Here is a 144179-nt window from a genome sequence, read left to right on the forward strand (position 1 = left end):
GCCAGGAATAATTCCTGAATACAGAGCCAGGAGCAACCCCTGAACATCGCCTGGTGTGGCCCCAAAACAAACAAATAAGACATAACAAAATAACCCAAGAGTTCTGACACTTCTATTGAAAGTCATCAAAGGCTAAGAAAATTTTGAAAACTTTAAAATGTGAATCTGAAAAAACTTCAAACCGTTCCCAATTTTGCCACTTTGCGATTATATCAAAAAACATTTAAGATTACAATGATGTTAAATAAACAGTCTGGAGGTCTACCTGGAGTCTCCAAGTGAAATGACTGGTGGATGATTTCAAATACTGTTTGTTTACCCATAGCCACAAATGATCTTAATCAAAGCAAAACGATTTTTTTAATGTTGATTTTTAAAACAGAAGTGTACACAAGTCTGTGATTTATGAATCTGCTAATGCTCCTTTTTTACTCTAGACATCAGAGAGATGCAGTCTTTGGCTGCCATAAATATAACAAGTGTGCAGACTTGTTAAAAAAAAAGTTATAGGAGCTGTTATTAAAGCTCCACTTCCATTAAGAGTTACAAATGTCTTCCTTCCTTCCTTCCTTCCTTCCAGATCTTAAAGAATGCGTTCTAGAAGCAGTGTCAGGGAGAAGAGCTCGGCTCACGAGGCATTTCCCAGACGAATTAAAGAGCACAGTTCCCAAAGATGTGAAGACAGAAAGCAGACACAGCCCAACAAAGACCCCCAGCGGGAGCCAGACGCAATCCTTCCTAGTCCCAAGCCACACGGTGGTAACGGTCACCAACAAGAAGATCTTTCAAGAGACGACTTATTGTTTCTTCTCAGCATTCTGGAAGGAGAACTGCAGGTTGGCTGAGTTGGAATTCTCTCCTGCAGACTTCAAGGGAAAGGCTGCTCGTGAATGTGGTGTGTGTGTGTGTGTGTGTGTGTGTGTGTGTGTGTGTGTGTGTAGGGGGGCCAGAGAAATGGACACCTGTGGTTCATACTTGTCTGTACATGAAAACAAAGTATAAGTACACATATAAAGAATTCTCGTCTGCCAACTCAAAGAGCAATTAATCACAACTAAGAAGGCTGTCATTATGACATGAGACTGGCATGCACATTGTGAAAGGTCACACCCTCTACCCTTACTGTTCATGAGCTTCAGTGCATAGCATGTATGGCTCACAATAGTACCAGATGATTTCTGGGTTGGCTTAAATAGTACGGGGGCTTTTGCACGCATCATGCCAATGAGTTTTTAGACTTGTCCTGGCACCAATAACTGTTAAAAAATCAAAAGCCATTGCTACCTATATGGGAGAACTGTATTTCTTACTCCTGAAAATGCAAATGTCAGTCCATTGAGAGGTACATATTATCTACATGTCAAACACAATGAAAAATACAGTTATCCAAGTTGTATAGTGAATGCTTTTTTTAGATTTTATTGTGTAATTAAAGTGTAAAAAGGAGGAATAATGATTTTGTCACATTTATGAAAATTGTTATAATCAGATATTATTTGTTTATATTTGAAAGGGAAGGGGAAAAAACAGTTAAATATCACTAAAAGGCACTTTAAGGGCTGGAGCGATAGCACAGCGGGTAGGGTGCACGTGGCCAACCTGGGGATCGATTCCCAGAGAGATTAAAATGGAGATTAAAATGGCTAATCCCATATGGTCCCCTGAGAACCGCCAGGAGTAATTCCTGAATGCAGAGCCATGACAGCCCCTGTATATCGCCGGGTATGACCCAAATAGAAAAAAAGAAAAAAAAAAGATGTACTTGCAAGATTGTTGGTAGATAGTCACCTTTCTGAAATGATTTTCATTCTTCCAGGCTCGAGATGAAATCATAACCATTCTAAAGGCTGAAAAAGTGGACTTGGCTTCCTTGGAAGCTCAATATGGGTTTGTCACTCCAAAGAAGGTGCTGGAGGCTCTCCAGAGAGATGCTATTCAAGCAAAATCTGCCCAATGGAAAGAGGACGTCTATGAAAAACCAATGAATGAGGTATGTATCCCATCAATGCATGCACGTGGGAGGAGAAAGGGAATGACTCCTTCGTAGTCAAGGAATCGTTCGGGATGGGAGATGTGTGCTGAAAGTAGATAATGGACCAAACATGATAAGCTCACAGTATCTGCGCTATCTCAAGGCGATTCAATAAAATTAAAAAAAAAAAAAAGAAAGGAAGAAAAAAACTACTTAATCAGGCAAGCTCTGGACCTGGTAGATGAGCACAGCATATACAGATTTTCTTTATTCTTCACAGTTTTACGCTTGAAGTCATTTAATATTTACTGAAAGCAGAAAAATATTACACATCCTCTGAAAAAGAAAAGAAGGCCAATCAAATCATGAACAGGATGTTCCTTACTAGTTTACCTTTTTTTCCAGTAGGCTTAACCAGTGCTCAGGGGTTATTCCAGGCTCTGTGCTCAGGGGTCACTGCTGATGGTGCCTGGGGGACTGTTTGTGATGCTGGAGATTAAAATGGCTACATGTAAGGCCTTAACCAGTGTACTATCTCTCTGCTTCTTGGTTTATATCTTGACTTTAGACCAAGACCTACCGAATGCATGATAAACCCTTCTCCTCCTCCTCCCCTTAACCACAAACCTGCACTACTTTGGGGGGACTTGAAGATTATTCAGACTATTCAGGCTATAATAAAAAACAGATAAAGTTCAACCACAGAGGTTAATTTCTTTGAAAACACTAAAGTATTATGTCATAGAAATTTTGAGCATGAATGGAAATGATCTGAAGCACTATCCAAGAGTTTTACAAAGCATATATTTTAGATGAGTACATACCCTCTTTTTCCTTCCAAATTTTAATGACAGCAAAGACCTTTCCCCACCAAATGCCAAAGAATGAATATGGCAAAGATGAGCAGTCCAACATGGACACCACTATCCCGAGATGTGGCACAGATTGCTTCTTTATTTGCAGACTTTTTCTGAAACTTTTTGGCATCCCTATTTTATTCTTCTATTTTCCTTTGAGGCCTCAATGGAAAATTTCATAATTTTTCATTTTTATTAAAAGGAAACAACTCGGAGCCTGAGTTAAGGCTGGAGAGAATGAAAGCAAATTTTGGACAAATCTCCCCCACATAAGTTCTGGCAACCTACCTCAGAATCGACCTCTATTATCCTTACTATTCTCATCTTGGGTGTCTCATGAGGAGACTACTGTCTTGCCAAACTGTGACAGAGTTTGGTTATATGGATCTGTTTCTCAGAGGGGTGAGGATGAGACCACCCAAAGTCTGTTGACTTGTGTTTTAATCCAAATTTTAAACAAGAGAAACTGAAGCTGCACTCAAGTCAATAGTGTTAAAACCATATCCTGGCTCCCCTCACGGTGACTGAAAAAGCACTCACTAGACACAACTTCCCAGCCCACATAGGCACAAAAGCAAATTAATAATCACTGCGACTATACTAACAAAATGCCATAAATGGTACAACTGCTTGGCACATTAGTATGAAACGGAACAGAGTGATCCCAGACTTATGCTGAAATCAGTCGGAACAAGTTTTAGTTACAAAATAGTTCTATGACACTTGTTAAAAATTGGAAATACTCCGACTCTCTGCCAAAGCTGGCAATCCAAACTCTGCAAAATGCACCCTGAAAGTACTCAAAATAGGGGTGCTCCTTTACAAATCCATCCTTCTTTGGTGGCTCTTCTCAATTTTCTCAGCTATATGATTTGTCCACTTTCTTTCAACTTTTATTCCCCCCTTATAGATTTTACTTTTCACGGCACGATTCTGTCCAATTCTGTGAGTGCCATTAACTCTATCTATCTAATGAACCAGTGACCTACACTCTTCTGGCCAGGAAGGAACATGTGAAAGGAGAATAAAGAGTGCAGGAGAAATTTGATTAAGATTCCCTAGATAAGGCTGGAGAAAAGAGAGGACAATATTCCCATGAAGAACATTTGTGGCAGCAACAGAGATCAGAATAAAGATCTGAAGACTAAAAGTTTATTTTTCTTCTGTTTTGTTCTATTCTTCCTCCTTTTATTTAGCTCATAATGTTCTTTTTGAAAAATGTAAAACATTCCCACAATGTCTCGGACAAACTAGAGTGAATTTATCTACTTTAAGGAGAACAACTTAGAAAAGCAAACTCTTCTGACTTACATCAGATAGTAGAAAAACTGACTTCAGATAAAAATAAAACTGGTGGAGGCCTGTGAGCTAGAACAAAGGATGGGGCTGGGGTTGGGGACTGGTATAGTGGGTTTGTTGAGAGGAAAGCTGAGTCTACTACAGCTTCAATCACCTATTCCTGACTAACCCAGTTCATCTTAGTAAAGAGGTAGTCTTAATTCTCATATATTTCTAATATAGTTTTATTATTCAAAATAGGATATCAAGGAAAATAGAATACCTTGGACCTTGAATTTATAAAGGTACTATAAAAAACAAGGAAGTTTTCTCTTGATGTTGATGATGATGATGATGATGATGATATATGTGTGTGTGTGTGTGTGTGTGTGTGTGTGTGTGTGTGTGTGTGTGTATAAACACCTCCCAAGCAATCCTCAGAGTGATCCAGGGTCACTGCTGCTGATACTCAAACAAAAGGGTCAGAGAGTTCAATGCTGTGGTCTGCGATGCAACAGTGCTGTGGGTCACAAGGGCCACATTCAAAGGTGTTTGGTGGGTCAGATGGTGCCAGGGATAGAACTCTGGGTCTTGTGCATGCAAGTCATGTACCCCTGAACCTCAAGCTATTTCTCTGGTCCAGTGTTATTCTTCAAGTTCATAATTTCTGCAACTGTATACTTTAAGTTTTAAACATTATTTGGTAATTTCTACTGTATAAAAATCTTATGGTTCCTGTCTTCAGAGCACCCAATGTCTGAATGAAGGATAAAATATGATCACAGGAGCATACAATTACTCTTCTTTTCACTTCCATGATTAAAAATCACAAAGCCCCAGGCGTCTTATGGTGAAGTATCAGGAAAGTCAGATCCACAGGATGAGCAGGATTAGTCAGGTAGAACATCACCATTCCAGTTCCAGCAACATGGTGGGCTGCATGTCATGAAATCACATCACTAAAAGTACTTGAAACATTAGAGAAAATAGTGAGCACACTCTTAAGTGCACAGGCAGATGGAACTCTTAACTGCATGGAGAAATGGAAGCAATTCACATGGAGAAATCCTGAAGCCAGAAACTTAAAGGGAAAGTTCCAGAGCTTTTGGCTGCATATGTTTTAAAACTTTTCTGCTATCCACAAGTGTCCAGTATTGGGAATGAGAAGACATATTCATTTTGCAATAAAATCTCTGGTCTGCCACCTTTGACAAAATGGTACAGCAGTCAGTAAAACATTTCTGGACTCATTTCCTATACCAAGATGGCTAGCAATAACTTAACTATGGAAATAAGTGTGGAACCACATAAACTTCCCTCTACTGGAAAGGTTCACAGGCTCTCCAAAACTACCTAGCAAGGAAAGTAGGATGAGGTTGTTGGTTTTTTTTTTTTTTAAGGCAGTCTTGTGAGATTACAAGTGAAAAATGCATTACTAATACAAATTTTACAAAATACTATGTACTGGGAATCCTGAATGGAGTTTCAGGACACTAAAGGCTTCAGGAAAAAGTTTTATGAAGTACAGGCACAGGCTCAGCAGGATTCACATCCAAAGTATTGAGCACCAAATGAGGGCTCATTTCTCTTTTTATACCCTAAGCAAACATGCGGAGGTGAGAACAAAGTTAACGGTACTCTAGTACTTCACAGGTAGAAAGACACCTGCTCCTACGGGTGGCCATGATCTCTTTGGGGATCGTGATCTCTTCACTCACTCCTGGGCTCAGCTGAGGTTTCTCACCCAGGGTGGCAAGCTTAGCATTTCTTAGAGACAACAGGAAATGGAGGAAACTGTCTCTAGATGTGGCTAGGTCGACATGAGTCTCTGCAGTTCAGCCAATGTCCCTGCAGCTTCCTGCCACAATCAGACAAAGCTAACACACTGCTGGGGCTGAGGTATGGCCTAGGAAGATACTGTGAGATGAAGAACCCTAAAAATTAAGCCATATGGAAAACACTCCTCCTCCTGTTTTGCATATGTTGCATGCATGTGCTTTTTTCAAATGCAGGATTGACCATGTCTTTGATGAGAGAGGGGGCTTCAAATATTAAGAGAGAGAGAGAGGACCATAATGGGCTAAAGTCTGGAAGAAGACAAAAAGGGCTGGAGGGGCTGGAGGCTGGCTGACCCAAGTTCAATCCCCAGTACCACATTACTTGAGCCCTCCAAGAGTGATCCCCAAGCAAAGAGGCAGGAGTAAGTCCCGAAGATTGCTGGGTACGGGTCTAAAAAGGGATGGGGGAAAAACTGTGTGTGTGTGTGTGTGTGTGTGTGTGTGTGTGTGTGTGTGTAGAGGGGGTTAAGAATGCAGAAGAAGGGCTGGAGCGATAGTACAGCAGGTAGGGCATTTGCCTTGTACGCAGTGACCCGGGTTCAATCCCTAGCATCCCATATGGTTCCCCTAAGCACCAGCAGGAGTAATTACTGAGTGAAAAGCCAGGAGTAACCCCTGAGCATTGCTGGGTGTGACCCAAAAAGGAAAAAAAATGCAGAAGAAACATGAGAACTGGCCATACCATTATGGTCCAACTGCCAGGTGTGATCTTGGAGTGCAGAGCCAGAGTAGGCTCTGAGTACTACCAGATATTGCACCTCCTGCCCCCACCCCCAACCTCCAAAACACCACTGGGATGGGACCAAAGAGACAGTACAGTAGGTAAGGCATTTGCCTTGCATACAGTGAAACTGGGATTGATCCCTGGCAGGATGTCAGGAGTGATCCCTGAATGCAGAGCCAGTTGTCATCCCTGATCAGTGCCAGATATGGTCTCAAATGCAAACAAACAAACAAACAAACAAAAAAGCATGAGCTTCAAACATGTGCCTTGAGGGCAGAGGGAAGATGCTGCTGAAGCATAAGAGCCCTATGAGAGATCAGCTAAACCGGCAAATCACCCAGTATGTTACCCTGTCTAGGGGTGGAAAGATAGACTGGAAGCCAGTGACTTGTGGCTTAGTAGATGACCAAAAGGAGAGAAGACTATCACTGTTCAGAGTGACAATGAAGACACACAAGAACTTTCAGAGGGTCTACAACTGCTCTACAGTGTAAAGAAATCATGCCTCTTCCCCCTCCGACTCCCCCCTCCTCAACATCCGCCCTGAATCTAAGATACCAAAGCAATGAGATGATGGAAGTCTATTTTAGGACTCCAGTATTATAATCAAACATACACAGGGTTCAGAAAAGTGAAGGAAGAACAGGCATTTTGTGAATATCGTTTCTATTATTTGGGTCCGCTAAAATGGATAATTTCTCTGTCTTCTGTATTAGTTTAATCTCTATCCATATATTCATGGTAATACAAAAAACAAAAACAAAAAAGAGGTCAATCTTCTAAGAGCCGATGGTAAAGAAGAAAGAGAAAGAAAATAACAGTGCAAAGATTCAACTCAAAAAATGAGGGTGGTTTGTGATTCAGAAGGTAATAAAACAAAGGTAATTATTTTTTTTTTCTAAACACACGTTAAGTAACTGAAAGCAAAAAAATGGAAAGAGCCTTGATTCTTTATGCACTTGGATCAGAGAAGAACCTCCAGGGATCTAACCTAAGGAACACATTGTGCTTTGTCCTGGGTACGGATTTCAGTTGTGTCTGGAAATAGGGTCAGGACACAGGACATTAAGGACTGGATTAATGAGCAGAAGTGATTGCACAGCTAACATGAAAAAGACATCTTTCAAAATTTTTCTGTCCTTAACACCCTCTGAAACACTCAAGAAATTTCATCTTTTCTAGCTTGATCCATTTTGCAAGTAAAATAGATTAAAAAAAAAAAGAAAAGAGTGGTTCATATAGTCCCTAAACACTACATGATACCCTCCCCCTACTCCCCCTAAACTGTCCCTAATGGTGTCATGTGCAGGTATATTATCTTCCTGGTCAGGGTGGAGGCATCAAAACTTCAAATTATCTCGTATTCCTCAAGGAACCCATCACAGTGCTAAGTATATGCAGCACAGCAGTTAACCCATAGCTGTAGCCTTGAAAGAACTGTGGTATTAGAACTGATTGTAGAAATCAAATCCAAGCACTTAATTTATGAAGGAAATGCCTGAAGGATAAAATACTGAAGTGGCTGACCAAGCTCAGGCACATAGGGAGTGGAAAATACAGCTAGTTCCGGAAGCACCAGGGCCCTCGTTTGGTTGATCAGAAATGAGAAGACAGTGAATTGAGAATGACTTGCATATTTTCCAGAAGGCATTCTTTATGATTATAGAGAAATAAAAGTGCTCCAAAATTTCAATTATCTGCTGAAATAACTACAATTAGTGACTCTTTGGGAACTTTCCCTTTGCAAGGTAACAACTAAACTTTTCCCATCACTGTTCAAGTTTTAGAATCATTGCTGCTGAGTTGGGGAGATAGAGCACAGGCCTGGAAAGAGACAGGGCCCAAGTTCAATTCCTGGTAACACAGGCTGCCCCGCCTTCTCCTGCCACCTCTCCATCATCCGGGTGGCCTTGGACCCCTGACAGTCACTGAAGACGCTCTCCCTACACCAAAAAATTGTTTTAAATTAAATTTTACTGCTGCTGACAAGCATGAGTTTCTCTGTGGTTGCACCAAAAAGCGAACAGTAAATTCAAGATATTTTTCAAGGGTATTGGAATATGATAAACGGAAAGCTTAGGAAATTAGGCATGCTACTGATAAAACAAAACAAGAACGATCAGAAAAAGCTACAAAGAACAGGGTAAGTTTGGTGTAGAAAAGGAGAAAGATTTCTAGTTCTCAGAACTGAGTGAAGCACCGTAGAATGTTTGACAGACTTCCCGAGTCCATTATGGCTGCAAGTTTGGTGAGAAAGAAGGGCAGTTCTGGGGGCTGGAGGGTTAGTATAGTAGAAAGACCATTTGCAGGTTCAATCCCACTAACCCAAAAGGTCCCCCAAGCCCGAACAGGAATGATCCCTGAGCACAGAGTCAGAGCCAGCAGGAAACCTGAGCACTGCCAAACATGCCCTCCGCCCCCCCCCCCCCCCACACACACACACACAACAAAGCAAAACAAAACAAAAAAGACAGGAAGGTCTCAATAGGAATAGGGCTGAATGTCAAAAGGTTAGAGGGTGAAAGACAATTTTAGCTCTGAAGAGGAAAGTAGCATAAACCTACAAATGGAAGACCAGGTTGTCACTGCAGAGAGTAGGATGGAAGAGATGAGGCTGAAGTAGCAGAGACCATTAGTCACAGAACTAATAAAGGGAAAGGAGCTTTTCCAACTTCCTGACCCAGAGACCCATCAAGCAAACAACTAAGGGTGAAAAAGAACAATGAAAATCAATAGTGGATTAAATAAGATTTGAGTTTTCTCTCTCTGGGCCCATGCCCATATAGTTACAAAAAGTGATCAAGTATAAAAATCTTTTTTTTTTTTCATTCAAGCCTCCTTTAGTTTTTCATTTCTAATTCGTTACATATCTGTAATGATTACTGTAATCCTGTAATGATTACTAAACTGTAATAATTACTAACCTATTAATTTGGACAGAATGTGTGAAAAATTAAATGTCTTTCTAAGTCAACTGCCAATTTATTTATTTAAATATTTGGTTTGGGGCCACACCCAGTAGTGCTCAAGGACTCTTAGCTCTACACTGAAAGATCACCACTTGGCAGAGTTCAGGAGCTGCTATGGGGTGCTAGGAATTGAAACGGTGAAATAAAGCAAAGGACCTACCACTGTACTATCTCTCTGGTCCCAATTAGCAATTTTTAAAATTAATATTTATTCTGCCACTACGTCATTCTCAAATTCAAAAAGTGGCTGATTTGAATTTCTCTGACTATTTTGGAGGACTTGAAATCCAGGAAATTAACTTACAATTTCCCCCTCAGAAAATGATCATGAGTTAACAGCTACTACCAACAAGCAATGCAAAAGCACAGGGGCTGTTCAACTGTGTTGCTTTGTTGAAGCACTCTTCATTTCCACCAAAGCACTGACTGCATTTATTGAAACAGGCAATATTATAAAGTGATATTATAAAGTTTTTTTCAAAAGCGTGTTAAATCACTTTTACAAACCACACTAGAAAACTCGACAATCAGCCTAAATATTTAGAGAAGTGAGAATTAGTTGGGTTTCAGATGTGGGGCTATCTTTGTTATGCTCATTTTATGAAATGGCTTGGCCATTTTATGCCTTAGATTCTTTGTCAAGTAAATCTTATTAGAAGCGCGCCATTTATATATATATATATATATATATGTATACATATATACACATATATACATACATATATATATACACACACTGTTATTTTATAACAGAAACATAAAAAGGAAATGGAAATCAGGAAGGATTGACACTTATATTTGGTCACAGTCACACTACATACCCAATCAGAATTGATTATTGATTAAACACACACACACACACACACACACACACACACACATACACACACACACACCTTGATGCATAATATAGCGAAACAGACCGCAGATGCGAGTCAAGAGGCACATACAGGTGAGTAATATATGGAGGGTTGGGAAGGAGAAATATCTAAGATAGCTCAACTCAGGCAGAATCAAACATTTATACAGGGATTCCCTCCCTTACCATCATTCCTATTTTATGGTTTTATGGTTTCTGTGGAGAGAAACTGTCAGCAAAGAGGTATGTGGAAATTGTTTTGATACCTCCACAAGCACCAATTATTCACTCTAGGAAAATTGTAAGGATAGTTAAATATATTACATTAAAAATATTACATTGGTGTTGAAATGCATCAAAAGGTTTTCAATTAGGAAAATAAGTAATAGAGGCTAAATAAGGTCTAAAACCCACTGCTGACTTAGTAAAAAGAAAGAAAGAAAAAACCTACACATGTTTAGCTGAGTAAAAGGTGGCAGCACTATGAGTAATTTTTATTGTGTGAATTTTTACTTAACATAACATAACCACATGTTCTTTTGTAGTTGGACAAAGTCATGGGAAGATATAAGGAATCATACAGACGAATCCTGGACCAGCTTTTAATGGCAGAAAATTCTCACAGACAAACCATACTGGAGTTGGAGGAAGAAAGGAGAAAACACAAAGAATACATGGAGAAGAATGATGCGTTCATAAGTTTACTAGAACAGGAATATGAAAGGTAAGACTGCCTTAGACAATACATTACTTATTCTGCATACTCTTATTAACTCCTCATTATGGAATACAGTGACACAAGGACAAATATAACACAGTCTCTGTTCACCAAAATCTTATAGTGAGGAAAATGAGACTTTTAAGACTATTAGCACAATGCAAAAATAACAAAGTGTGATAGGACCATGGGAATAATCTAGCTGGGTACCCAACTCTTCATGGGAAAGCCTTGTGAAAGGCAACAAACGAGGAAATAAATGGAGATCCAGTCCCTATGCACAAAGGCAAGGAAATTATAGCTAGTGCAGGGACAGAAATAAGCCTTATAGGATGGAGGTAAGAAAGCAGTAGGTACACTAAAGGAACCCAAGCTTTTCCGGTGGTTGCAACACTAGGTGTGAATGAAGAATGAGAAAAGCAAAGACTAGCTACAAGTAGTTGGACTTTATATTGTTGACAAGAAGGAACAAGTGACAAATGGAAAGAAGCAAGAAGGGGAATCTCTCTGTTTCTGTGTCTCTGTCTCTGTCTGTCTGTCTGTCTGTCTGTCTGTCTCTCTCTCTCTCTCTCTCTCAATTTTTTGGCAACAACTAGCAGTGCTCAGGACTTACTGACTCTGTCTGCACTTACTGATCACTCCTGTCAGGGATCTCAGACTACAGAGGATGCTGGGAATTGAACCCATGTGCGCCACTGAAACACCCGATATCCTCTAATATCACCCCAGTTCCCAAGTATGCTTTATTGAAGAATCATGATGCAGGCCAGAGAGATAGTACAGGGGTGAGGGTGCATGTCTTGCATGCAGACAATGCCAGTTTGATCCCCAGCACCACGGGGTCTTCCAAGCGTTGCTGTCACAGCTCTGGAAGATGCGAGCAGCCCTACAACCTTTTGGTCCATCACAATGAACCACAAAGAGTCGCTGGGGAGTGCCTTCTAGAGCCCTTGAGACTGCCTCTAGATTACCACCTCGAGTGGTGTCTAGACACCCTCAATCCACCAAAAAAAAATCAGTAAGACAACAAAGAAGACATCAGATGCTTTAAATTCAATGATTTCAATGTCTGTAGGATGAGAAAGCTTGGAATGGAAATAAGAAAAAAAATATTGTTGTATGGTCAATATTATCCAGTTGAGATGGTATAGCTGAACTGCTTATAAAGTGAGTGAGGAAAACAAGAATCTTTTATTATGCCCTTCTGATTACTTGCCAAGGAACAAAATAATAAGAATGGGGACAGCATTTTGTTGTAGCAGGATTTGGGTATGAAAGAATGATTTAAAAGGAGGCGATTCTGTTTCAGACATATTGATATAAGATATTTCCTTGTATTTTCCAAGATCCAGTGGAAAGAAAGCTATATCTGAAGACAATACCTAGTTGGAAAAATAGGTCTGTAAAACAGTAGGCAGGGAATATGAGTTGCAGTTAGTATAAACTGAAGCTATAGGTGTTGGTATGGTGATGAGAGAGAAGTTTGAGATAAAATTTAAAAAAAATTAATGTGTGGCAGTTTTTTAGAGTTAAAGGCAGAATGGTAGAGAGCTGAAAGAAACAGAAGAGAAAGGAAAAAAAGAAACCAAACAAGAAGAGAACTTCAGGCAATATAGAGCAGTCAAGTAGCACCAAATAATTCAGAAAAGGACGAGAAAATGTCCCAGTATTTGGCAACCAAAAAGACAGTGGGGAATGTCCTTTCAAAAAAAAAAAACAGTGTTGGGAAAAGCCAAATCATAGCACTTTAAAGATTAAATAAGAAATGAGAACACAGAAGCTCAAAATGTAAACTTACAATATGAGAAATTTGGCTGAAGAAAAGGAAAGATCAATTAGTAAATATTTTATAACTATATGCATAGTAGCTTATTTGTTTCTACTTTAATCATCCTCTGTTATAAACAAAAATATGCATATCCATATTAATGAAAGAACAATTAGCTTTCTATATCAATACTGCAAAAAATAGAAAATAACCAATTATGGCAATGTTCAAGAATACTGAATCTTCATACCAATTCTGTTATTCCATTCCTACTCTTTTCACAGAATTAATGATGCTATATTCCAACAAATTCCAAAAAATTTATTTGTGATTTTCCTTTTTCTAAAATACTAGTAGTTTCAACTGCTTTATGTAATTGCTTACAATTTGCATCTTATCTAGATCACCAACAGGGCATTTCTTTTCAGTGCACCTCATGCTATACTCTGGGCCAGGAGGCCAAAAAATCCATGTTCCTCACATCCAGTTTTTTTACTCTACACTCATAATGATGTTTTCTACTCACTACAGAGATGAGGATTTAGTTACTCTGCCCCTCATGGACTTGAAAATATCTTCCAAGGCAAATTAAAGGGACACAAGAAGTCTGGCACCCAAGGAAAGTTTGACTCAGCTATTGCAGTATAAGATTTGTTATTCAATGAGTCAATGTTATATAAAATACTATTTTGAAAACCAATGGTTTGGCACCCATAGCCACAGTTTGGCCTTCATACTTTCTTGGCACTCCTTTGTGGAACAGACACTTCCTATCATCTCTCATTACTGAACCATGGTGAGTGCTCCATACCACAGAACAGAGGAGTGGACTATCCCTGATCAAGAAATGTACCACATAAACAATGATGCAAGATGACACAGATTTAAGGTGATAATATATCGGTCTGATGGTGGCACAGTTTAATAGTCACTGCTATACTCCTGCTTCTTCTGAAGGAAGTCTGAGAATTATCCACAAGTAACAATGCAATGTCAAGAGGCAAAAGAGAGTTAAGTACAATGAAATGTACATTGAGAACAAGAGATCAACTGGGATAAGGGCATAGATTTGAGGAAAAGAAAAACAGTGTAATGAATGCAAATTATAAACCATGGAATCGCTACATTAAGAACGGTATTTCTGCATATATCCAAGAGGGTTAAGAGAAAGAACTTGAATAAAAGTATTTTTCAATTATTAAGGACAGAAAACATTTTTATCCTGCAGAATAATGAAAGAGAACAACCCTTACCAAAAAATAGGGAAAAGTGATGAATACTCCCATTCCCTATTCAATAATTCTAGGGATCCGAGAATAGTCACCCTTTTCTCTTTGCCAAAGAACAGCTTCCAGATGGAGCACTTTGAGTATGAGAATGTTAATCCTATTTATTCTCAACATGGTACAGATCATTCTTCTGCTCTGTCTGTACAACATCATGATTCCCTTATCTTGGCATTATTGGGACATGGGTCCTCCTGAGTCCTCTCCCTTAGGTAAAAGATTTGCAGGCATCATAAGGCATAGCTGACTTTGGGCATCAAAGGAATTAATAAACACCATTAATCTAAGTAGGAAGTGGAGGAAACAAATAACTTTAGGGCAATATACACAGAAGAGGTGCTTACACAGGATGGAAATACTATTCATGTCATTCTCAGACAACACACACACCATTTATTGAGTCCTTCCAACTTTATTGAATACTTCTTCTCAAGCACAAAACTACTCCCCCCTCATAAAACCAAAGCTAGTTTGTAATAAGGAATTTACTTCCTTCATCATAGTTCTGTAAACCACCCTCCAATCAGTGATTCCAAAAGTACAAAGAAAGAAAATATTACAAGCTCCATAAAAGGAGTTTGGGTAAGGATAACTTTGAAGTATTATCTTACTGAAACTTTAAAAGTCACTGCACATTTAGCACTGCACTTACAAATGTTAGATAATATTTACTTAACAAAAAATTAACAAAAATTTTTATTTTATGTGAGTGAGGTAATTAATGGCCTCTTAGAGGGTATAATAATGGATTTCTAATTAAGGCTCAATTTCCATGTTTTCTTCAGAGAATTCATTTTTCATGTGGAAAAACCTAAAGGCGAGTGATGTCACAGACTGAATGTACGCCAAAACGTTTGCCAAGTGATGTCGCTGTCAAAATCAGTAAACAACTGGCTTTCCCATCTATGGGAGTAGGGATTAGGAGCCCCTACTCCAAAGCATGTCAATTCAAGGCTTACCTCACTGTAATCTGTGTGGTTTGGTCTATCTATAATGTAATATTATATCTAGTGTTCATGACAGATTTCTGTTCACTGACCAAGTCCAATGCATGGATATGTGTGTCACTGATGACCTGAGTTACGTACTTGGCAAAACTACAAATGCAATCCATGTGAAGTTTTTATACAAAAGCACTGCCAGTAATTTTTGGCGTTTCTCAACAACTTCACAGAAAAGCCAAAGCAAAAATCACTTTTCGTCAGTGTGATTCTGCAAAACTTTCCCATAAATGAAACGTGAATTTTGTCTTTACTGAAAAAAAAAAGGCTTATATCATAGCTGTTCTTTCTTTTTCTATTTCAATATGGAAAAGGGCTATGAAAAAAAAAACCTTTTCCCTAAGCTATAATTTCCTTTTTTAGAAAACAATCAATACCAAACATACATAGTACTACATTTTTGGCCTTGAAGTAACCTCTAAAGTGAAAAACAAAAAATGTTATGTCAACTGTGCAAAAATATAGCTAAGCCCTGGGATTCTAGAAAACATTAAATACCTTTTCATAGTATCTTGGCCAGTATATTAGCACTGATATTTCCATTTTATAAAGAAAAAGGTTAAATGGTAATTTCTCAAAAGCCACACTTTGAGAAGGAAGCCCCAGGAAAAATTAATTTCTTTTATTTTCTGACAAGTAAGACTAAATTGATTGCTTTCTCAGAAGAGGAATCTTTGAGTGAAGGTACTAGGACACTCTAAGAATTATTGCCATGGCATACTTTGTGCTAAGTCCTTTGCTGTTCAGGTTGTTTGTAAACAATAAGATACATCCACCTTGGCTTTTTGGATAAAGCACCATTATGAAGAAAGATTTCCATGATCAACTTTTCTGCTGTGATAGGCCAAATTATTCAAATTGATATCAAAGTGACTAAAAGTCACCATTTTTTACCCTCCTTGCAAATATTTAGAGTACTTACTTCCAAAGGATTTTTTGAAACATGGTAAGTCTTTCTGGAGGCTGTGAATACTCTCTTAAAAAACAAACAAACAAACAACAATAACAAATATATATATATATATATATATACATATATATCGTAGCACTGTCCTTCTGTTGTTCATTGATTTGCTTGAGCGGGCACCAGTAACTTTTCCACTGTGAGATTTGTTGTTACTGTTTTTGGCATATTGAATATCTCACAGGGAGCTTGCCAGGCTTTGCCGTGCAGGCGGGATACTCTTGGTAGCTTGCTGGGCTCTCCGAGAGAGGCGTTGGAATCGAACCCAGGGTCGGCCTCGTGCAAGGCAAATGCTCTACCCGCTGTGCTATCGCTCCAGCCCATATATATATAGTGGGTAGGTTGCAAGTAAAGATACACTAATTTATATGTATGTATACATATGTATGTATACATCACTGTCATTGTCACTGTCACTGTCCTCCCATTGTTCATCGATTTGCTCGAGCAGGACCAGTAACATCACCATTGTGACACTTGTTACTGTGTTTGGCATATCGAATACGTCACGGGTAGCTTGCCAGGCTTTGCCGTGTGGGCAAGATACTCTTGGTACCTTGCCGGGCTGGAGCGATAGCACAGCGGGTAGGCGTTTGCCAACCCAGCTGACCCAGGTTCGATTCCACCACCCCTCTCGGAGAGCCCGGCAAGCTACCGAGAGTATGTATACATATGTATACTAATTTATATATATGCATACATATATATATACACACACACATATATATATACATATATATAAATTAGTGTGTCTTGCAGCCTATCCACTATACTAAGTTGCTCTGGACTCTTAGATGCTTCTTTATGTTCCTTAAGCATTTTGAGATAATGATGGGTAAGAGAGAAGGTAGGATGTTATGGTTATGAATAGTATAATAATATAAAATGCTCATGAAAATAGACCACTCTGGAGAAATCAATAAACATATTAAACTAGAGTACTTTACTACAGAATTCAATACCTTGTGACTATTACCATTAGGATTTTTAGTTTCTTTGGTCTTAATCTCAGCTTTTAAGCATATCCCATAAAGCAAAACATAATGGGTATAATGCCATAAAATAAACTGAATCTACTTTCTGAAAACCATATTTGGAAAGCCAGGAGTTTTAAATTTCATGCACACTAAACGATTGTTGAATACATTGTACTCAAATGCAATCATTTCCTTTCAGTTTTCTGGCAAGGAGTTAAATGTATTACACATTCGAGAGACTATGTCTTGTGAGTAGGGAAATGGATTGTGGGTCCATTTGACCTTTGTCATGGGTATTCAGTTTTATTTTCTCAGAACAAAATGAAGACCTCCATCTAAAACATGTTTAGTGTCATCATTTTACACAGGGTAACAAGGTGATCAGTTCAATGGTCATACATGCCAGACGTAACACAGAATCTGGGCAAGGATGCAGAGACACTAACTCACAAGCAGACCCCAAACCACTCAAGACTATACACTATCACTTCACTTTCAGCAGACATCACTAAATCATTCTCCTACATCATGATTCAGACACAGTGCTGGCACTACTTGATTACTTCTTCCTAGAAAGCTAGACTTTTACAAATAATTGTGGGCATTTAATATATAATCAGGTAATTTGTTACTCACGAGATAATAATACAAATATTTTAAAGTAGCCTAGACTTGTCCCTCAAGCCTGTATTCCCCCTGAACACATACTTGGCTTGATCGTCTCTGTGTCGCTTTGCCTCTGGGGAAGCCCATGTTTTCACTTAAACACCTATTTCCTCTCTTCTCTCCCTTTATATCTAAGTAAATTTTACTCAATAAAAACTATTCAGTTTCACTAAAAATAAACAAATAAATAAATGTAATCTATAAGAAAACTTAACAATCCAGGGACTTGGAAATGGGAAACATTAATGTGAAAATCTTATCTGCAGTGAGTACACCATTATGGACAAATTTCATTTCTCCGATCTTACATATAAAACAAATGGGATATATGACTTATCTCTTACAGATATAAAAATAATGAATATGTGATGCATGATCATAACCCAAACTATTGAAACAGGTCAGTTAGAATGATAGTACCACTTCAAATCTGAGTTTCTATTTTCATTCTTAACACATCTAGCATGGGTGAGGTCCTGAGTTCAAACCCAAGCAAACAATGTTTCACTCTGCCAAATTACCTCTGAGTGTGGCCCTGATGTCCTTTAAGTACCACTAAGACCTGAGCATGTAAGCTGTGAGGCTCACACTACAGAAAAGATAATGCAGTAACAGTGGTCTCCAGGGACCCTAAGCACAATTAATATCAGCCCCTAAAAATCAAGACGTTAGCTTCTTGATATCATGGTTGATATTATTCTTCCTTATAATTACTACTAGGTTCTCAAGCTTTTTTTTCTTGGCAAAATTGAAGGTCCACAAAAAAAAAAAATTAAGGCACATGGAGTCAGAGCAATAGTACAGTGGGTAGGGCATTGCCTTGCACAAGGCCAACCTGGGTTGGGTACTTGGAACCCCATATGGTCCACTGAGCACCACCAGGAGTAATCCCTGCAGGAGTAAGTCCTGAGCACTGATGTCAGGCATGGCCAGAGAGAGAGAAAGAGAGAGACAGAGAGAGAGACAGAGACAGAGACAGAGACGCAGAGAGAGACAGAGACAGAGAGATTTAAGACACAAATAGAGTATAGTTGAAAAGACAAGTACTCACAAAATAACTTGCAGATGATTCAGACAGGAATTCGCTATTTATTCTGTGATACTGACACCATTATTACATCACCATGGAAGGTCAGGCAAAAGGGGTATTATAGACTGTAACTATTCAGCGTCCCAGCATAGTCCTAGAAGAATGCGAGACATACAGTGAACACTTGATTAATCCATCTACTAACTGGTGCTAAGCTACTACTTAACAACCCTATTAAATGGGAAGCCAAAGAGAGAATGTGCAAAGGCAATCTCAAGTTTCACTTCCCTCTGGACTATAAAATAAAAAGAGGAAGAAGAGAACCTCAAGGAGAACTTGTTTGCCATACGAATGGAAATCAAGATGAATATGAGAATTAAACTATATCCTGAAATTACAACTTACAGATAAACTTTGCTGGCAAACGTACTCTTCCCTTAGTTGAGAAAGAAGATAAAGCTAGACAGCATTGGCCAGCTATGATGACACATAAGACACACAGAAATAATAAGCAAATAACAAGAAAATGACTGCAGGGAAAGGCCTTTTGTAGATTCAAGTTAATACACAGACTTGAGTTAGAACACGAGTATGAACCACTGTCTTCTCATATGGTCACACTAGCTATCTGACTTCATCTCTGGAAGTCTCAGTTTCACCATCTGCTTTAAAAAAGCAACACAGATCTCAGGTAGGCAGGTAGGATGTGGGTCAGTTGTAGAGTGCATGTCATGCATGTGTGCGGTTCTGGTACCATCTGCACTCAAAATATATACATATACATCACTGCAATCATAAAGTCAGACATGGCAAAGAAAGTGCTCACATGTGCCTTGGCTCACAGGAAACACTCAGAAAGCATTTGCCTCTTTCTTAAAATTTGCCATTATTCCCCCCAAAGCAGTTTATTTAAATACTTTGTGTCCCATCAGTGGACATCTTGATGGCCAGAATTAGATTCTTTGTTAGGTGCTAAAATGTGCTGATACAGAAGGGCTTTCAACAGGCAAAACATTCAGTATGGCAGTAACAGATATAAACAGGTTAAATGTTGCAGGTGCTATGACAACAGAGAATACAGAGTAACAAATGAAGGATCACCACTAGGACTGGTTTTATCTTGTTTTCTTCAGAAGAAGGATTTTATTCACTGTTCTAATGATCTAACACACTAAAACTAAGCCTGGCACCAAAGTGATCAACAAACATGTTTTTAAACCATGGAAACCAATGTCCCCCTTTTAGAAACCATCATACTTAGAAATGCAAAAATGTTAAGTGATAGTTTTATTAGGAACACAGCTCACCACACATACAAAGTTAACATCTCCCACCCCCTGTGATGGTTTTGAACTGCACTAAGTGTCCACTGCTCCTGTGGCCTTCCCAATGACCCACACACTGGCCCCCACATTTATCTTCTGGCCTACATTGACTGTGAAAAAATCAAATATTCTTACATAAGAAAGATTACTTCTGATCTGTTTTTATAGTTCTTACCATAGGGCCAAGGTCACGAAGAAGTTCAATAAATATTTGTTGATTGAGCGACTAAAATGTAGGAAAAATTGCTATATTCGAATCTCTTATTTTCCATTCATGTTTAATAACAAATTAATTTCTGGAATAGTTTTCGCCACTTAGCTCATTTTGGGAGAATGGGATATTACAGGCCAATTTTGTTCGAGTTAGCCAAATAACCTTGAGAGCTTTGGGGCTGTCCTCAGGGAGAGCAGATATTAATACAGGTTGGGTTCTTTTCAAGGCACAGGAGTAAAGAATGACTCCAAAAGAAGATTCTAAAGCTTAAAAAATAAGAAACATTACTACCCTCGCCCCCCTCCCAAAAAAAGATAGAAAACAAAGCAAAACAAAAATCCTCTCTCATTCATACTTTGAAAAGATTTCTTCATGACCAAAACATTATGAACATGCTCCTAAATCATCAACTACTTTCGACACCATAATTTTAAAACACACAAAGACTATTGTGTCAAACTAAATTTGTAATTTAGTTACAAATTTCCTCCTATGGGCATTTAGATTCCTCCCACTTTTTCATCTTTTACAAAGACTGTTATGATGAATAGCCTCCTACTTCAATAAATTTTTTATGCCTTCATGATTGTTCTTTTTAAATTCTTAGACATGGAACTGCTTAGTCAAAACTAATGAACCCTGGGTGCGGGAAGTAGTTAAACTAGAGACTATATACAATATATGTATAACCTTATTTGATGACTGGCAGCTCCCTGCCCTCCCACCCAAATCTTACGAACCTTAAGATTTTAAAGCCTCTAGCTAAATTTTGTTTTATACACACATATAACACTGGGCTGGAGCGATAGCACAGCAGTAGGGTGTTTGCCTTGCACACAGCCAGCCTGGTCGAGCCGGGTTCGATTCTTCTGCCCCTCTCCGAGAGCCTGGCAAGCTACCGAAAGTATCTTGCCCACACCGCAAAACCTGGCAAGCTACCGTGACGTATTCAATATGCCAAACACAGTAACAAGAAGTCTCAAAAAAAATGGAGACGTTACTGGGCCCACTTGAGCAAATAACACTGGGAACAATGAAGGAAGGTTCCCAACTCTTTCTTCATAGCTTTGCTTGGGATTAATTTTGCATTCAAACATGACAAATTAACATGATGTTTTGGAAAATGTGTAAACTGAGTGGTGGTAATGTGAATTAGATTTTCCCTGCTAATTTAAATTTAAATTTTAGACATGTATTATTTTTCAAGGGCTGGAACAATAGCACAGTGGGTAGGGTGTTTGCCTTACACACAGCCGACCTGGCCGACCTGGGTTCGATTCCTCCGCCCCTCTTGGAGAGCCCGGCAAGCTACCAAGATTATCTCACCCGCATTGCAAAGCCTGGCAAGCTACCTGTGATGCATTTGATATGCCAAGCACAGTAACAACAAGTCTCACATTGGAGACGTTACTGGGCCTGCTCGGGCAAATCGATGAACAATGGGAGGACCAAGCTAATTGTAATAATTGCAATTATTTTCAAAGAAATTCTTTAAAAGCATATTGTCAAAATCATATTTAAATGTAACAGTTCTTGAAAAGAATATTTTATTCTCATCAGTATAAATTTAGTCTAGTTTCCTTTCCAGTAATTCAAGTTCTTACGACCTAAATCACTGGTTTTTCTAAAACACTGCTTTTGTTGCTCTTTTTCTGAAGGCCTAAAATTGCCTTCCCCCCTCTAGACAATTTATCAAGTCTTAGCATCCAAATCCAAGACTCTAGCTCTTCCATCCTGCTGCATGAAAAATCTGTCAATAGCTCCCATGTTCCTAACACTGGCCTTATATGGTCCCAACCAGTTTGATTTGTTTAACTCTGGGGAATCCAAGGTCCGTTCTGTCAAATTCCTCCATTAAGAATTCAGCTGATGCCCAGCAAAAAGGCAATTTAGATCTTGCAATGTTTCAGAGAAACACACTAGCCACATTTATAAGACTGAGTGTGTATTTTCACTTCTTAAAAATGTTAATTCATAGTCATCATTTTATATTATGCATCTTCATTCTAGTTAAATGATACTTGCTAATCCCTATACTACCCTATCACTTTTTTTATGCTTTAAGAATAAAAATTTCTAAAAGATATGAATTCAAACAAATGTTCGTTAGTAACATATGCTGGGGTATACACAGGAGAAAAACACAGAATCACACATGGCTGACAGAACATTTAATGTTTAGTGAACATTTTCTTTAAAGTATCAGAGGAATTTCAAAAACTGAACAGTTACTAGTAGTACCAAGAGTGAGGAACAAGTATATGAGCCAATGAAAAAGAAAAAAACTTTGCTCTCTAGGGCACAGCAATCATGGGCTTTATTTCATATAACCTTATATTAAAAAGACTTGTTCACCATTTATACCTCTGCTAATAATCTACTCAAGAACACCCAGGTTGTTCTCTAACCATCCTTTCAAACATGATAGCAATCAACCACAATCTAGTACCCAGATCAAATGAAGGTTTGCTTATTTGTGGAGACACACAGAAATCCCAATGCTTCTCTAAGCAGAGGAATTCAGTGGCATATTCTCAGCCGTACTTTGAGAGCTAAGATTTTAATTAACCGAGAAGAACAAAGTAACAAAAATATTATAAGTGGAAAAAGTAGTCCATTTTAATCTACGTTGAATTGTAGGTGAGGCATACCTTAGTTATAACTAAGCAGAGGAAATGAGATCCAGTTTCACCCTCAAAAGTCTCTAAATGTCAAGAATTAAATTCTCTCCTAGACTGGAAGAGTTAATTTCTAAATGTTGTCTCCCTGACTCCTTCAAAACGGAGTGTATTTCTATCAGACTGATTTATTTTGTTAGGGAAACTCATTCCCACTTTCAGTTCCAGAAAGGCATCTCTGAAATCCTAAGAGATTTGTGGTTTCATAATGAACTTTTCTTGCCCCATGGCTGGGCCACAACAACTCACCAAACCAACCAAAAGGATTCAAAGAACAATGGTGAGTCTCTTTCGATTTCAGATATTCCTATATATAGCACACAAGGATGGGAGCAGGGAGGATTAAATAACATACAGAAAGATACAGGCACAGATAATGTAGATAAGCTCCCATTCAAACACACTTCAGAAACAATACTCATATCCTGCTTTCATTAAACCATAGCCTATTCAAAATATCTCTAAAATGCACTATAGCCATCATTTTCTTTTAAAACATATTCAGAACCTAAAAGGCTATAGGGAGGGATTATCAGCCTCAAGTGCCCTCAAGGATCATGTGGGTAAGGTAAATGACAGGACCAGGCTGATAGGAGTGCAGGAACACGGAGAAGAAAGAGTGAAGAGTCCAATGACCTGCAAAGTTAATGTTCAGCCATTAAGTTTTCTGAATAATTCCAAGTTGCCCATGAATCAGACATCGTTTCAAACGATCCAAAATTGATCCAAAACAGTTGATCCAAAAATGAAGAAGCCAGACTGAGAATGGCTCTGAAGAACAGCACGTGAATTGGTGAAAACAGGACATCTGGTCCTCAGAAACTTATAATAGAAGATATGTACAGAGTCAGAAGGATAAACACGGGCACCAAGCCGAAGAAGTGATAGTAAGATGGGCAAACCTTTTGTGTCTTCCCTACTTGCTCTAGAGACTCTTCAAGGGCAGTGGCATGTTGTTTTTACCTCTGTGATCCCCTGGCTTAGTGCAGAGTTGCCAACATACATTTGTAGAAAAAAAAAAAGATTAATGTATAAATCTCTCCAAGGTTATAATTGGGCATTATAATTGGTAATTGCAGTAGCCCTTTTCTGGATTTAGTGGAAAGGTCTCTCCCCAAAAGACTCCTGCTCTTGATGAAAAGTATAAAAACACGCGGGGCTGGAGCAATAGCATAGCGGGACGGGCATCTGCCTTGCACCCGGCTGACCGAGGTTCTATTCCCAGCATCCCATGTGGCCCCCCCCGAGCACCACCAGGAGTGATTCCTGAGTGCAAAGCCAGGAATAACCCCTTAGCATCACTGGGTGTTACCCAAAAAGAAAAAAAAATTTAAAAAAAGAATAAAAACATGCTATATTTTATTTGCACTTCTAAATATTTTTTACACAGACCTATAGATGTGAACATCTCTTTTCTAACACTTTAGTGAAGAAATAGTAAATTTCTTCAAATTTGAATATATATAATAAACTAAAGATTTAAATGCTGATATATGATTACAACCAGAGAAATGAACTTTGCAAGAACTCTCTATGACAAATAAGCTGGCTTCATTAATAACAGATGGGGAAAAAACAGAAAAGAGAAATTTAAAAGTTAAAAATTATAAATGTCAACACTTTATAACATAAGCATCTATAAGTCAAAAATCTAGAGAGTCCTAGAAAGTAAAATGCATGATCATATTTCAATCTTTCTATGGGGAGAGATGGAGATCCTAGTCTGCAATGTTCAGGGTTTACTACTGGCTCTGTGCTCAGGGATCACTTCTGCTATGCCAGGGGCAAGGCAAACAGTTCAAACCTTGTACAATCTCTCTGGCCCTGAATCTTGACTTGGGAGATTACCGGAGAACTCTGAACACTGTCTGAAATATTTCAGCTATTATCCCTACTGATTAAGTGTGTTAAAGGGCTGGAGCGATAGCACAGCGGTAGGGCGTTTGCCTTGCATGCAGCCAACATGGCCGACCCGAGTTCGATTCCTCCGCCCCTCTCGGAGAGCCCGGCAAGCTACCGAGAGTATCTCGCCGGCACGGCAGAGCCTGGCAAGCTACCCATGATGTATTCGATATGCCAAACACAGTAACAACAAAGTCTCCAATGGAGACTTACTGGACCCGCTCGAGCAAATCGATGAACAACAGGAGGATAGTGATATACAGTGTTATAATGGTATTGAGATATATATATATATATTTAAAAATCTTTATTTTCAGAAATACATTCTGAAATGGGCTAAAGCGATAGCACAGCAGGTAGGGCGTTTGCCTTGCACGTGGGCAACCCGGGTTCAATTCTTCTGTCCCTCTTGGAGAGCCCAGCAAGCTACCGAGAGAATCCCGCCAGCACAGCAGAGCCTGTCAAGCTCCCCGTGGCATATTTGATATGCCAAAAACAGTAACAAGTCTCACAATGGAGACGTTACTAGTGCCCGCTCGAGCAAATCTATGAGCAATGGGAGGACAGTGCTACATTATGAAATATGTTTCAATGAAGGATATTTAGGATTTGCAAATACAAATAAATAGTCAGGATTTACAAATACAATGATTATAAAACCAACTGTATTTTTATATGTCAGCAGTGATCTCAAGAAGTACAGGATAAGCAAAGAAAAATAATTTTCCCTCTACCCTCTGAGATTTGGGCTGAGACTTGTAGCCTGTAATAAAAGACAGGCTGACATGAAACATTAGCAAGTATGCCTCAAGGAACACATGGGAACCACCCAGCAAAAATGAAAAAGGAGCAATTCTTCTGAGAAAACCTCAGCTACTATCTCAAATAACATCTCCGGCTAATGCCAAAGAAGGGAGATTGAAGGGGCGCAATTATGAGACATTATCAAAAAAAAAGAGCAAGGGTAAGGCTTGTTACGTCGATTTAAGACAGCACTTTCTGCACTAAGACAATTCTCTCTGGTTCACTCATCCTTCCTTCCTGCTATTAAAACCATTGCTGAAAGATGAACAATGTCAGAACATTTTTATTTTCTAAGTTAAACAAATAGAATGATAATAATAGTGACTATAATTAGACCCTAAGAAATCCATTAGAACTAATAAATGAGCTCAGTAAGATTACATTAGAAGTAATAAATGAACTCAGTAAGATTACAGGATACAAGATAATCTTAGAAAAATCAATTGTATTTCTATACGGTATATTTCTATACAGCAGCAATGAACAACCAATTCGAAATTAAGAGCATTCAACTTATAATACCATGAAACAGGAATAAAATAGTTGGAAATAAGATAAAACAAATGATGTATATGGACGGGCCAGAGTGACAGCACAGTGGGTAGGGCGTTTGCCTTGCACGCAGCCAACCTGAGTTTGATCCCTGGCATCCCATATGGTCCACTTGTGCACTATCAGGAGTGATTCCTGAGTGCAGAGCCGGGAGTAATTCCTGAGCACTGCCAGATGTGACCAAAAATATATATTCACTCACACACACACACACACACACACACACACAAAGATGTATATGGAGGCCTCGGATGTGGCCCTGTGTTCCATTCACACGACATAATGTTTTGATAATTGCTAGGTATAGCATACGTGGGACATCAGAACTTCTGGCTGTGGCCCCATAATACTCAACATGGCTGGGAATGCTTGTCCCTCTACTCCATCCCTCCCGCCCGAGTTTAAGATTTACTCTCTGAAAATATCAAAATAGTGTTAAGAGAAAATCTGACGATAAAACTAGGTTAATATAATTTCTCCCTAAATGATCTTGAGATTTAACATAATCCTTATCAACATCCCAGGTGAGTTCTTTACAGAAATTGATATTTGGATCCTAATTCATAAGAAATGTGAGGGATACAGGATAGTCAAAACAGTTTACACAAAAAGGCCCAATAAGATTTAATATTAATCTTGAGCAATTTCAAAATTTACTACAGTGCTACAGAAATCATGACCAATTGATACTGGCCTAAGGATATACAAAAAGATCAATGAATAAATTAAAAGCTCAAAAACACCTATCATGCAGAAGGTTAACTGATTTTCAATAAGTGTGCCAAGAAAATTTAGCAGAGAGAAAAAATGTCTTCAACAAATGGAGTCTGGGACAACAGAATACTTGACAATAGTAAAATTGGACCCTTATAGTTCACACCTCATATAAAAAAATTAGCTCAAAATGGGGTAAAGATCTAAATATAAAGTCTAACATTACAAATTTCTGTGAGGAAACAGACACAAATCTCTACAATCCTACTTAGGTAAGCTTCTTTATACACATGGTCCCTTAGGTATGGCACTAAAATGACAGAAAACCAAAAAAAAAAAACTGTATGGGCTTCATAAAAATTAAGAATCAAGGTTAATCAACGAACAAAACTAGGAAAGGGAAAATTCAGCACACAGAATGGGAGGACTATTTTCAAATTAAATATTTGGTAATGGCCTTGTATCTAGAATGAAGACCTCCAACAACTCAACAATTAAAAAAATAAAAACAATCCAATTTAAAATTTGTCCAGAAAGGGACATGGAGATAGTTCAAAGGGTTGGAGGACATGTCATGTGCCTGAGATTTCTGACATCGCATGGCCCAGGACTTCTAGATGTGGCCTGGTGGACTCCAACACTTCTGGTCTGAGCAGTACCACTTCCCTGGCCCAAAACACCATTAATGATAATGGATATTTCTCATCAAATATGGTGAGCTATTTTAAAACTTTATAAGGAAAGCTTTTCCTAATGCTAGATCATACTCAGACACATACAAAAAGGTAGCTAGAAATTGGCTAATAATTTCTATGACTATTTGCTGAGAACAAAAGGGAGAAAGATTGTTGTTGTTGTATATCAAAAGCAAGGATATGGGGACATCTGTCATCCATCCATTCATTCTGTTGATATTCATTTAACCTAACACTGAATGCAACAAGGGAAAACATTAAAAATAAGTTATGGATCCTGTCTTTGGACACTACCTGTGTCTCTAGTGAAAAATACAGGTAGTAAAAATTGCACCTACAGCAGAAAGAAATGAAAGGGAGGAGTGTGTGGAATTATTTGCTGATGTTTCCATCTGCAAAGTGGAAAGATACTTTTGCGATCTATTTTTTTTGCATAAGAGCTACCTGAGAAAATATCGATAGCTATTTGGGCAACCAATTTGAGCTGCGTGAGAAAAGTGTGAATTATAAATAATGTAAAGTACTCGTAAGAATAATGCTTCGAACCTCAGAGCATTACTTCAACCCAAGGGTTAATGACTAAGATTTCCAAGACTACCTTCAAAAATTATTTTCTTTAAGAGAAGCAAGTGGGTACTTCGAACTGGAGTCTGCCTTGGCCACCTCATCCAGCACCTAACAACTGTGAAGACAGGTGTTTGTTTATTTTGAAAACTCATAGTGATAGGAAGATTTATTAAAGAAATAAAACACTTCGGCTTTCAAAGCTGACAGTACTCTGTTTTTGTTACATTACTCTCACCAAGAGAATTCTGAAGGTGTTTGCATTCTATCAGGGCCCAGTGTGAGTCAGGCTGCTCCAAACCGGTTTTCTAACCAGAAAATTGAGAAGTTTGATGACACATATAGGTAAACATGCTCACTGGCTGAAGTTATTTAAAATTTTATAGCCTTTTAATCCTTTTTAAGCCTCTGAAATCCATACGGGTTTTTAGACAAGATTTAGGTTCATATGAGTCACAGAGTTGAAATGATATATAAACCAACTCTATTACAAATTCCTGGGTTCTTGATAACTAAGGATATTGAACACTTGAAAGAGCAACAAGAGTAATCTGAACCCCATATGAAGCCCATAATTGTTAACTAATCAAACTTATTTTTAATTAAATTTCAGCCCTTAGTACACTTCTTGCCTCAAGAACTGTCATTTCTCATCTCTTCTGGTTAGATGGAGACAGCCCTTTGTTACTGATGATAAATGAAGTCTGACTATAAAAGGTTCACTAACGTGAAAGTGTCTGTAGATAAGAAATTTCACCTGCTTTCTAGGCAATTTGAGAATTCAATGGGCAGTTGAAAGTAACCTGAATCAAAATATGGCAAAATACAAATGAAAATTATCAAATGAATTGGAACTGATATCACTATTAGTGATAACTATTAGTTATCACTATTAGTTAACTATTAGATAACTATTAGATATCACTATTAGTTATCACTTAATTATCACATAAGTGATACTGTAAAAAAAGTATTACTGAACATTAAGTAAGCATTTATCATTTGCATGTGTTTTTTTATAATATTATTTGGATACCTATGAATAGAGTTAATGAATTAGGTGATAAGTCTATTTTTAGCATCTTGAGAAATTTCCATATTTGCAAAAGAGCTGGACCAGTTTGCATCCCCACAAAGTTTTGAGTGTTCTTTATTTTTCACAATCATGTCAATATTTCTTGCTTCTGGCACACAATATAGGCTTTTTCCTATTGACGGAGACAGCAGTGTCAAGCCTCAAGGTATTTTGGAAGCAGTATCACCAAACCCAAGTTCAGGGTACCTCTGCTTAATTCTCTCTTTGATTAAGAAAGTAAATTCGGGGCTGGAGCAATAGCACAGCGGGTAGGGCGTTTGCCTTGCACGCGGCCAACCCGAGTTCAATTTCCAGCATCCCATATGGTCCCCTGAGCACCGCCAGGGGTAATTCCTGAGCGCAGAGTAACCCCTGTGTATCGCCGGGTATGACCCAAAAAAGAAAAAGAAAAAAAAAAAAGAAAGTAGATTAAAAATTTTATAGAGATAAGATTTTTTAAATTTTCCAAAAGACAAGATTTTAGGTTACCAGAAATAGGTGACTGGCTGCAATTCTCTTTCTTTGGAGTTTGGGAGGCCAAACGTGGCAGTATTCAGGGGCCATATGGAGGGCAAGGGATCGAACAAGGGCTGTCTACAGGCAATGCAAGTACCTTAACCCTGTACTCTTTCCAGACTTCTCTAATTCTCTTCCTTTCCCTTTCCCCCATCTCCTTCCCTCCCCTCCCACCTCTTCCTCTTCCCTCCTCTCCACTTTCCTCTCCTCCTAGGGTCACTACTAGCCAGTTAGGGATCAAAACCAGGGTCGTGCTCATGTTCTATAATTGACCCACACCCCTGGTCCTTCAGTATCTTCTTTAACTCATGGCTTCAGCTTCTAGACTTTAGATGGCACATTTGGGGCTGGAGCAATAGCACAGTGGGTAGGGCATTTGCCTTGCATGCAGCCAATCCAGGTTCGATTCCCAGCATCCCATATGGTCCCTTGAGCACCGCCAGGAGTGATTCCTGAGTGCAGAGCCAGGAGTCAGCCCTGAGCATCGCCGGATGTGACCCAAAAAGCAAATAATAATAATAATAATAATAATATAAATAAATGATGGCACATTAATATTAAATTTTTAAGAGATACTGCAATACAACATTCAATTCTTTTTTGTTGTTGTTGTTTTCTCATATTTTTCCCTTTTATTGAATCGCCATGAGATACAGAGTTACAAAGCTGTTCATGTGTGGGTTTCAGTCAGACAGTGTTCCAACATCCATGCCCCAATTCTTAAAATTTCTAGGTATTTCTCTGCCATACTACTTTACATATACAGATAAACACAGAAAGAGAATATATTCACTGGCAAATAATTCATGAAGAAGGAATGGACTGTTAGAATAATCCCACATACAGTTTGCATTAAACCCTTGAAATTAAATAAGAATGACAGTAAGGAAAAGATGAGCTCCTTATACGACACAGCCGATTTTCATTGACACAGGAGATTTTATTTTGCCTTCTATACGAAAACCAATACCAACAAAGATCCCATAAAATAACTTACTAATTAGTAATAATAACAATAGTTCATTTTACTAGTGTTTATTGTTACACACTGTTTAGTATGAGATGGATTATCACATTTAATCCTCATAATAATCTTTAAAGTGGATATTGTGACTTTCCACTTAATACTCAATAATCAGACTAAAATATAAAGACACCAAAATTAGAATGCTAATAATTACAGAGAGGTGTTAGGACTCAGGTCTATCTGACTCATGAATAAAAGCTCTTAACCCTTCTCCGCCAGCATTTCCAAACCTAAGTAAGTGCCTACAACAGTGCCAGGGGAGGGAACTATTAAAAGATTTCTGAGCCCAACTTCAAATACACTGAATCAGAATCGTCAAGTGTGGCATTTGGAGGTAGGAACACAATGGCATCTCAAATATGGTTCGAATGTTCTTTTGAGATGCCAAAGAACCTGAGGGAAGCCAGTTGTCACATAGTTGTCCAAGCCAAGTCATCTGCCTTGAATAGAAAATAGCTTCTCCTTTTCCACGTGAACCTCTTCTCACTCTATAGCAGGCAGAAAGTCTTGTTGCTCAATGGTCAAATGAGGTCATGATCTCACTTTGTCAGCAATTAGTACAAGGTACCTTCCTTGGGCTGTACTGTGGAAGACCAAAGTGTTACACCACAGCAAATCTGCTGATTCATAACTGCTGAGTTTGAACCTCACAATGGAAAAGCTTCAGTTCCTAGCTAGGCTATAGTTATAGCATGACCAAATCGACATCAATATTTCTTAATATTAGACTTACAGTCTTAGCTCCTGAGAAACACACTGCCTAGATTATTTATTCATTACTTCAAAATACTCCCTGAGTGCCTACCAGGTGCTAGGTGACAAAGCCAGCACAGGATCTCAGGAGCTGAAACCTACTTTTCAGGTGGTAGAAATAGGGTTAAGTACTAAATAGGGAGTCAGGAACAAGTTCAAGGTCAGGGGAGAATTTGAGCTACCTTTATTATTTAAGGTATCAAAAAATATTTTGAAATATTTTAAAAATAAACTCAAATAAGTTCTGTTCCATGAGATCATGCATAAATTGGATGAAAGGTCAAGTTACATATTGGGAAAAGACATCTGCCATATATACAACCAACAAAAACCAGTATCAAGTATATATATATATGTATATATATAATATACACATATATATGTTTTATGACACATAAAAGTCAATTAAATAAAGAAAACTAACCAATTTTAAAAGGCAGAGACTGGGTCTGAAAGATAATACAGGGGTCAGGTGTTTCCCTTACCCATGGCTGACCCAGTTCTATCCATGGGACATGGTTCTCTGAGCACTGCCAGAAGTGATTCCAGAGCAAATGGTGGGAAGTAAACTCTGAGTACAGCCAGTGTGCCCCCCGCACTCAAAAGGCAAAGACTTATTAGATGTTCCATGAAAGAGGATCTAAAGCACCTATTTTTTATTTTAATGAATCATCATGAGATACAGTTACAGTCTAAAAATTTTTGTGATTAAGTTTCAATTATATATAAATACTTTATTTTTATATTTTAATGTAATTCAAATATAATTTGAATATATTTAAATAGGGCTGGAGCAACAGCACATTGTGTACGGCGTGTGCTTTTCACGGGGCCAACCCAGGTTCGATTCTCCATTCCTCTCAGAGAGCCCCGCAAGCTACCAAGAGTATCCCGTCCACACAGCAGAGCCTGGAAAGCTCCCCGTGGTATATTCGATATTCCAAAAACAGTAACAAATCTCACAATGGAGACATTACTGGTGCCCGCTCAAGCAAACTGATGAACAATGGGAAGACAGTGCTACAGTGCAAGGTTCAATCAAACAATGTTTGAGTACCCATCCCTCCACCAGTGTCCATTTTCCACGACCAATGTTCCCAGTGTCCCTCCCACCACCCCGACCCTTACCCATCCCCTGCCTCTGTGGCAGACACATTCCCTCTTACTCTCTTTTTCCTTTTGGGTATTATGGTTTGTAACACAGGCACCAAGCAGTCATCATATCTGGTCCAAAGCCTACTTTCAGCACGCATCGACCATCCTGAGTGAGCCCTCCAATCATCGTTTGCTTAATGGTCTCTTCTCCATCTCACTCACCTTTTCCCCCAGCACATGAGATTGGCTTCCAAGCCGTGGGCCACCCTCCTGGCCTTTATCTCAAAGGAATTTAACATTATTGATAATAGGGAAACATAAATTAAAACTATAATAAGATAACACTGAAATTCTGCTTGAAAAGCAAAATTAAAAAGAGGACATCAAGGCCGGAGAGCTAGAACAGTGGGCAGGGGACTTACTGGATACTGGGTAGGGACTTCGGGAATTCCTAGGACTACATACGGTTCTCAAGCCTGCTTAGAGTGATCCCTGAGCACAGAGTCAGGTGTGAGCCCTGAGCATAGCTGAGTGTGGTCCAACCATCCCCCAAATAAATAAAAAGACAAAATCAAGGGGCTGGAGCAATAGCACAGCAGATAGCACGCGGCCAACCCAGGTTCGATTCCCAGCATCCCATATGGTCCCCTGAGCACCACCAGGGGTAATTCCTGAGTGCAGAGCCAGGAGTAACCCCCGTGCATCACCAGATGTGATCCAAAAAAAGTAAAAGTAAATAAATAAATAAATAAAATGATTCATGGTAATACATAAAATTAATGATAATGATATAGTGATAAAGAAATGGCGGCTATCTCCATTTTCTTCTCTCTGCAAAGAAAGTGGGTATCAACTGAAGGTGGCACACACCCACATACACCAAAAAACCCTGCTACAAAGTTGGAAATGTTCTGTATTTTCATCTGTTAAAGACATATGTTAAAATGCACTAACTTGTATGTTGGATATTTGTGTACATAACACTGCACTGTCCTCCTGTTGTTCATTGATTTACTTGAGCGGGCCCAGTAACGTCTCAATTGTGAGACTTTATTGTTATTGTGTTTGGCATATGGAATACGTCCCGGGTAGCTTTCCAGGCTTTGCTGTGCGGGTGAGATACTCTCGGTAGCTTGTCGGGCTCTCTGAGAGGGGTGGAGGAATCGAACCCGGGTTGGCCTGGTCAGCTGGGTCGGCAGGGTCGGTCGCGTGCAAGGCAAATGCCCTACCTGCTGTGCCATCGCTCCAGCTCATTTGTGTACATAATCAAAGATTAATTTGTATTTCAATAAGACAGCAAAAAGGAACAAAAATACTTGGAAGTTGTGAAATGAAGCATACTCTGCATTCTGAAGATGTGAGAGGTAGAAATGATTAAACTCAGCTACTCTACGGAGTCTCAGTGATAAGAGACAGCACTTACGTGACAGCATAATGACAGCAATTGGCATTGGAAGACAAGTTTGGCTTTGGAATATTACACTTGAGAAATGGGTCAATATCTAGTTGGAAATGTACTTGTGGAATACATAGAACTCAGGTAAGAAATGACTAAAGATAAAGATGAGTATTAAAGGAGGAGGGAAAGATTGAAACAAGAGTAGAGGGAGTAGTAAAATGCAAAACCAAGGGAGTAGTAATATGCAAAATAAAGGGCTGGATTATGCAGGGAGGGAAAATGAGAACACAGGTGGTAAGAAATGCCCGCTAGTGAAGGGACAGGTGTTGAAACATTGTATGTTTAAAAAAAATTAAAAAAAAAACTTTGCAATTGTGTGTGTCATAGTGATCCAATTAAAAAATAAATAAAACACAGAAAGTAAGAGGGAGTCAGAATGATAGCAGAGCATGTAGAGTACTTGCCTTGATCACTGGGTTTAATTCCCAGCATACCAAACGGTCCCCTAAACACTGGCAGGAGTATCCTAAGTGGAGAGCCAGGAGTATCCTGAGCATAGAACCAGGAGTAATTCCTGGGCCTTGCCAGGTGTGGAGGGGAGGAGAGGGAACTTATCAAGAAAGGTAGTCTATAATACACAAGGAGAATTTCGAAAGCCCAGACTCTTGGATGCAAAAAGAAGAATTTCAAGGCACTGGCGGAGATTTATTTATTTATTTATTTATTTATTTATTTATTTTTGGGTCACAACTGGTGATGCACTGGGGTTACTCCTGGCTGTATACTCAGGAATTATCCTGACGGTGCTCAGGGAACCATGAGATGCTGGGAATGGAACCCGGGTCAGCCACGTGCGAGACAAACACCCTACCTGCTGTGCTATCACTCCAGCCCCCATAGGTAGGTATTTAACTTGGTTAACTTGTGTAGAAAAGCAGAGGAGGAAGCCTTTTTGTATCTAATAATGCAAACACCAATGCTGCTGGGAAGAATAATTTCAATAGACCAGCAAGTGGGAAACCAGACTTCAAGGATCCAAAGAGAGTGGGAAGGATGTGAAGACACCGAGTTTAATAATATCCTCTTGGTAAGTTCGTCAGAGACTAGAAGGGAACAGAGTGGATGGTCACTTGTAGAAACAGTGAAATTGAGGGGAAAGAGCCAACTGATGCTCAGGAAAATGGACAGAAGTGTGAGGACGGAGTGTGCAAATCCCAAGAAGCAAGAAGGCACGGGGAGGGCTGGAGCGATAGCACAGTGGGTAGGGCATTTGCCCGAGCACCGCCAGGAGTGATTCCTGAGTGCATGAGCCAGGAGTAACCCCTGTGCATGGCCGGGTGTGACCGAGAAAGGAAAAACAAAAAAGGCACAGGAAGACAAGGCTTAGGGAGTCAATACAGGTAGTGAGTGAAATAAGAGGAAGTGGCAGGTTGCCTGGAAAGCAAGGAGCAGCCATAAAGAAAAGGGGAAAAATGTAATAGGAAGATGTCAGACTAATAAAAGGTACTGTTTGGAAGACTCTTTGACCTCCTTTAATTGGAATATCCTATTTTAAAGGACCACACGAAATTTTAAAAGGTTCTATTTTAATTTAGTCATTGAAAATACCAATGCCAAAAAATCTGCTCTGACAGAAAATGAATGGATTTCCACCAAATTCCAAGGCAATGATTTTTCTGTCCCCACTAAAGAGCTATTACAAGACTAGGGACAGAACCACTAACAAACGATGTAAATAACAAAATATTACTATATGGGCCAAACAATCTGACCTATGGTTCTTACAGACCTTTGTTTATAGTGAAAAGAAAAACCACACACTTACCATTAAGAGCAACAATAACAAAAACATTCATCATACTCACCGCTGCCAGAAATGCAAAGTGCTTGTCTGAAAATTGGGCAGCTCAAATCAGGTAAGCGGATTAAGGCCCACTCAGATTCTGAGGCAGAAGCATTTGCTTGGAAAAAACAAGATGCATATCTCAATAGTTAAGTTTTCCTGGCCAAAGATCTTCTTTAACTCAATTAGCTGGGGCTTGTTTCTATTACTTAGAGTCATACTTTTCTATTACGAATGAAGAGTTTTTCATTAAACACAAATTGGTACAAGTAGATTTAACTTGTACTACGAGGGGACAAAAGCTTCATCTTTATTTCAGTCTGGAGAACAAAAAAAAAGGGCCTCGAATAGGTTTAGAGGTGAAGTATCTTAGTGAAAACAGAAACAAAGACTTTGGGGAGGTCAGGTCACGGATCTCACCAATCAGGGTCTCTACTTCTGATGCTAGGTGCCAGAAAGCTGTGCAGAGGCCTGTGGGTTTGCAAACTTAGATGATAAATTACACTTAATAGTCAAATTTGAATTACTATTTACCAGTCACTATTCTAAGTCCTTTTAACCCTTAATCCTCATAACAACCCTCTGAGATCGGTACTATTATTAGCAGCATATTTTACAGATGAAGTAACTAAGGCCTAAGAAGATAAATAAGGTACCTAAGGATACAGAGCTAAAAGCAGTGAGGCCAACAGAATCTAGCAGTGTGACCTTTTGTCTATATTCCTAAGTATGAGGCAATATCACCTCAGTGAACTGGTCTTGGGTAAAGGTTCTTTGTTCGAGACCACTCCTTTTAACAGCTCTAGGTTGAGTTGAGTGAGAGTGTGCTTTGACACATGACTTACCATTCAGCTGGTAACAATACACTTTTCTTTGCAGTTTGAAAATCTAAATTTTAGATTATCTTCATATAGAACTTCCCTCATCATTATGTTTGTATTAGCATGAAACGTAATACAGGTTAATTTTTTTTAAACAAGTAACTAAAATGTCAGTAAACCTAACATGTGGATATGCTAAGTTTCTCATCAACAAGTGTGCCGTTGATCAAGTGTGAACCCCTTTTTGCCAAAGACTCCTCTGTTGATCTGTTAATCCTTCTGTCTGTCTGGTGCCTAGTAGAAATCATTGATTATAATCCAAAGATTTTTACACTGGATCAAAACTGCATCATCCAGGTGGTTTGCATTACCACTCTTGACACTGTGAAGAGTTTTTTCTGTCTTACAATGGACTGACTGCTGATGTCCTCATTCGTGAGAGTAACTTCTTCAAGAATAATGGTTGATTGAGTATGGCATTCACTCATGGAGATTATGGTGGTCTTCTACTAGATTAAGGTTGGCTTATTCTTACCTTACTAAGGGATTTTATTCACTTTCAATAATGACTTAGTGTTTAATATATATGGAATGTTCTATGTCAATTCATATGACTACTAAATCTATAGATTTAGTAGTCATATGAATTATTTATGCAAATACTTAAGCATTATCTTATAATACTTTCTTAACATAAAGCGAGTATTCCCATGTTTAGGATAAAACACATTTCTGTATTTTGTAGGTCTATTAAATTTTCTCTTAAATTTTTCTTAATTTTCCTCTCCTCATGCTTACTAAACTGTATGTTTTATAGAATTTATCTATTTCATAGTAAAGTAAGTAAGTAAAGGCCCTCCCATTGTTCATCGATTTGCTCGAGCGGGCCCAGTAACATCTCCATTGGAGACTTTGTTGTTACTGTGTCTGGCATATCAAATACGTCACGGGGAGCTTGCCAGGCTCTGCCGTGCGGGTGAGATACTCTCGGTAGCTTGCCGGGCTCTCCAAGAGGGGCGAAGGAATCGAACTCGGGTTGGCCATGTTGGCTGCGTGCAAGGCAAACGCCCTACCGCTGTGCTATCGCTATTTCATGTTAACTATTAAATTATCATAGAATTGTTCATACTGTTAGTTTTTAAATGTATATCCTATAAAAAGAGGAAGATTAAAAAATTTGTTCTACCGCCATATTGGAGAATCAACCTGAGGTGTTCAGTTTTCACTATCAGTTCTTCTCACGGAACTGCTTTCAAAACCAAACAAAACTCATTCCATACTGCATAAGAAATGAGAATGAGCAGACAGTTCAAGTCCATCAAATACTAAGAACTAATTGAGTACTCAGAAGCTATTATAAGTATGGGATATTTTTGTTTGTCAGAACATGACCCCAAAGGTCCACTCAAAAAGATGCCACATGATATTGAAAATGTATTGGCTATTAATATTAAGAGTCAATTATACTGATAAAAAAGTGTGCCTGAAAAATGTTGAATTTAACATGGTAAATTTTCTTATTAGGTAAGTTGGTAAATGTAAGCCAATAATGAAGATATTTGCTCCTAAAAAATAAAACATAGTGTAACAATGACTCAAAAGATCTTATCTAAAAGAAATTACAAAAAAAGAAAGAAAAAAAAAGATCTCATCTAGAGTTGGCAGAAAACCCTCAGGAAATAAATCAAAACACATTCTTCATACTTTTGTTTTGTTTATTGTTATCATTCTTATCAGCAACACATACTTTGTGTATCCCTACTATACTGCACAATATGCTCTACAGGGGACAAGATACATGATACTACTTATACAGAAATCTTTATAAAATTTTCTACCTATCTGTCATCTCTTTACCTACCTATGTACTATGTAACCAATCTTAAACTTTTAAGCTTGTTGGAATCTGTGCTATTTATCAAGGAGATAATACAGCGGAAAATACCTTATCCATTAGGTACATCCTGTCTAGAGTTTAACAAAGAAAACCCATTTGGCTGAGAGTGGAGTTACACAAATTGTTTATGCAAAGAAGCTCGGCTTTGGCTATTGAGCTTTAGAATACGCACCACTATAATTTAAGCTCAGTAAACTGTGTAGGATCATTGTGAATACAAGTCACAGGTCTCGATGTGCAGTCAGTTTTCCCAATGAACATCTGGCTAATAGCCAAGCAAAATTACATAATTTAAAACACTCAATCAGTTTCATTCTGAGGCACTTTGTTTGGTGTTTAATAGCTTCTCCAGGGACAGGAAAATTACAAAAGCACATTGTTTTGACATGAGCTAAAATGAGTCATTGCTCATCACTACATTTTTGAGGATTTGGCATTAATCTTGAGATGATAAACCATAAACATTTGAAATATATATATATAAATTTTGCTAAACTGTTGAATAAAGCCAGGTTACTCTTTTCCTTAGAGCAGTAAGCTGGCCACTCTAAAGGAAGGTATTATCCTATTGTCACTTGCAGCCATTGATCCAAACAAGTTTCTTGAATAGTTTAAATGGTCACGGGCATGGAAGGCCACCATGACTATGGTATTGTTAATGTTTGCTTGATTTTTTTTCAAAACAACTTTAAAGAATAGTATTACAATTAAATTCCAATGCTACTGTCACCCAGCAGTGCTAATATGCCGCCATAATTCTCAATCAGAAGCAATGCCAACTTGTTTGATCAACTCCTGGAATCATCAGGCATGTTCTAGAACCTGCATCAGTTTCATTTCCCTCTTATCAGTGGTTCTAAAACTTTCATATCTAATTTTTGAAAGCTAGAGAGTAGATTATCAGAAAACCTTGAAAAAGCCTAATGTCTAAGGTGTCCCAATTACAGCAGGATCTCTAAACACTAAGCATCAATAGGCTAAACTTTTTTTGGTTAATTCCAAAGCAAAAAAAAAAAAAAAAAAAAAAAAAAAAAAAGCCCAGTTTAAGTGTGGGAGAAGAAAAAAGGCAGGGCTAGGAAATAACTAACACAAATGGTACTTTATGGTGATGGGGATAAACATCACTGTCACTGTCACTGTCCTCCCGTTGTTCATCAATTTGCTCGAGCGGGCCCAGTAACGTCTCCATTATGACAATTGTTACTGTATTTGGCATATCAAATACATCACAGGTAGCTTGCCAGGCTTTGCTGTGCGGGCAAGATAACATCAGAAGAATAAAATAAAGATCAAACTAAATAACAAGAATTCTAGAATATTTATAACAGAGTAAAAATCACAAACCCTAGAGTAAAACTTCCTGAGTTTGAATCCTGACTTCTTTAAAATAACTTCCAAAATTCAGTTTCTTCATTTATTCTTATTCTTCTGCTTAGCAGGATATTATTTACCCATTGCTGCTGAAAAGGTTAAATGAATCGATCAATATTTTAATAAGTGTTTAAGACAGTATCTTGTCGCTTGGGGTTTTGTGTGTGTGTGCTTGTTTGTTTTGTTTCTGTTTTTTTTTTTGTGGTGTTTTGGTTTTTGGGCCACACCTGGAAATGATCTGGGGGCCATCTGGGATACCATGGCTGGAACCCAAGTCACTGTCACTGACACTATCACTGTCCTCCCATTGGTCATCAATTTGCTTGAGAGGGCCCAGTAACATTGTGAGACTTGTCGTTACTGTGTTTGGCATATTGAATACGTCACGGGTAGCTTGCCAGGCTTTGCCGTGCGGGTCAGATACTTTCAGTAGCTTGCTGGGCTCTCCAAGAGGGTAAGACAAATCGAACTCGGGTCGACCATGTCTGCTGCGTGCAAGGCAAATGCCTTACCCACTGTGCTATGTTATCAATATCCTGCAAATGAAACAAGCTCCCTTAAGTCTAAGAAAGTTGAACGGCTTTGGTGACCAGAATTCAATCACTATGAATCTTAAGAATGGTACCACCATGTTTCTATGGCATTTGATTTTTTAATTCATGCTACATTTACCAAGCACCTGCTCTATACTAAACACTGTTCTACATGCATGCTACATCCTAACTTCACAAAAAACTTTTACACACTGGTGTTCATTTCGTCCTAAAATACCATCCACACTGATTCTGAACAACACTGGATTTCAAAGATCTAATATAATGAGAACAGCACAGTTAAGAGTTAGGAATATGTAAGATGAATTAGTTGAATACTTATTGCGTGAGGGTGCTACTTTAAGCAATTAAAGGCTGTAACTCATTTAATACAGTGCTATAAGGAAGATACTCTATATCCACTTTGTACATCAGGAAACAGACATAGAGAGGTGAAGGACTAGCGGAAAGGTCAAGATCAAAAACATAGTTTGGGGGCTGGAGTGACAGTACAGCGGGTAGGGCGTTTGCCTTGCACATGGCTGACCTGGGTTCGATTCCCAGCATCCCATATGGTCCCCTGAGCACTGCCAGGAGTAATTCCTGAGCGCAGAGCCAGGAGTAACCCCTGTGCATCGCTGGGTGTGACCCGAAAAGCCAAAAAGGGCAAAAGGAAAAAAAGGAAAAGAAAAAAAGCGTACTCTGGCTCCAGGACCTTTCTCCTCCTCACTGGATGCTAATGGGTATGCAGCAAAGATGTCGTAAAGTGATCACAATGGATTCATAATCAAAATGTGGTGAAAGTCTCAACTTCATTATAGCAGTTTCATGAACATATACATTATTCCTCTTACTTTAGCTCAGTGTCTTTTGTTGAAGAAGGCCAAAAGGGTTAGGAAAAACTTCTAGGAAAAACAAACAATATAATCACAATTACTACCAAACAGATTTCACACACAAAAACAACTGAATAAAACCTTTATACACAGTGACTTTGATCATCTTAATATCTTAATTAATAAAACTGATTAAAAAAACTTTAGAGAAAGAATCTGAAATATTTTCCCACATGATCCTAAAATATGTCACTTCCATTTGCAAATCTAATACACTAGTAATGTTCAAGTCTAAAAGAATATGTATCATGGCAAAGAAATAATCAAAGCATCTGCGAAGTATACTAAATTGGTAACAGAAAATATAATCTGCCTTTGAAAAACTTCTTTTCAGGAACCTAAAAAGGATATTGTTGGGGCTGGAGCGATAGCACAGCGGGTAGGGCATTTGCCTTGCACGCAGCCAACATGGCAAACACAGGTTCAATTCCCAGCGTCCCATATGGCTCCCCGAGCACCACCAGGAGCAATTCCTGAGCGCATGAGCCAGGAGTGACCCCTGAGCATCGCCAGGTGTGACCCAAAAAAAGCAAAATAAATAAATAAATAAAATAAAAAGGATATTGTTTATTGAGGGCAAGAGGGGATAAATAATGTAAAAATCAAAAGCTTTCATTGACTTTTCTTTTTCTGAGGGTGCCAAACTATTCATGGGCTCTTTACTCAGGAAGAAGTTATGGGATGAATTTCCAAAGAACCCCAGGAAGAATGCCTGACTAAGCAAGACTCATTTCACTGCTCAATGCTCCTTACTCCTTCCCCTCTGCTGACTATCATGCGTACCACAAAATAGTCACTGTACGTGAGGGCGAGTACAGTAACAAGTGAAAAGAAACTCTGAAAACCGATGTTACCATCCTGACATTCACTGGTTCAGGTCATTTGTTATTTTGCCCCTTGCCCGAAAGTCTTTTCCATCTCCAAAAATCTCACAGAACTCCTTTGCATCAGTATTTCACAACTTTTACCACTGGTTAAGTAGGCTGTGAAATGTGAATGCTATGGTTTTAATAACACATTCAATTTGCAATGGCATTTTGGTCTGTAGAAACCTAAGGATTCAAGGATATATAGATGCAGGATTTAAGTCTATTATTTTGCATGTGGCCAACTTAAGTTCAATCCCCAGAATCACATGGCCCCAGATACAGCCCTGGAGGCCACTGAGTGCCATTGGGAGTAGTCCAGGAAGTCCCTCAAGAACTGCCCGGTGGCCCTGTGATACCCAACACCACAGAAACTGAGGAGCACTGATTCCTCCCACCCTTACATTGCACCGTTGGCCCAGTTGACGGAGAGTCACAGCAATGGCCCCTGGCTCCTGAGCACTGTGTGGGGCAGTGGCCCAACCCCACCAAAAAAAGAGAGTTAAAAAAAGTCAGAATACTAAGTTTAATGTTACCATGAGGAATGTAAACTGAACATAGGCTATCTGTTCTGACTAGTCCTCAGTAATTAAAGACAAGCAAGACTTTATTTGGTCATAAATGAACTGAATACTTCCATTGCTCTTTCCCCGTCCCCCACAACCATAAATGCTCTTTAGCAGAAAGCTACGAGATACTATACAGGGTTCCCTTCCTAAGTCCCCCCTATAATTCTAAGTGGTCAGATATAAAAACCACAAATAGGTCAGATCTCATGCAATCCCATTTGTCTCAGGAACGAAACAGTGTTTTTCTATTTTAACCATTCTAGATTCTCCTCGTGGAAGCTACATCACTTCAGTACTCAATCAAAAGTCACCCAACTGTTTTCTACTCAATGACCAGCATCTGTTCAAAAAGGAACTAGAGAAAAAATGTATTGTAGCACTGTCCTCCCGTTGTTCATCAATTTGCTCAAGCGGGCACCAGTAACGTCTCTATTGTGAGACTTGTTGTTACTGTTTTTGGCATACTGGATATGCCATGGTAGCTTGCCAGACTCTGCCGTGCAGGAGGGATACTCTTGGTAGCTTTCCGGGCTCCCTGAGAGGGACGAAGGAATTGAACCTGGGTTGGCCTGGGTGCAAGGAAAACACCCTACCCACTGTGCTACCACTCCAACCCATAAAAAAAAAAAGGAATAGAGAAAATTCAACATTTCAAAATTGTGTTTTAGCCAAATGAGCACAAATGAATTGAGATATTTAAGAGTGGCATTCTAGTTGTCTCTCCTTCACCTCTTTTTTCTGGAAGGAGGGACTTGAGTTTGAGCTCTATCTACTGGCAAAGAGAGTAGTCAGTAAACCTTAACTATTAAGAACTAAATAGTAGATTTGCTAGAGCTTGGGGACCAGGACAGTCTGTCCTGTTTCCATTACACATCTCCGCTGTTGTGGCGAAGAGCAGCCTCCGGTGATGTGTAGAAAAACGGCTGTGCTGTATACCCCGCCCCCCAAAAAAAACCTTCTGGATGCTAACATTTAAATTTTGCATAATGTTTGTATATCACAGAATATTCTTTAAATGGTCTTCTTTTGTAAAAAAATGTAAAAACCATTCTTAACGGTGGAACAGACAAAAGTTCATAGTTGGAAGATTATAAAATTCATGTCTTCTCTCCACCCTGTCCCGCTTTATTACTTTATTACAGCCAAGTAAAAGTATAAAACTAAGAACTTCGTTTAGGTTATCATTATTTATTTGTGTTCTGGAGTCACATCCAGAAGTTCTCAAGGTCTATTCCTGACACTGTGCTCTGTGTTCCCTGGTAAATGTTTGGGGACCCATATGTAATGCCAGAAATCTGAACCAGGGTTAGTACTACATTCTAGCTGCCAGATGATCAAAATATTTCTCCCCCCACTTTTTTTTTTTTTGGTGGGGGAGGAGGGCACATTTGGTGATGCTCAGAGTTTACTACTGCTCTGTGCTTAGAGATCACTCCTGGTAGTCTCCAGAGACCATTTGGGGTGCCAGGGATTGACTCTGACTGACTCTGCAAAGAAAGTGCCCTACCTGCTACACCACTGCTCTGGTTCCAGATTGTCACTGTCACTGTCTTCCCGTTGTTCATCGATTTGCTTGAGCGGGCCCAGTAACATCTCCATCGTGAGACTTGTTGTTACTGTGTTTGGCATATTAAATACATGACGGGTAGCTTGCCAGGCTTTGCCGTGCGGGCGAGGTACTCTCGGTAGCTTGTCGGGCTCTCCGAGAGGGGCGGAGGAAGGTTCCAGATTACCAATTTTAAAGCATGAGACCAGATATTTGAACAATCATACCATATGACAATCACAATAGAACAGGTTATTGGCAGGGAAGGTAGATAGGCTTAAAGCACTTATGTGTCTAAATTATGTCTACAGATATATTCATATGAATCAATTCTGCATTTAGTCTAGTTTTATACATTATCGTGGTCCAAACTGTATGAACACCAACTGATTTTTACCCCTCGTGACCTGAACAACTAAAGTTAATTCCTATATAAGCAGTTCATTATATCTTAGAACCACAAAGGCTGATCATCTTCTTTACACATAAAGCAAACGAAGTAAAATGCTGATTAAAATGCCGATCATGGGGTTGCAGTGATAATACAGTTGGTAGGGCTTTTGCTGTGAATGTGGCCAAAGTGGGTTCTATCTCTGGCACCCCTTATGGTTCCCAGGCCCTAACAGGAGTGATCTTTGAGCACAGAGTCAAGAGTCAGCTCTGAGCACTGTCAGGTGTGATCCATACTCTCCACCAAAAATACACCACCAATAATAAAAATTTAAAAAGCAAGTCATGTTTCTTTCCTCTACTACTCTTCTCTAATACAGGTTATAACTCAGTCTACAAGGCCTAAAAATGATTGTCTAGAGGCTAAGGATGGGGCTTAAATACAAGGATCTAGTCCCACCCAATGTCCTCAGCACCATGTGATTCAGTGTTCCCCCTCCCCAGGCACCCACTACAGGGCCACGCACTGTCCACACAGGGAATGGACCCACAGAAATAATTAAAAAAAAAAAACTCATAAAGGGAGGGTTAAAAGGAAGGTCCTCCAGACACTGGGGAAGGGAAATTGGTACTACGATTGGTGGGTGCAGTAAAGAAACATGGGATCCCCTAAAATATTAACTTTTATACTCCTTAAGGCCAATGATATATCAATAAGAAGTAATGAGTAGGGGCTGGAGTGATAGCACAGCAGGTAGGGCGTTTGCCTTGCACACGGCTGACCTGTGTTCGATTCCCAGCATCCCATAGGATCCTCCAGCACTGCCAGGAGTAATTCCTGAATGCAAAGCCAGGAGTAACCCTTGTGTATTGCCGGGTATGACCCAGAAAGCAAAAAAAAAAAAAAAAGTAATGAGTAATTAAAAGTAAAATATAACTAAGACACATTTTTTTGAAAATAAAATGGAGATTTTTAATTTGTAAGAAGACAAGCATTAGCCCATAGTTTGGGGGGTAAGGGGAAACACCAAAGCCCCACCCTTTAAGATTAAATGTAGGATTTCCAACTGCCTAAGCAAAGGTCTAGTTGCCATGACAATCACAAACACTGTCACTGCAGTATTGTCATTTTAAGACACACCCCTGAAGGGTGTGAGAGCTATTACTGTTTTAACCCTTCAAAATACCTGTTCTTTAGTGCTTCCCTGCTTTTTGTTTTTACAACTTTACTAGGGGACTTTCTTTCCAGATAAGGGTCTATTTTTCCCTTTGGAGGACATGTCTCAAAAACACCTCTGCAGCTCTGCAGGGTGACAATGGCTGAAGGTGCCATTCAAAAGAAAACAAAACAAAAAAAAAAACACCCTCAAGGAAATATACAAATTCCATTCACAGACACCATCCTGAAGGGGCACACAGACATTTAAAAGCAAAACAGCCCCTCTATTGAGAAACATAACAATTATGTGGCTAACATTAGGGCAACAAATTTTCCCCTGCTTTGCTCTTGCCATATGCCAGTCATTTTCTCCCTATAGTTTCCATTTACTGTTTCAAACATATGTTGCCACTTATTGGCCAGGAAAGAAACCTCTGAACTACCCCCTTTATGTATGATGAAATGGCAGACGGAATGGAGCCGGAGAGAGAACCATTAGCAGTTATTCACACTTCTGTTTTCTCTTAACTTCCTTTTCTCTAAAGTTTATTCCTCATATGCTAGGAGGGATGTGTAATCATAAAGACATCCGTGACTCATGCTTTAGAATATGGAACCACAGAAGTTCCCTGTAGAAGCAAACAGCTCCCTTTTCCAGAGCGACCCACATGCCTCCTCTACACCAAGATTATCTGGGTAGATCCAGGCAAGATCAAACATAGGTGAGGGGCTCCTTTGTAAAACCCTCACCAAATATCAACATTCTTTTCCTGTCTAGCTATCGCTGCAAAAGTTTACCCAGCATTTAGTCACAGCCTTCTAATAAGGCACCTGTTCCATGGGATCAGGTTGCTAGGGGATTGATTGCCCAGGTAAAGAGGGGAAAACATGATAGAGATTAGTTAATATGAAGGGGTTTTCCACCGAAGATGAAGGGGATTTATGGGATAAACATTGAAGTCTGGTGTTAAGGTGCAGTAGCAAGAAATGAAGGCTCCTATTGGTTTGCATTATTATTCTCTTTTAGCTGAAACCAACCTCAACGTCAAAAGGCATTGGCATCAAATCCAGTTAGGTCAACGCTGAACTGAGTTCCTTGAACTATATCTGGCAAACATTACCAGGAACTTAGTTCTGGAAAAGATGGGCAACATTAATTAGTTAATGAATTCAATGCAAAGTTCTGGCCCATGCACACAGCAAGACAGTACAAAAGTTCAGAGAACCCGCCTCTATTACCCACCATATATTATAGAAGTGGCAAAAATAACAGTCCTACGGAGCAACAGCCCATCAAAATGCAAGGAGTCAAGTGCAAAGGCAATTTAATTATGATTCATCCCTTCAAGAGGGATGTTTTCAACTTTTCCAGTCATATGTACGGGTGACTGAAGTTGCCTAAAAGAGCATGCTGTCATGCTTGAACCTAGGAGGGCTAGGGATGAAATAGATTAAGTTTAACTGTCATGGACACATAAAATATATGCTGGCATTCTTTGGGTAATGAACACCTGACTTGTAAATGCTCCTTCTGCATAAAAACCAGCCCACATTCTGCTCAAAAGGATGACACCTGGAGGGCAAAAGTATTTCCAGAGTACTGAATTTTCTTTTTCTTTCCTTTAAAAATGAAAAAAAATTGTTTTTTATTGAATCACTGTAAGATAGACCCTTACAAAGCTGTTCATGATTAGATTTCAGTCACACAGTGTTCTAACACCCATTCCTCCACCAGTGTACATTTCCAGAACCAGTGTCCTCAGTTTCCCTCCATCACCCCCCAAACCTGAATCAACCTCTCTCTCTCTCTCTCTCTCTCTCTCTCTCTCTCTCTCTCTCTCTCTCTCCATTTGGGCATTGTGGCCATACAGATTCTGAAAGGTTATTTTGTGTATCCTTTTACCTACTTTTAACACTCAGTTCTTGTCCATCGTGATCATTTCCAACTATTGTCATACTGCTCCTTTCTCTATCTTATCTACCTCTGCCCTACACATACTTGTGGTAGATTCCAATCTTTGACCAGTCCTCCTGGCTTCTGTTTTCCCTGGCCTTGGATATTAGTCTTCTTATATACATATATATGTATATATATGTATATGTACATATATAATTGTGGTATATAAAATAAATATGCACCACAAATGAATGCATTGATTCTTTATCTGTCCCTCTCCTTCCGACTTAATTGACTCAGCATGATACTCTCCATATCCATCCATTTATAGGCAAATTTCATGACTTCCTTTTTCCTAACAGCTGCATAGTATTACACTGTATAGATATGCCATAGTTTCTTTATCTAGTCATCTGTTCTTGGGCATTCAGGTTATTTCCAGATTCTGGCTTTTATGAATAGTACTACAATGAACAATGGAGTGAAGATGGTATTTCTGCTGTATGTTTTTAGGGCAAGTTGACCAGGACTGTCATGGATATGGCAGGGAGGCACTCACCTGGAATCCATATGGGAAACATGGAACTCTAAACATACATACCATGTGTTGTGTAAAACACAGGTTTCCAGCCAGCTCATAGAGAGCTGATCTGAGACTGAGTTTAAATTCTATCCATTGGTGCCAGAATGATAGTACAGCAAAGTGCAGTCACAATCAGTTCATAAAGAGCTGATCCAAGATGGAGTTTAAACTCTGTACATTTGGGCCAGAGTAGTATTTCAGCTAGTAGGCATTGGCCTTGCATGAAGCCAATCCCCAAAACCCCATGTGGTCCCCAAACCCCACCAGGAGTGATCCTTAAAAGCAAAGTCAGGAGTAAGCCCTAGGCACTGCCAAGTGTGGTCCCAAGAAACCAAACAAACAAAACCACTAAATGTTTGCATTTATAAACTGTACTATACTATACTATTTTGTTGTTCTATACTACTTAATGCTGTAATAATTAGTTTATGTATAAATCTTGAGCTAAATATTGTGCTTTAGTATATCACTATACTAATGTATTTACCTAATTAGAGCTAGGTTTGATTGCTCATTTAAACCTCCTTATGCTAGTTTGAGAATATGCTTGGTATATAATAACAACATTTTAACGGGAAATTAACTTTTAAATGAAATGCTGAAACAGACTTCGCGAGATGGGAAACTTCTACATGTGAAAGGTTATTCACTTCCTCTTGCTGTAAGAATATAAAAATAGCCTATGAGTTACATAAATTCTGCATCATCTCCTGTTTATCCTAGAGCAAAAGAAACCATAATCAAAGTCTATACATATCAGATATGAAATACAAGAAAACACATACAAACAATAGTTATTAGAGAAAAGTTTACAAGACTGATATGACCAGTGACTACACCCTGAGCGGATACAGCATCAGACAAGCTCATCAGTTGCTAAATATCTTACATATTCACAATCACTTGATCACTTGACATCCCATTACTCATCAGTTTGCTCACATGGGCGCCAGTAACATCTCCATTCATCTTTGTCACATGCTAGTGTAGCCCAATGGCGTCTGCTCGCTCCAGGAACACAAAGAGCCTCAAACCGTTCATTCAGGGTCTTTTTATCTTTTTGGGTCATACCCGGCGATGCACAGGGGTCATTCCTGGCTCTGCACTCAGGAATTATCCCTGGCGGTGATCAGGGGACCATATGGGATGCTGGGAATCGAACCTGGGTCAGCCGCATGCAAGGCAAACACTCTACCCGCTGTGCTATCACTCCAGGGTTCAGGGTCTTGACGAAGAAGTCTGACCATCAAGTAGTGGGAGATTTGGAATATCGAATACCCGGGTCGGCTGCATGCATGGCAAACGCTCTACGTGCTATGCTATCATTTAAATAATATATTTAATTATTTACATATTTACAATAGAGGTGCAAATGGGACAGAATTTTATTTGAACTCCTAAGTTCCATCTTCTTTCACACCTTTCCAGATGACAAACTTTTTCCTCTGTATGAAAAGGGAACTTTATGTGCCTTGTGTAGTTTTTTAACCAGCTTTCTTTTCTTTTTTTTCTTATGCGTTATACCCAGCAGTGCTCAGGGCTTACTCAGGAATCACTCCTGGTGGAGCGATAGCACAGCGGTAGGGTGTTTGCCTTACAAGCGGCCAACATGGCCGAGGCGGGTTCAATTCCTCCGCCCCTCTCGGAGAGCCCAGCAAGCTACCGAGAGTATCTCGCCTGCACGGCAGAGCCTGGCAAGCTACCCGTGAGGTATTCGATATGCCACACATAGTAACAACAAGTCTCATGATGGAGACGTTACTGGGCCCGCTCGAGCAAATCGATGAACAACGGGAGGACCGTGATTATGCCAGGGATCAAACCCGGGTTAGCCCCATGCAAGGCAAGCACCCTACCCACTGTACTATCGCTCTGCCCCAGCTTTTTTTTTTTCATTTAATATCTGTACAACAAATTCCTAGCTATAAATTTTTTGAAGCAGAGGATTTTCCTTATTTCCTACCTTATCCTGGGAAATTTTGAGAGTATGAGTAAAGAGGAACTAATTTTACTGAAGCCTATTATATGCTAACCTTATGTTGCTCTGCTGTTGTTTTTACATTTTTGTTCCCTTGTTCTGGGGATTTGAGATCACACTCAGAAAAGTTTACTCCTGGTTGTGCTCAAGAGACTCAATGCAATGTTGGAAACCAAACCAGGATCAGGTCAGTCACATTCAAGTCAAACGTCGAACTTCTATACTATCTCTCGGGTCCTTAATGTTTTTATTTGGAGGCCACATCCAGTGGTACTGGGGCGCTACTGCTGGCTCTGTGCTCAAGGGTTACTCCTAGCATTGTTCAGGGGACCATGTAGTAATGGGGATCAAACCCAGGCTTCCCACATGCAAAGCATGACCTCAGTCAATTGAGTTAACTCTCTTCCTTGCTGGTTCTATGTTAAATGAAACTTTTTCTCCCTCAAATTTAATGAATGCTTACTGTCCGGTTAGGCAAGCTTTAGTAAGAAAAAAACTGCAAACCACTGTTGATTTAATAAAGAGTATCAGATTTTTTTTTAACCTTAAAAATGCCTTTTATGCTAGCAGTGACATCTATGTTTAATAGTATCTGTGTAGTCTATAAAGGAAATGTGGTAAATAATAAACTCTGTCCTAAAGAGACATAGAAATTATAGAGCATAGAGGACTGTAGAGATCCAATAAGTTGGAGGATATTTTGTGAAGACGTAAACAAGCTGCTAAATTACACTAAAAGAATTAACAACATGCTTTCCAGTACTGCTCAAGTTTCACGAATGCATCATTCTCATACCACACCCATTAGAGTTCTTGCTTCCCTCCACCAATGTCCCAAGGACCTCTCCCACCCACCCTGCCCCAGGGAACTGTCGAACTATCTACACCATTCTTAGATGTCTACCGTGATTAAAAAAAAATTCATAAAACGATTTTGTTTTTATTGAATCACCGTGAGATACAGTTACAAAGCATTCATGTTTGAATTTCAGTCATACAATGATCGAACATCCATCCCTCCACCAGTGTACATTTTCCACCACCAATATCTCCAGTATCCTTCCCCCTCATCCCACCCCCTACCCCACCCCCACCTCTATGGCAGACAATTTCCCTCTTACTTTCTCTCTACTTTTGGGCATTATGGTTTGCAATACAGATACTGAGAGACCATCATTTTCATAAAATTCTGTACTTTAAAAGGCTATGATATTGGGTTGGAGAGATAGCAGGGTATTCACTCTGCCATCCCTGGGACCACAGATGGCCCCTCAAACCCTGCCGGAAGTGATCTCTGAGCACAGAGCCAAGAGTAAGCCTGGGTATGGACCCAAAGCAAAACAAAACAAAAAAACTATGGTGTTAATTTTAGACTGAAAAGACCTAAATTCTACAAAACAGACAAGTTTTAAGCTTACCATTCAAAAGACCATGACTTGGGCCAGGGAGACAGCTCAGCTTGTAGAGCACACACATACACACCTGTCATATGTGAATTTGACCCCTGACACAACAGACCCTAAGCCCCACGGCGCCCTCCCCCCACCTGCATACCATATTCTCCATCTTTCAGCAGCACAGGCTGTATGCCCTCTTTAAAAACAATAATAATGAAAGTGAGTGGCTGGAGAGAAAGTACAGTGGGTAAAACACTTTCCCTGCACACGGCCAACCTAAGTTCAACTCCTGGTACCACCAAATAGTCTCCTGGGTACCACAGGGATTGTGCCATGAGCATCACTAGGTGTGGCTCAAAAATCACAGAGAGAGAGAGATAGGGAGAGATAGAGAGATAGGGAGAAAGATAGAGAGAGAGGGAGAGGGAGATGAAGACAGAGAGGGAGAAGGAGAGATGAAAAGAGAGAAAGGAGGGGGCAGGAGAGAGAGAGAGAAGTAACACCAGAACACAATAGGCTATGTCCTGACTCCCCTCAGATTTCCTCATGGGAACCCTTTAAGAAAATAAACTCACAGACACTCCTGTGGCCCACTAAGGTCTCTATTTCATAGCCACTAAGAGACAAAGGACAGGCGGAATCCACAAACTTACTAGGAATCTAAAAAATGATGTACAACATATTTTGGGGAACAAAACAGTTTTATATGTGATAATTTCCTAACTTCCTGTTTTGGCCTTAAACTTCGCTTCCAGAACAAAAGGTCACCTACTCTAGCAATTTAAAGTGCAATCCCGAGGCCCAGACTAGCTGCATGAGATTCTTCATACAATCACAGTCTGTAGGCATTGTTGAAATGTGCTGAGCACAGACTTCTGCAGTTACGTTTGTGGAGGCCAACACCAAATGGGGTCTCTATACAAAAATTTTTTTATTGAAGCAGCATGAAATATACAGTTATAAAGTTGTTCATGATTGAGTTTCAGTCGTACAGTGCTCCGACACCCATTGCTTCAGCAGTGCACATTTACCACCACCAATATCCCCAGTTCTCTCCCTCCCTTTCCCTCCTTCCCTTCCTCCCTCTCTCTCTCTCTCTCTCTCTCTCTCTCTCTCTCTCTCTCTCTCTCTCTCTCTCTTTCTCATTTTCCTTTTAGGTACTGTGGTTTGCAATACTGTTACTGAAAGGATATCATGTGAACCACTTTATCTCCTCTCAGCACTGTTTTTGTCCCAAGTAATCATTTCCAACTATCATTGTCATAATCTTCTCTGTATCGTTCCAATTTTAGTATATGTGCTGCCGAAGCGAGCACGATAGCACAGCGGTAGGGCGTTTGCCTTGCACGCAGCCAACATGGCCAACCGGAGTTCGATTCCTCCGCCCCTCTTGGAGAGCCTGGCAAGCTACCGAGAGTATCTCGCCCGCATGGCAGAGCACCCCGTGTCCCCGTGACGTATTTAATATGCCAGACACAGTAACAACAAAGTCTCCAATGGAGACGTTACTGGGCCCGCTCGAGCAAATCGACGAACAACGGGAGGGCCTTTACCTTTACCTTATTGTCATAATGGTCTCTTCTCTGTCCTAACTGCACCCCCCCCAGGGGTCTCCATAATCTTTATTCAGAAAATTACTTGTAACTTACACACAAGAACTTAGTAATAACCCAGTAAGCCCAGAAGGCTCACATGAGCATGAGTCTATCTATGGCCAGGTCAGTGATAGAATCTGACTGGTTCGTAAGATAAGTCATGTTAGCTTCCTTACTCTGATAGTTCCCATCATAAGATAGAAAGGCAAAACACTCTCTCGTTCTCTATTTCTGTTTTCTGTGGTGAGGGCAGTGAGGAGGATCTCCCAGCTCCTTAGTGATATCACAAAGGCTGCTCCATTTACTGTCTGGGTATGATCCCTGGAACTGATGAAACCTTATTACTACTGGGTGGTGATGAGGCCTGTCAGGTGAAGACACCAGCGCCTCAGGATCTCAGGAAAGCAAGTGAAGCAACAAGTCATGTATGAATGCACACCTTCATATATCATTGTTGTTGTGAGATGATATTACTGTATGTGAACCGAAAGAGCCCCAGCAGCCGAAGACTTCCAGAACCAGCCACAACCAGGCTGAGACCACTCTCCACATGCATGAAGGTACCGGCAGAGGAACAAAGGCAAGCGGTTCCCGGGGCTGAGATCCCCAAGCCTGTTCAAATTGGGCCTGAGCATCCTCCACCCAGATCCTCCATCTTCCAGTAGGCAGGGGTCACACCCACCAACTGCCGCCCCCTCCCCGTCCCCCCGCCAAGTAATCCCATCAACGACCGAGACCCAGAGACTATAAAACCCAGCTCCCAGAAGACATCTTATTATCTCATTCTTGCTTTGGACACCATGGCAGGCTACCGAATGTAACCTGCCCACACAGCAGAGTCTGGCAAACTCCCCATGGCATACCCAATATGCCAAAACCAGTAACAATGATGGGTCTCATTCTCCTAACCCTGAAAGAGCCTTGAATATGGCACTTTTTAAAATCTCAGGACTAGGACCAAGGAGACGTTACTGGGGCCTGCTTGAGGCAATCGACGAACAACAGGACGATCGTGACCATCGAACCGAAAGAAGCCTGATTTTTCAACAACTGCAACCTAGAAGCATCCTAGCTAACATGTCGTTCCTTGCTGGTCACCATTTGCCCTGAACATCCTCCATAATCAGCTTGAATTTCCTAAAAGCAACTTCATCGGTCTGCAGATCAGCAAGACTCACTTCAAATACACAACGCTTGAGGCCATCGGATGCAATTTTGGTCCCCTGGGTCCTGGTGACAAGCATTTTCCCAATATTTCTTATATTAAACATTGCGGGCGTTTTCATGGCATACCAGTCTTTCTTAGAAAACGGATCAACCACTTTCTTCTTGGCTCCCTTTTTGCCGCCTTTGGTAAGGTGCTTGTTTTTGCTGACCGCCATGGTACTGCACGGAGAGCCAAAAGGCAAGACTAAATTTTTTTTTGCTTTTTGGGGTCACACCCAGCGATTCACAGGGGTTATTCCTGGCTCTGCACTCAGGGGACCATATGGGATGCTGGGAATCGAACCCGGGTCGTCCGCATGCAAAGCAAACGCCCTACCTGCTGAGCTATCACTCCAGCTCCAAGACTAAAATTTTTATAAAGTTAAGTTTTGCTTATCTTTAACCAGATATTTGAGACAAATGTTTCCTTTTTGGCAGCTGAAAAATCACTGGTTGTCAGTTAGGAGGCTAAGTGGAAATGCTTAAGGATTTAAGCTGTAACTCTATTTCTTAATTTGAAGAACCAAACAAGGAGTTGGAGTGATAGTACAGCGGGTAGGGCATTTGCCTTGCATGCAGCCGACCCGGGTTCAATTCTTGGCATCCCATATGGAAGTGAAAATCTAGCTGGTATGGTAAAAATAGTTTGTACTCCATGAACTCAACATTAAGCTCAGGGTCATCGCTACATAAAGCTGACTACCAAACTATCTGAAGAAAAGTGATTTGAAAACAAAACCAACCTCTAGGTTTGCAAGGAAAACTACTCTTCTTGAACACCAAGGGTTAAGGATAAGTAAACTCCACTAATAATTCATAGTCACAAGTTGGCCCACATGAGAATTTGTAGCCCAAACTTACGTGTACTAATTGGGTAGTCCAAAAATAGATATCCTGGGCTTAAAGATTCTGAAAATATTTTCAGGTTCTGGTTAAAAAAAAAAAACAAATCCTCTTTAGAGAAAGCCACCTTCAATATCATTTCAAAGAATTTAATATCTGAAAATTCCAACATGTTATGAGTTCATGTTAAAAGCACATTAGAAGATAGTGCGTAATGAATGGAAACCAAAGAAATGATGTTTTTACAAAAAGTTTTGCTTGACCAAACATCACCTCAATTTAATATAAAAGAGAGGAAAAATGGTTCTTATTTATTTGTCTGTTCTACCCATCCAGGATCATAGTATCTGGGCAGGGATTTGCTTTATATAATCTCAACCCCTCAACCATGAACTCAGTCTAAAGAACACACAGAGGTGCTCAAGTAGCAGTTTTACAGAGAGTCTCTGAAGAAATGGAACCTAGTAGATGCAGACTACGCTTAACTCTTGTATTTCTAGAAACACACACACACACACACACACACACACACACACACACACACACACACACACCCCGCATTCTCTTTGAACATTCTACCTCCTTCGATATAAAAGGAAAAACTCACTACCTTTCTTTTTCACCCATTCCCACGCATGAACAAGTAAGAATAATGGTGGCTTTTTTTTCCTGTGAGAAATTTTAAAAGTATTTTCTCATTGCACTACCTAATTGGGGAATCTGAGTCTTTTTATCTTTAGACATTTAAAAACTGTTCATATGAAAATCAGCTAACAATTACTCTTCCACTTACCCTGCTACCAACAGGCTAAGAATAAATGATAATGTTCATGCATAAAAACTGCTATTATATATTGGAGGTCACCATGATGATATAAAAAGCTATCACACTCAGCCTTTAGATTCCTGATTGAAAATGTGAATTCTAGTTTTCTCCATATCTATTTGTAATTTTTGGTGAGTGCATGTTAAAACTTGCATATGTTCATGTGTTACAAGTATGTGTAACAAGTATGTGGAGAGGGAGAGAGTGACATAGCACTTCCAAGAGGTTTGAATAAATGATAGCCATAAGATAGACGATGGATGCATGCATGCCTGCGTACATGCATGAATGTATGCATATAGATTTTTAACCAAAAGACTCTTTTAGGAGGGAAATCAAGGTAAGTCACTTGAACATTTTGAGTCTACTGAAAATTTTCAAAGAAAAAGAAATACCAATGTAAGCCTTTTTAACTCATGCTCAACCTTTACTTTTTATATTTAATAAGTCTTAATATTTAAAAAATATTAATGAAATGATTGGACTATTTATGCTACAGCATTTATCTAAAAATTAATTTTTAGTGCACTCTAAGTGGTAAAGACAGAAATGAAGCAAATGAACAATTCCTCGATTGAATAGTTGCCTCCGTTTTATAACAGCACACCAAAATTGGTGATAAAGTTGGGAGTGCAAATTGAGGTCACTGAATTGATACCAGTGTTTCTTCAGCTTATCCTAAGAGAGCTGGGACATGGACATTCAAGCGTCACTAGGGCCATATTCTCTCATGATAACTTAAAAAAATGATCCTACATGTTTCAAAGCTCAGCGGAAAGAGTTTTTGTTACAATTGATTATGTCTGAAAAGAGACCAATGCTATTTTAAGTTATCCTTTGCCAACAAACCACTATTAGGTCATAGTTGACTGCTCAGAGAAAACTCTGCCTCTGCAGTTGATATTCTTGAAGTACTCAGTTGTCAGAGCATCATCAGGACAGAACTGTCCTCGCTGGCAAGGTAAACATTCCCCCAGAGGAAATTTCCTTAGCAAATACGATTTGTGGCCAAGGAAATTAAAGAAACTTGATTAAATGGAGGAATCACTTCGAATCATGACCTACCGCATTTTGTTGATTTAAAGGCAAAGAACAAATTTTATCACTGGAAATAGCATATTATAGCGTCCTGCACATGACTGCCTCAATGGCAGTGAAATAAATGGCACATAAAAAGAACCGAAAGCCAACAGTCAATGAACGGGAGCAGTTTGTACATGTCATCTCTTCCTTCTGCAGGATTCAAAGCACTTCTTTCATTTCCTCATTTATCAAGTGTGGAACAAGGTGATGTGTTCTTACTGACATCGAATTCTATGTAGAGGGAAAGAGTTTGGATGTCAGAGGCAGAGGGCTGGGAAGAGTGATCGACGCAGACAGCAGGATCTCATAAATGAGAGCAATTCTGTCCCTCCTTTCTGATTGTGGCCCATGGATCTTCTTTATAAAAGCAAAATATTTTAATGGTGACATTTAAATCAGTGCAACTTTAAGACATATCTGATGAGATTCTTGAATCTATGTCATAACCTAAAATGACAGAGAACTCACAGATTCAGAATTTGGCAACAAGGGAAAGTAATTTAAAACATATGGTAGGATTTTAAGCAATTCTTTTGATGTATGTTTTATTATTGTTATTGCTGTTTTAATGCTTATAGGACCATAGGTGAAGGAGAGAAGACAGGAAAGGAAGGGAGGAAGGAAGGGGAAAGGGTAAGAAGGGAGAAGAGAAAGGAAATTGTACAAAGTAGCATTTTGGAATTCAATAGAAAGCCACCACGTTCTGGCCTGAGCTCGGCCCCATCTTTCTATGTCTCAGACACGACAAGTTTTTGCACAGCCTGGATCTCACTTCTATGTGCTAGAAGATAGGGATACTGACCAGATATCTCTGAAATCCATTCTTACACTAGCACCCCATAATGCAAGTCCAATGAATTATGTGGCAGATAAGAAAGATAAAAATTCTACACTACCATACTACTGCTGCTTATTCTCAATTCAAATTCTATTATGAGATGCTGAATATGATTTCTGTCAGAGGTTGCTGAAACTAGTCTGCGTTCAAACCCTGGTGCCATCATTTACTGACTTTGTGATCTGTAAAAATTACCTCTCTGTTTTCCAGTTATCTATCTATCTATCTATCTATCTATCTATCTATCTATCTTCATGTGGCTCATATGACATATAGCATCCACTGAAAACTAACCATGTCATTCACTGCTGTAATTCTAATAAAGGTTCAATCCAAACAAAATCAGTACAGAATAAAAGTGATTAATCTAAAAAAAAGAAGCAGTCCATGAAGAAAATATTTAGGCTGGGGTTCTTACTAGAATGTTGCTGAATAGCAAGATCCACTGACACAGTGGCCTGGTGTGTTTGCCTAAAATACTAAGAAAATCTAAGTTTATGCATACACATAGCTTCTGAAAGAGTAATTTAATACACATAAATTAATTTATTTATTATGAGCACCAGATTTCTAGACACAGGAGATGAGAGAACTAAAAATTATCATCAGAAAGGAACAGTGGAAGATTGAGGACAAACTGTCTTCAAATATTTCAAAATATTTCAAATATTTCAAAAGATGTCTTCTCAATGGCTATTTGTTCAATAAGGCTCTACAGAAAGATTCGGAACAACTGGTGGAAGTTAGAAGAAGTCAGTTTTCAGCTCAAATTAACTGTAATGGAATCATTGAGGAAGTTAAGAATCTCTAAAAGTGTTCTGAAGTATTTACTAACAATTAGATTATGAGATGCATGAAACAATTCCTACCCCCAAAACTGAAATTCTCACCTGAGAAATAACTCAACTAGTAAAATATAAGAATTTTGACATCCCTCCCAAACCTGTGTTTTATGGTGTGAATCAGATATCTATTATTTATAATAATGATTTATCATGTACAGAATGGGGAGGCGGGGATCCTGCAAGCAGAAAGTGGCATTAAATAATAAACTGTCATTTATTATCAGAATTGTTAAGTTGACTCCCTGATTAAATATTTTACTAGTGCTATTAATGCTAGTCTTACTGACATGTAATTGGTAGTCAATTACCAAGGTTCAGACTTTCAACTTAGAAGAAGCAGAGCAAGATTGCATTTTAATTTTTATTATTTTATTTTATTTTTTTTTAATGGTGGTGGTGTTCAAGGTTTACTCCTGGCTCTACACTCAGGGATCACTCCTGGTAGTGCCTGAGGGACCATATGAGGTGCCGGAGATCAAACTCAAGTTGGCCATGTGCAAGGCAAACGCGCTACCTGCTACACTTGCTCTCACTCCAAGAAGATTGCATTTTAAATCCATACTACATAGGCTCCAAATCAATTCTGTAGTTAGTATAAAACTAAGTAACTCATAGTAATGTGGATTATAATTTCAGATACATTCTTTCTGACAATAAAAGCTCAAACACAAAATTCAATTCATTTAAAAAACGTTCATATATACGAACTGACACACACACACACACACACACAAATACACACACACAAACAAACATACACTTTGATCTTGCAAAATCAACTAATCACAAAATGATGTAGGCAACAGCACCAGCTTGGTGGGGGTGACAACTCTCTGGTTTGGCGGCTGACAGTCTATGGGGCCCAGAGAGAGCATGGAATTGTGGTTGCTATCTCTGACCGAACTCCCACTTCCAGAGGTTCTGGCAGGGTCGAGAGTGAGCTGGGGGTCGGGGTGGGGGAACAGGGAGCAGTATCACATGGGCTTTGAACAATGAGACTCTGACCTGGCTACATTCCTTTTGCTTCCACCACCACCACCAGCCTCTCTGGAGTCTTGGAGTGGGGGGGGCATCTCTGAATCATGGCCAATGTCCTGGGTTTGAGTGTGGGGAGTGGGAGCAGCCTCAGCAGATGGGGCACCTGTGCCCTGGAGGCGCTGACAAGATCCACCGTCTGCAACATCCTTGGCACAATAAAATCAAACATCAATTTAAAAAAAAGTGCATGAGTGCGTGCGTGCATGTATGCATGCATGCATGCGTGTGTGTTAGAGAGAGAGAGAGAGAGAGAGAGAGAGAGAGAGAGAGAGAGAGAGAGAGATAAAGTAGCTGGAGGCAGGAGACATAGAAGAGGTTAAGGAGCTTTTTTTTTTGCCATTGTACAGTCCCCCACACACCACCCAGGGTCACTTCCTGAGCAAAGAGCCAGGGCTAGTCTCTCAGCACTGCAGAGTGTGGGACAAATCCTCCCTCCTAATGCAGCCCCTCAAGAAAGAAAAAAACAAAACAATAAATTAGATCACCAGTGTATTACTGACTTGGAGGGTAAGTCCTTGAACCTCTCTGAGATTCAATTTTCACATCTGTTTAAAAGGTAGTACCAAAGGGTGGCAGTAAGTGGAACAGATGTTTTCTAATACCATTTATACTCCAAAATATAACTCAATAAGACAATCAACCTACATTCTAAAAAAATGTTTTTAAAAAAAATCAAACCACGCTTTTTATTGCTTTATTTCATTATTTTCCTTACAGAAAATGTCTTTAACCATATGTAGGAAATTGAAAAATTTATTTAGTAAGATCACTATGGACTGCTCTATGAAACAGCTTGATCCTGTCCTGGGGTTTGAAAGAACCCAACTGAAAAAAGGATTTTACAGTTAGAAGCCTTTTTCTTCTCAAGCAATAATAATTGTAAATAATGGATAGTGGAGCTGAATTAGGGACAGGAGGGGAGATGTAAAACATCTTTCTAAAAGCAAACTTAAAATGAACCATTTTCCTCTTTTCTCTACTACCTACATGCTTTGCTTCCTCAGGTCTTCTTTATCCATTTCAAGATTATATGACTACAAGTCACTCTTATACACTGCTACAATTGAGTTTTCTAATTATAAAAGAAAAATGCTTGAATCCAACTTACCTGTATATTTTGCTCTTAATGTGCCATTATTTCATTGGCATCCTACAATGTCCCTATGACTACCATATAATAAAACCTGATTGACAGCACTTTAACCCACATGTGTAGCTCCACAAATATTTACTCTGAAATCATGTTCCACAGCTGTACAAAAACCTGTCAGAACAGTTTCTTTCAAAGTACATTACTCAGCCTGGTGAGATAGTGCATGGGTTAAGGCATCTGTCTTGCACACAGTGACCCTGGGTTGATCCCTGGCATCACATATACCCCTAAGCCCAACTAAGAATGACCCCTTAAGTACAGAGCTAAAAGCAAGTCTTGAGCACCACTAGGTACAGTCCAAAACCCTCTCCTCAAAAAAAAAAAAATATGTATATATACATATTTATATTTTCTTCTTTTTGGGTCACACCTGGCAATGCATAGAAGTTACTCCTGGCTCATGAACTCAGGAATTACTCCTGGTGTCCTCAGAGGACCATGTGGGATGCTGGGAATCAAACCCGGGTCAGCCGCGTGCAAAGCATATGCCCTACCTGCTGTGTTATCTCCAACCCCCCCAAAATAAAAATATTTTAATTTTATTTATTTATTTTTGGCATATCGAATACGCCATTGGGAGCTTGCTAGGCTCTGCCGTGCGGGCGGGATACTCTCGGTGGCCTGCCGGGCTCTTCAAAAGGGACGGAGGAATTGAACCCGGGTTGGTCACGTGCAAGGCAAACGTCCTACCTGCTGTGCTATTGCTCCAGCCGAAAAAATAAAAATATTTTTAAAAGAGTGCATTTCTTATAAAAGATAAGAGTTACAAATTATTTGACAAGGCCCCTTTAAAAAATGGTCTGGATAAAGCATTGAGAACAATCTGTACTGGCAAGGAACAAAAAACATGACCTAATAGGTCTTTTCCGTCTCTAATTTCTGTGATTCGAGGATTTTTTTACTCCTGCAGTAATACTTGAGAGTTTAACAATTTCTCAAAACTATTATTAGTTACCAAGGAAACACAAAATGTTTGCAGGAATAAATAAGCAAATGCAGTGGACCTAAATGTAGGCTTTTACTGCTTACCATTTAATAATCTTATGGTGGTGTCATATTATCAGTTCTTCAAGCTCTCCAAGTCATTCTGCTCACCTACTGGCACACTTACTAGAATCCAATGGCCAACTCACAGCATCCCACGTCAACCAAAACAGGAGGCTTCTCCTCAACAGGAATCCCTATAAAATGTAGGCTTTGCTGCTTCACTGGGTCAAGTACAAAAATCATGGCAACACCAGGGTGCTAGTGGGCAGTGAATGCATTTTTTACTACCATCTTAAGGAGACACAGGTAAATACTTTAAAATGATTCAGCATCTACAGAAAAGTCATAAACATAATTAAAACATACAAGGTGAAAGTGAAGAAAAATAAGACACAAAATATGTACATGCAACTGCATGAAACAATTACATCTCACATGTACATAGAGAAAGACTAAAAGGAAATACTGCACAATAAATTATGACTTGTTGGCAGTGTTCATGTCATAAGACTAGATAAAAATGTTTACTTAATACCTTATTGGCATTTCCAAAATACTTTAAAATTAACTTTACAGTCATAAAATACCATTTTAATTTTTAGGGGGGGGGGCTTCAATTCTCTAGTGTCACCACTAATAGTGCTGCTGTAATAGCTTTCAAGATTAATATTAGCCCCTATTCTAAAAGTTTGGTTCTCTGTTCTAAAGTGAAAATCAGACTAAGTATGCATACAAGGAACAGAAGAACTTCTGGAAACTCAAAGGTCTTTAGAAACCTACAACAGAGGATTTGGATGGCAGCAAGAGGGTATCTATATACACCTAAGCTCACTGTGCATTTTTAACTACATTTAGGGAAAACATAGTGCAAAGTCTTAAACACTGAGCTGTCCCAGGTTGTGATATCATTTGTGTGGGTGCTGGCACAGGGCTAGGCAGATGCCACTTGGGAAACACACAAAAGAGAGAAAGGAAGAATCTGGCATTTTGACTCAGCGGTAGAATTGAAGAGACGTTGAAGACACCAGCTGTGCGCACCATCCCAGGCGCCATCCTACCAATTGAATGTGACCAGTCAGCATTGGACTGCTCTCTGGTACCACAATGAGTGTGCAATCTCTGGTGAACCTTGAGGGTCAAGGACCCTCCAAGACAGGCACCGATAGTGGCACCAACAACCACAAAAGAAAGGGAAAGGGAGAAAATTAGGAAAGAAACTGAAGATCCCCAGCAGGGAAGAAAGGTACTTTCATCCTCAGATTTCCCTACTGTAGCCCCAACTGTGGTGTGCAGACCCTTCAGCCTTCCTTTTAAGTTGTGGAACAGTAGAGGGTGAGAGACGTAATTGCAGGCCGGTGCACGGCAGGCTTGCAAGAAGGCTGTCCATGACAATGTTCTATGAACTGGCAAACCTTCTCACAGGAAGGGTCAGGCTCTGGTAAATGCAACTGCAGCCTGATATCATGCAGGACCACAAAACTCTGCCTTTTCCTGTGCTGTCCTGGATTAAGCCCCCGCTCGGCTCAGCTTCTCCAACAGGATCATGCCTGTCAGATGAATCTGTTTTTCTTTGTGCCTTCGAGTGTTTCACATATACCACTGCATAGTGGCAAAGAAGCAAACATTCCAAGTTCGCTACCATCCCATAACTTGCAGCTGCCACCGAATAGTACAAACATCTCCCTTTAACAGATGAAAAGAAATCATAGTGAAAATTGTGGACAGTTGCAAGAAAGACTCCATTAATTATGACTACTGCCTCTCTGACACTTATTTGTAAGATAAAGACTTCACTGCTCACAGAAGAAACAAAGGCAGGGAGCTAGAACTTGAAAGAAAGAACAAGTCACCTCACAAGAGGAAATGGCCTTAACATGCTTAACAATATGTTAATGACATTTTAAAACAGTTAAATAACAACAACACCACACCATGGAAATTACTAATAAATAACACAAGTTGCTGTGGTCACTGTAATAACCTTCTGGCGTTAGCTTGAAAGATGGTAATTACCCATCTCCAAACATTTCAGACTATCTAACAAATGTGATTTCATACAATTCAAATGAATCTTCAGTATTTCCAGGTTTTCCACCATGTTGCCTACAAACCCTTCTCCTACAAGGAAAAGCAACTTAGTTATTACCAAAAAAAAAAAAAAAAGAAAAGAAAAAGAAATCCCTCTATGCTGTATCCAAATAACAACTTAAAGCTATTGATGATTTAGACAGTAAGTTCAGACAATAAATTGTCAGAGAACTTTAATTTGTGAGTGCACTCATTTATAATTAGGTCAGAAAATTCTTGATTATAAAATGAGAAAAGTCACTGAATAGGACTAAGCTAGGAAGTAAAAGTAGTAAATATGCCAAAACCCAAGGAAACAACAATCAAAAAAAAAAATCTCAAACAGAAATTTGGTAGGAAGAGGGAAGAAAATGAAAGCCACATCAACTAGCTTGACCAGTGAAAACAGTATCAATGGCTGTCTGAAATTTGTGATGGAAAAGGCTCACGACATTCTTGTCTCAAAGATATTTCCTTCCTCAAGACCCTTGACTTTCATCTCGAGGAAAATTGTCACGACACTCTAATTTCACTAGAACAGGACACACTGCCAACTTCCTAAGGAAAAACTGTCATAGTAGACACACAAGTCCATGATGCCTCCAATTGGCAACTCTTAGGGGTTATTCACCTCTGGGAAATTCTGGGTAAACCATTTAGAATTCTTTTGCCCAGACAAAGTTCATTGGGGAAAGGGGCTTCTGGAAGGGCAGAGGAGGAGATTAGAGCACCAGCGACGGTGCAGGGAGCAGCATCACAGTTTTCACAAGGGCGCACACTCAGGATGTTAAGCATCTGTCCAATGTGGCAGATGCACAGGTGCTGAACTCCCTTGTCGGTTGCCAGGAAATGTGCTCAGCTCTGAGCAGTGCACACACAGGGTCTGCTAGTCTGCGCATGCCTGATTGGGGTCTGCCGCGGCAAAGGGCACATGCCTTGCCAAGATCAAAGGCGCACAACCTAAGAGACTGCAGTTGCTCATTACCAGCACTTCAGGAAGGTCTTAGCAAAAAAGGGTTTGTTATACAAACACCTGGGCTAGGAATTCTCCCCTGCCTGGCTGGGATAGAAAATCCTCACTCTGTCTCATAAACACTGCTACAAATTCCCTTCATTTGTGACTTGACTAGTGCGGAGACCTTGGTCAAATACTTCACACTTGCAAATGTGTTTCTTGAACTTAACAGTGTGGATAATGCCACCTCAAGCTCAGTGGTGTGGATTGAATAATGGAGAGTGTGCAGAGCGCTCAGTGGAGACTGGCACAAATGGGAAGCTCAACAAATGAGATTTAGACTGAATACTGAACAGAGTGGTCACATACTGTGACCTCAGGTACACTGCCAAATCAGAGCTGCGTCAGAAACCACAGCTCCGCAATAGTAAAGGTCCAGGCAAGGCTCAGAAGAAGTCTTAAACATCAAGGACTTTTTTTCAAGTTTCAACAACCTTAGACAGGACCATCGTCAGTTCTCTATTCTGTATCTATCACAGCTGAAGAAAAAGGGGGATATAATAGTAAACTATTTTATCAGGAAAGTGGAAAGTCACGAGAACGAAAATAAACGCAAAGTGTGAGTATAAAAATGTGAGGAAGAAATAAAAGGCAGACTTAAATGTTAGGAAACTTCTCTACCCACCAGAAGGAAATAGGGACAAAACGAATGATAAAATCATTAGCCTTGGGGTCAAGGTTATTTACCGGTTTGAAATTTGGGTTCCAAAGGTATTAATGTGTCTTCCAACCTTCATAATTCATTTTGGTTTGATTACTAATAAATCAAATAGAACACCACAGTCTCCAAAACGATGTTGGCTAAGTACAAACGTCAAGAGATGAGCAGAGAGACCGTTATACACAACCAGTCTGGGTTCAATCCCCCGCACCCCATATGATCCCCTGAGCCCACCAGGAGCGATACCTGAGTGCAGAACGAGGAGTAAGCCCTGAGCACACACCAAGTGTGCCCCCCAAAAGAAAGAAAAAAAATCAAGAGTATATAGTAATAAAATTAACAAGCCAGTATCTTAAATGTTAATACAAAACTGACAATACTACACTCTAAGTGTAGCTGAAAGATATAAGCACTTCTCTTAAAACATTAAATATGAAAATCAAAGGCTAGGTTAAAAATTCTCAAAGACAGTAGGATCTAGATACACGGTTATAAGCGACCCCACTGTTAGCAGAGATGACACAGCGTTATTTTTGTGCTCCTGCATCCTTGTTCCCCATTCTTTGCAGCCAGTCTTTCCCACTATGGAAAAGAAACAAGCACACTATTTCCATTATTCCTGTTAGAAAAAAAAACATATGGAAACAATAATTCTATAGACATATGTACATTCTAATAGGAAGAAATACTATTTTAATGTGATTTTTAAAGAGTTAGACTGGAGTTAAACTACTCAATGTGCTTGAAGTTTGCAAATAAGACAACCATGTCCCTAATTTATTTAGCAGATTCATAGAGTGGCTAGGACTATTTTGGATTACGTCTCTTATTGGTGCACAAAGTAATTAAGAGTTTAATTCCCATTAATAAGGAAAAGAACTTAAGTAAATCTGTCCCTTCCTAGAAATCAAAAAACGAGCTTAATTCAGTCATTTAAGGGTCAGTTCCTTTTTTACTTCTCATGCCTTATGTTTTATTTTGTTGCATTTTATTTGCTGGTAGACTACACCAAGTGGAATCAAATTAGTTCTAAAGTTCTATTTTTATACTGTGTCTTCAGAGCACAACACAAAACATTTCATTTCTTTAATAGCTTGCTGCCAAATAAAGTGATTAGATTTAACTACGTTCCTTAAAACGCAGACATGCAGAAATGAGGAAAGAGGCGGTTCTTTCAGGGAAAAACACTGAAAAAAAAAAGACTTCATCTGGCCTTCCCATCATCACTTGAAGAATTGTTTGGTAGTTACATCATCAGGAAATAAAAAAAAAAAAAGAAAAAGAAAAAACTATCCTCTGAGGACCCCTACTCTTCACTAAAAGGAAAGAGAAAGTTTCCCCCCGCCCCCCAAGAGGGGCGAGAGATGGGTTGGGAGTGGGATGGAAGACTACTACTGGCTTCTCTCTGCCACCCCGCATCCCACCCCAGGTACCAAAATGAAAAAAAAAAAAAGTGCGTTTGCAAAAAGTTGAAATGAGAATAACAGGCTGTGAGTTAAAGAATCCCACGTAGTAGCAGAAGCTTTGGGGCCCCGGAGGGAGAACAGGGGGTTCGACTCTGGACCCCCGAGGGCGTCCGCGGCCCCAGCCCGCCTCCCTCCTCCTCCAACTCACCCCCCCCCCCCACTCCGCCCCATCCCCCGCCCGGGTCCGTCGGTTCACACGGTGGCCGCCGAGCCGCGGGTCTGGCTGTCAGCGGCGCCCCCGCCGCCGGCGCCGCACACGCGGGGCGCCTTATAAGGCAGCCGGGTGACGTCAGGGCCCAGGCCGGCCGCGCCGAGCGCCCCGCTCGCATTGTTCGGGCGGCTCCCCGAGCGCGCAGCAGCCGCCTCGCCGCGCGGCCCGCCGCCGCCCCGCGCCCGGCCCGTGCTCCCGACCCCGCGCCCGCGCCCGCAGCCCCAGGTAAGCGCGCGCCCCGCCGCCCCGCTCCGGGGCCGTCCGACGGAGCGGACCGCCCCGAGGTGCCGCAGCATCCCCCGACGGGGCAGACGGGGCTCGAGAGGCGCGTCCCCAGGAGCACCCGACTCTGGGCGGCCACGCACTGGCCGTCCCGCGCCGAACTGGCCAAGTCCAGAGTTTTGCTCCGATGGGGAAAACAGAGGAGAGAGTTGAGCGTGAAAGCTGGAGGGTGGGGGTGACTGTTCGGCGGTGCGACGGAGCGCCACACCGACTCCTGCCTGCACGGAGAACTGGAGGGGGGTGAGACTGGACGGGTAGTGCAACTCTTTTTTTTTTTTCTTGATCTTATCTGTCCCCTAACTTAAACTTCCTTATGTCTTACAAGGGCAGACACGCCACCTGGTCGGGGACGCGTGGGTGTCCTTTCTCACACTCCCCTCCAGAAGCATGGTTGCGAATCTTGTATTTAGGATGATTCTCATTTAAATAGTAAAACACTTTAGCCTTCAAAAGAAAAAAAGAAAAGAAAAGAAAAAGAAAAACATTGTCCCCCCCCCCCCAAAGTTGCTCAGTCTTAAAAGTTTAGCAGTCTGTACTAGGAAGTAACCATCATTTCGAATTCAACTTTTAAATTCTAATCAGTGGGTAAATGATCTGATTCGCTCCTTCAAGACTGGTTAGTTTCTCTAGAGCAGTATTTTTGGTCGGAGTTTATTATGTCGAAATACCAATTAAAAGTTCAAGTTTATAGAAAATGTTGGGGCCCGATGGCATTTTGAACCGTGTGTGTTACATCTAAACCCTGAACAGGCTGTTATTATAAATAAAGTATGATAATCAAAACACTTGGCAATGCTGAAAATGTATGCAATATTTCACTTTTCGGGGCAAAATTCCCCAGAGGAATCAAAAATAAAAAATATGCAATGTCAAATTTAAAACGCTGAAGAATGTAAAATGATTTATCGCTCAAACTTTACTGAAAACCTAAATGTATGACAGGGTCATTTCCTTTTTAAACAGGTTTTACATTTTATATATATTTAAATATTTTTATATGCTCAGAATTTGGGATAGATTTATTTCCAGCAATTCCTGTACTTGAGTTTTTAAAGTATATCACATCAGTGCCTACCACTTTTGCTTTATTAGGGGCATTGTTTTGTGTAGTTTTATTTTTGCAAATTTTGTTTGTGGTAATGTAAGGCTCGATTTTAGTTTTCTGAAAGAAAAACTATGTTATTTGGCTTGAAAATAGGCTATATATAAACTGCATGTTAGTACTGAGAAGTGGGATTTCCTCAAAACTATTATTTCGAACCTAGGGAGGCCTACCATAATAAGAAGGGAGAAGGCCAACACCCAGGTTATTGTGGAAAGTACAGAATATGCAACAGAAAAGTTGTTTATTTGATATAGGCTGTAATTGGAAACTGAAAGAATCCTGCCTTGGGAAAAAGGTATTTCCACTCTTTTGAATCTAATAGAGGGGGAGGGAAACCATCAATTATTGTTTTAGCTAGACCCAAAGTACCATCTGTACCATAAACTAGAGCTCAACTGTTGAAAATCATAACCTCTATCAAAGCTCCAACAGCTGTGTCCTAGAGTCTGTACATATTTTTTCAAACAAGCATCAATTTAAGCTTTTTAAATGACACACTTCAATATTCACCCCTTTTTTCTATTAGCTACATAAAGCATGCTTCAAAGAACACTCATTTAAGATTCTTTTTAAAATTTAAAGTTAAATATAACTTACCGTCAATCCATTATCTCACAATGGGTCTTTGGGCATTTCATGGTCATTGGGACAATCTCTCTGATGAAAATGATGTTTTAGACTTGAATGTGATTTTTTACATTTTCAAATGAAGCACATACTAGTTTTATGCTTAATTAAATTCATTTGTTCTTTTATGGAAATTAATCTCAACTGTTAATTACTATCTTGTTTCTTTGTTGCTTTTTTGGATGATATTTTCCTAATGCTGGAATGGGATCTGTAAGTAGCAGCCACTATGAAATCAAACTTTGAGCTGCTAAATTTTCAAGTCCACTTGCAATTCCTCTGAAATTACTTTTTCTTTAAAAGGCTAAGGATTTTTTTTTTCTCCTTTAGGCTTCTCTACTGCTCCTTTCCCTTTGCAAAACAAAGTTCTTTTGGTAATGAATAGATTTTGAGGTTGGAAAATAAATAAAACTGGGGGAGAAAGAACAAAATGCCATTAATTCTTTTTAGCTTATATTCTGTATAAAGCCTATGCTTCGGGGCAGACAAGTGTTTTACAAGGTGAACAGAGGTGGGAAAAACACAGCCTCCTCTTTAAAGGAGAAAAGGATGGGGCCAGGAAGGAAAGTGTTTATGGAAGGCTGGATATTGCAGAGTGACAATCAGAGGATGTGAAGCAAATTAAAAAAAAAAAAAAAGTCTCAACCTGCCTTAGGAAGTGAAATCTGCTGCACTACTAATCATTAGCTTTTAAAAATTCAGCACCTCTTACCTATCCTCTTGAGCATATCATCATTTTTAAGTGATCTTTCATTTAATTTGTACTGTGAACTTACTTTAATTTCAATTGTTTGGTTGCTGTAAACAATCTTTAAAAAAAAAAAGTTCTGAAGAGGAAGAGATATATATGGGGCCAGCATCACTGCCTTTCAAAGATATATTTCTATGGCTGCTTCTGCCAGTTGTACTGGAGCGATAGCACGGCAGCTAGGGCGTTTGCCTTGCAGGCGGCCAACCTGGGTTCGAATCCTCCATCCCTCTGGGAGAGCCAGGCAAGCTATTGTGTAAGTGTCCTGCCCACACGGCAGAGTCTGGCAAGCTCCCCCTGGCGTATTCGATATGCCAAACACAGTAAAAAGTCTCACAATGGAGACGTTACTGGTGCCCGCTCGAGCAAATTGATGAACAAAGGGAGGACAGTGCTACAGTGCTTCCGCCAGTTACCATAGTAGTCTGGACTATTACGGACCCCATCACTTAGGTTTATTGTACACTGCCAATTCTTTTAGAGCTTCTGGTGATCGGTTTCCACGTCAAATATTAGATGAACTAATCCCTAGCAAATTGTCACCAATACTGTCATCAGCTTTCCTATGTCCCTCTTAAAAACATAGTTGAAATTCTCCTTGACCTCATCTGTTCTAACATTGCCTCTGACTGGAAAAGCTCGACGAACAAAAGTGGGAAGGCCCGCCAAGGAAAGTCCCTAGGTTTTTGGTTTGTTTTCTTTTTTTTTTTTTTCAGCTAGGAGAGAAGCACTCCCGCTTCCCTCTTCATGTTTATTCTCATCAATGCTTTAGTGAACTAAGATAGGGCAATAGAAGTTTTTTAATTCTAAACCTACGAAGAGAGAATGACACCTTATTTTTCCTTGATCAGACTTGCTGCACAGTCTTATGCTCTCTTGGTTCCAAAGTACTGACTCTTAGATATTAAAAATTATTGGGCCGAGGAGATAGCCCAAATGGTTCAGCATATGGCTCATATGTCTGAGGCCCAGCACTGCATGGCCCCGTGAGCATTAACACATGCAGTCTTGATGGCTCCTAAGAACCACCCTTGTGGGCCCAACACCGGAAGAGGGCTCTACGGAATAAAAAGTTACAATTATTTCTTTTTTATGACAAGCTTGTGGAATTATGTCCCTGTGGAAGGGAAGGAGGTATGCCGAAGGGGAGTTAACTGTATCATTGGGACAGGGAGGGAGGCAGACAGTTATGCAGCTAACGCCTTGTTTCTGGTTTAGAACAGCTACTGATTCGGACCTAAAGGACAGTTATTATCATTAAAAGAGAGCATATATTACATGAGAATAGAAAACACTCAACTCTGCAGTTGTGCATCTGAGAGTTCTGTATGGACACTGGGATGTCCCCAAATCCAAAGAGTGTGTACGTGTACACACACACACAAGCACACAAGCACCAGAGTAACCCAAATGTCTCGGAAACACAGACCTACTCGTAGGCAGGGCCAGTAGCTCCTGCAATCCTGGGGACTGGATTTGAATTGCCAGGAGGGGAGAGAGAGAGAGGAGTGAGAGAGAGAGAGAGAGGAGAAAGAGGAAGAGGAGAGAGAAAGAGGAAGAGAGAAGAGAGAAAGAGGAAGAGAGGAGAGGAGAGAAACCCCAGTTCCCTGATCTGTAGGTGTTCATTTCAGAATCCAATCCCTTAAGAACTCATGTTAGTAAGTATGGGCGGTAAGAAGGCAAAGGGAAACGGGGAAGTTAAAATCAATACAGTTCAGCCAGGCTACAACAATGCAAGGAAGAAACAAATAATAAATGTTCTTATAGATCCTCTGGGGTGCGGGAGATGGAGTCTGCTTTGCATATGGGAACCCCTGGTTCAATCTCCAGAATCACGTGGTTCTCTGAGGACCACCAAGAGCTACCTACCCTAAATCACTGAGCCTGGAGTAGCCCCGGAGCAACATTTATGTGACCCAACAGCAAAGGTCTTCTGGGTGGTACAGCTCACTTGTGCCATACAGCTCAGAAGCGCCCTGGAAAGGATTATGAGCTGAAGGGTCCAAGACATTTTGGTCTGAACCACCAATCCGACTTCTATCGAAGCATTTTATACTCAGACCTCCCAGCTTGTAGGTTCCTTTCCAAAGCTCAAAGTAACTCAATACCTGTAAAACAGCCTCCACAGAAACAGCAGAGGAAGTCACCACTGAAGGTTATAAGCTTCTGGTGACTTTTCTTCACATCACACCCTGCTATAGGACGTGAAATTACACATTAATGCTTAATTAGTTTACTGTCTGTGACCTAAACTATAAACTCCTTCGGGGTCAATGTTGCAATCAACCTGATCCCTGGTACAGGAGAAAGTATTTGGCTATAGAGAGCTGATATGCCACTGGGACAAGGGTGGCAGATAAATGTACAATAAAGATAATCTGAAAGCTTTTTACATGGCAAGAAAAAAATATTTCTGGTATCAGTAGTGGGCTATGAATGGTTCCGTCTAGGTTTGTTCAAAAATCCCCAAACCAAACTCTCTGCCAGTATCTGAAGTCACCCCACAGAACTGATTCCCAAAACACAAAAGCCAGAAAACAAATGAGCAAAGTGAGCCCCAGTAGTGAAGTGTGCTCTGTACTGTACGCTATCTGTAGGCCAAGTCAGATGTTTCTCTACTCTGCCCACCTCCACCTACCTCAATCTAACTTCCTCTTCCAAATAACAAGAGTAAAGGTGGTGAAAGAGTACCAGGTGAATTGCCCTGGGGCATGGAATAGACTTGAAGCAAAATACAAAACAGTTGAGTGCAGCAGTTTTGCTTTTAATGACGGGTAGATTCCTTAAGTTTTCCCTTAATCTCTCCACCGCAATCAAAGGACTGGAAAATACAGTTACTATGTTCAAATAGTGTATCCATATAGTAACTAGAAACCAGAAGATTCTAATCATACACTTTGATTCCAAACTTTCTATAGGTAGGCCAAGGCATCTTCTAGGTATTACATACCAAAAAAAAGCGGGGGGGGGGGGATTTTACTTTCTTCTTTATTTGGGGGAGAGTGGTGGGCTGGTTGGTGCACACGAAGCATTGCTCAGGGCTGACTCCTGGTTCTGTACTCAGGGATCACACATGGCGGTGTTCAGAACCATACAGGGTGCCTGGGATTGAACCTGGATCAACCCTGTGCAAGGCAAGTGCCCTGCCTACCATACTACCTCTTGAGCCCTGAGCAGTAATTTTCTAGAGCTTTAGAGTAAGTGAAATGAGTATCAATCTGTGAAGCCAGCAGCATGCATTTGCTTAGTGAGTAGCAGAGACTGTTCCAAGTCTGAGATAGCCTCAAACTAACTTCTGTCCACAAAACCATGCCAGCAGCCTTGTCTTGACAACTGCTGGCTATACCAAGAGGCGCCTGGTTAGGACAAGGTCTAAGATCACCAGCAACTCTGTACAGTGGCTTTCAATCATGGTCCCATCACTGCTTCGTTTTAGTGGGCTAATAAATCAAGGCAGATGAGAGGTCAGCTCTACATAGAAAAGTAAAGAGCATGAGACTGGGGAGATAGCACACAGGGCTGAAACACAGGGTTCCTGTTCTGAATCCCAAGGATTGCATGGGTGCAGAGAACTAGTACTACTGGCTTCAAGCAGGACTGCATTGCGGAACCTGAGCAATAAATCATTAGGCCCACAGTGCCTGACTGAGGAGCAAGAGAAGGGACCCAGGGGCCCCTGATCACTATTGAGAAGAACCTTCACACCAAAGATAAACTGATTTGTTTGTTTGCTTTTTTTTTTCCCCCAGAAAGTAGAAAAAAATGAGAGGTGAGACTGGGAAATAAAACAGTAGTTAGGGTGCAAATCTGGCTTGCACCAGATCTGGGCTTAATTCCAGGCATCACAAGGTCCCACCCAGCATAGCTAGATACAGCCCCGAAGTCCCCGAGCACTATAGGAGTGGCCTAGATATCCTCAGCACTGTAGGGGGATCCTAGAGTATTGTATCCTTGGGCCCTTGTGCTGAACCTATGGCTTGGTAGGCCAAGAATTGCCAGTGCAGCCCCTGGAGCTTCCTAAGCACCATACGAGAGCCCCCTATAATAGCAGCTTGGCGGGATGGTGCAAACGGCTGAGCACATGCTCTGCATGCAGCTGGCCGGGTTCCAATGCCCAGCACTGTGTAGACCCTGCAGCAACCCCCAAGCACAGAGCTGGGAGTAGTCCCTAAGCATCACTGGGTATGGCTCACAAACTTAAAAAATTCAAAATAGGGGCTGGAGCAATAGCACAGCAGGTAGGGCATTTGCCTTGCACGCAGCCAACATGGCCGACACAGGTTCGATTCCCAGCATCCCATATGGTCCCCTGAGCACCGCCAGGAGCAATTCCTGAGTGCATGAGCCAGGAGTAACCCCTGAGCATCCCCGGGTGTGACCCAAAAAGCAAAAAAAAAAAAAAAAAAAATTCAAAATAATAAAAGAGAGCCAATCTCTAGGCTTTCTAGTACTATATGTAACATGAAACTGCTATTGACAAAAATTGACCTCTCAAATGATAAGACCCAAGAGTAGGAATAACAGTAAGTAGGAGTTATATTTGCCACTGTCATCCATTCACCAGGCAAGCACTCTGAGGCCAGGGAATCACCAACCTCCACAGAAAGGAAACAAGTCCACCGAGTAAGTCAAAATGGTGAGCAGTAATCCCTACAGGAATGGGGGGAAAAAAAACATAAAAATACAAGCTTCCAATTATATCGATATAGAGACAAAGCAGCTACAGAAAAGGGGAGAAAGTCAGAAAGTTTGAGCTCAGGCAAAGAGGAAAGACTCATGTAATTGTAGCAGAGAAGCCTATGGGTTCTCCAAATCTTAAGTCACTGAGCAGCTTCAGGGATAAAGAAAGCCCCTCAAGATGGATTGCTCTGACAAAGAAGATGTGTCTGATTTTTCACATCTCATAGCCTATCAGGCTTGGAACAAGTCTATAGGTGGAGTAGGATTTTCTCTTTTAAAAAAAAAAAATCTTGGGGGCTGGAAAGATAACACAGCGGGTAGGACGTTTGCCTTGCATGCGGCCGACCCGGGTTCAATTCCCAGCATCCCATATGGTCCCCTGAGCACTGCCAGGAGTAACTCCTGAGTGCAGAGCCAGGAGTAACCCCTGTGCATCGCCAGGTGTGACCCAAAAAGCCAAAAAAAAAAAATCTATAAGTAATTCAAAACCAATAAATCTCTGAGCATAAGTCATGACAAACATAAGAAAATTCATCATACTTGGGCTGACAAGACCTAAGTGATTAGTGCTATCACTTAAGTGGCATTTGAGAAAGGGAAGAAGGTAGTTAGCCTAGATAGATACTTACGGGGGTGTGTGAGGAAGTTCTGGTTTCCTGCTGACGACAGGTCATGCAGTAAGATAGCTTTTGCTTGTTAGTCTGTGAATTGGGAATGGCAGAGGATGTGAACCACCCCGTGGAGTTTTGTACAAAGTACTCCTTAGCTCCTTAACAAGTAGGTTATCTTTTCTTTAAAAACAATATAAATTCGTAGAGTGTCAAGATAGTTAATCATATTATGACAAGAAACACACATTGTGTTGGAGTTTGTAGATTATCCCCAACTTCATGTTAACTGGCTATAATGAAGAAGTCAGCTCTCACAGATAAAGTTGAGAACAACTTTGTCAAGTAATTTGGGGTTCTAGTCATTTCCCCCAACTTTACAAGATTCTTCTTATAGTCCTATAAAAATTTACTGGGCTTGACAAAAAAGCAATGAAGTGCAAGCAGGCAAAGTTAAGATTCTGTGGTCAAATTTCTCATTTGGACTTCATCTAAACTTCTCCCTAAGTAAATCCCTCCCTTGACTAAATGAATCTCCTCCAATTCTAATAGGAACAGAAATTCTACATCTGTTCTAAGAACAGAGTAAATCTTGAGAACTTTAGGCATCATTCATTCCAAAGGATGTCATGTTCTCCTACAGAATGATCTCATCTCTCAGCCGGTCATATCAATTATGTGTCAAGTTCAAACCCATGCGAAGGATGCAGAGTGTCAAATCTTTCATGGAGTTTACAGATTGTTCACCAGCAAAACTAACATATCTAAATAAATTAGAAAGTGGCATAAAACAATACAGAGCAGTGGGTTTCAACCATCTTATACCTGTAAAAATAGGAGACAGAAATTTAAAAATAGAAACTTTTACTGTAGACCAGTAAAAATAGAAGAAGAAATATCTTTGCAGAGTGTTAAAGCAGAAATAAAAACCATTATTTATCATAGTACTTTGTGCATCAGTTTCACAAACCAACAGGAAATTTCTGCAGAATTTCTGGCACTAGTCCACCGTTAAAACCGCTGATATGGAGAATGTGACACAAAACTGTAAGCATTGTGGAGACTTAAAAGAGGGTGGATCGGGCAGGGTAGGACCAATAAGTGAACTTCCATGGGAATGGAGGCTACTGAAAGGAACCAGATCTTAAGACAATGACAGATGAAAAAGGAAATCTGATGTCAAAAGAGCAAAAAGGTTCTGAACTAGTATTAGAACACCCACATTCTGGTTTTAAAATGTGCTTTGACCTTCAACACTACCTGAACTACCCTGGACAGGAAGGCGACATGAGTAATTTCAACCATCAGGGGGTTGTCTCGGGAACCAAGAGGGGTTACTCTGTGGAATAAAGTCCAATAGAGTTTATGTCCTCTTAAATCCCAGCTATCAAGTGAAACAAAGGATTGAATAATTGGAGGAATCTATGCCTCCAAAGTGTAACCTTAGTCACTCTGAAAAAAAAAAATGAGGTTATCTCTAATTTTGATTTTCCTGATAGAATGGAATTGTTCCTCTGAAAAACCCACATGAGCTCTCCTAATGATGTCTAATCTCCTAAAATAAGAAACAAGATACTGAACTCAAGTTAAAAGACCAAAGAGTGTTAAAAGACTTAAAAACTATCCTGGACTCACTCTGCTTTACTTTAAAAGTCCTACAGCCTGAGAGGCATACACTTGGTGGAACAAATGTGTAAGCCTGAATTTTATAAATTGGACTAAATAGCTTAGATCAGATCCTCGCCACACAATGAAGATTCCCTTTTAGAAACTCATAATCTAAATACCTCTTCCTAGGTGGTAATTTTTGTTTCACTGTATTTAAATTTTAAGGTAGCATTTTAAGTGTCAGACACTAAAGAGGCTTACTTCCTTTTATAGCACACTTATGGCCTTGAACTACAATAAATGTTTGACATATAAAGAACCAAAAATAAATCTGGATCTTAGGAAATTCCAATTTGTTTCCATACAGTATGAACCATTACGGGGCAATTTAGAAAGTATCTTCTGATGGAATGAAATATACACTTTTGATACATGAATTTGCATACAATTCCACATAGGGTAAAAGGGAGGAAAGAAGTCTGAAAATAGACAGGGATGGGGTGGGTGGGGGTGAGTGGGGGCTTGGGGGGTATTTCACTAATCGAGACGAAGAGGATCAAAAGTTTCCTAAACCTTAGAGATAGAATTGTATTTATTCCCTGCCTAAACTGCCACCGAGGTAGATGAGACAAGATGACAGTCAAGTAGGCATATGTTGGACTGCTACTCCAGGTCCATCAGATACGTGGCTCTTTTGAAAATGGCTTGTGAGTTTTAGAACAGGAGTTGTCCTATTTCTTTGTTTTTAGCTAAGAATAACAAATGCATTTTAAAAGAGTAGAGAAAGTGGGTTTTTAATTTCTCTTTACACTTTTCCAACAAACCTGAGATCGTTTTTCCTTTGGAGGGTTGGGGGGCACACCCAAAGGTGTGCAGAGACTCTAGCTTTGTGTTCAAGAGTGACCCTTGGTGGTGCTCAGGGGACTATATGCAGTGCTTAGAATTGAAGCCGAGCAGGTTACATGCAAGGCTCTAACCTCCTATACTATCTTTTCTACCCAGTTTTCCCTTTCTTAATATTCATATCACAAGGTAACCTATAGTCAGGATAATAATAACAGGGTGGATGGGATAAGTACACAGTGCACTGTTTGATATTTTCTTTAATTCTGCCACAACTGGGATTTCCTACCTGGATAAAACACCTCACTAGAAAAACCTCTTGCTCAGAGGGAAAATCAGCAACAAGCCAAAAAGTGTAATATAAATTCACTGACTGTTCTCTTACCTCTAGCAGGCTTGCTGTTATCGTTTGTACTATTCTGATGGAATTGCACCTCATTACACAAGCTTAACACTCTCTAAAACAGACTCAACTTCAGAGAGCCCAATTTTGAGAAAATAGGATCAAACCTTTAAGTTCATGAAAGTCTGTCTTCTCAATACTTACACATGGCAGAAAAGGAAAATGTAAGCTAATGGATCTTAACTGTCAATCAAGGGGGAAATTAAATAAGGTTCAGGTGACCAAAATAATTTTAATTTTTAAAACATATCTGGGGGCTGGAGCAATAGCACAGCAGGTAGGGTGTTTGCCTTGCACGTGGCCGACCCGGGTTCGATTCCTCTGTCCCTCTCAAAGAGCCCAGCAAGCTACAGAGAGTATCCCATCCACACGGCAGAGCCTGGCAAGCTCCCCGTGGCATATTAGAAATGCCAAAATCATTAACAACAAGTCTCACAATGGAGATGTTACTGGTACCTGCTCAAGCAAATTGCTGAACAACGGGGACAAAAGTGCTACAGTGCTACAACATATCTGGACATGTACAACAAAGAGCATACATGCATGCGCGCGCGCACACACACACACACACACACACACACACAAAGGTCAATTAGATTCCAGCAAAATCTAGCATAAAGCTTTTAACTGCCTGCTTTGAACCTTACATATGTCCCAAATTCTGGGTCTCCAAAACAGCCATGGAGGGGACAGAAAGTGGGAAAGATCAGAATAAATGAGGAAGAAGGCTGCTCACTGCAGTTCATATCCAATTGCTCAGCAGAAAGCCAAGCCTCAAGCTCAATCTTCACCTTTAAACTGTCCTAACCTCCTAATACTATTCAATGATATTAAATGCTACTAGTTCCCTTGACCATTTTTACTGATTTACTGTAGATAAAGGGACTGGGAGAAGGTTCTTCTCTTGAGATTATAATGCTTCACATCTTACATGGATTCTGGTCTACCCTGTCTTTCATGGCAAACTGTGTGGCTTCAGTAGTCACAATAAAATATAAGCTTCTGTTGTTGTGGTTTCTAGATTTCTGAACTTTGAATTTCCTGCTAACAAGTTAGGAAACGTTTGGTTTCCCAAACATACCATGTTAGCCACTGCTTCTGTGTAAGCAGCCAGATTCCAAGGAGACAAAAACCAGTCAACTCATCCATTCCAGAACAGCACTGGCCCTGATTTGGCATTTATTTTAAGTGTGACGAACTGAAACTTATGAATTAACATACAAAAGCCAAATAAAAGAGGAAGGTGTAAAAAATTAAAAAAAAAGAAACAGGAACTAGGTACTTAAAAAAAATTACATGGGGCTCAAACCAAGATCTAGAAAAGGATATACTCATTGTAACTTTTAGAAAAGGAGAGAAGAAAAGCAAGCGACCAAAGAGTAAGTGTTAAGAGAGAGGAATTATACTAATCCTTCAAAATACCTATTTGCAAAACCTTTGATCTGGGGAGGAAAATAAAAGGCTAATGGTGATGAAAAACAAAATGCTGTAGCTACATCATAAGTTTTCTAAAGAATCCGTTTCTGTTTTCAAAAATCTACTTGAACACAAAAGAAGCATATTTATGCATCATGAGCAATAAAAGAAAAAAGGTATAAAGATTCTTAATAAGACAAATATGCAGTTTTAAGGATATATGTTTCTGTGTCCTTGAAGTCTGTCTGAGAAGAGGCTGCTGTTAATATTTTCCGAGAACTTTAAGTTCCTTGAAATGTTCTACGGAAATGGTATTTATGACAAACTCACCTCCTCCTCTGGGGAACATGAGATGTTATTACTGGCAAGGTCACAATTTTTAAACCATCCAAAAATAATTATGAATTTATGCCAAAAGACTAAACTTGCCTTATTATTAGTAATTAAGAGAATATCTGTTAATGTCTCGGCATCCACGCTCATAGTAGTCAGGAACCTACTGAAAATACTGTGACAAAACTGCAGATTGCATGTGATGCTAATTTTCTACACCTCTGACAGACAAAATGTGGCAACATATAAACCGACTGAAAAGGATGGTTCATGAGCAGTGTCAGATAGGAGTGACGGATTCACGGCATGGTGGGAACAAGGCTTGGAGTGGAAACTACATTGGCATTCTGCTTCTGCCAATTACTAGCAGGACATTCAGAAAATTATTGAACTTCTCAAGCCTCAGCTGCAACGGTATCTGCCTCCTGTGAATGCTTCCAGGACTAGCAAGGCACTCGACATGGCATATAATAATTGCCCAGTAATGGTAACTATCTACCACATGCCTATCGCTTACAGTTATACCTCACTCCCAAGCATGCTACCTAGTTCAGTATAAATAGAATTGGTATTTTTTCAAGTATCTAATGAATATTGATGGCTTCAAAGTAAGACATGTGGCATTGTTCCTAAGCTAGAAATGTCCATTGAACACACACACACACACACACACACACACACACACACACACACACTATACTTACATGAAGTTTTCATTCTAGTTGGAGAAACAGTCAACACTCAAATTAGTGTGACAGATGGTACTGGATGAATAAGTAATTGAGTTCCGTGGCTCACTGGGGAGGCAGTCGGCACAAAAACCACTGCCCTTGTTTGCTGTGTTCAAGGAACAGGGGAGTTAGGGCTGGAGAAATAGTACAGCAGATAGGGCTCTTGCCTTGCACATGACACAGGGTTCCGGCCTGTACATGGTTTCCTGAGCACTGCCAGGAATAATCTCTAAAGCAAAGCCAGTAGTAAGCCAAGATGGCCAAAAAAAAAAAAAGTGTGTGTGCGGGGGGGGGGGGGGGGGGGGGGGGGGGAGGGGCGGGGGGGTTAGTTAATATGGCTAGAACAGAGAAGTAAAGAAGAGAATAGGAGATTTTGGGAACCAAGGAGGTAGGGACAAAGAGCTAGAATGAAAATGGACATTAAGAAGAGAATGAGAGAAAGAAGAAACTCTTCTAAGCTTTGTCTGGCTTTCAAGCATGTGGGCTGATTAAAATGGGAAAGAATGCTTTTTTACTCTGGTTGGTTATTTGTGATTTCTAGCAAATCCTTTTCTCCTTTCCTGCCTTCTTCCTTCCTGGTCCCTACTCCTATCACTAAAGTGGGGAAAATACCACCGTAAGATTGTAATAGGGATTAATTAAATAAGATCAAGGGAGGAAAAAAAGACCCTCAATATGCTTTCATAAAAATGTACATGTAGGGGCTGGAGTGATAGCACAGCAGGTAGGGTCCTTTGCCTTGCACACGGCTGACCCAGGTTCGATTCCCAGCATCCCATATGGTCCCCTGAGCACCACCAGGAGTAATTCCTGAGTGCAAAGCCAGGAGTAACCATTGCGCGTTGCCAGTGTGACCCAAAAGGCTAGAGGGTTAGTACAGTGGATAAGAAATTTGCCTTATACACGACTGACCCAGGTTCAATCCCCAGCACCCCATATAGTCCCCCAAGCACCACCAGAAGTAATTCCTCAGTAACACTGGGTGTGATCAAAACCAAATACATATTTGTTAAGGTAAAGGTAAAGGCCCTCCCGTTGATCGTCGATTTGCTCGAGCGGGCCCAGTAACGTCTCCATTGGAGACTTTGTTGTTACTGTGTCTGGCATATCGAATACTCTCGGTAGCTTGCCGGGCTCTCCGAGAGGGGCGGAGGAATCGAACTCAGGTCGGCCATGTTGGCCGCTTGTAAGGCGAACGCCCTACCCGCTGTGCTTTGGGAGCCATACCTAGCTGCTCAGGGGTGACTCCTGCTTTGATACTTGGGAGTCATACCATGTCAGTGCTCTTAGAACCATACAGTGAAGGGAGCCGAACCCGGCCTTCAGCATGCAAAGCCCCTATTCCAACATGCTGAGCAATTTCACCCATTTGCTTCCTTCTAGAAGCTATATGTCACATCAAATGCAGTTGGGAATTCATCTGCATTTCAGTTCCTGAGCTGCTAAAACAGTGGTTTTAATATGGTAATTGGTGACTGGGTTTCAGTTTCTCAACTAAGAAAATGCAGGTGCCAGTCATGTAAGGAAAGATACACAACAATCAAGAGAGAAAATTCTTAGCAGATAATATTACTATCACAGAAAGTAAATTATTTCCATTCATCTTACACTCATCAACTTTTTAAATCTTACCATTTTTAATTTTTTGAGTATGAGGTGGTAAATATTTAGAAGTCATGTGACTATTTCTTTTCCCTTTAATGCTTCTCCTTTAAAAATCACTGAACTAGTGGAAAGATCAAGAAATATTTAGCTTTGGGGGCTGGAGCAATAGCACAGTGGGTAGGGCATTTGTCTTGCACGCGGCCGACCCAGGTTCGATTCCCAGCATCCCATATGGTCCCCGGAGCACCGCCAGGAGTGATTCCTGAGTGCAAAGCCAGGAATAACCCCTGAGCATTGCCGGGTGTGACTCAAAAAGCAAAAAAAAAAAAATATATATATATATAAATATTTATTTAGCCTCAAAAACGACAGTACAAAACATTATTTATAGTAAGATACTTTAAGGGAGAAAATAAGAATTTTTTATTTGCTCATTTAATCATAAACACACTCTGGAAGAAACTAATATTAGTGATTAGAGGTCGTGAAAAACAACACTTCATAGTAAATCTTCCTTTTAATGTATATGCATATACAAATATACATATATTCAAAACCAGTTATCACATATTTAAGAATGCTAACTTAAAAATCTAAGACTGAAATTCAGACTTTCTGTAAGAGTTGAAACGGTGCAAAATAAACTTCACAAAATTACAAAGGCAATTATTTAACAATATTGGAAACATCAGATAACCTGTTTCTCAGATATTTTGGATTGTGTCTCAAACCATTTTTTAAATTTTCTTCTGAAGAGCTTAAAAAAATTTACAAAATATCAACAGCTTTCTCCACATTTCTCACCATGGAACCCAAGCCCAATAGTAGCACATACAGAAATAAGTGATTTTACACGTTCTGTGGTAAATCAGTCAGCCCACCCCACCTCGGGGTCTCCTAGCAGACAAAGTGTAGGAGTATAGAATGCTAGCAGACAGAATGCATATTTACATTCAAGAAATGAAGAACAGGCATAATATGAGCAGAACAGCAGACACACTTGGGGAAGGTCATCTGTTAGGATCCACTGGGTTATGGTATTTCACAGAACAATGCATATCCAAACACTGTTTCCATCCAGGAAAGGAGAACTGTTGAGTAGATCTGTGAAGGAAAAAGAAATGGGAAATACTGGCTGATCCCAAGTACATCTGAGCAACAGATAATAAAGAGTTATGAACCTAAAGACAAGCATAAAGAAAGCTACGAAGTTTTCTTAAATAATAATAATAATGATTGTGCCCTAACATGACTGCTCTCAGCTGAAGGTGATTTTTTTGAGTTTCTGTTGGTTCTTTTTTTTTTTTTGTATTTATTTTCTAAGGTTAAAAGACATTAGGTCTTTGCAAACTTCACAACAGGTTGTCAAGAGTGAGTTGGGAGTGCTGAGTTGTTTATGTTAATCAAGGGTAGAGGTTAAGGCCAAGGACACTGCTAAGTACAAATGCACAGGCCAGCACCACCACCCCCCCCCCCCCCAACAAGGAATTACTCAGTCCCAAATGATCAGTTGTGCTGAGGTAAAATTGAGAAAACCTAACGGAAAATACAGTATAGTTAGCCACGTGCATGACTATGAAGAACCACTAATGGCCTGGAGTTAGGTCACTAAAGAACAGATTACACAGTCTTTCAATCCTGTGAGAAATCTGTCTCTCCCTTTTCTAAGAAACCCCTGCTGTAAGCCCATCCATTAGTGCCATATCTCACCAATTCCCTACTTCTGATGGCTCATGGATACAGACTTTGTGAGGTAGTATGGCATTGTTTAATCCTTATAAATACATTCTTATGAGGGCATCTCCAATATCATCCCCATACGACGGATGAGAAAAATAAAACAGATTAAGCCAACAGCTTAGTCATACTAGGCAGAAGCGGAAAGCCAAGATTCACTCCAAAACCTGAACACCAACAAGACTATGAATTTCTTCACCCAGTATTAATTTGCCTCCACAGCATTCCATTGCTTCTTTCCCAATGATACTTTGGTACAGACTGAGGTAACGTGTTCCTTGTTGATTCTGCCTGCCTTTTGCCACTTGGTTACCTAAACTTCTCCTAGTATCACCCACTGGGACAAAAGCCTTATTCTTTAAAAAGTTACCATAGGGTAAACTTTAAAAAGTTATCATAGGGTAAATAGGATGCAGAAAAACACAGATCACAAAACTCTTATCAGTCACAGAAAGGGGCGGAATGGAAAAAATGATGAACGGTGAAAGCAGGGGCCAGAGATAGTAAAGCAGGTGACTGTCAACCTGAGTTTGATCCCCAGCACCTGATATGGTCCCCGAGCCCCACCAGGAATGACACAGTGAGCACAGACCACTGCCTCTGGGTGTGGACTTTCTATTCCCATACTCCACACCCCCATCAAGAAAAACGGTGCAAGTGTTAGGGACCTAAGGCTGAGCCTCATATCACTACAGCCATCACCATTCTTAAAGGAGTTTCTATATGCCATGTCCCAAGGACTCTCATGCACAAAAATACAGGAACACATACCTTAGTGACAATCTAAGGCACTGCATGCTGGACGATGTTTTCAGTATCTCCCTAAAGAAGCTCATGAAAAGCCAAGGGACGGCTTCATAGCTGTGGTAGACCCAGGTTGAGGAGTCTCACTTGAAATGTGAAGTCTACCAAATGCCGGAGTCTCAATCCCTTGACCAACAGGCTAGGTTTATTTTGTTTTGAGGAGTATGGAGCAATCAAAATGGAAAGTCTGGAAAAGAAAATATGTTTTAAAAAAGTTGATCTGAGGGCTGGGTATATACTTCAGTGATAGACTGCATGCTTTCTTTTTAAGTTCCTTCTTGGTAAGTATAAAATATTCAAAGCAAGGCAAAAAAAAAAAAATCTGAGTAAACAGAAAAAAAAAGAGAAAAAACCTCTGGATATTTTTAATGTGAAAACTTAAAATGGAGGAAGGGGAGGGATAAGCTTAGTGGTATTAAGTGAAGGTCTGTATCTAATGTTTCTTTCTGGAAAACTCCCTAACTGAAAATACACTACATAATTCAGGGTCCAAGCAATTATCCTGGTACAAATTTACACCTGCTGTCCTCATTGTCCCTTCCTGATTCCATTTCCTCCCGTGGCCTAGATTGACCACCTTTTCAAGTCTCCACCTGGCCTTCAGATGGGGAGATGCAGTGATTTTTCTAGTTCAGTTTCCACAATATACAAAAATTCCTTCTTCCTCAGGCTCAGTATCTGTGAGCTCTCACGCTGGGCTTTTTCCTGATTTTGAAACTTCACCTTTCAATGTGGTTTTGGGGACTTCCCCCCCCCCCCCCCCCCCCAGAGATACTTGTCTTTCATTTCTCTGCTGACTCTTCATACAAGAGTGAGATTTGCCCTAAACCCAGTCCCTCTGCTCTATTGAGGAACTCATTTCCGGGTCTTGTCTCTTTTCTAAAGGCTCCCGAGGTCCTTATCTTTAGACTATTTGTATCATTTTAGTCCTTTTTCTGACCCACGAGTAGATGAACAAGGCTGCTCAGATTATGAAGTGGTGGTGCCCCACTGGTGATTTATGGTGCCCTGTTTTTACCATATATTACTGACACTAGATAAAGATTTCTCCATCATTTCATGTCCTCATACTTGTTTCACAATGGAGGAAAACAGTAACCCAGCCAACTGAATCTGGACCCATTTATGATGTCTCTAAATGATCTCAATGATGATGACAGGATCCTCAGTAACAAGGACATAAAGCAGACACAGATGTACACTGATATTCAGCCAGCAAATGCCAAAAAAAAAAAAAAGTGTTACTGTTCTTCTAGATCTTGCTGACCAAGTCAAATGAATTGAGCATTACATTATGACTGTGGTATGCGGTAGCTGTAATTTTTTTTAAAAAAAACCTTTGACTTGAGAGAGAAATAAAGGGAAGCAGCATACATAGAATAAAAAAGACTGGTCATAGCTATTTTTATGAGAGCTCCTAAAATCCAACTAAATAGTGAAAAGTTCCATTGAAAAAAAAAAGGAGGCATGAGACAAGAAGACATAAATTACAAGGCTGATTATAAGAACCTATCTCAATCTTAAGAGCTTTCCAATAAATTCCATGCAGTTTTTCTTTTTTGCAAACTACTACACTGTTTCTTTAAACATGAAATTATTACCAATGCAATGGAACGATTAAACATATAGTAGATAGGAAGTGCTACAATATAAAGTGAGGTCCAATTAAATAAATGTAACTATGAAAATAAACTAGCATAATTATATTTTTTTTTCTTGAGTATATAGCATTAAGTCAGGAAGAAAAAGTAATGTGTGAATGTTATTTTGGAAGAATGAAATCAAGTATCAGTAGGATGAGCCGGAGAGATCATACAGCAAAGAGGACACTAGCTTTGTATGTGCCTGACCTGGGTTCAGTCCCCCACACCTGCCAGGGGTAAGCTCTGAGCACAGTCAGGTGACCTTTGAACCTCCACCCTCAAAAAAAGAGTCATTAAAAAGAAAGTTATATATTAAGATTAGAATGAGAGATACACTATTTTATATCTTATGAAAAGCCCTAGCAGGATTTGGTATCAGTGTCTAGCTGTTGATGTCATACTCATAAGTTGTAAGCAGAGTATCTAAGCAAATATACAGACAATTTTGACAGATAAAATTAACTGTTTCAAAAAAAAACTGATTAAAACATATAGTAGGTACTCAATGCAACTTCCTCATAAATATGTGAAATGAATTAGAAATCAGCCTACCAGCATATAAAATTTTAGTGAATCCTCCTTAAAACAAACAAACAAACAAACCAGGCAACTTAGTGGTCTTGATGACTTATTTAATCTTATGATTTCAAGTAGTTACAACAGCCTAGAGAGTCAATTTTATCACTTAGTCTTTTTCTAAGAACTCAGAAAGAGGAAATTTGAAGGCAAAAATTATTCCATCAATTTCTGCAAGGGAGCAAACATGAACTTGACGTGTACTGGAAATACTGAAGCAATGACTAAGGCAGTGAATCTGAAACTTCTATGAAGATGTTTGTAAGAGTAATTATTCTCACTGTGGCCCATTTCAAGAGGTCTGGAAGTCAACACTTATCATAATAATGCTATCATTTTTCCTTGTATTCTCTTACAAGTAGTTTTCCATTCTCTACGTGATGTTTGCTGATGTCACTGCTCAGACCACTTCCAGAATGTGTGAAAGAGCTGAGACTCTGTCTTTAACTAAGATGTTAGAGTTCGTAGATATGTATTTTGTCTTACTTAAAGGTGTTCTTTTATATACACATGATTTATAATAACATAATGGGTGTATTATTTTTCATGAATAAATGGGTATTTCAAAGTATCTTAGTCTGATTTCCTAATATAGAAATACTGATAGTTCTAAACTAAAACCGAAAACTTTTTAAGAGTGTAAAGGAGTCACAAAACCAAAAAGTTTGAGAACCACTGCTTACAATGAACTGTGCTAGGACTTTACCCCCACACTCTTTGAGAACTGGAACCCTACCGTCGTCTCAGTATAACTTAAGTACTATCCTTTTTTGTTTGCAAGTTGAGTGAACAGCTGTCTGATTATGGTCACATCAAAGACCTTAAACTCAAGACCTAGATAGTGAATACAGCATACAGCGGCGCATCTGATTAAAAATAACAGATGAGCGCTAAAATGACTTTGAGGCTGTTCACAATGTACAACTGCCTCATAAAGATGTGAAATAAATTAGAAGCCAGCCTACCACACAGACCTGCCAGCGAACTCATTTAAAAAGCCAGGCAACTAACTAAAACAACACTATGCCTTTCGCGTCTGGCAGAATTGGTTTTCTCAACCAATAGTCATCCTAGTTTTATTTCCATGGGTCAGAAATCTGAAAAACTGGAAACAAAGCTGAAAAAAGTTGAACAAAACTTGATGTGTTCATGTGGTCCTTTTGTAGATGTGTATTTCCTTTTCAATTTTATTTGCTATTGATGTACTGGTGACTGTAGACACTAGAGCATTCATTTAAAATGAAAATTAGGCCTACACTACAGCATTTCCCATATAAAGCTATATTTGTTCTTTCTTTCATTCAAACAGCATAATTCGGCTTCTTCCATGTGTAAGAATTTGTGATAGACACTGTGGAAGGGATCATACATGTATCTCACATTTTTTTCCTGCAGTGCCAAGGATTGAACCCATGGTCCCACATATACTGGGCAGTAGTTTTATCACTGAGACACTCTCCTGACCCAAGAGGCCGGTACTTTAAAAGAGTGGGGATGTGTCAGTGATAGAATTCACGATTCACAACATCTCCAGCACTGCACAAAAAAATAAGCGTGCAATTAAGAAGCTTTTATTTTAGGCTGGAGAAATAGTACGGTGGGGAGGGCGCTTGCCTTGCATGTGACCGACCCAGGTTTGATCACCAGCATCCCATACCATCCCCCCCAGGCACTGCCAGGAGTAATTTCTGAGCATAGCTGGGTGTGGCCCCCAAACTGAAAAAATTAAAAGTTAAACAAGCTTCTATTTTAGTTGGGCTATTTGTAATGTAAACAGATAAGACAAAGTTAAACTGATGAGAATCACAATATAAATTATTATGAGTATTAGCACATGGCCTGTTAATATATGATGTTGCTATGTGACATGTATTACAAACTTAGTGTCTCAAAATAGAGGAGGTAATATATACTCATGTGTGTTGACATATATGTGTAAATAAAAACTGAAAAACCCTCTAAAAATATAACTGGTAAGAAAGAGCTAGCATTATGGTTACTACCAAAGAACATTCAAGATGATATGGTACGTTTGGAAAATTAAAAAAAAAAAAAAGAAAGAAAGAAACTGGTATTGTATATAATAACAGTGATAAACCATACCAAGCTATAATAGATCTGAACCATAATAGAAACAGAAGAAAAGCTGTAATAAGACACTACTTTAAGCCAGTTTGGATTTAACTACCTTACATTTGTGTCTAAAAACCAGCTTCCACAATCTGTTTTTATTGGACAAGATTCAGTGAATGTTCCTTCAATTTTGTGGTGTTAGTACTTAAGCATGAATATGAGTATTCTAAAACAGTAGTCTTCAAACTGGGATACACATACCGCAGAGGTTACCCAAAGACTTTCCAGAGGTACAGGCACCGAGAGCTTTAAGGGAGTCTGTGTCTATATCCACAATTCACAGTTTCCGAAAGTGATTTGTCAGAGAAAATGCTTGTGCTCGGAGTTTTTCCTCTCCAAGGCAATTTTAAAAGTCTTCTCACTTAAAATCTTATTAAATGCTCCTTCCTGGGCCAGAATCCTGGGGCACAAAGGGACCATTGCAGAAAGAATTACACCACGGACAGGAAATGCAAAGTAGCAACAGTGGAAGAAGTAACCACTGTGATCACTTGAAGGAGACTGTATCTCGCTTCCTCTTCTGGGAACAAATCAGGGAAAGACCCACCTGCTTTCAGCATCTCTTTGGGAAGTAAAATGGTTGCCAGAAGGGTGTATATTTATACATTTTCTTAGGTTGAAAAACAAGACTTTCACTGAATGTCTGAATTGGCTAATTTCTCAGTGGTGACTTGTAGATTATATAGTAGATGCTAAAACTGGATCCTTTACAATTATTTAAAGCTTTTTAAAAAATCCTAGTTGCCAGCTTTAAATATATATATGTTTAGTGATACCTGGTTTCTCGAAAGTCTTTTGGCACAAACTCTTAGAAGTTAAAATAAACTTTACATTTACAGTAGCACCAAAAGCAGTAAAAAACAAACAAAAAACACCCCAGGAATGCTCCATTTAACCAAGAAGGCAAAGGTCTGAGCAGTAAACATTAACCCAAGAAACTGAAATGGCAAATAAATAGAAAGATAATCTAACAAAAATAAATGCTATCCAAAACAATCTACAGATTCAATGAAAACCCTATTAAAATTCTGATGGTACTTTTCACAGAAATAGAAAAACAAAAATAACCCTAAGATGTATTGGAACCATAGAAGACTGCAAACAGTCAAAGGAATCTGGAGAAGAAAAAAGACACTAACTGGGTTTCAAACTAAATTATAAGTACAGCAATCAAAATAATATGGTACTGGCATTAAAACAGACACACATCAGAATGAAACAAAAGAACCAAGAAATAAACCCATTTCCATCCCTTCCACCGTCCCTTCCTTCCTCCCTCCATTTTCCTTTTTGCCACACCCAGCTGTGCTCAGTTCTTTCTCCTGTGCTCAGGGTCTACTCCTAGGGAGCACAAAGGACCATATGGGGTACCAAGTATTAAATGCATGTTGGACATATGCAAGGCCCACCCTGTTGTACTACTGTTCAAGCACCATGGCCTATTAATTTTCAACGAAAGGGTCAGAAAATAAAATGGTGCAGAGAAGTTTCTTCAACAATTGTTGGGGAAACAGATATTCACATACAAAAATATGAAACTACACTCCAATGTTATATCATACACTAAAAAAAATACTGAAAATGGATTAAAGATTGACTCTTAAGATCTGAAACAGTAAAACTATTAGGAGAAATTCCATATTTGTCTTGAAAAAAATGTTTTTAAATACCGAAAACAAATGCAATGAAAGCAAAAATAAGAAAGCAGGATGACATCAAAATCAAAAGCTTCTGCAAAGCAAGGGAAATTATCAACTAAATGGAATGGTAATCTTTGGGATGGGAGAAAGAATTTTCAAACCAAATATCTGATGAAGGGTTAATAGCCAAAATATACAAGGAAATCATACAATTCCAGAGCAACAAAACAATTCATTGACTTGACAATTTTCAAACAAACAAAAAGCCATGCCAGTGGCCAAAAGATCCACAAAATGAAGCTCAAATCTCTATCAGCAAAGTGTCACAATGAGATCGCCTCACATCTGCTAGGATATCAAAAAAAGCCAGAAATATTAGTGGAGGATGTAAGGAAGACGAAATTCTTGTGCACCTTTTCATGAGAATATACACTAATTTAGTTCCTATGGAAAATAGCACAGAGTTCCCTCAATAAATTAAAAATGAAACTATTACTTGATACAGTAATCCCACTTCAGGGGATCTATTCAATGGAATCACAATTTTGAAGAGGTATCTGTACTTCCATGCTCACTGCAGCCACGCTCTGGAAACAAAGTCCCCTAATGAATGAAAAGATTATGAGAATGTGTGTAAACACTTTATTACATATGTAATGTAATATACAGACATATATACATCAAGTATAGCACTATAGCACTGTCCTCCCATTGTTCATTGATCTGCTTGAGCGGGCACCAGTAACATCTTCATTATGAGACTTCTTGTTACTGTTTTTGGCACATCGAATATGCCACGGGGAGCTTGCCAGGCTCTGCCATGCGACATAAAGTATAACACTGTTTAATCATAAACAGGGAGATCCTGCCTTTCGTGAGAACATGGATGAACCTGGAGAGCATGAGACTCAATGAAATCAGCAAGAGAAAAATTGTATCGCCTAATATCACTTATAAGTGGAATCTGAACAGACAGAAGTAGACCTCTTAGAATATAGTGGTTAACTGTCAGGAGGTGGCGCAGGGATAGGGGATATGGAAGGTTGGCAAAAGTGCATATACTTTTTACTTATCCAATAAATAGTTTGGGAACCTAAAGTAAATATGGTGACAAGAATTGATTATGCTGTATTGTATAATTAAAATTTGCTAAGAATAGAACTATCTGAGAATTTTTTTTTCTTTTCTTTTTTGGTTTTTGGGCCGTACCTGGCAGTGCTCAGGAGTTACTCCTCGCTCTGTGCTCAGTAATTACACCTGGTAATTTGGGGACCATATGGGGTGCCAGGGATCAAACCCAGTTGGCCATATGCAAGGCAACTGCTCTACTCATTGTACTTTGGCCCCCTAAGTATCTGAGAATTCTATTTGCCAGTTATATCCAAATAAGCCAGAAAAATGAAAATATCATTTGCCAGAGGGAATTGCTACTATTCTTTATATGAATAAGGTAGTTGGACACAAAAAAAATTTTAGGAGTGTAATAGCAAACACTGAAGAACATTGCTCTGTGAACTAAAATGAATGTAAGTAAAATGAGAAGTGAGAATTTTTCAAGTTGATAAGTGCTCTAATACAGAGAATGTTTCTTTATTTTCACAAAGCTGTTCATGACTGGATTTCAGTCACAGTGTTCCAACACCCATCCCTCCACCACTCTACATTTTCCAGCACCAGTGTCCCCAGTTTCCCTCCCATTACCCCCCATCCTTCACTCCCTGCCTGCCTCTATGGCAAGTGCTTTTCTTCTTCTTTTTTTCTTCTCCTTCTCTCTTCCTCCTCCACTTTTCTCCCCACCCCAACCCAAGTTCTCTCCGTCCCTCCCTCCCCGCCTTTTGGGCACTCTGGTTTGCAATACTGATACTAAAAAGTTTCTCCATCCTACCTACCCTCAGTCCCCCCCCACATACATTTGTGGCTAGTTTCAACCACTGACCAGTCCTCCTAACCCTTAGCCATAGATATTATTCTTCTACTACATATATATATTTTTTTAATTTTTATTAGTGAGACATCGTGAGGTAGAGTTGTAGACCTAACACATTTTTGTGCTTGGGTTTCAATTATACAATGATCAAATACCCATCCCTCCACCAGTGCCCATTTCCCACCACCACGGATCCCAGTATCCCTCCCACCCCCCACCCCACCCCCCATCCCACCCTGCCTCTGTGGCAGGGCATTCCCTTTTGTGCTCTCTCTCTTATTGGGTGTTGTGGTTTGCAAAAGAGGGCAGGGGAAAAGGGAGTTCAGATAGAGAAGGGAAAACCAAATAAAGGGGGTTGAGAGGATCCTCCTAGGATGGGAGAAAGTAGACTGCTGAAAGTAGACTACAGACTATATATTTTTTATATACCACAAATGACTGCAGTCATTCTATATCTGTCCCTTTCCTTCTGACTCATTTCGCTCAGCATCATACTCTCCATGTCCATCCATTTATAGGCAAATGTCATGACTTCATTTTCAGAGAATATTTTTTGAGAAACATACTCTATGTGGACCAGAACCAGCAGCAGTTTGTGTTTGTTGCTGGAAAGGAGATGTGACATGTGGGGAGAAAACAGGATTTGCTTTCCTGACCTTTCTTGGCCTCGATTTTCACAGCTGTAAAATAAGATAGTCCCAAATTCTGAACACTTATCATGAGAACTGGAACCAATAATTAGACAGACTTAGCTCAATGCTTAACAGCACATCATTAGTACTAAAGAATGGTAGCTATTATGCTGTCGTCTATATTTTAGTGTTTGGGCTATATAAAGAAAATTACAAACTGAAATTAAAATTATTTACTATCTATTTGAGATAAAAATTTAGGTACTGGCATCATCCCTAACAGGATTCCAGAGTAATTTTATTGCAGTAATTTTAACTAACTTAGATATTTAAGTGGAAAAAACTGGAAATACCTGTAAGTTAGGGATACAGACTATGTACACAAACTGGGATAGAATAACAAATAATTGGCTGAGTTAGTATTAAGCCAAAATATTGTTTTCAGAAGATGTCTGACATATAATTAATAAAAGCCTGCTATCCACAGTCTGGCTTGGCACTGCCTAGAATGTCGCTGTAATACAAAATTTCAGGCCCATCCCAAGTTACTGAATCAGAATCTGTAATTTAACAAGATTTTCAAGTGAGTCAAATGCACCCTAAACTAAGAAGCACTATTAAAGAATAGGCCTTTGAGAGGGAAGATAAAATCACCAGGCGTGCCTGGGAATGTGCTGTTGCACCTGTTCAAAGATGGGTAATGCAGGATGATGGGAAATGGAACTAACTTCTAAACAGAAGGATACACATAATCCATTTACACACATAGTGCTTCTTAACTACAGGCAAATACATCATCCCTCCTGGCCTCATCACTGTCACCAAAGTGATCTTAAGCAAAGTTAAAAGACATTGGGGCTAGAGCGATAGCACAGCAGATAGGCCATTTGCCTTGCACGCGGCTGACCTGAGCTCGATTCCCAGCATCCTATATGGTCCCCTGAGCACTGCCAGGAGTAATTCCTGAGTGTAAGGCCAGGAGTATAACCCCTGTGCGTTGCCAGGTGTGACCCAAAAAGCAATAAATAAATAAATATTTAGTTGTTACAATTGGAGAGAAGACAGTTGTGACCCACATTTTGTGAATATAGACTACAAAGGATGCTGCTAAAATCTTACAAAGCAGATTACTCCCCAAAGACTCATCCGACCTCACAGTCCTGAGACTGGAGAAAACAGCATAAATCATACAAATTGCTCTGCCTAAAGGTATACAACTGGAATATTCGTTGATCGGGAGGGGGGGCATAGGAAGAGGCTAAAAATAATTTGATTATCTGGCCTTGAGGGAATGAACTTCATATCTGGTGGCATCTCAAGAACTATGTTTTGGAGCTGGAGCAATAGTACAGCAAGTAGGGCAACTGCTTTGCACGCGGCCAACCTGGGTTTTATACCAAGCATCCCATATGGTCCCTTGAATACTGCTAGGAGTGATTCCTGAGTGCAGAGTCAGGAGTAACCCCTGAGCACTGCCACCAAGTGTGAACCCTCCCACCCCCAACCCCACCCCACCCCACCCCAAAAAACATGTTTTCAAGATTCTGAAGTACCCTTGGAAAACTCTCAAAATCATTTACCTGCTTTTTATAGTAAATCCAGACAGTGATAAAATCTGTACTAGTGTCTAAGTCGGCAAAGCCTGCTAATATGTAAAGAATAACTGAGGCACGCCTTCCTCATCTAAGACACCAGCAGTCCATACAGTCATTGTGGTAAGTCCTGAACCACTTGTCTGCGGCTTTCAGTATCTGAAAACTCTTGCAGGCAAAGTTTTTGCCAAATTATGGCAGCAAAACCTGAATAGCTGTGAGGCTTTTTTATCCTAATTATCCCACAATGTAATTATTCACGTGGTTCAGTGCCTACATATTCAGAGGCTTACTTGGAAGGTGATGTCATAGATCTTAGGGACTAGAGCTGTTATATAATAAACAATGGAAGTACCTTACTGCCTTACTAAAATCGAAAATTCTAGAATTTTCAAAACATTTGGCCTCGGCAATTGAGAAAATTATTGTGAACTTCAACTGACAAAAATACAGTTGAACATCGTCTGCAAACATCTACCGAAAGCATTTCTGTACGCACATAATATGTATAAAGTTAATTCTACACATGCATATATGTTTACACAGCTACATAAATGTATGCCCGCATTAGTACTTTGAAGTATGACCATTCATTTCCCTTGTCTAGGTCTTGTGTATGACAGGTCAGATCTGCACCATCAAGTCCTCTAAGTTATCTTGGCAAAGGTAACTTTGCCAAGAAATGCCTTTCTTCAAGATCACAGACTAACCTCAAACTTCAGTCTTCAAATGGTCCAACTTTCTTCCCTGACAGGCTTTACCTGACTAGTCAGCCAGTTGACTGTATGCTTAAGGGAGTGGCCCAGAAAAATAGCAGGTTATTAAGAAACACGTAGTAAGGAATTGCTGAGAGCAACTGTGTTCAAATTGTCAGTGACAGGGCTTAGGAACAAATGAGGTTACCAGCCATTTCCAAGAATCATTAAAAAGATACATGAGCTATATTGATAAAGATGCTTCATGGCCTCCAGTGAAAACAGTGCATCTACTGGAAACAATGGAAACTTCTTTTGTTTCTTTGGTTTTTTTTTTTTTTGTTTTGGGGTCAGATCCAGCAGTGTTCAGGGAACCTTACAGGATGCCCAGGATCAAACCCAGGTGGGCCGTAGGAAAGGCAAATGCCCAATCTGCTGTACTAACATTCCGGCCTGGAAACAATGGAAATTTCTCTAAAAAATCTTTTGCTCGTTCTGATACCACTGAGACTAACTAATCACCATTTGGTTTTAATGTTCTTCTCAACGCACTGCAAAACAATCTTCCCTGCCTTAAACCTTATAGACACATATACACTATGATGTATATTTATGTTTATACAAATAACTACTTCTTTCTCGTGAAAATTATATAGAGATAGCACACACAGCTTTACTTACTAAGTTTAAATGTTGCAAGGAAATCCCTAAAGTATTTTTGTGAAACTGTTCTCTAATAAAACTCTTAAGAACTGGGGTCAGAAAGAGAGTACAATGGGTAGGGTGCTTGCCTTACACACAGTCAAAAGAAGTTGCATCCCTGGTATCCCAGATGGTATCCCGAGCACTGCCAGGAGTCATTCCTGAACGCAGAGCTGGAAGAACCCCTGAGCAATGCTGGGTGTGTACCCCCCCCCAAAAAAAAAACCTCTAAGAACTATAATGGAGAGAGGAGAAAAAATATCTGCAGCAATGGTCAGCAGATTATTATCTATAATTTAATACTAAAGTGGGAGGAAGAAGCACTCTGCCAAAGTTTCTTTAGCTTTTTCAACACCAAACCAGTCTACCGATAACTCTGCCACTCGGCTGAGTAGGCCACTCAGGAAGGAAAGGCGACGCTTCAATCTCAGGCTCCCAGGTGTTTCAGACAGGGAGTGGGACAGGGCCAGAGGCTACAGCAAGCCTCCTGCCAAGGCTGTGGGTGAGATCATCACCCACCCCACCCCACCCCAGCATCCCGCCCAACTGCTTCAGAATTTCACAGGCCACAGCCCTTGGGTCAACCTCCTGTGAGGGTTCTCAGAACAGAAAACACTAAATATGGCTCCTCCCCACAAAATCTTTGGGAATTCTGACATTATACAATTATTTTGGTGTACTGTTATTACAGAAAGGATCTCAAAATGGATTATTTATTTTCAAGAAGACTGCCCCAAATTATATTCCTTTTAAAGGTCCTCCTAAGTACTTTCAGCATATATGTGTGTGTGTGTGTGTGTGTATAGACTAGAGATGTATTTAATAATTAATAGCCCATTGCTAATTTAAAAAGGTATGTAAAAATACTATGAACTCTTTGTTCTTGATCAGAAAATAAGTATTTTTAACCTTGCACCCATGACAAGTTCTTGAGTACAGTTTTTTCAGGGATTTCATTCTATTTTAGCTTCTGTATAACAATACTACAAAACTGTAATTATGTCCTCTATAATCAGCCCATTCCCAGTATAATTAAGAGTGCCACAAATTTAAAACTATGACCTCACTACTGAAGGAAAAAAAGTGTGTGGAAGAGATAGTTTATATTGCATGTAAAATGCCCTCTTGTTATGCCAACAATTTAAAACATGAAAGGAAAAAAGGAAAACCCAATATGTTCTAAGAGAATCATTACAAGTGGGAATCAGTATATATCGGGTAAGTCTGCCAACATTTGATTCTCATCAGCAAGGGCCTTCCATTCCATTTCCATGTTTTTTCCATGAAATGAAAACTCAAAATTATTTTAAATGCCTCTCTAAATTTTCTAAAATGCCTTTATTCAGCTACCAAACACTTTGAGGATAAAAATACGTGTGCAACACCTTGCAAGTAATATCAAGGTTAAGAATCAGAAAACCTTTAAGAATTAGAAACGCTGAACACGAAACATGAATGTACCGCTGATTACAATGGTTTAAGCAAGTCATCTGAGAAAATAAATAAAAACCAAACCAACAAACCGGCCCCAACACATTAACAAGAGAGAAAAGCAACAACGGGCATTTATCAAATGCTGACCGTGTGCCAGCTGTGTGAGAGTCTTGACTGAGTTATCTCGTGGTTGTCACACTCAGCCCCTGAATACAAGGACTGACTCCTCTTCACAAGAGAAACTGAAGTTCAGAAGTGTTAAGTAACTGCCCCAGTTAATTAACTGGTAGAGTAGGGCTATCTTAAAACCTAGTCCGGCTTGAGCCTGTTTTCACTTCCTTCAGGCTAGAGGTCTACTGCCTGATTATATGTCACAGGAGCCATTGAAACCAAAGCTCTTTGCGTTCACTTTTCTACTCGGGTTCTTGCTGAACTGTAACTGTCATCAATCAATGATCAGTGGAGGACGGAAAGGAATTGGAGGCAACAAAGCAAGAGATCAGTTTATGAAGAGTCCTCACCCCACATCAGATTCAGCAATGATACATAGAATTGATATTATCTAAGTTACATAAATGTTTGAGAGGTTACTAGAGCACCACTCCTAAGACTGATTGTACTATTGTATTTTTCAGACTAAAGAAGCTAATCGACCAGGAAGCTGAGTTCCAGAAGAAGAAAGAGCAAGAAAAAGAGAAAAGGATAGCTGCCCTGAAAGATGAGCTGACCAAACTGAAGTCTTTTGCTTTGATGGTGGTGGATGAGCAACAAAGGCTGACAGCGCAGCTTACCCTTCAAAGACAGAAAATCCGCGCCCTGACCACAAGCGCACAGGAAACACATGCTAAACTAGCCCGCGCTGAGGCCAGGGTTCGGGAAGAGGAGCAGAAGGCAACCAGACTAGAGAGAGAACTGCAGAGACAGACCACAGAGCATCGCCAGAACCAAGAGGCAATTATGGCGAAGCTCACCAATGAGGATGGCCAAAATCGCCAGCTTCGGCAAAAGCTGGCCGCGCTCAGTCGGCAAATCGACGAGTTAGAGGAGACAAACAGGTCCTTGCGCAAAGCGGAAGAAGAGCTGCAAGATATCAAAGAGAAGATCAACAAGGGGGAGTATGGAAACTCGAGCATCCTGGACGAAGTGGAGGAGCTCAGAAAGCGGGTCCTGGAGATGGAAGGGAAGGACGAAGAGCTCATAAAAATGGAGGAGCAGTGCAGGGACCTCAACAGGCGGCTCGAGAAGGAAACGCTGCAGAGTAAAGACTTGAAGCTGGAGGTGGAGAGGCTCAATAAAAGGTTGATGGCTCTGGAGAAATTAGAAGACGCATATGCCAAAAGCAAACAAGAATGCTACTCTCTGAAATGCAATTTGGAGAAAGAGAGGATGACGAGCAAACAGTTATCCCAAGAATTGGAGAGTTTGAAAGGAAGGCTCAAAGAGCTAGAAGCCACTGAAAGCCGGCTGGAAAAGACGGAATTCGCCCTAAAAGAGGATTTAACGAAACTGAAAACATTAACTGTGATGCTGGTGGACGAGCGGAAAACCGTGAGCGAGAAACTAAAGCAAACGGAAGATAAGTTACAAGCTGCTGCTTCTCAGCTCCAAGTGGAGCAAAACAAAGTGACCACGGTTACTGAAAAGTTAATTGAGGAAACAAAAAGGGCACTGAAGTCCAAAACTGAGGTGGAAGAGAAAATGTACAGTGTCGCCAAGGAGAGAGACGATCTGAAAAACAAACTGAAAGCGGAAGAAGAAAAAGGAAACGACCTCCTGTCTAAAGTCAATATGCTGAAAAATCGGCTTCAATCTTTGGAGGGGACTGAGAAGGATTTCCTAAAAAACAAAATGAATCAAGATTCCAGTAAATCTACAACAACATTACACCAAGAAAACAATAAAATTAAAGAGCTCTCCCAGGAAGTGGAAAAACTGAAGCTGAAGTTAAAGGATATGAAAGCCATTGAAGACGACCTCATGAAAACAGAAGACGAGTACGAGACTCTAGAGCGCAGATACGCTAGTGAACGAGACAAAGCACAATTTCTATCCGAAGAGCTGGAACGTGTTAAAGTGGAACTGGCCAAGTACAAGTTAGCAGAAAAGACAGAATCCAGTCAAGAGCAATGGCTCTTCAAAAGGCTCCAAGAAGAAGAAGCGAAATCTGGGCACCTCTCAAGAGAAGTGGATGCACTCAAAGAGAAAATTCATGAGTACATGACAACTGAGAACCTGATATGTCACCTCCAGGGAGATCATTCCCTTCTGCAGAAGAAGCTGAATCAACAAGAAAACAGGAACCGAGATTTAGGAAGAGAGATTGAGAACCTCACCAAGGAGTTAGAGAGGTACCGCCATTTCAGCATGAGCCTCCGGCCTAATCTGAACGGAAGAAGAACCTCTGACCCGCAACTGTTTTCTAAAGAAGTTCAGACAGAAACAGTGGATAATGAGCCACCTGATTACAAGAGTCTCATTCCCCTGGAACAGGCAGTCATCAATGGTCAGTCATACGAGGAGGGTGAGGATCACGATGAGGACCCTAACGATGAGGAATCCATTCTGTCCTTCAAGTGCAATTCATCAACTCCCTGTCCAGCCAACCGGAAGTTGTGGATTCCTTGGATGAAATCCAAGGAAGGCCCTCCGCAGAATGGAAAAGTACAAGCAAAACCCAATGGCAACTTTGTTCAGCCTGGTGATCTTGTCCTAAGCCACACACCTGGACAGCCACTTCATATAAAGGTCACTCCAGACCATTTCCAAAACACGGCCACCCTCGAAATTACCAGCCCGACCACAGAGAGTCCGCACTCTTACACGAGCACTGCCGTGATTCCAAACTGTGGCACCCCTAAGCAAAGGATAACTATCCTCCAGAACGCATCCATCACACCAGTGAAATCCAAAACCTCTGCAGAAGGCCTCATAAATTTAGAGCAAGGTGTGTCCCCAATCACTATGGCAAGCTTTGCCAGAGCACAGACCCCAGAGTCCTGTGGTTCTGTTACACCAGAAAGGACAATGTCACCTATTCAGGTTTTGGCTGTGACTGGTTCAGCTAGCTCTCCGGAGCAGGGACGCTCCCCAGAGCCAATAGAGATCAGCGCCAAGCATGCTATTTTCAGAGTCTCTCCAGAGCGGCAGTCATCATGGCAGTTTCAACGTTCAAACAGTAATAATTCAAGTGTGATAACTACTGAGGATAATAAAATCCACATTCACTTAGGAAGCCCTTACATGCAAGCTGTAGCCAGCCCCGTGAGACCCGCCAGCCCTTCAACACCACCGCAGGACAGCCGAACTCAAGGCTTATCTAATGGGGCACTGAACAAAACGACCAATAAAGTAACCAGCAGTATTACTATCACACCAACAGCCACACCTCTTCCTCGACAATCACAAATTACAGTAAGTAATATATATAACTGATGACCCTCACCCATCCAGTCCATACTGATATTCTTGCAAGAAACTTGGTCCTTTTTAATTATCCCTCTAAATCCTCCCCCCCAAAAGACTGACTGAACTTTGGGAAAGTTTGTGCATGAACTATTCAAGACTATTTGAAACTAACTGTTGCCTGCATAGTCATATCAAGTGCGCACTTACTGTATATCTTTTCATTTACATGCCTGTATGGAAAATATGTAGTCTGCACTTGTATAAATACATCTTTATGTGTTTCATTTTCCATAACTCACATTAATTTGACTGCAACTTGTCTTGGTGAAATATTTTAACATTATAAAACAGTAAATATTTTGTTATTTTTACCACTGCTTGCTGAATTTTCTTTTAGTCAGTTTGTTATATCTTTGCATGTTCAATAGAATTTTATTTCCTGTTCATGTTTATTAATTATTCCTTTAAAACAAAGAGTTCCACTGAATGTAAGTAATTTGGTCCCATTTATAGTCAACTGCTTATCACATACAGCAGAGAAAATGGTTCAAATAAAAATTTATGTCTGTCATGGCAAAGTGAATAAAGGTTCTCTCAGGACAAATTTAACTTCATGCTCAAGATGTATCTCAGTAATCTTGGTGACCAGTACCGTGCTTGTTAGTGCATATTAGGAACTTAATAAAGGTTGACTGCTAAGAACTGAATAAGATAACAAATAACTTTTTGAGCATATAGGAGGTATGGTAAAAATGAAACATTTTCAAAGGTGATGGGAAGTCAGCAAAAGCTTATTTATAAATGTTTCTTTGAACTGCCAGTTCACTGTATTTCTACTAAAGATAAAGAATCCCCTAAATATGCATGTTTACATTCCATATCTTTGGTCACTATGTTAATATACTCGTAAACTCCCTGCCTCAAGGTAAAAAAGTCATTCTTGTTCATTTTGGGAGCCAAAACTCTTGAATTAACAAAAATAGGTACTTTCTATTTTGTTTATAAACATCCAGAGGCTTGTAATAATGTGTTTTATCATCACCCTTTGGGGGAGGGGCATGGAAACACCCTGGAACGCTCAGGGGCTAATACTGGCTTTATAGTGAGAAGTGATCCTCTGTGGTCCTTGATGGACTGTATCTGGTGCCTGGGACTTGAACTGGGCCAGCCATATGCAAGGCAAGCATCTTACCTCCTATACTGTATTTCGTCCTATAATCACGTAAAAGCCAGACGGGACACATGGTATAGAGAACATTTTAAAAAGAAAAAAATCAAAAAACTTCCACGCCAGAATACAACTTTCAGAGAAGCATTTTGTTGTTGTTGTTTGCAGAGCTGGGGTGGGGTCCCTAAGTGGTACTCAGAGGGCCTGAGGTCACTGTGGCAATGCCTGGTCAACTGGTCCAGCTGTCCAATGTGAGCATTAATGTGATGCTTCTCAAATCATGTCATAATGGGGTCCATCAGCAACACCCCTGTGGAGCTCAGGAGTTTCCAGAGCCGTACCTATGATGCTTGCATGGCTGTGTGGTACTGGGGATCAAATCCAAGTTCAGCACATGTACCCCTTACCCCTAGGTTATCTCCCTGGTCCCACAGAAACTATTGAAATGACAAAATCTGGCCTCCACAACTTAGTTCCACAAAGGTGATTTTGGATGAAACAGCTCATTGCCATTTCCCTCTTCCAGCCTTAGAACTATTAATTTGTTGAGGTCCACTTTATTGCTAGCTACTTACTCTAAACACAATTCCTTTAGATACCCAGGCAAACCGAAGATTTACAGAAGTAAAAGGAATCTTTCACGATTATCCTCCTTTTCCCCTGCAAAATCAATTTCATGATGGCAAAGTGAGGAATTGTTGACAGAAACACTTCCATGGCGATGAGCAGCAACACCGGCACTGGGGTTTGCATCATCATTAAATAAATTTGGATGAAATCTGAGGCCACTGGTGAATGAGAAAGCTTCTGTTTAAACACATTTATCTTGGGAGTCGGCAGTGACCCAACTGTATTACGAAACCCATGATGATCTTAATGTTTTTTAAAACTTTTATTTTTAGGTCACCTTGGTCTAGGACATTAGGAGGAGCTCTATCGTGTCTTTCAAAGTACAGGCACCAACCGCACTACCATAGGAGTTTTTTTTTTTTTTTAGATAAAAAGAGAGTGCATGCAATGTTTAGGATTAACTGATCATAGAGTTGTAAGCAGAAACTAGAAGAAATTAAAGCCTTTCAATGCTTCTTAGCCTTTGTCACATAACGGCACAAACAGAAAACGTGTTTCCATGGCACTACAGGAAATAGAATGAGGCAGAGATGAGCAGTCAAGGGTCTACTGTCACTGACTGCCCGAGTGCTGAGGGTAAGATCTATTCCTGGCATCTCTGTCAGAGAGCCCGAGACGCTCTGGGCTATTTATTAGTCCGTTCATTTTTAAAGGATCCAATTTCTTATCTCCAGAGTAATTCTCTGCAATAAAATTAACACCATGAGGCCAGTGTTCCATGGTTATAATGCACAAATTCTCATTTCATCATCTGCTCCAGATACTCACTATAAATAGGACTCCCGAGTGAGTAACATTACTGGAAATGTCCTGAACTTTCAAGGAACCAAACTTCGTTTAGACTTCTCTCTACTGGGACTCTTCTCTTCAGTACAATAATTTATATCAGTATCAGAATTTGGGGCATTGTTAGATTAATAAAACGGAGACTTTTAAAGCATCTACTAATTAATGTTTACAGTAAAGGCAGAATAATTTTGGAAATAGGCATTTCCCCATCTACACAGTAAACAAAACTATATTTGGGGGCACTTAAATAATTTCCTTATCTATGCATGTATATATAATGGAGGTTAGGGAATTTTTTATAGTTTATATATAATCAGAGAAGAATCTTGAAGATTCTTGAAGAATTCTTGAAGACAGGTAATGACTCCAGAAAACCTTAAGGGTGAAGGTCTGTCGGTCTACTAGTAATTAGCAGAAAATAATTGTATGTACAATAGATAAAAAAAAGTCTTCCTTTCCTGGGACAAAAGGTTAGATTCATTTTAGCACAGTCTTTCCATGAAGAGCAATGGCAAAACTTGCCCCAAATGCCACTGCTTTCTGGGGGCACTGGTAAGAACAAAACCATCTCCTTTCCTAGAAGGGCAGTACACCTGGCAACAGTTGATTCTTTAGACAGAAAGGATGTTGTCTATGTCTAATGCACAGACATGATGACAGGATTCCATAGACTCTACTACACAGCTACATGTCACAGTGCCAAGATACCCAACGGATAACATTATGTTTCACTGTGAGATAGTCATAAAAGAGAAAGCTAATTAAAAAAAAAAGTTTTATAATTGTGGCAGAAGCCACAGTACAGGCATGAAGGTGTTTGCCTTGCAAGTGCCTGAGGCCAGTCTGATCCCTGGCACCACATAAGGAATCTCACAGAACACCAGGAGTAATTCCTTGAGCACAGAGCCAGGAGCAAACCCTGAGCACTGTGGCAAAACAAAACGAACAAAAATGGTTTTAGAATTGTGGTCTGAAGATTAGTGATTTTTATTTAACGAAGCTCCAAACTAAACTTGTTTCTAGTAGCTCTTCTAACTCTACATGGAGAGGCTCCTCTGAAACAAAAGAAACGCCAAGGACAGGCAGAAAGGGGCCAGAGGAATAATACAGTGGGGAGGGCTTCTGCCTACCAGGAGTGATCCCAGAGCAGTCTGATGCGGCCCCCAAACAGAAAACAAAATGGAAGAAAGGAAGGGAAGGAGAGAAGAAGGAAGACCTTTAAATTAACACAATGCTCTAATTTTCCCTAGACTTTGGGTCCTGTAATTAAACCTATTTTTTCCCTCTAAAACAACCATTTGTTATAATAATTAAAAAGACAAACAGGCATCAAAACATTAAAATCTGTGTCTTCTCAAATAAAATCTAAAACTTGTGAGGGAGAATTCTTTGATGTCCCACAGAAAGCCATGAAAAAACAAATTCTTGAGTAAAACCCAGAAAGATGCAGTTTTAGCAAGGTTCTCTGCTGATCAGTATTCACCCTAGAGACGTAATTCCATTCTTTAGACTCCTCTACTGAAAAACTTTATCAAATGTAGACCAATTCCACTTTCAAAATGAATTACACCTGTTCCAGAAAGTGTGACTATTTTGCCCTCTAGTGGTTAGCATAACAACAGATGGTTAATTTTCCGGAAATTTTACTCAAAAGAAAAAAGCTCAATAAAAACTACCATTTTATTGGGTGGGAAAGTTCCCAGTTTTATAACTGTGGCAACGCACAGACTTTTAGCTGAGCAGTAGCAGGCTGTCTGACATATCTGTGTCTCCCTCAGATCCCAGGCCCTCAATGTTACCCTAAAACATTTCTTGGGAATTGTCCAGACACATTAAATAGAGAACAGTTTGGATAAGGCAAAACAAAGGCCTCCATTCACCTTAGGCCACAGTGAAGCAAATTCACAACAAAGAAGTGGTACATTAAAGTTCCCAAACTTTGCATTTGTTTTCATTATAAGTCCTTTCCAATTGATAGACTTCAATTTCCATTCTTCAAGACAGATCAAGAAGGGCAAAGCTTTTGTGTAGTCAAAAATACCAAAGCAGGCATCTCCCAAAGGTAGAGCAAGGGATCTGTAAAGTCCAGCAAGGTAACTGACCAACACATTTAAGTACTTCATTAGTTTGATCACGAATCAGCATTGTTCACACAGCAGTACAAAAATACCTGACAATATTCCAACAGGACATCGGACTATACTCAGAATAGTGCCAAGAACACAATCTGGGCTAATCTTTGGCACCAAAGTCCATTGTCCTCAGGCTAAGTCTCTTGTGACCTCATTTTAAAATCTCACTTTTTTTTTCACAAAATTATTGGTCAAGAAAAATATAAGTGGTTTTTCTGAAAGCCTTAAATTAGTTTTCCTATTTTTATAAGTTATTTTTATTCCCATAACCAAATGGTCCTATACGGTATTTTCATAAGGTTACTTAAGACCTTTCTTTTTTAGCCTTGTGAGGGGTGTGTGTGTGGGTGGGTGGGTGTGTGTGTGTGTGTGTGTGTGTGTGTGTGTGTGTGTGTGTGTGTAGTGGGGAGAGGGGGAATGGGATGGGCCAATCCTGGCTCTGAGCTTAGGAATCACTCCTGGCAGGATGCTAGGGACCCTATATGGGTGCCAGGGTAAGCCCCATGCAAACATTTTACCTGATGGGTTTTCTCTCTGGTCCTTTTTTTAAAGGATAATTAAGAAAGTATCTTCCCTAAAGGCCAACAGAGGCTGTCTCCACCTGTGCCACTCCTTGGCCTCTGGAAAGATAGAGTGGGTTTACTATATACCACTCAATGTGTCTCAGTGATACAATTTCCCGATCTATGATGTGTTTCTCTTCAAAGAATCACACACACCTAACTGACCAATTTATGGATCATGGCATGCTGAGCCTGCCTATCTCCACACAGGGCCAGGTATTAAGAGACAAAAGATTAACTGTTCTTGAATAGTTTATTATGAGCAAGGAAAGTGAAGGCACTAAAAGAATCTGACACTGAAATCATGCAGTACTCTAAGCTTCCTATAAAAAAAAGCTAAAATCAAGGAGGATAAATAACTTTTGATTTTATTAAGACTCCATAACGTATGTAAGACCTGAAGCTGGGTAAAGGAAAGAGGTAAGTGGAATGACTGGGAGAAGGGGAGCATTTGAGATGCAGAAAAAATTCCAGTTCTTGCATTTCATAGTCAGCCAAACTAATTGGAATTAGTGATCTCTTAAATCAAGTCTAATTCTCACTTTCTGTGGTACCCGAATTCTCTCCCAAACTTGCCACCTTCTTTTAATTGTTTGAAATTACTTTGGAAAGTAAGGACGGGACATAAACAAGCAAAAAATAAGCAAACCAATTACTTGCAAGAATTTCTTTCCAAAATTTGCTATTTTCCCCTTCATGTTCCCACTTCAAAGTTTTATAATTAGTGGGTTGTCTCAAAAGATTTGTTTTCTTCTCTGTGATTCTCTGAATTATTATCTCATCATCCCACCATTACCTACTCTTCCTTCATTAAGGGCAAAGTTTCTCACATTCAAGACTATTAATAGTCCAGATCTCATTCTCTGCTGTGGTAGAGTAAATGTCCTGAGGATTATAGGATATTCAGGAGAATTCTTGGCTTTTACTGGCTAGATGCCAAGTAATAGCTCCCAACTATGACAAAAACCTCTCCTGACAAAGCCAAAAATTCCCTGGGAAAGAAAACCAATCCCAGCTGAGAACCACAGCATTATATAAATGAACTAACTGACTCCAAAAAGTCAATTTCTCACTTCCGTTATCTGCCATGGGAAAAATTTGACAGCTAATTTAAGAACTCATGTCTGACATAAAGAAATTAGAATCTTAAATGTGACCAACCATAAATATCAAGATATTTAAAAATCTGCACAGAAAAGTTCACTGCAAAGGACTGCTTCTACTCCCTTGAACATGTATGGGAACAATACATGGGGATGTATGAACATTTATGAGGTTGTGTAAGTATCTGTGTTTTGTCCCTTTCTAAGGTGCCATGCTATAAACTCAAGCTTTCAGCAGAGCTTTCTGTTCACTCACATGGCTTTGGGGGAAATAAAGAGAACTGTAGATAAGCAATGACCGGTTCCCTAACGAGGGAAAAGTGGATTACAGCAGGAGTCCCAAGATCGCAAGCGATAATTCCTCTATTTAGACATGTCTGAAAAGTCCTCCCTGAGGAGTTTAAATCCCCCTTCTTTACCTTATAACCACCACAGACCCAAACGTCTTCTAGCACACAAGCTTTCTTCATTCCTTTACAAATCACTGTAAGAATGAACTGACAAATATTTATAAGCACCTGATATTACTCACTGCTGTGCTAAGTAAGCACGGACGCAGACCTAAGATTGAGAAGTAAATGCAAGAGTTCAGGACTACCTTAAAAGGAATTCTACAGAAAGTAAGAACTCCGGGAGTTTACAGGAGATTACTGTAAACAGGGCAGGGTTGGAGTTAGGTTTCTGAAACAGATGCGGTGTGAGGAGAGGTTTAGAGATGAGGCAGACCGAGGAGGAAAAGGCATTCCAGAGACGGACCTTGAGAAGAGAGGTGTGAGGGCGGGCAGGAGACCAAAATTTCAACCCCTAAGAAGCAGGGCGTGTGGTGTGGCTGAAGGGGACAGTCAGGCTGAGGAAAGGCTAGGAATGTTCTATGTCTCTAGACAAAGCTTTTGCATCATGAGAAAACGTGGGAGAAGAGAATGAGAATGCTAACTCAACAGTGCTGTGCCACTCGGGCAATGATATTATAAAGTCAGGGCTGTCACAATTTTAGAGATCAAAAAAAGAGAAAAATCAGAATACTGGATGGTGTGGGAGCTTCTGCCAAGTCATTCTGTTAGTCTGTGCGGAGACTGTGACAGGCACACGGCCACACTTCATTATCCCATACTATTGCCCTGGCAACATACAGAGCGACCTTGTCAGAAAAGTCACCTGGGCTCGATGCTGCTGCCTGTGATGGGCCGAGCAGGCTACTGAACAATGCCGCTCTGAGCCTTGTCCCCACAGGCTGCCACTTCAGCAGGGACAGGAACACGAGGACGGCCCAGAAATAAATGTAGGACTTCTCCTCATTCTTTTCGGGTAAAATGACTTTCTCTCATCAAGTGACCCACACTGAAGTCCTAAGTCAAGTTTCACACACAACAGAAAAGAAACAGATTTTTTTAGTGAAACACCATGAGGTACAGTTATAGACTTACAAATTTTTGTGCTTGGGTTTCAGTTATACAATGATCGAGTACCCATCCCTCCACCAGTGCCCATTTTCCACCACCACGGGTCCCAGTATCCCTCCCACCCCCCATCCCCCTATCCCACCCTGCCTCTGTGGCAGGGCATTCCCTTTTGTTTTCTCTCTCTCCTTTTGGGTATTGTGGTTTGCAAGAGAGGCATGGATTAGCATGCTGAAAGTAGACTAGAGACCAAAGAAACAGATTTTTATGGCCGATTAACTTGAAAAACACCTAACAGTCCCTCAAGGTACAGAGGATGGGGTCCATGCTTAGGCATCGTTGAGGGTTATCTCAGAGACACAGAAACATTAAAAAAAACAGATTTTATAAAATAGAATTTTTTTTCTACCTAGAAGAATAATACATAGTTATTACCACACTTTTGGAAAATATCAGCTGCTGGAGTGGCTGATGTTTTTGCTTTGGAGAAGGGTAATGAGAAACCTGAGAAGAACAATAGACAGTTATTACTCTATGTATTTGGGGAAGTTATAAGTATGGCTCTCAGACTACCCATTAGGAAGGAAATATGTTGGGGGGGCGGGGGGGAAGAGGGTATCCGGCCCCTACAGAATGTGCCAGTGCCAAGAGTGGCAGATATCCCACCCCACCCCACCCCGAGTGTGAGTTTATGTAACCCGTCTGCTCCATCCAGACACAATGGCCAAGGGGCCAGGCTGCTGGCTGCTGGTGGGAGAGGCAGGGTTTCCGTCGGCCCAGTGAGCCAATCAGCACCTGACAACAGCTGGGTCAGGATGTACCATGCAGAAGCAGGAAAATAACTCCTTTGGGGCCTGTTTTCGGGCCTACTTGCATTTATTTTTTGCTTTTTGGGTCACTCCCGGCAATGCACAGGGGTTACTCCTGGCTCATGCGCTCACTCAGGAATTACTCCTGACAGTGCTCAGGGGACCATATGAGATTATGGGATGCTGGGAATCGAACCCGGGTCGGCTGCGTGCAAGGCAAATGCCCTACCCGCCGTGCTATTGCTCCAGCCCCAGAAACCCAAATTTTGAGGCAGCGAATCAACTGATTATTTATTTTTCAGTTATTTATTTTCTGTTTAGTTCTTCAGAATGGTAATATCACTTCTACAAAGAGTATGTTGACTAGCTGAGAAATTCAGATCACATAAAAATTTATGGAGTCCAAAACCGGGTCAGCTGCATGCAAGGGAAGTGCCTTACCAGCTGTGCTATTGCTCCAGCCCTCACTACTTGCATTCTTATCACATGTGGAGGAGGAACGGTAGATACAGAAGAAAGCCCAGCCAAACTCACCTCAGAGTCTGCAAAAGATTACACCTGCAGTAGGAGGGAAAAGAACTGCATTTTCTTTGAGACTATCTCAGCCACATGAATGGCATCAAAAACTTCTCTATAATAACTCACAAAGGAGTGTTCCTAAATGTTCCAAACGGGAAATACCAATCTGTTCCATATGGAAGGCCCACCTACATTTCAAAGTTCGCAATGTGCCCACAGCCCCATACTCTGTCACTTGAATGTGTCTTCCTCTCACTTCTGTGCTGGCCACCACAGTTCTTGTGCCCCAGGTTCAATGGGAAGCCCATTCCCTACTCTTCTGAGGAACAGTAACTCTTGCTTTGTTTTTAATTTTTTAATTTTATTACCACTGTAAGATAGACCCTTACAAAGGTGTTCATGAATAAATTTCAGGCATACAGTGTTCCAATACTCATCCCTCAAGCAGTGTACATTTCCCAGCACCAGTGTCCCCAGTTTCCCTCCCATCACTCCCACCCCCCAGGCACCGCCACCATCTCCACTGCCTCCTCCTCCTCCTCCTCCCTCCTCCTCCTCCCTCCTTTTCCTCCTCCTCCTGCTCCTCCTCCTCCCTCCTCCTCCTCCTCCTCCTCCTCCTTCTTCTTCTTTCTCTCTCTCTCTCTCTCTCTCTCTGTCTCTCTCTGTCTCTCTCTCTTTGTGGCTTGCAATACAGATGCTGAAAGGTTATCAGGAATATCCCTTTACCTACTTTCATCACTCAGTTCTTGTCCAACGCGATTATTTCCAGCATTATTTCCAGCTATTATTGTCATACTGTTCCCTTCTCTCTCTTACCTACCCTCTATCCCACACAGACTTGGGGTTGATTCCAACTATTGACCAGTTCTCCGAGTCCCTGTTTTCCCTGGCCATGAATATTAGTCTTTATATATATATATATATATATATATATATTATATATATGTACATATATGTGTACGTGTGTGTATGTTTTATATCCCACAGATGAATGCAGTCATTATCTGTCCCACTCCTTCTGACTCATTTTACTCTGCATGAAACTCTCTATGTCCATCCATTCGTGGGCAAATTTCATGACTTCATTTTTCCTAACACCTGCATAGTATTGCACTGTGTAGATGTGCCATAGTTGTTTCTTTATCCATTCATCAGAGCAGTAACTCTTCCCCCCCCCCCCACCACCCCCGCCAGATTCAGTAAGTTATTCTGCCCTGGTAGTTCTTTCCCCTTTTTGCCCCCCTTCTTTTGGCCACGCCTGGTGGTGCCTGCCCTGGGGTCACTACTGGCTCTGAGCTCAGGAATCACTCCTGGTGGTACTTGGGACCATATGGGATGCCAGGGATCAAATGAACCCTGGTCAGCCTCATGCAAGGCAAACACCCTGACGCTGTGCTACTGCCCTGGACCTGTGGTAGTTCTTTTATCCTCTTTGCTTTACTCCCCAAATCCAGACCTCTGTACTGATGGTACTATAAAATAATCTACATTTAGTCTCTCACCTTTCTAATTCAATCTTCCCCAGGTCTGCTGGTGATATTTCCACAACACTGCTTTGATCATACAATCCTCCAGTCCCCTCCCCACGGCCCCAGCCTTCTCAGTCCAAAAGCTTCTACCAGTCCCCCATCTCTTACTACATGTCCCTCTGAAATTCTGGCTCTAAACTGTACCCTACCCAATACTTGACATGGACCATGATCCTAACTGCTACAGGGCCTGTAACCTTATACTTTTACTACGGCTAGGGCCTTTCTTGGTCCACAAACCAAACTTCTGCCCTAAACTCAATCACTTATTCTAAAAACACCTTCTTTTTCACAATTGTCCCCCCTCTGTTTCCAAAGCACTTTTACTTTTACCTCTCTTATAACTTCATTTTGACTCTTGTTATAATCATTACACTGCCATAAGTACTATATGGAAGTAGAAATTAGCTATCAATTATTTTTGGAATTCTTCTACCAATGTTTTTCAAAATGCAGTCACTGATGATCTTTATCAAAATGCTAATAGCGCTGTAAATCACAGTGCTTTCACAAAATAAAATGGAGGGGGAGGGTTAAGAAATCAACTAGGATTTAGCAAATTTCCAGACCTTTTAAGTCAAATGCAAGAAATTTGTATCTTACTAACTCCCTGGATCATTCTTGGGTGTCTGAAGTTTAAGAACTACTATCCAACACTAGACAAGACTTAAATACTACTGGTAGTAGGTACTCCACAGAGGATCACAGTCAACACACCTGACAGCTACAGCTGCCTTGCACCTGCCTTTCACAAAAATCACAGAACGTCAGGGCCAAACAACGTTACAGATGATTTAACAACTAAAAGACAGGAAAAAGAATAAATAATGTTTCAGGTGAACTCTAAAGAAAAAGGACTCATAGCAACAAGACCAAGTACGGTAAGAAGGGAAAGGAGGGCTGGGGTGGTGGTGGGGGAGGAATACAGTGAGGAGGAACTTGCCATGTATGTGGCAGACCAGGATTCAATCCTGGCACCACTTATGGTCCTCAGTGCACTGCCAGGAGTGATCCCTGAGCACAGAGCCAGGAGTAAGCCCAAAGCACCACCAGATATGGCTCTCAAAAAACCAAAACCAACAAGCAAACAAAAAGAAAGGGAAAAAACATTTTAAAAGGATCCTTTTCTACTCCAAAAGTGGTTAAAAACACAGCCCAGGAATAAGCATTTCTTGTTCAGCTGCCTAAACTTCTATGCTTTATAGCATGGTCACGGTCCTCCCATTGTTCATCGATTTGCTCGAGCGGGCCCAGTAACATCTCCATCGTGAGACTTGTTACTGTGTTTGGCATATCGAATACGTCACGGGGAGCTTGCCTGGCTCTGCCGTGCGGGCGAGATATAGCATGTCTGTCACCAATAATTATTTGCAGAAGGGAGGAAAGGATAAAGGAGTAAAATAAGAAAAGAAAAATAGAGAAGAAAAATTATTATATTAAGAAATAGGTATTTTAACACTAGATGTAAGGGAAAAGGCAGGATAATGACAATGTTGACATCAGGAAATAACACTTATTGGTACTTTGGGGACTCCAGGGTTTTTCCCACATACTTTATACTCCTCAAAGAAGTTGTATCTATGCTTCAGACAAGGAATACAGGTGAGCAAATGAGATCTGCATAAGCAAAGGGGCTTGTTCAGGGACACACAGCCAAGCTGGTACCAGAACCAGATTCTGGGATTCAGTCTCCTTGACCGCATAATCTGTGCTCTATCTTGTCTGCTAATTCCCAACTGCTGCAAAATACTAGCCTGTTAAAGATTGACAAAATTAAGTGGGCGCAAATGAAGAAATGATAAAGAAAAAACAAAAACAAAACAAAAAATGCTGATATGAAAATTCCAACATTAATATGAAGGATAAACAGTTAGAAAGGAAAACTGTATAAAGAGAAGACAACATTTCAAGGACAGTGTATTTTCCTTTATGTATACTTTATATGTTTATTTTAGCACACTCGAACTCGGGTCGGCCATGTTGGCCGCCCGGCAAGCTACCGAGAGTATTCGATATGCCAGACACAGTAACAACAAAGTCTCCAATGGAGACGTTACTGGGCCCGCTCGAGCAAATCGATGATCAACGGGAGGGCCTTTTTTTTACTTTACTTTAGCACACTATTTCTCCACATGTGACTGGACACAAACGGAAAGGAACTACATTAGGAAGGATTTTGAACACTGTATTTCAATGTTTATTCTTGGATTGCCCTCACTGCCCATGGTGTAATTACCACAGAGGTTGGGAGGTGACTCAGTACAGCCCCAAACCATGTTACATTCAAGGCACCAATTTCCTCTAACCTTCACCTCAGAAACTGGACAACTCTCACATAAATCACAGCACTGGAACCATCTAAAACAAAACCCACTCTCACAGGAGGTTAGTAGGAATGAACTAATCACATCATACAGTTTCCTTCTAAAGAGCCTCTTGCCATATAAAACTGTAAAATCTTTACTGATAAATAGTTTTATTGTATTATGCGGAAGTCCTGAGAAATCAAGAGAAAAAAGTCAAAGCAGACTCTGCAGCTCTAGGCTATGTGCCAGATTCAGTATCTGTTATTTCCTTTTTCTTTTGAAATTAGCAGTGATTTACCAAACAATACCTAATAGGACAAAGGAAAAGAAAGCAATAATATTTCAAAGCTATTTTGTCTCCTGTTTTGCATTTCCTCCTTGTCATCACCCTATCCATCATCATTACTTGTGCACTTTTCCATTAAACAGACATAAAAACAAAAATACCAAACACCCATCATCCGGATAGCACTGGCCTTCAACAAGCATTCCACTGCGGGGTCCCTGAACATGCTCTCTGGCCTGTGAACTCAAAGCAGAAGGAAGACAGGTCACTGGGAATCTTGAATCTTTTGCCTGGTTGCCTTCCTGGAGTAGGAACACTCCTGAGGCCATGCTCTCATACACAATATGCTGCCTATATATCTACAAATAAATTCAATGCTTGCAAAAAAAGTAACATTATTTAGAGAAAAGAAACTCCCGACTCCAGCTGCCTAAGTCAACACTGAGAGCTTGCCCATAAACGTTGATTTTGTCTGAGTAAAACTTGGAATGCTAGTACTCGGCAATCATGTGAAACTGGGTTAAAGATGCAAGACTTTCAATCAAACTGAAGACATTCTCACCTTTCTGAACCTTTAGTCGCTAAGGTTCACTGTCATCTGATATATAAGCAGCCCTTTAGATGACAGCGAACATTTAGTGACCAAACATTGTCTTGGTGTTCTGTATTTTTCTCAGAGCCTATGGACCAAATAAGCCAATATGTTTATAATTTAATAAACACATTCTGCATACATTTATTTTTTTTCTACTCTTCCCTGCATTAAACCAATACCTCTACCTCGCTAAACCCAGTAACCATTGTGTCTCGGTCTTTTGGTTAAGATCAAACATAGTATTAAACTCAGTAACCTTCAGACCTGCAATTTATCCCAAACCCCAGAGTCCATGTTGAAAGGAGTGAAACTTTTTTTTTTGTAAAGCATTTTCTATGAATGAGCTTTCCAACTTGCTTCATCTCCTCCCAAGACATCTGCTTCATGATGAAACCCAGGAACCCCCAGCTCTGAGCAGAAGATTCACTGTGTGGTCTTAAACGAGCCATATGGCTTCCTTTTAGAATACACACTCCAAATTTGGACAAAACTTTCTTGATGCTATCTGACATAATGTTCCAAAATATTATCTAAGACGAGACATATTTTAAAGCTCCATACCTCATTTACTGAAACATATCCAAGTATACAATTCATACACCCGCCTGCCCCCGACAAAAATTCTTTTTTAAAGATTTGGGAACAAAAAGGGTCTTTGAAAACTAAGAAGCCTTTGCTGCCACCTAGAGGTAAAAGCTACGTAATGAAATGAGAGTTATTAAGAGAATATACTCTTACCGCGCACGCTAATTTCCTATGAAAGTGATTATAACAGAAGGGTTCGGGTGCCGAATAACTTTTAGAGAGCTGGCCCTACTAATGACCACCTCCCTAGTCACACTGTCTTCAACACACAGGAGAATCGCTTAAAACAAACAACACTGTTCCGTGCATGCTGGCTTATAGAACTTATTTCAGTTCTGAAGATTCTGTGAGGCTCATTATGATTCACATTCACACCTCACTCCAAGAACAAGCTACATCACTAGGTTCTAAGATGGGGGCTGGGAAGCTGCAGTGGTTTTATAAACCCCAAAAGGGATTCTGATGAGCATTCTTTCAGGTAACCACTGAACCCATCTTGGTCTTTCAAAGTGTTAAACTACCCAGGTAGAATTACCAAGGTTCCAGGTGAAAGAAAACTTTAAAAAAAAAGAAAGGAAAAAAAAATGAATTTCAAACTATGGCAGTTTCTCAAAGTGTGGCAGTATGAACACCTGCACAAGATAAATAACCTGAGGATTTATTTAAAATGTAGATTATTGGGCACGTCCACAAACAAATGAATTTACAATTTTTAGGGGTCCCTAAAGTTTAAATAGACCACCATTTTGTTCTAACATAAACTTAGGAAAATCAACCTAAATCTTGACAGTTAAAAGACTACTAAAATGTATACTGGAAAGGCTGTAACTCAAGCTCTGAGCACAGGATCAGTCAACTTGAGTAAGTTCGACACTCATTTCAACTGCAGTTATTGCTACTCATGGTTTGGATGATATAGTCAATGTCTTGACCTCTAGAGTGTTCCCTTCCTTTTCAAACCTTAAATTACTCACTATTCCTTTTTTATGTTAAATTACTAGAGAATATGTAAACACACACACACACACACACACACACACACACACACACACACACAAAGCACTTAGAACTCCACTAACCAATTAACCACTGATAGCACTGGTATGCTTCTTCAAGCATGTATACAGATAGCATGGATAGAGTATTTCAATGTTTCCAAATACACATTGCTTATTACTTTCAAAGCAAAATCAAAGACATAATACTTCCATGTGATTTTGAACTAATTTATTTACTCCATCCTTTTTTATGAAGTCTTAAGCTGTGTCCATTTTTCAATGATAAAAATAATGCTAAATCAAAATGCGCGGCCTGTATCTCTTGACATTCCCTAGAAAAGATTATTGGCTACAAAATGTACTAGTCACCGGATACCAGTTTTAGGAATTCTGATACTCATGATTAAATTGCTGTCTTAATCATTGCTGAGGCTGTCCAACTCACTAAATCCTTAATGGTAACAGTCCTATTTTTTTTTGAAAATTAAAAAAGAATAACAAAAAAAAACAAAAGATGAATGAGCTGAGCATGTTAAGTACTACAGATGAGATTCCATATTAAATGGTTATAAATATTCTAAATAGTATGGAATCAATGGCATTCCATACCATTTAGATAAGGAGGATGATACTAGTAGCAGAGTATCAGAATCTCCTTTGCTATACACAATATTAAGTGCAAGAAAAGAGAAAAAAGCTGGTAAGAATACTAAAAGCCCACTCTTCTACTAATGAAGCAGAGAAGATGGTCTAAAAGAAACAAAAGAATGCACAGTCTCCATAAAGTTTATCCTTAATTGAAATCATTAAATTTTTAGCCAAGTCTGTATAATAAAATATAAATTTGACTGCTATGCAAATTAGTAGGTATGGAGCTGAGAGATGCATGCAGTCAACCTGAGTTCTCTCCTTGGCAGTACATATGGTCCCTAGGCCTCTCCAGAAGCGATCCCTGAGCAGTCAGGAGTAAGTCCTGGGCACTGCTGGGTGTGAACCAAACAAACCACACCAACAATAAGACAGCAAGTATTTTAAGGGACCAGGGACACAGGTGGCAGAGGCAAAGCTTGTGCAGGACCCTCGTGTGATCCTAGACAATGCCTGGACAGGCGGGCATGGCCCTGGTACCTCCGTTGTCCCAAACATCACATGGTCTCAAAGAGGACTGCAGCCTTGGGCTGTAGAACTGACTGGCCTAGTTGGCAGGGCAGGAATGGTCCCTGGGCCCTCTGATCCCATCCTGGGCGACTTTGGGGGGCCACATCCAGCAATGCTCAGGGCTGACTCCTGGCTCTTTGCTCACGGAGAACTCCTGGCAGGGCTCCGGAACAGCACAGGGTGCCAAAGATAGAACCCAAGTTGGCTGTGTGCAAGGGCAGCACGCTACCCACTATCCTATTTATCACTCTAGTACTAGTATATTTTAAATATATATCTGTTTTTAAATAAATATTTAGTTAGAGAAAACAGGACTTCACTGTACTTCATCAGTACAATAAAAAGGTGGAAGAATTCTTCTATAAAATGAAAAATAAAGGACTCCCACAAAAACAGCATTAGAAATCTATGATGAAAACCACAGATGGAATCTAACATAAAAGATTCACAGCAGAGCCCATAATATGCACAAAAAAGAGAGGGGTAATAACATGGATAATTACTGTGAGATTATAATTATAATGCAAGTTCTACAATCAGCTGGGGCCAGAGAGATAGTACTATGAGTGGAGTGCTTATCTTGTATGTAACCAATCTGCATTCCATATCCAGTGTCCCATAGGGTCCCCTGAGCATTGCGAGGCGTGATCTTAGAGCATAAAGTCAAGAGAAGCTCTGAGCATGGCAGGGTGTGGTCCCCAAGTAAACAAACATAAAAAGAACTACAGTTGGTTAAGATCTTTCCCCCCTATCTCTTTTCAACAAACAATTTTTTGTCTTACATTAATTAATAAATTAAAAGAGCATGAATTAAGTCTTCACTCTTTCACACTCCACAACCCACTCTCCCGATCCAGATATTCAACCTGCGAGTCCTCTCTCGCCTCTCATGTTACTAACAAACTACAATTCTATCTCCACAGTATGTCTTTCCCCAGCCCATATCCTTCTTATCGCTCTGGTCCCTTGTCCATTGCCATCCTCCCTCCCGCATACCCCAATCACACAAACACAATCTAAAGAATTACAATTTTCCCTCTCTAGCCCCAGGTAACATTTCCATTCTGACCAGAGATAGTGTAGTGGATAAGGTGTTTGCCTTGCATGTGGGTGGGTCTGGTTTTGATCCTTAGCTCCACACATGATCCCTGAAGCCTTTCCAGAAGTGCTCTCAGGCACAGAGCAGAAGTTACCAAGAAAACAAATGAATAAAACAATAAATGTCTGATACTGTATACCTCAAATACAACCTAATTTGAAGTCATTACATTTTTCAACTGTGTTCAATTTCCACTGTCCAGCCTGGCCTAGCCGGGTTCGATTCCTCCTCCCCTCCCAGAGAGCCCAGCAAGCTACCAAGAGAATCTCGCCGGCACAGCAAAGCCTGGCACATATTCGATATGCCAAACACAGTAACAACAAGTCTCACAAAAGAGACGTTACTGGACCCACTCAAGCAACTCAATGAACAACGGGAGGACAGTGCTACAGTTCAATTTCCAATCTCAGGGCCATTAGAATATTTCCTTCCTCTGGAATACCATCCTTTTCTTGCTGTGAAAGACCTTCAATATTTTGGAAGGTAGAAGTCAAAAATGTCTTTCTTCATGAATCCCCCTTCTAATTTCCTGCTGAAACTCTTAGACCCCCTCAGTTAAATTTAACTTTTCTCTGGCAATCTTATGACTCTCTGAGATTATATCTGAGACATTTCTCTTGCTTATTTCCCACTATTCTACTTGCCAAAAGGCAAGAAATAGAACTCACTTAAATACACCGGTACCTACCACCAAGGATCTCACGCACAGCACACATGTTGGTAGAATTGCTTTTTCTGATTTTTTCCTCACTTGCCTTGACAAAACTGAATCTGATGTAGCAATCCCCCACCCCACCCCAAAAATAGTCCTTTTAAAAGGAACCACATTCTGTAAGTTGAACAAAATCTACCTCTGCAACTGTGCCATTAACTACCTTTTATTCTTCTGTCTAATTAAGATCAAGGAGGTACGCCGGCAGAGAACCCCAACATGGCGCCTTAAATCAGCATCTCCAAGCATTACTCTGCTTCATTCTAAAGCTCCCCTGGGACCGGTGGATAAGTCTATGCACCACACTGGCTGTGGGAAGTTACATATCATAAAGACTGTCACCTCCAATACTTTCCTCCACGTGGGAGGGAAAAGGTAAGCCAGCCCAATGCACTGCCTGAAAACATTCGCCTACAGAAATACTGTGGAAAGCTGGAAATGCTGCCACGGGGGTTGAAGAGAAAGAGCAGTCTCCAGGACGTGGAAAAGCAGTAGGATGACAGATGGTCATTTGCAGGTTGCGGGACCTTGTGAATAGGATCCTGAAGAAGTAGCACGTTCACAGTCATTTTACCTACATGTGTGCAGCTACATTCGCGCTATCACCGAGCCAGATACATCCTCCCAGGTCCTTGGCAGACTGGGATGCCACTGAACTCACGAAACACAGCTGGAAGGTATTCTGATGATGGCAGGAAGTAACTGGAGCATATTTTGCTAAAAAAGATATACCAAGGGGGGGGGGGGGGGATGGATAGGAGATGCAATAAGCAGTAAGATTTCTCATCTGCTTCAAGAGAGTCAGATCTTTTCTATCAAAATGGCAGGAAAATTGGAATCAGACTCTAAAGGTATGAAACTATGATTTCTTGAGGACCAGAAGAAAAAGGGAGGTAGCTCTTGGTTACAAAAAAGTAAAAGAATACAAAAGTGAGTACCTGAACACATCCTTTGTGTAGTCAACCCAATAACTGTTTACGTGGCATGCATTTTCACTTGACTGTTGGCACTTAGTTTTCTGTCTTCTTTTTTTAAAAACTAAAATCGTGCCCCTTTCTGGTTTCGTGAGATAAGCAACCTCAACAACAATTATGAGAGTAATTCAGTCATGAGTATCAAAAGCCTTATAACTGGCATCCTCTAATTCATCTTGTGGCTAGAAATCTTTACATCCTTCCCAGTTCCAATAACCCATGAGTATCACCAACTGAAGATTGAAGACTCCAAACAATCATCTCTCTATAAACCCCAGCAATAAACTAGAAGAATTCCTTTCCATGGAAGGGTTCTATTTGGTAAGGAAAATGTGCTAAAAATTCGGTGAGGATAGAGTAACGCAATGATGCTTCAAGATCCAAAGACATTTTATACAGGGATAATTACATTTCACAGAGCCTCCTTCGGATAAAACAAACAAATCTTCAAGGACCATGACCCAGCATTCTCTATGATCCTACACAAAAAACTGGGGCCTGATCCAGTTGGAAATAATCCTGCGGCCCATGAGAGGCCTTCAGCTGGCGGGCTGGGCTGGAGTCGGCATAGCAAGCGCAAGGAACTGCTCTTCTCCACATTCACCCATCCCAAACAGCATCAGTGTACGCAAGCCCCTTGGAAAAACGGGTTTGGGCCCACTCCGATTCCAAGGAGGAAAAGAGCAGGAAGCCCACGTGGCCTGGAGCTGTGCAAGTGACAGGGAGGGATGACGTGCAGCGGAACTAGCAAACACTTGACAGAGGGAGAGTTGGGAGGTCTGGCAAGGTGAAAGACTCAAGTGTGAAAACAGTCAAAGGGGCTAAGAAAGAGAATTACAAACAGGGATTGAGCTCTGACATCAAAAATAAAAGTAGAGGACAATAACTGGTGGGTAATGCAGCCTGAAAACAGTGTGTAGGGTGCCAGGCACTGTACACGGCATAGCAGGCAATGTTAAGTGAGAAGAGGATGAGTGAACAGGAGGGAGAAGGGTCAGTTATCACTGAAGTACTTAAGTGAGCAAATACGACACGAAGATGGTGATGGTACACAACAGGAGCAGTAAAAGCAGTAACTCTGTGACATTCAACATTGATGCTTAGGGAGAAACAAACAACGGCAGCAAAAAACTTGACCACCAATACTGGAAACCAGAAAGGTTGAAAAGTAGTATAAAGCAGGAAAAACAAGCACTAACAGCACTCCGAGAAAAGCAAAATACCACGGGAACATTTCACCTTGAAGGGGAAAACAAAACATGGTTATGTAGATTTCAAATTTGTTTTCTTCCATGCCAGGAGACTCCCTAATGTCCATTTTTCATACCAAAATGGGATAAATTCAAGAGCAAGTAAGAAAAGGGGGGGAAGGTTGTACAAAGTACCAGAAAGTGGGAGGAAACTGCTATATTTCTATTTCCTTTAAGACAAAAATCTTTAGGAGCTGGATAGTAGTGTGGGTAAGGCACTCGCATTGCACCAGGCCAACCCAGGTCTGATACCTGGTCCCTCAAGACCCACGAGGAGTGATTACCAAGCACAGAGCCAAGAGTAAGCTCTGGGCACTGGTATGTGTGGCTCAAATACAGAAACAAAACAAAGAAATACCTTTCAAACAATAAAGTCTATCTTAACAAGCAGATTATCAATCCAATTTAAAATGGTATTTTAAACACTAAATGATACTAATACAATAAATGTAACAATGCACAACAACTTCGGTAATGCATAAACAACTATGAAGTGGAAACGATACTTGGAATTCAACAAAATGGTGTTTGACCTACAAGACAATTGAAACAGAAAAAGAAATCTGTTTTCATGCCATATAACTATTTCTACAGACCTACAATAAAACTAAAAGATCCTGTCCTAAAATTTTTAGAAGAGACATTATTAAGTTAAAAGGAAGCAGATTAAAAACCCCAGAGAACTAAAACAAAGCCTGATATTTTTAAGCTGGGGTCTCTCAGCCCTTAATCTATATAGCTTCAAAGACTTTTGTGCTAGACTTCTTGGAACTTTATGGAATAAAGTATTCAATCTTCAAAGGAATGTGAGTGCGTAATTATAAATGGAGTGACTGATGTAAAATAAAATTCTCTCTTGGCTACAATTCATATTCCTGCTTTCTGTGACATGTGACATACACCTCAGAGTCTCAAAACTCGGGCTGCGATCGGATTTCAATCTACACCCTGCAGGTCCAATTCAGTCTACAGTCATTTTTCTACAGTCTGCAAGTTGAGGATCATTTGACATTTTTAAATAGTTTAAAAACTCAAAAGAAAGATATAAAGCTTTCCTGGAACAGACACGTTCATTTGCTCTCGTATATATTACCTATAATTGATGTCACGCTACAATGAGAGCTAGTTGTCTAACTCTAGCCAGCAAAGCCTAAAATACTATCTCACTATTATATAAATTTGATGACATCTGACCTACTGTGAACTAACCTAACAAGGAACTCAGAAACAAAAATCAACTAATTCTAACAAACAATACTAACAATTCAAGAATTCTATAAAAGTATATGAAAATAGAAGAGCTACTTCAAGCTACTGTGATAGTGAAAATGTAGAATTCTATTAATGCACTAAAGTATTTAACTGAAAATCAGAGAATAGATCAGGGGTCAAGAGATTGCACAGTGGTTAGGGTGCCTACTAGAGGGTTCAGAACCTGGCACCATGGGGTACCCCAAACATCAGTGGGTGTCTCCCTGGAGGTCCCCAAATACTTCTGGGTGTGACTCTTACATCACAGAGCCCAAGCAGTTCTAAGAAAGAACAAAATCATGAAATGCAGCAACACGGATGGAACTAGAAGATATCCTGTTGAGTGAAGTCAGAAGGAAAGGGATAGATACAGAATGATCTCCCTCATCTGTGGAACTTAAAGATACACAGAAAGGTACTAACAAAGGATCAAAGGTAACATAATGGAAAAACTGATCCATAAATTAAGTTGGGAGGGGGTCAAAAGGGAGAGATATTGGGGTCCTTGGGGAAAGAAGGTTGGTACACTGGTGATGGGTCGGGGTGTTGAAATTTGGGCACAAGTAACCATTATGAATAGTACTGTACTACTGAAAAACTCAGGTATGCAAGTTTTGTGACCAAAATCTCCAGGTTCTCATGGAGTCAGGGATGACAATCTTCCCCCCATTCCTCTTTTCTTCAGGAAGCCTGGTGGTCATGCCCATTAACTGCCTCTGGAACTCTATAAACTCATTAACCAGCCATGATCCAGACTTATAAATACATTTCGAAAGAGATCAACAAGCTGTAAAGATGCTTTTGGAGCTCAAAGACACCATCCAGTTAAAAGTTTAACTCCAGCTATATTACCCCATTCAAAATTTTAGAATTCCTGGAATGACATCTCATACTCCACACAACTGATATACCAGGGTAGCACACCACACTGGATGGCATATAAAGTAGAAGGCAACCTATCTCGATTAAGAAAATATCAATACAAAAGGCTTAACCTGTAATAATATGTTGGTAATCTCTTATACAAGGGCTTAGTAGCTCCAACAATCTTCACACACTTTCTTCTAAGGAAATCTTCTTTGATCATTTTTAGTGAACTAATTGTAACAAGCAATACAAAATAAATCATTTAGGGCCTGCTGTTGTGGTAAGCTTGGGCAGTGACTGAGAAAACTGGAAATAATGGCAATGGGAAGGTATAATGGTGGTGGAACTGGTGTTGAAATATTGGATGTAACAAATTATTGAAAACTTTATAAAAATTTAAAAAGAGAAAAAAATAAATAGCATTGTAAACCACAGAATCTCAATCAATACAAATAATGTGTTAAGAATTTTGTAGACTGCTAAAAATATCCTTTTCAAAATATGTGTGCCAGTCATTCCTAAATCTGTATTTCAGTCCCAACCCAACACTGGACTCCACATTCACACAGCGACATATGAGTTCAGTGTTTTCCAGAATGAGTGATATAGCCCCCTCCCAGGCAAGGGGGAGAAAAATGGAATAATCTAGCTGAGGTTTTGAGTAGTAGCTGTGGATTTAACAGGAAGGCACTTTCTGTTTAGTCTCTTAAAGAAATTTATTTTCTGAAAAGAGGATAGTAGGACAAACAAGTCTGGGAACTTACTTATACACTGGACAGTTGGGTTGCTTTGCTCAGTCAGTAGGTGAAAAACAATGTGTTCTCTTTACATACCTCCAACTGCAGAAACACTCAACTCTGATACAAAAATCAAGAAGTCTGGAGCTGGATAGTACAGGGGGGTAGGGCACTTGCCTGCACGTGGCCAACCCAGGTTCAATCCCCAGCATCTATATGGTCCCCTGAGCACCACCAGCAGTAATTCTTAAGAGTGCAGAGCTGGAATAACCCCTTAGCATAGCCAGGTGTGGCCTAATCATCCCTCTGCTTCCCGTGTCCCCGCCCTCCACACCAGAAAAACATCTATGCTGTGTATGACATCCTTTCCATGCTCAGTTTCATACTAAAAAAGGGCACGACTTGTTGGTCAATTGCATGAAAGATCAGCCATATCTGCCTGCTTTGGCATTAATGTCTTACAATGCAAATTCAACGGTGTATTATTATAAACCATGTCAAATAATTTCTTAAGGTAGATGGGGAAATAAAAAGAAATGAAGCAAAACATTAGATGCCATTAGAGGGTTTGTAGGCTCTGCTTCCTAGCACTAAACAGGCTGTCCATCCCTCAGTGGAGGCAATGTCCAGTTACCTTCTCCTGGCCACTGAATATTCTTCTCCAATCACCAAAAGGGCATTCAAACATCCTACATAGATCAGAGCAGTCCTAAGTAAAATCCTAAAACATGGCCTTCCACTGCAAAGTGTTCAGATTGAATATGAAATAAGTCACCAAGAGCTCCATAACATCACTGATTCATTCATTCATTCATTCATTCAGTTAATATCTACTGGATCCTATGTTCAGCTCTAGTACAATGCAGAATTCTAGTCCAAAATGGTTGGAAGATCCATGTATGTGAAAAGGGTAAGATATAGATCACAGGCTTCAGTTAAGATTCCCTGGGTTATGTGTCATAATATGTAAACATGAGAACAGCAAAAATATAGTACCTTTCCTACAATAGAACAGAAAATAGCTATTTAATTAGACAGATGTTGCACAGTGTATGTGTTGAATAAATGGTCCGTAAAATTGCCATGACCAAGAGCAGGTAAAAAAGAAAGTGATATGACACCGAGCAGGAATGAAGGCATCATTATGGCTATCTTCCTTTCTTCAGCTTAAGGCAATGACTTTCTTCTAAGCATCAAACTAAAATATAATTTATCATTTTAGGCTTTTTGTTCCCTTTACACAGAGGAGGGGAGGGGTGCTGAGGAATCACATATTCTGAAATGGTTCAGCTAGGGTTTCCTTCAAATTAGAAATACAACATTGATTAGTTTGGCAAATAAATAGCAAATAGGCAGATCTTTAGAAAACTTTTACTTCACTAAAAGGTAAAAGGTAAAGGCCCTCCCGTTGATCATCGATTTGCTCGAGCGGGCCCAGTAACGTCTCCATTGGAGACTTTGTTGTTACTGTGTCTGGCATATCGAATACGTCACGGGGAGCTTGCCAGGCTCTGCCGTCCTGAGGTCTGAGTAATAGTATAGCACATAGTGCCAGTATGCCTTGCATACTGTCTACCAGATTTCAATCCCTAGCACCCTATATGGCTCCCCTAGTCCATCAGGAGTGACCCCCTAAGTGCAGAACCAGGAATAAGTCCTGAACACTTTGGCCCCCAAACAAAAAACAAACTAAAAGTCCCTAGCACAAAAAAATAAAGGTTTCTGAAAATTAAATATTAGCAATAATTTTCAAAGCTTAATCTTTCTGCTTTGAAAGAAACTAAGAAGCCAGGTGGTCCTAGAGACTCATATCCTAGCAAATTCGATGACCTTTGAAGGCTGAAGTGCTTTAAAGGACAAGTACCAACAGTGATGGTTGGTACAATCTTTAAAAAGTTGAGCTCCAAACAGCCCTCAATTTACAGATGATACAGAGGCATGGTGAAGTCAGGTAAAACTACTGGGAAAGTGTGATTATAGCTCAAGCATCCTTGACTAACTTCCTCTCAGATCTTTCTTCACTGTGTTTGCAAAGACATTACCTAAGTTTTAGCTCTATCAGTTTCTCTCCTACAAAAAAGAAAGCAACAACCCTTAAGGATGTCATAAAAAAAATTAAGTGAATTCACACTTAGGAAAATAACTGGGAAATAAGACTCAACACTTGCGGATTTACTTCTTTTGAAAAGGATGACTAAAATAAATAAATAAAAGGATGACTAACTCAAGAAATAGCAGATGAGGGCAAGAAGAATCAGGAGCCCATCAACATTCACAAGGAATTGAAATATTTCTTACAGGGCTTCTTTCCTTTAATAGTAATAAATATAACTTTTAACACCTGAATGACAAAGGGGGGGGTAATATAAATATAAACACCACAGCCTGCATCCCCCCACCAAGTGCTTTCAGACACAGAGAATCATTTTCTAAAAAAATAATGGTTGGAAAAGCATAAGGTAATTTACTACGGACAGTACTCTGACAGCTATTTCTAAAAAGTGACATTCTGGTTTATAACTGAAAGCTGCTCTTCTGGAAACAATGCTGAAACAGAAAGCTCCTGTTTCTACAGCCTATTTCACAAAACTTATGTTTGCAGCAAAAACTATCAGGTGTCAACCACGTGCTGGGAGGAAGCTGTGAACTATACAATATAATTCAGACTTTGGCTTTATCCTCACAACTTTTAGAATCCAGTGGAGCAAAAGGTGGAAAATCTGAAGCGATAAAAAAAAAAACTGCAGATTAACCCTCCAAGGCTTGCAAAGTTCAAGAATAGTCTTAATAATTACACTCTACCAAGAACAAGTGCCCACAGCATGGTCAGTATACTGCTCATAGCTTAGTCAAAACACTTGAGTTATGTTAACTGAATTCCAGTTTTGTGTCAGTCAAGAACTAGTCAGGTGAGTTTGCCAGAATCGTCAGAGCACATGACGATTCTCCACGATGGGTAAATTCAAACAGATCCCTATCCAAGATATCCAAGGCTCTTTTTTTCCTGCACTACAAATCCAAATTATATGACAACGATGATGACAGTGAGAAAAACAGTTCGTAGCTAGGACACATATAGTAGCTGCGAAGCACTGCTGAGCGCATCACCTGAACTATGCCCATTTAATCTCTACAACCATCTTACGAAACAGATATTATTTTATTATCATCATCATCATCATCATCCTTATCTTTTAAATGGGGGCGGGGGAGGAGGCAAAAACAGGATTGCAGTGCAAGATAGGATTTGGAATGGAAGAGGTCTCAACTTGGTCCAAGAGTTACAGTTACCCTTAACCAGGAAGCCCAAACTGCTGAAAACAGATCCATGAAGAACGCGGCAGAAAAGAGAAAAGTCAAACCGCTCGGAGAAGGCGAGGAAAGGGGCAGAGCTAAGGCAAAGCCACGCGCGTCCCTTTCACGTGCTCAGAAGCCGGGGGACCACTTCCCAGCGATGCTCCCCGCGCTTCGGCTGCTGACCCGTGACCCGCCAGGACGCATCTGTCTGGGGTGGGGGGACGGGATTGGAGGATCCAGAAGCGGTCCCCGCCCGCCAAGGAGCGCGGGCACAGCGCGGGGGTACCTGGGCTGCTGGCTGCTCCTGCTGCGGTCTGGTTTTTCCACCATTCGTCTCCCAGATCGTCTGCCATCTCGGTGCGGACTCCTTCCCTGGCGGACCAGCGCTGAGAGAACCCGAGTGCCCGGAGAGCCGAGTGGCTGCAGTCAGCGCACGCGGAGCCCAGCCCGGAACGCGGAGATCCGCCCGCAGCCGCCTCCCGGCACTCGCAGATTCCACACGGGCGCGCGGGGCACCTCATCGGGGCAGCACCAAAGCCTACAGCCAGGAAGGGACTCACAAAAAGGGGGGAAAAATCCACGTCGTTGTAAATAATGCGCATTTCATATTTTTTTGTTTCGGGGTTTTTCTTGCCGAAAAGGTTTTTGTGGAAAGTGCGAGACGGAGAGCGAAGACAGGTTTGCGCTGGTCGCTTTCGAAGTGCCGGCCCCGCGGGAGCGGCGGGCACGTGGCTGTGTTGTCAGGCGTCTCCGCTGGCTGCGCCGCCCCGGGTCGCCGCTGTGTGGTCCCGGGAGGCATGACCCGCGTCTCTTAGTGGTGAGATGAGGCTCCGGCTTTTTTTTTTTTTTTTTTTGCACACTCCGAGCAATTCTGCGAGTGTGTTGATTGCACAGTAACCAAGTGTTCGCGGACGAACCCAAGAGGCACTTGCCCTTGCCGCGGATTGAAAGCCGGTTCCGCCCTGTGGTGTATCCTCGCCAGCGTTTCGTGAAAGAGACCCTGGGTGTTCCTTACCCTCACTCCCTAGGAAAGACAGACCAGGAAAGTCGACTGCGGGGGGAGGGAGGATGGGGGGGCAGCTGTAAGGGAAATGAGAATGAGATTCTTCTTTGCATAGAGGTGTTTTAAATATATTTATATAGACATATATACACACATATATTCACACATAAATATATATATGTATATTTATATAACGTATTTAGTAGAAGACTAATATCCAAGGCCAGGAAAAACAGGGGCTAGGAGGAGGACTGGTCAGTGGTTGGAACCAACCACAAGTATGTGTGGGACAGAGGGTAGATAAAATAGAGAAGGGACCAGTATGATAATAACGACTGAAAATGATCACACTGTATAAGAACTGAATGTTTAAAGTAGCTAAAAGGATATTCCTGATAACCTTTCAGTATGTGTATTGCAGACCACAATGCCCGAAAGGTGAAAGGTGAGAGACAGACAGAGAGAGAGGCTGGAGGTGGAGGGGTGGGGGTGATGGGAAAGAAACTTGGGACATTGATGCTGGGAAATGTACACTGGTGGAGGGATGGGTGTTGGAATATTGTATGACTGAGACCTAATCATAAACAGCTTTGTAAGGGTCTGTCTCACTGTGATTCAATAAAAAAAAAAAAAGATGTATATAACTTCCTAAGCATGTTAAATATGCACATTGAGCCTGCAGTTCTGTTTGGGAGTAGTAGGTTATAGATTAATAGGGGCCAGGCATGAGTCAGAGCACAACTGGGAGGGTGCTTGCCTTGCACGCAATGGACTTGGGTTCTTTTGGAGGGTACTGTCAGAAGCCATCCCTGAATACCTCTCCATGTGGCTCAAAAAACAAAAAGATGAGTCAGATCTGATCCAATCTTCCATTTGTCACCAACTTAAGTAAGGAAGATTGAATTTGTATGATTGAAGATGATCCACTCTAGTGACAAGGACAAAATTTTAAACTGATGAGGCTTGGATTATCCATTTAAGAGAAATCATTCCAAACCCACTAAGGGGATAAATGCATGATTCTTCAGACTTTATCTGCATAGTAATTCCTTCGTGCTGTACATAACCCTTGGAAAACGAGACCTTATGCAAAATAAGGTATAAGGGAACAGGTTTTACATTAAAGGTAAAGGTAAAAGGCCCTCCCGTTGATCGTCGATTTGTTCGAGCGGGCCCAGTAATGTCTCCATTGGAGACTTTTGTTGTTACTGTGTCTGGCATATCGAATACTCTCAGTAGCTTGCCGGGCTCTCCGAGAGGGGCGGAGGAATCGAGCTCGGGTCGGCCATGTTGGCCGCTTGTAAGGCGAAAGCCCTACCGCTGTGCTATCGCTCCAGGTTTTACATTAGGCTGATACAAATAAGAGCTCCTAGGGGCCGGAGCTATAGTGCAGCGGGTAGGAGGTAGGGCATTTGCCTTGCACACGGCTGATCTGGGTTCCATCCCTGGCATCCCATATGATCCCCCAAGTGCCTCCAGGAGTAATTCCTGAGTGCCAAGCCAGGAGTAAAGGAGTAATCCCTGATCATCGCTGGGTGTGACTCAAAAAGAAAAAACAAAACAAAAAACAAGAACTCCTAAAGAAGAGGTGGGCTGGGGTTGGGTGGAAGTAAAGAAGCTTCAAATACTATTTTACAAAGTAGAGAAATAAGGAAAATGTAAATGTTCAGGTAAAAGTGTGTACACATATTATCTGTATGTACAGGTAATTACATATATACATAGCACTGTAACACTGTCCTCCCATTGTTCATCAATTTGCTTGAGCGGGCCCAGTAACGTCTCCATTGTGAGACTTGTTGTTACTGTGTTTGGAGTATCTAATATGACGCGGGTAGCTTGCCAGGCTTTGCCGTGCGGGCAAGATATCCTTGGTAGCTTTCCCGGCTCTCTGAGAGGGGCGGAGGAATTGAACCTGGGCCGACCAGGTCAGCCGCGTGCAAGGCAAACTCCCCATCCGCTGTGCTATTTAAAAAAATGATTAGCACCAAATTTAGGACATAGGTCACAGAATTTGTCAGGAAGATGAATTACAGCTAAATACCCAAACCACAGGACCAACAACACTGAAGTCATGAGACCCATAGTTTAACTACCAAACAAAAAAGGCACTTGTCAAGATTGCAGGCTGGAGCTGAGGTTGAGGGGAGGGGAGGGGAGTGAACCTGGGGACACTGGTGGAGGGAAGATGATGTTCAGTGTTGGAAAATCCTATGTCTAAAACTCAACTATGAGTAATTTTGTAAATTGCGGCTCTTTAATAAAATAAAAACTTAAATAATAAAACATTTTTACAAAAGGAAAATCAATGTTACAACACTTAGTACAATAGTCAGGATATGGAAACAACCTAAATGTCTAACAACAGATGAATGAACAAAGAAACTGTGGTGCACACATGTACACATGTGCGCGTGCACAGACACACAAACACACACACACACTGGAATACTATGCAGTTCTAAGCAAGATGAAATCATGCAACATATTGCAACATGGATGGGTCTCATTCTCCTAAAGAGCCCTGAATATAATCTCAGGGCTAGGATGAAAGAGACGTTACTGGGGCCTGCTCGAGGCAATCGACGATTAACAGGATGAAATGAAATGAAAAATTGCAACATGGACTGCTGCGCAACCTCTTATAGTCTAGTTCTCCCTCTCAGAGAACCCGGCAAGCTACCGAGAGTATCCTCCCTGCACGACAGAGCCTGGCAAGCTTCCAGTGGTGTATTCTATATGCCAAAAACAGTGACAATAATGGGTCTCATTTCCGTGACCCTGAAAGAGCCTCCAGTGCGGCACCGTTGGGAAGGATGAGTAAAGAAAGCTGCTGAAATCTCAGCGCTAGGATGAATGGAGCCATTACTGGCACCCGCTCTAGCAAATTGATGAATAACAGGATGACAGTGATACAGTAATACAGTGGATGGAACTGGAAGGAAGCATGCTGAACGTAGGTAAAAAGGACAAATACCATGTGGTCACACTTGTATATATATATTCGTTATATATGTAAAGTAAAGGCCCTCCCGTTGATCATTGATTTACTCGAGCGGGCCCAGTAACGTCTCCATTGGAGACTTTGTTGTTACTGTGTTTGGCATATCGAATACGTCACGGGGAGCTTGCCAGGCTCTGCCGTGCGGGCAAGATACTCTCGGTGGCTTTCCAGGCTCTCAGAGAGGGGCGGAGGAATCGAACTCGCGTCGGCCATGTTGGCTGCGTGCAAAGCAAACGCCCTACCGCTGTGCTATCGCTCCAGCCACACCGGTAGGGCGTTTGCCTTACAAGCGGCCAACATGGCCGACCCGAGTTCGATTCCTCTGCCCCTCTCGGAGAGCCTGGCAAGCTACTGAGAGTATCTCGCCCACACGGCAGAGCCTGGCAAGCTCCCCATGACGTATTCGATATGCCAAACACAGTAACAACAAAGTCTCCAATGGAGACGTTACTGGGCCCGCTCGAGCAAATCGTTATATATGTGTATTATATATTGAATATAATGAGACAGAACAAGGAGAAAGACAGTAAAGAACAATAAGAAACTTCTGACCTTTGTTTGCAGTACTGATTACCAAACTTTAGGGGGTAGTGTAGGAGGGGGTTGATGACAGCACTTGAGGTGACATAGGGACAGTGGTGGAGGATTATAGGCACTTTGGTGGTAGTGGGGTGCAGCAATTTTGTACAAAAATGTCATATACTTTGGCACTAATGTAACCATTTAATCCTCACTATAATTAAAAAATAAAAGGAAAGTCAAGATAAAGGTAAACTATTCAATACTAGGAGAACAATCAAACAATACCTTAATTTATTATGCTTCATAACTTATAGGTATGTATCAAATAACAATTATACAATTCAGAAGATCGGGGGAAAGCCTCATACAGAAAAGAAAGTTTCATACAGTTAAATTAGATATTAGATTAGATTAGATTAGATTTCCAGTTGATGAATCTGTATCTCAAATGACTATCTCATTCAGCCAAACAGGCCCACTATGTTTCTATGTGATTTTTCTCCCATTGTCTATAATCATATCCCAGGATCAATCTTCCTTTTCTGGCCTGAATCCCAATCTCTTTCACCTTCTAATTTCCACCACTTTGGTAAGTACCAGCTCCAGCCCCTTGCTAGTGTTCTTAGCTGATTCATTCACAAGGCTGGCTTGCTCCATCTCCAAATATACCCTTTATGTATATATGAATTTAAACTTTCTTCCCTTCCATGGCCACAACTATGATTTTTTATTTTCAACAGCTCGCTTGCTCTCTACCTACCTCTCTCTCTCTCTCTCTCTCTCTCTCTCTCTCTCTCTCTCTCTCTCACAGCACTCAGAGTCATTTTGACATTTTCCAGTTAAGAAGCTTCTTGTTCATAAATACTACTGTAAAAAATATATTTACTAAAAATATAAAATGCCTATTTTCCCCCAGTCATTATTTAACACACAAAAACACCCATTTCAGGACTGGAGCGATAGCACAGTGGGTAGGGGGTTTGCCTTACATGCGGCCGACCCGGGTTCAATTCCCAGCATCCCATATGGTCCCCTGAGCACTGCCAGGGATAATTCCTGAGTGCAGAGCCAGGAGTGACCCCTGTGCATCTCTGGGTGTGACCCAAAAGGCAAAATAAATAAAGTGAATCTGTTCCTGACATTTTAAAAAACAAAACACCCATTTCCCCATCACCTTGGGAGATGGTATATTTATCATTTTTATTACTGTGGCTCCAGAACCAAGGGCAGCACCTGGCAATGAACAGATGCACAAAATGTATTTTTCACCTGAATTAATTTGAGTTGTTCACTTTCCCACCTTGTTCTGATTGTTTCATGCACCAAACAGGCTTTTGTTCCTCAAGTTTGTTCCTCAACTTAATGCTCTCTGGCAGAAATACCAAGGGTCAGCAAACTTAGGATCTCAGACAAATGTGATTCATAACTTACTGTGTTCTGGAGAACTAAGCTGTGCAAAATAAATAAATAAAATAGTGAAAGGGAAAGGAAGATGTGTGACAAAAGCTGTATGTAGTCCTCATATCTTTGGAGTCTTAGGAGAATGTTTGCTGAACCCAGATTATATTAACAAGCAAATCTAAGTTGTATATCTGTTTAACTGTTCTGTTTATCAGTGAATTGGCATCCTAATTTATACATCAGTTGGTTGTAGAATCCTGCATGGTTCTATCTGACAACCTCATCTAACACAGATAACGTCAGGCTGGCACAGGTCTTTGTTTATTCCCTCTTCTTGTACAGTACCAAGTATTAATGAGTTTAGAGAAGGAAATTTCACTTTCTAACAGGGAGAACCAAGAAACCATCATAAAGAAAGTGGTACTTGACCTTATCAATGGATATTTGTTGGCATGTTGTTTTGGAAAAATCATTTAATCTTTCTGGGCTTCACTTTGCTCACCTATTGAAATCATAACAAATGGAATGACTTCTTGGACCTCACAGACAGTAGTTGGGTTAGGGTGCTCGATTTATATGTGACTGATGCCAGTTCTATTTCCAGGAGCAGTTGATCACAGGAGCTCATTTTATTACCGAACACACACATTCTCCTCCTGAGCCCAGATTAGGGAGCAGCCCTTGTGTACTACCAGGTGTGTCCTAAACATCCTCCAAAAAAGCCACACTCTTCCCCCAAAAAATCACTCCTAAGATCTCTTTCAACTCTTATTGTTACATATGAGTTGAATAATTAAGAATACTATTATTTACTATTATTTATTAGATGGAAGAGTTGTGGTAAAATACAGTTTTTAGGAAAGCTAAATTTATATAACTGTGTAGAACAGAAAAAAAGAGCTAAACAGACTTTTACACCTGCCATATTAAGACATTGACCCTCTCAGTCTTTGAGACAGGCAGAGCTCTTGGGCGTGTTGTTTCAGATTGAGGATGGACTCATCTTTACTACAGCATTTATGCAAGTGTTTTCATTCTTTGCTGCTCTAAAAGCCTTGGGGAGAGACAAATAGGTTTTCTCTGGTCAATTTCAAATTCAATAGAAATTTCTAGGCTTTTGTCAATTCTGAACATGCTGAGATATCTAGAAGTCCTTGATAGGAGTGTTTAAAGAGACTTGGGGGGGGCAGGTGGATGTGGTGGTTGGGCAACACCCCAATCTTTGGGCTTATTTCTGGCTTTGTGCTCAGGGATCACTCCTGGAGTTGTACAAAGGAACATATATGGTGGTGTCAGGGATTTGACCAGGTTGGGCACATATGAGGAAAATGTCATAACCCCTGTTTTTCTCTTTGGTCCCTAATGAACTATTATCTTCACCACCAAAGGCTACATAGTACCTTAAATCTGACCTTGCAAAATGGCCCTGAAGTGAAACCTTGCAAGGGAGAGTAACTGGGAAGAGAGAGCAAAACAGGATGCCTGCATCTTGTGTCCAGCCTTAAGCCTCAGTCGACCCCCTAGTCACTAATGCCTAAAATGCAGAAACTATCACAGCTTAAGCAAGTCATTCTAACCACAATGTACAGCCTTGAAGTGGATTGGACCGGAGGCAAAGCAGGGAGGAGAAAGTGAAGGCGAAGAGTGGCTGGAACAATAGCACAGTGGGTAGGGCATTTGCCTTGCAACACAGGTTCGATTCCCAGCATCCCATATGGTCCCCTGAGCACTGCCAGGAATAATTTCTGAGTGCAGAGCCAGGAGTAACCCCTGTGCATTCCCAGGTGAGAACAAAAAAGAAAAAAAAAGAAAGTGAAGGCCAAGAGTGTTCAGCAATATGTGATTGGACCTCCTGTAAGCCAAGACTCCCTGTAAGAATGTGTATATTTGGTAATAAAGTGAACTCTGATCAACTGCTCCCAGAGGGGTTTCTCTGCCCGCTCATCCTCCTTCTTCCCATGGCCAGACTCCTGCCTGGACCCAGTGTGCAGTGCATCCAGGCACCTTGAGGTAACAGTTCCCCAAAAGGTAATTAGTATATAAAGCTGGGTAAGGAAAAGGTTATTGACAAGGGAACACTTTTCAGTGGCTGATGATTTAATGTGAAAACCAACCCCAACATCCCTCAGGTATGGTGACTTGAATATAAGAGTAATCTAGAGTAAATGACGTGGAGATGTCAGCACTGTCTTGGAAGATTATTTATTTATATTTAAAAAAAGGGTCATGCAACTCAAAAAATCTGGTGCTTCTTAAGATTTACTATGTGAGACTTACCATTCCTCTGTGTTCCCTGGGGTGTCTCAAAGGACAGCCCTTTTACTAAAATAGTAAGATTTCACAGTGTCCTTACTTAGATCAGAAGTAAAGACAGATTAGTTCAATTCAGAAGTTAAATGGTGACTGCTTTGTGGGCTAGATATGACAGGAGATACCTTAGTGTCAATGAGTATGACATAATTCTAGAAAAGCAATGAGTGGCACTGAACTGTCAGAAGCATAGTGTCTGTAATTACCAGACAGGGATCCTTGAAATTTTAGTCACCTGGGGATGTCTCATAGATGAGGGTCTAGGTATATCAGAAGCTAAAGATTTATATATAAAGGAAAAACCAAGTGAAATATATATATAATAACCACAGAAATAATACCATCAGATTCTCATGAACAGAAGATACATGCTAACTCAAAACACAGAAAAACAGAGAAGCTTCTGTTTGGACTTATTTCAAACCCAGAGCCCAATAATTAAAGGGAACATGACTCTCCACAAGTTCCCTGTAGAACTACATTTTATTTTTGTATTTGGACCACACTCATCAGTGCTCAGGGTTTACTCCTGACTCTATACTCAGGAATCACTCCTGGCCATACTCAGGGATCACTCCTGGAGGTGTATAAGGGACCATATATGGTTCTAGGGATCAAACCAGGGTTGAATGCATGGAAGGCAAGTAACTTAACTCCTGTGCCACTTCTCTGGCCCAACACTACAAATAGTTTACTATGTGCATATATATCACTGTCCTCCCGTTGTTCATCAATTTGCTCGAGCGGACCCAGTAACATCTCCATTGTGACACTTGTTACTGTGTTTAGCATATCAAATATACGTCACAGGTAGCTTGCCAGGCTTTGCCGTGTGAGCGAAATACGCTCGGTAGCTTGCCGGGCTCTCTGAGAAGGGCAGAGGAATTGAACTCGGGTCGGCCATGTTGGCTGTGTGCAAGGCAAATGCTCTACCCGCTGTGCTATTGCTCCAGCCCATATACATAATATATATATTATATAATCAAGTTATATTAATATTTCCAATTGAGTGTATAATTAAAATTGATAGGTTTCGCTGCTGGTGAATCATTATATTGATCCCCTGATTTACAAAGTATAAATCACTAGTGTAGGAAGAACCAAGTGAAATCCCTTGAAACTGCTCATCCCACTCCTAGAGCAAGATAATAAATCTGAAGCATTATTTAATTCCAGTAGAATAAGAGATATTAATCCCAACCTAAAGGACTTAAACACTGTTGGGGTTCAATTCACTACTCCAAAGCCAATGACTGTCTCTCATCACACTGTAGCACTGTCCTCCCATTGTTCATCAATTTGCTCGAGTGGGCCCAGTAATGTCACCATTGTGACACTTGCTACTGTGTTTGGCATATTTAATACGTCATGGGGAGCTTGCCAGGAATTGCCGTGCAGGCAAGATACTCTTGGTAGCTTCCCCACTCTCCGAGAGGGGTGGAGGAATCGAACCTGGCTTGGCCAGGCCAGCTGCACGCGAGGCAAATACCCTACCGCTGTGCTATCAATCCTGGTAAATTACTATGATAATAACTAAATGGTATCACAAAGTATACAGGCTGTATCGGGTGTTATATCTTTGGTTGAAGCAATCAATGTCTGCTCAAGTACTTTTTGTTTGATTATAATAATGATAATTGTATTTTATTCTGTTCCTATAAAGAATGAAGGTCAAAAACACTTTGCATTGACTTGGAAATACTGAGATCATCTTCACTCAGAGCCATAAATGTGCTTCTTGAACACACTCAGGGTTGATTAAATAATGTTTATTGTAATCGATTTCGGCAGAGCCTGGCAAGCTATCCGTGGTCTATGCCAAATAGACCAAATTGATATGCCAAATCCAGTAATAAATGGATCTCATTTCCCTAACCCTGAATATGCAGAGTCGAGAAGGATATGGAAGGAGAGGCTGATAAAACACCAAGGCAGACATAGGCTGCCAAAACGCAGAAAAACAAAAATGATTGTCTGTACTTTTAATGCTCGTACGCTGGCATCCGCTGCATCCATTGAAGACCTTATGGTACAAGCACGAAAGCTCAAGTACGACATCATTGGTCTGACCGAAACGAGAAGACATCAATCCCATCATGCTGTTTTCGACACTGGAGAAGAACTGTTCCTTGGAACATGTGATAAAAGAGGCGTCGGTGGTATCGGTATCCTTGTCAACACAAACTTAGTCACGAGCATTGATTCATTTGAATGCCTAACAACCCGAATCGGACGATTACACTTGAATAAATGTGGCTCACTACCAGCAGTTTCTATCTTTGTTGTCTATGCACCAACATCCAGTTATGGTGAAAGAGAAACTGAGAAATTCTACATGGAGCTGGAGAAATTCTATAAAGAAGATCACACCTTCTACAAGATCATTGTTGGTGATTTTAATGCCAAGATAGGACCAAGAAGATCAGTCGATGAACTCCACATCGGAACCCATGGCCTGAAATGGAACGAACAGGGTGACAGACTGTCTGAGTTCATCATGTCAACCAAAACCTTCTATGGTAACTCACAATTCCAAAAGGCTGAATCTAAACGTTGGACATGGGAGTCTCCCGATGGACGGTTCCACAATGAAATAGACCACATCATATTCAATCGGCGGTTTTGCCTAACCGATGTTGCTGTTGTCCCAAAATTCCAAACGGGATCAGGCCACCGTCTTCTTCGTGCAAAATTCTACCTCACAGAACGAGGAGAAAAGAATGCAAGGTTTAAGAAGAGGACTCCCAGAACAACCACCAACTGGGAACTCTTTGGCTCTGTTGCGGCAACATGGGAAGATGCCGTCATTGACAACATTGATTAGGAATACGATCGAATGATTCAGCACCTCCATGATTGTGCAAGGAATGCCAAGAGAGAGATAACCACAAAAAACCGTCTTTCTTCGAACACTCTTGAACTTATTCGCCAACGTGGCTTGGCACGTGCCTCAGGCAACCACAAGCAAACGTCCGAACTGGCAAAACAGTGCAGAGAAGCCATCAAGGATGACCTCAAAAACAGGAGAGCAGCAGTACTGGTAGATGCAGCAGAAGCTGGGAAAAACATTCGTAATGCCCGCCTGTCCTTCACCAACTACAAAACCAAGATGACTGCCCTCCGACATCATGATGGATCTATCACATCTTCCAGAAGGGCAATGGAGAAGATTATTCATGACTTCTAATCAGATCTCTTTAATAGCCACATCCACTTGCCCACATACCACATACCACATGATGGATATGTCATTCCCAATGTTCTCCCTTCCAAAATCCAACATGCCATCTCGTCGGTAAAGAAACAAAGAGCACCTGGCCCAGACAAGATCAGACCTGAACACCTGAAGAACTTACCATCAGTACTCATCAATACATTGGCTCGACTCTTCACACGCTACCTGTCTGAATGCAAGGTTCCATCCCAATGGAAAACCAGCGAGACTGTACTACTATACAAGAAAGGAGACATCCACGACATTGGCAACTATCGCCCAATCTGCCTATTGTCTGTCATCTACAAACTATTCACTCGAGTCATCCTGAATAGGATTAGCAGAACACTAGATGAAGGACAACCATGTGAACAAGCTGGATTCCGAAAAGGATTCAGTACCATCGACCATATCCACACAATAACCAAGCTCACTGAGGTATCTCGGGAGTTCAAGATGCCACTCTGTCTAACGTTCATTGATTTAAAGAAGGCCTTTGATTCTGTTGAGACGGAAGCGGTCATGGAAGCCCTAGCCAATCAGGGCGTACAAACTCAATACATCAGGATCCTTCGTGAGCTCTATTGCGGATTCACTACCAAGATCTCACCATTCTACAAAGAAGTAATCATCCATATCAAGAGAGGGGTTCGGCAGGGTGATACCATTTCACCAAAACTCTTCAGTGCCACCCTCGAGAACATCATGCGACGACTGGAATGGGAAAACATGGGAGTGAAGATAGATGGTCGGCAACTACACCACCTCCGCTTTGCTGATGACATCGTTCTAATAACACCAAACATCAACCAAGCGGCACAAATGCTGAACGACTTTGACCGTGAATGTGGAAAGGTCGGACTACAGCTGAATCTTACGAAGACAATGTTTATGAGAAACAGCCTTGTTCCTGACGCTCCATTCGCTCTCAACGGAACCACCATCTCCGAATGCAACAGTTATATATACCTAGGTCGAGAAATCAACATGATGAATGACCTGGCACCTGAGTTGCACAGGAGGAAGAGAGCGGCTTGGAATGCCTTCAAGAGCGTTGAAGAAATAACTAAAAGGACAAAGAACCTCCAGCTACGAGCACATCTCTTTGATTCCACTATTCTTCCTGCATTAACATATGCCTCAGAGACCTGGACCCTACGAAAACAGGATGAGAACACTATTCGGGTCTCTCAAAGAGGAATCGAAAGAACTATGCTTGGAATATCACGATTCACTCAAATGAGAGATAGAATCCGGAGTTCTGATCTTCGTCAATGCTCAAGAATCAGGGACGCTGTCTCATTTGCCAAGACATCAAAAATCAGATGGGCTGGACACGTAATGAGGTTTACAGACAACCGCTGGACTAGAGCCATTACTGATTGGATTCCACGAGACATCAAAAGATCACGTGGACGCCCACCTATAAGATGGTCAGACTTCTTCGTCAAGACCCTAAATGATCGGTTTGAGGCTCTACATGTTCCTAAAACAAACAGATACCATTGGGCTACACTAGCACGCAACCGGGATGAATGGAGACGTTACTGGCACCCGCTCGAATAAATCGATGAATAACGGGGATTAAGTGATTAAGTGATTAAGTGAAGTAATCGATTTGCTCGAGCGGGCCCAGTAACGTCTCCATTGGAGACTTTGTTGTTACTGTGTTTGGCATATCAAATACATCACAGGTAGCTTGCCAGGCTCTGCCGTGTGGGTGAGATACTCTCGGTAGCTTGCCGGGCTCTCCGAGAGGGGCCGAGGAATCGATCTCGGGTCGGCCATGTTGGCTGCATGCAAGGCAAACGCCCTACCACTGTGCTATCACTCCAGCCCTTATAAATTAGTAATATATAAAAACTCATCTTTGATCATTCAACTCTTCTTCAATATACTTACTGGTATAGATAGGTACTGATAGTATTGAATTCTAAGCAGGAAATGATAAACGAAACTCTGGATTCCCTGGTGTGTATTCACCAAACGACTAGGAATCCCATGGCTTTTTCTCACCACCTGCATTTGGTGGTCTCGGACCGCTTCCCCACCCCAGATCACCTATGCCAAGGATGGACAGAAGAGGGAATAAGGGCCAGGCTGGTTGATGATCAGTTGCCATTTATTCCATTCTCCCCATGCACCTATTCCAATCTCACTAAGCACCTCATTCCAGTATCACACTACCCCCTCATTCCAGTCTCCTCCTGTCCTGCAGGCTAGTCTCTCTTTGCTCTGAGACTCACTTCCTGGTCTCTCTAGTCTCTACCAACTCCCCAACTTTGGCCATAGCAACCACACCTAGGTCAGATAGCACAATCAACATATCAAAGCCCTTCCTGATCACCTGTAGCTGGCTCATGGGCAAAATACCACCTAGGGGTTTTTCTCATCATCTTAGTCCAATAACTTAATTAACATCTTAATTCTATTTCTTAATATTAGTTATTTTGATGGACACAGTAAGACAGCTAATGTTATGCTTTTGTAACTTGGGAAGTTAATTGACTCCGAATAATATTCACTCATGGGCATCTGTTCTTTCGACTTAAGCCTCAGTTGCCCTTAGTTCCAGCACCCCAAAAGCAGGTTCCCGACAAAGGACTGGGTGGACCCAGGACAAGCTGTGAGCTACCTGGCATCAAAACGGGCCAGGCCAAAGCACCATAATACTTAACTATAAGTTAAGAGCATGGTCATGGACAAATTCTGTCATGATCCAAAAAGTAACAACTGGAAAAACTAATCTGGCCTGAGTACTGTAGTCTGATATCTATAGCGAGATGTCCTGAGGAGACCCACCTTACAAGCTTAATGTATCTCTTGCTATGTCCATACAAAATGAATAATATTAATTAAGATGAATGTTTAAATGATTGTTGGGCTAAGGAGGGGAGAAAAGCAATATTTACAAGTTAACAGAGTCCGATTAGGAGACAAAAGTGATTTGTTGGGGAGGCAGAGCACAAAGAAAGAGATTGCAGATAAACACATGGGAATGGGAGTGCTTCGAAAGCACTGTGATGAGAGTGACCCAATAAACCTAAACTACCTGTGGCAAGAAAGAAAGGACAAACCAATGTTATCCTACACCCTGGTACATGCATGAGAGAAATTGAGGGAGAAAATCACAGTTGTAGAGGGGCCAGCAGTTTTGTTAAAATTTTTGAGTCTGGTAATCCAAGGAATGCCTGGATATACTCATTAAAGTGAAGGAAAAAATTCTGCATCTTTACTCATTTATATCTCTTACCTTTAAGAACAAGTGTTTGATTCATTTCTTGGATTTTTCAGTTAGCCTATGATGCATTTGAATAGACTGCTCTATCCATCTGTCAGGGAAGTCAAACTTTTTTAAAAAATTTTATTTTATAAAGTTTGTATAAAGTTCTCAATATTTGAATACATTTAATATTTGAACACCAATCCCACCACCATTACACCAATCCCACCACCATATTTCAAATGTTTCCATCCTGAATCCCAACACCTGCCCCAAAGCAGAACCAAAATAAATTACTTTGTAAGGACTGGAGTGATAGCACAGCGGTAAGGGGTTTGCCTTGCATGCAGCCAGCCCGGACGAGCCTGGTTCGATTCCTCTGCCTCTCTCGGAGAGCCTGTCACGCTACTGAGAGTATCTCGCGTGCATGGCAAAGCCTGGCAAGCTACCCATGACATATTTGATATACCAAACACAGTAACAACAAGTGTCACAATGGAGATGTTACTGGGCCCACTTGAGCAAATCAATGAATATTGGGAGGACAGTGTTTGTTTGTTGTTTGTTATGAAATCACTTAATCACTTAACTTCCCGTTAGTCGTCGATTTGCTCGAGCGGGCGCCAGTAACGTCTCCATTTGTCCCTGTCGCGTGCTAGTGTAGCCCAATGGCATCTCTTCGCTCCGGGAACATGGAGGGCCTCAAACCGATCGTTCATGACCTTGACAAAGAAGTCTGACCATCTGGTAGGTGGGCGGCCACGCGGTCTCTTGACATCCCGTGGAATCCAATCAGTAACAGCTCTAGTCCAACGGTCGTCTTTAAATCTCATTACGTGACCAGCCCATCTGATTTTCGACACCTTGGCAAATGAGACAGCGTCCCTGATCCTTGATCGTCGACGGATGTCAGAACTCCGGATTCGTTCTCTCATTTGAGTGAAACGTGATATTCCAAGCATAGCTCTTTCTATTCTTCTTTGGGAGACCTGAATGGCGTTCTCATCTTGTTTGCGTAGGGCCCAGGTCTCTGAGGCAT

The 144179-nt window shown here is 40.5% G+C and overlaps 2 protein-coding genes across 4 annotated transcripts; one reads left to right on the forward strand and one right to left on the reverse strand.

Annotated features, from left to right (window-relative positions):
* The first annotated feature begins 641 nt into the window (after positions 1–641).
* FILIP1L (filamin A interacting protein 1 like) lies at positions 642–120606 on the forward strand. Of its 3 annotated transcripts, XM_056138522.1 has the most exons (5): positions 642–836; positions 1817–1990; positions 11043–11221; positions 98940–101715; positions 120275–120606. In XM_056138522.1, the coding sequence occupies exons 2-5, from the start codon at positions 1982–1984 to the stop codon at positions 120464–120466; spliced, it is 3156 nt and encodes a 1051-aa protein (XP_055994497.1). In that variant the 5' UTR covers positions 642–836; positions 1817–1981; the 3' UTR covers positions 120467–120606. The 3 variants fall into 3 exon arrangements, with proteins under 3 accessions (XP_055994497.1, XP_055994495.1, XP_055994496.1); XM_056138520.1 differs by lacking the exon at positions 120275–120606 and having other exon boundaries at positions 655–836; positions 98940–102153; XM_056138521.1 differs by lacking the exons at positions 642–836; positions 1817–1990; positions 11043–11221; positions 120275–120606 and adding an exon at positions 67931–68025 and having other exon boundaries at positions 98940–102153.
* LOC130045843 (40S ribosomal protein S3a-like) lies at positions 54656–54943 on the reverse strand. Its single transcript, XM_056138725.1, has one exon. The coding sequence runs from the start codon at positions 54941–54943 to the stop codon at positions 54656–54658; it is 288 nt and encodes a 95-aa protein (XP_055994700.1).
* Positions 120607–144179: the final 23573 nt, after the last annotated feature.

The sequence above is a fragment of the Sorex fumeus genome, unplaced genomic scaffold (assembly GCF_029834395.1).
Source record: "Sorex fumeus unplaced genomic scaffold, SorFum_2.1 ptg000129l, whole genome shotgun sequence".
NCBI classification, from domain to species: Eukaryota; Metazoa; Chordata; class Mammalia; order Eulipotyphla; family Soricidae; genus Sorex; species Sorex fumeus.

Excerpts from the sequence above, each read along its gene's own strand:
- FILIP1L (XM_056138522.1), top strand. Across the intron at positions 11,222-98,939 it reads CTAGAACAGGAATATGAAAG|ACTAAAGAAGCTAATCGACC; the intron begins GTAAGACTGCCT and ends TGTATTTTTCAG. Across the intron at positions 101,716-120,274 it reads CTCGACAATCACAAATTACA|ATCAAGGAGGTACGCCGGCA; the intron begins GTAAGTAATATA and ends TGTCTAATTAAG.
- LOC130045843 (XM_056138725.1), bottom strand. The coding sequence starts at position 54,943 with ATGGCGGTCAGCAAAAACAAGCACCTTACCAAAGGCGGCAAAAAGGGA.